The sequence below is a fragment of the Mesoplodon bidens genome (genome assembly GCF_964165515.1).
Source record: "Mesoplodon bidens genome assembly, chromosome: 14".
NCBI lineage: Eukaryota > Metazoa > Chordata > Mammalia > Artiodactyla > Ziphiidae > Mesoplodon > Mesoplodon bidens.
In genome coordinates, this window is record NC_138170.1 from 50,133,387 (window position 1) to 50,258,246 (window position 124,860).

General features: G+C 48.3%; 1 protein-coding gene and 1 long non-coding RNA gene across 5 annotated transcripts; both read left to right on the forward strand.

Annotated features, from left to right (window-relative positions):
- The first annotated feature begins 13,196 nt into the window (after nucleotides 1–13,196).
- LOC308627778 lies at nucleotides 13,197–25,355 on the forward strand. Of its 4 annotated transcripts, none has more exons than XR_014017435.1 (4): nucleotides 13,197–13,282; nucleotides 13,915–14,023; nucleotides 17,209–17,300; nucleotides 18,502–25,355. It is a non-coding gene; the product is annotated as an uncharacterized lncRNA (long non-coding RNA). The 4 variants fall into 4 exon arrangements; XR_014017436.1 differs by having other exon boundaries at nucleotides 13,918–14,023; XR_014017437.1 differs by lacking the exon at nucleotides 13,915–14,023.
- A 33,896-nt stretch (nucleotides 25,356–59,251) lies between these two features.
- On the forward strand, nucleotides 59,252–117,115 carry KCNK12 (potassium two pore domain channel subfamily K member 12). The gene is made up of 2 exons (XM_081254044.1): nucleotides 59,252–60,281; nucleotides 111,631–117,115. The coding sequence occupies exons 1-2, from the start codon at nucleotides 59,891–59,893 to the stop codon at nucleotides 112,530–112,532; spliced, it is 1,293 nt and encodes a 430-aa protein (XP_081110170.1). The 5' UTR covers nucleotides 59,252–59,890; the 3' UTR covers nucleotides 112,533–117,115.
- Nucleotides 117,116–124,860: the final 7,745 nt, after the last annotated feature.

Genomic DNA, 124,860 nt, shown 5'->3' on the forward strand with positions numbered 1-124,860 from the left:
CCTCGGGCTTTCTTTGAAGGTGGGACCTCTGAGGAAGTGATTAAGGTTAAATGAGGACAGGGACTTCCCTGGCGGTCCAGTGGTTAAGACTCTGCCCTTCCACTGCAGGGGGCGTGGGTTTGAACCCTGGTCGGGGAAGTAAGATCCTGCAAACCGAGTGCAGTGAGGCCAAAAAAAAAGGTGAAATGAGGACACAAGGGTGGGGCCTGATTCGGTAGGATTATTGTCCTGATCAGAAGGGACACCAGAGCGCTCCCTCTCTGCGCTCACAGGAAGGGGTCATGTGAGCACACCACGGCGTGATGGTGGCAGCATTCAAGCACAGAGAAGGGGCCTCAGAATGAAACTTACCTTGCTGGCACCTTGAACTTGGACTCCTCAGCCCCCAGAACAGTGAGAAATAAATTTCTGTTGTTTGAGCCGCTCAGTCTGTGGTGTTCTGTTACAGCAGCCTGAGCTAACCAGCACCTCCCAGCCCAACCCCAGGCCCACCCAGCCAGAGCCTGTATTGTAGCAGGATGCCCAGGTGATTCAAAAACACAGCCTAGAACAAGGTGTTGGTCCCCCGGGCTAGCAGTGATTTACTCCTGAGTATGAATGAGGGATCCTAGGTGGAAACTGCCGAATACCTTAGGGTGGGAAAAGAGAACACTTCAAAACTAAAAGTAGCTGCTGGCCTGTCTCAGATTTGCCCAAGGCAGTCTTATAAAACTCCATTCATGGGTGGTTTGATCTGGGGCTCTGAACTCAGCTAGCCTGGAGGTGCAATGGGGAAGTCTTTAAATAGCCTTCAGCTGATCCAGGGACACAATTTTTCCCAAAGGAGGGGTAGTGGTATTTAGAATGCATATCTTGTCTTGTTGAAGAAATGATAACAGATTTAGACTTTTTTGCCCTTTCACCTCCACATGCCCTGGGTGACTGTTGGCTGGGCAGGGATTTAATCTATGTACAGACTCTAATCAACTGTTAACAGCTGCCTGGAATGCTTTGTTGAAAAGGACTTTAAGGCCTCCTCTGGGATCCATGAAAAATAGAACCTTGATGAACTGGCAGCGTCTGCCAAGAACATGGGGTGGTATGTGTTGATTCCACTCGAATACAAACGGCCCTTACAACCAATGCATAAAATAATTAACCAAGTGATTAGATCTGGTTCTGCTTGTGCTATTATCATTTATTTGTCATATATTGTCATTTATTTGTATAAATAAGATTTCCTAACTTTACTCATAAATAAAAAATGAGAATAATTAGAAAAAAAGTTGGACAAGAAGAGGAAGTGGGGGAATTAGTCCTACTAGATAAGTACCATAATTCATTGATTCTGTTCTCTGTTTGTTGTTGTTTTTACAATTTAACATCTCTGAAATTGAGGTGTGTCATTGAGGTACAGTCAGGAGGTAACTGTCATCACCTGTCCATACACAAAAACACTGGCCAAGACTGTCAGCGACTTGGAAGAAAATCCTGGAGACAGTAGTGGGGTATTCTTTTAAGAAATGTTACATCATCAAAGTGGGACTCTTAAAGGCACAGAGGACAATATTGGTTGGAAAAACAAGGACATGGATGGTCAGAATCAAAATATGAATGTGAAGACCTTTTAGAACCACTTTAGTCAGTTTATTTCACTCATACAAATTTTCTTTCTTATATGTGTCCAAGTGTGATATGTGATAAACTTCTGTGTCCACATAAGTCTAAAAGTGCTCTTTCCATAAGCATAAATTAAAGTTTTAAGTGGTAAGAAAGCATTGTGTTATGGTTTGACAGCAGTACGTAAAATAGTGGTGGACTTTACAATCAATGGCATCTTGGATTAAATGCAAAATAGGTATTATAAAGCAACAATAAATAAAATGTGCTACTAGAGCATAACAGATTCATTCATTCATTCTTTTAGTCAACGAGTATTTATGGAGTGCTTAGAATATGCCCCTTCTAGATGCAAAAGAGTGTCAGAAAAGAAAATAATAAGTTTCTGCCCTCGTGGGGGCTTTCGTGTTGGCAAGAGTAGATAGATAATAAATGGACGCACAAACAAGTATATAATATTTCAAGGTTGGTAAGTACAGGGTAAGAGAATAGAAAGTCAGGGTACAGGGTAGGATTTCTATTTTATATAAAGATGTCAGGGAAGACCTTCCAAGAAGGTGGCATTTGAGTACAGACATGGAGGAGGTGAAGGAGAGAGCATCAGGTGTAGCTGGAGAAAGAGCACTGTAAGTAGAGGAAACAGCATGTGCTAAGGCCCTGAGGCAGGAGTCCTCTTGGTTTAGTCAAGGAACAGAAGGGGGACCAGTGTGGCTGGAGTTCAGCAAGCAGGTGGGTGCATAGAAGAGAATAAAGTTCTGAGAGGTAGCTGGGGGCCAGATTAGGTGGATCTTGGAGACTTCTGTGGGACTTTGGGAGCCACTGGAAAGTTCTGAGCAGAGGAGAACAGGATATGACTACATTTTAAAAGGATCACTCTGGCTGCTGAAGGGAGAATAGTCTTGGAGAGCAGGGTGGAATCAGGGCTGTCACAGAAAGATTGGTGAGGAAGCCATTGCCATAACTCAGGTGAGGGAAGATGGGCAGTGCTGGAGGTGATGGCAGCTGACTGGATTCTGGAGCTGACAGGTCTTGATAGAGTGGATGTAGAGAAGAGAGAAGTCAAGACTTGAAGATTTTTGACTTGAGTTATAGAAAAAAATGGAGCTGTTGTTTCTTGAGTGGGAAACGTTGTGGGAGAAGCAGGTTCTGGGAAAGATAAGGAGCTTGAATTCAGAAATGTTAAGTTTGAAATTCAGATGAAGCCTCCAAGTGGAGACTGAGAGGACAGCTGGCTACATGGGTCTGGAGTTTAGAGGAGAGATCTGGGCCAGAGAAATAACGCCATATACCATCAATGCACAGCTGATACTTAAAGCTGTGAAGCCAGATGAGATCTGTTTGGCAGAGAGAAGGGAAAATGTACTAGGATAGCACAGGATGGGTGCCATGAAACAGAGGAGGGGAGAGAAGGAAGAGCCAGAAAAGCAGGCAGAGAAGGAGGGGCCAGATACACAGGTGAGAAACAAGAGAGGGCTCTCTCCAGCTGTGTCTCCAGAGAGTGCTTGCAGCAGACCCATGGGCCAGAAGAGAAACCCCACACGTAGACACCAGTACTTGGAGAAATTCAGTGTATAGTAAAGGCAGCATTTCAAACCAGTGGGGGAAAAGGAAATGAAGTTGGGGGAAAAAATGAAGTTGGATCACGATAAGTTTCAAATGTGTCTAATATCGAAATGTACAAATAAATAAAAGTTAAAAACATACTAGAAAAAACCACAGGGAAAAGATTTTTGAATAATCCTTTGTTGGTGTAAGACAAAACAAAAAAAGCTCTAAAAAAAAGACTCGTAAAGTGTGCCTACATAATAATAAAAACTATACGAAAACCATCTTTAAAAAGTCAAGTGACAAGTTGGAAAAAATATTTACTACTCTTTTAGGGCTAATTTCCATCATTTTAGAGGCCCTAAATAAAAATTAATAACAATAACAATAATAAAAGAACAGTAATCAATAAAAACATGCGTAAAGATTGTGCACCAACCACCCAAGGAAAGGACAATACAGCTGGCTTCTGAGTCTCTCTGAAAGATGTTCAGACTCACTCACAATAAGAGAAACGCAAATTAAAATTACATAAGAGGGACTTCCCTGGTGGTGCAATGGTTAAGAATCTGCCTGCCGATGCAGGGGACACGGGTTAGAGCCCTGGTCTGGGAAGATCCCACATGCCGTGGAGCAACTAAGCCTGTGCGCCACAACTACTGAGTCTGCGCTCTAGAGCTCACGAGCCACAACTACTGAGCCCACGTGCCACAACTACTGAAGCCTGCGCGCCTAGAGCCCATGCTACGCAACAAGAGAAGCCACCCCAATGAGAAGCCCACACACCGCAATGAAGAGTAGCCCCTGTTGGCTGCAACTAGAGAAAGCCCGTTCGCAGCAATGAGGACCCAATGTAGCCAAAAATAAATAAATAAATGTATTTAAAAAATACATAAGAGAACAGTTTTCATCAAATGAATTATTAAAAAAAAACAAAGTTTGATAAAACACTGACTTAGGGACACCTTCCCTGTGGTGGGAGTGTCTATAATCGGTAAGGCCAACGTGGAGCTGGATATGGGAGATATTCATTACAATTAGGAATGCATAGGCTCTTTTTTAAAAAATATTTACTTTATTTAATTTTATTATTTATTTTCTTTCTTTCTTTCTTTCTTTTGGCTGCGTAGGGTCTTAGTTGTGGCACGTGAGATCTTCATTGCAGCATGCGGGATCTTTCACGGTGGTACTCTTCTTATGGCGTGCGGACTTCCCTCGAGTTGTGGCGCACTGGCTCTCGAGCACACGGGCTCAGTAGTTGTGGCACAGGCTTAGTTGTCCCGTGGTATGTGGGATCTTAGTTCCCCAACCAGGGATCAAACCTGCGTCCCCTGCATTGGAAGGCGGATTCTTAACCACTGGACCACCAGGGAAGTCCCTGTTCTGTTTTGTTTTGTTTTAACTTTTTTCTTTTTCTTTTCTTTTTTTTTTTTTTTTTTTTTGGCTGCACCATGCAGCATGTGGGATCATAGTTCCCTGACCAGAGATTGAACCTGCAACCCCTGCATTGGGAGCACAGAGTCTTAATAAACTGGACCGCCAAGGAAGTTCCTGGACATTGTTTTGAGAAGCAGATTATCCTACCTTGTTTGTGAGGAAAACTGAGGCTTACCAGAAACTTGACCGAGCATCATTGACCCCTCTTAGGGTCCCCAACTGCCTCCCACTGATTTCCTTTCCTGGCCATGCACCCCATTCTCAGGGGGCCCCAGCAGCCTTGTCTGTACCATGTGACTGTCCTCTGGCCCTAGCTGATTGATTGACCAGGAATGTGATACTGAAACCAAACTGGATCAAATAGAATCTTGAGAGACATGAGACTTGAAATTAAAGAATGAGAGACACAAAGATAAGGAATCACTGAGGTCGAGACAGGTTAGTAGCTACACTCTGGAGAAAGGCCACTGACTTCTACAGTTGAGTTGTGGCTGTCAGCCCTGCCATGTGATCCTTCCAACAAATTCCCCTTTTGGCTTAAGCTAGCCACAATCTGTTTCTATTGCTGCAACCAAAAGAGCCTTAATTAATAAGCAAGAATCAGAGGTGGGATTTGAATTTTAGACTCCGAAGTCCTGCTCTTTTCTACTATATGACACCGTGACTCCTGGGAACCATTTAGTCACACTAACAAATATACATATCCACCACTCTCTATTCTACAAAGGTTTTAGTGGGATCATTCCAGGCCAAAATTACTCTGGCCATTCCCCTGGAAAGACCATGTGGAGAGGGCAAACCCCTGGGATGATATAGAGAGGCCCAGCCATCCCAGTGTGCCAGCTGAGATGTTCCTGCCAAGGCGCCAGACATGTGAATGAAACCATGTTGAATGTTTCAGCCCCAGCTGCTGTGTGACCGTGGGCACTTTAAAACAAAAAAACAGTCTTTTCCCACTTAGCCTTATTCTGAATTAACATATGTGAACAACCTAGAGTGTGTCATCTGTATTTTTCTCCACTTACACGTAATCATATACAAGCATGTATAAATGCATATATATGTATATATGCATACACATTGGCATATAAATGTGTTATGACTTTACCAAAAAAAACCCCCAAAACGAGATTGCATCATGCAAAAAAAAAAAAGAGAGAGAAAGAGAGAGAGAGCCCCAAGCAAGACCAGCACAGGGATCACCCCACTAAGCCTGAGACACCTCACCACACAATGAGAAATAAGAAGATGGTTGTTTCAAGCTACTAGGTTTGAGGATGATTTGTTACGCAGCGATGGATAACTAAAATAGATGGCTTCTTTGGAAAGGTGGTGTGTAAGATGAGAACTAAAAGATTGAGGGGAGTGGAGCGGGAGACCCTGGGGGACGGCCAGCCAAAGCAGAGGGATCAGGAAAGAGCCTGGTGCATTTGAGGAGCTATAAGAGGTCAGCGTGGCTCAAGTGCCTGGTGATGGAGAGGGTAGTACCAGATGAGGTGAACGGGGAGGTGGGGCCTGATCACGCAGGGCCCTGCAGGTCTTAGAAGGAGCCTGGGCTTTATTCTAACTGCCTCGGACGCCACTGAAGTGTTTTAAGCTGGGGGACGACATGATCTGATGTGGAGTTTTCAGATGTCTCCCTGGGTGTTGTGTGGGAGGGTGAATTGATTAGAGGCAGGCGATGGGAAAGCAGGCCAGACCAGTTGGGATGCCTGTAGCAGTCCCTATGAGAGGCAGTGGAGGCCTGACTGAGGGTGGTAGAAATGAAGGTGGGAGAAGTGGAGGAGCTCAGTGCACATTTTGGAGGGAGAATAAACAGAACTCGGTGATGGATTGGATGTGGCGTATGAATGAGAAGGAAGTGCCAAAAATGACTCCCAGATCCCTGACTTGACAACTAGGCGGAGGCTGGTGCCATTTACCGAGATGCGGAAAACTGTGGGAGGACGAGATTTGGGTTAGGGGTGCCGATCAAGAGTTCGCTTTTGCACACTTTACGTTGGAAATGTCAGGGAGATATCAAGTGGAGATGTGTGTCAGCAGTTGAATATATAAGTTTACATTTTCGAAAAGTGATCTGGGCCAGGGATATACTTTTGGGAGTCATCAGCCTACAGATGACATTTAAAGCTCTAAGAAGAAGTGAGATTTCCTAGAGAGGGAGGGGGAGAGAGAGAAAAGCTCCAAGGGACAGGAAACCCCAGCAAAGAGCCTGACTGACAACTTGGGACTTCCCTTTGGAGTGCAGGAAGCAAGATCAAGATGTTTCTGCCTTGTGGCTGCTTGGATATTTGAAGACAGGGTGGTGTCCCCCGAGGACCCTCCTCTAGATGACATCCTCCAAGTTCCCTGTCTTTCCTGGGAAGGCATGCATGTAAGTCCATCACCAACTGTGCCATCCTCCTCTCAAAGTTCCTTCAACTGAGTGTAAATGTCCAGGTGAGACTGAGCAGCCCAGAGGGGAAAGAGACTAGCTGATCAATGTGAGAGACACTAAACAAAGAGCGACTAGGGGACAGCTGAGGACAGATGGGCCACTCAGGGTTGTTGCTGAGGGATTTTCCATTGATTTTCCCATCTGTGGGAAAGGGCTGGAGATTCAGAGAAAGTCCCATAAACAACGGAGTGAGCTCAGGCACTCTGTTACTGCCTGACAGCCTCAGTGGCAGAGAACTAGATTGTTTCCCTGGGCAAAAAATAAATAGTGGAAAACTTCTAACAAGACCATCAGCGGGCTGCTTGCCTGCTTGATAGCGAGACCTCAAGATGGATTGTTTGGGAAAAGCCAAAACCTATAAACACAGAGCAGAAAAGTTCTCCATCTTTTCCTCATTTACTCCACAAACTTTTTCATTGCGAGATGCCAAGGCCCAAATAAATACACAAGCAGAGCAATTGTTCCAAGCCCTGGCTGGAACAGGAGGCCTGTATTCTCCACCAATGCCGCTCAGATTCACCATGTGAGTTTTCTGCTATGGTTACGACAACTTATAGATAAGGAACAATAAACATGTGTGTGCACACGTGTGTACACACATGCACGCGTGCACGCACACACACAAACACACACCACACACCATACCACACACACCCCAGACTCCTGGATGTGGTGTTTGGAAACCTGTGCTCAGTATAACTTTGGCAAGAAAGTGTTCTTCATTCCTCACTTCCTTTCCTTTCTTCACAGCTACCCCATGCGGATGGAGTCTTTGCAGGGACAGAGACTTGGTCTAATAACACTGCAAAGATTCCCCGGGAAAGGCCATCAGCGTTATTGAGACCAGGGTTGATTTGTCTTTTAGACACTCCAATCTGAAGACGGAGGGAGACCAGAGAAAGACCAGACCATATGATGATCTTAGTGTTTTAAAGAAAGGCTTGGCCTTTCCTTGGGCTCAAGAGAGGGAGTATGAGGATAGTCTTTCTAGAGCGGCGCTTCTCATAGTGCGGTTCAACCACCCAGCAGCAGTATCACCTGGAAACTTGTTAGCAATGCAAATTATTGGGCACCACCCCAGACCTCCTGAATCAGAGCCCCTGGGGGCGGGGCCTGGCGATCGGTTTAACAAGCCCCACAGGCATTCTGGAGCATGCTCATGCTAGAGAAACTGCTCTAGCGGTGTGACTTTCTTACCAGTAATGAACTATACCTTCATGCTCTGTTAGGTGTTACGTGCATATAATTTTATGTTTGGGAAGCAAGGGGGAAACCTTATTTTTATAACACAAACTACAGGATATTTTGGAGGGACAAGAAGAGGGGACACAATGGCACATTAGAATCCCAGAGGTAGAGTTTTATGTTCACCAAAGTGGGGCAGGGCTAAGGTCATGAAACCCTGATTTAGAGAAAAGAAAGGTCTCTCCAAGGCAGGGCTATGACTGCCATATTGCATAGCGAGAATCTCCAACCAACCCTAGCGAAAATCTCAAATTATCAATTATCATCTCAAGGCTGGGATGGAGGCAGCTCACCGAGGGGCCCACCCTCAGTGAAACGGCGGCTTTTTCCTATCCCAGGGGAGATCTGGGTGTTTAGTACGCCAGAAGCTGTGGATGTGAAGCATCCTGTCTCCTTCCAGCTCTTCTCTGCTCTGAGAAGGAGGGCGGTCTCTGCTCTGATATGTCTCTGTGTTATTTCACAGTAGCCGCACCTGTTCCAGGGCTGTCAGCCTTGCCTGGTTCAGGGTCAAGGGGTCCATCTGCGGCTGGAATACCAGCTGTGCTCTGGAGCCGTGGAAGGAACGTGCAGGGGCAAACTGGGGGAAGGGATCTCGTGTCCCTTGTTTGGAGCAAGCCTCTCAATTGCCCCCTCACATGCTCTCCATTTCCCACTTAAAAGATAAAAAGGAAGACCGACATAAAATAAAATAAAACTCATCTAGATGATGACATTTTTAAAAGGCAAGTACATAGACACTGTAAACATCCAGTTGTGAAAAAAGAGATGAACTTTCAGCTCGCCTAACGAGGCCGCCCTAGTGGTCCAGCAGGATCCCTGGGAATAAAAATCCCTCACATGGGCACAATATTGGCCTTCAGCTACTTCAGATTCAGCCCTTCTCTGCCGAGGTTGCCAAAAGACTCCCAACTTCAGCTCCCACCCAGGCTGCCCCCAGCAAGGCTAAAGCCTGTGACACTGGCCCTAAGCTCCAGACCCACCTGAGGCCAGGCATAGCGCAGGGGGTAGGCACAGACCTAAGTGAGGGAGAGGGGGCTGGGCTGGGCGGGGGTGAGGTTGTGACCTAGGAGGCCGCAGAACACAGAGTGGAGATTAAAAGGGGCACTAACTCTAGTACTCAGTACCAGGAAGATGGGGGAGGGCAGGAGGAGACTCTGATTCTGGCTTCCAGCTCCTTGAAAGTGGGTCCCAGAGGGAAGTGTCTGCCCTCAGCTGGAGCGGTCCTGGCCCTTCTTGCATGACATGGTGTCTGGAAATGCCACCCAGCAACGAGTAGCTTTTCAGGTGCTACCTTTCCAGGGTGAGGGTCTGGATGTTCTTCTCAGAACATTAGAAAAGACCACCTCTCTGGCCAGAAGACCTCCTGTACAGGCTAAGGGTCACACAGGGGAAGGGAATGAGAGCAGACTGAAGCCTTGGGGAAGAGCAGGCTGCTGTGAAGACAGTAACACAAGTCATTCCTCCCTCCCATCTTCACAAACCAGCCCCCACCGTCGCAAAGAGAGAATAGTCCCAAGGGGCAGCTCCAAAGGTACGAATGCTCTGGTTATGACCAGAACAATGACTGGGTGGCTCTAGCTCTTATGGTCAGAAGTAGAGCTTCTGATGGTTTAAGGATAAAGAGCGGCAGAAGAACTGTGAACAGAGGCCAGTCAGTCACGTCGCTTTGCAAAGGTTGCTAATGAGGGATGACAAAGATCTCAAGCCCAAGGCTACGGCAAGAGGCCAAGCCTGGCATCTGGAATCACCAGCACCTGCCTCCCCCCTCCTTCTCCTAGAGAGGCCGGGTGCTGGCAGGGCAGTGTCTCAGGGTGTGACTCATGTCTCCCTGCCTGGGAAGCTGGCAGCCACCCTCAACCAACAGCCCGCCCTTGCAGGCCTGTTGGAGACAAGACTGCTCACCGCTTTTATTTATTCCCTGTTCCTCAACCACCTCTCCTTACCCCAACTCGTGACTAATGTGCTCCCACCGCCCCAGGGCATGCTGGGAGGGCATCACCACCACTGCAATTATCTGGATCATTCAATCCCAAAAAAGTCTCCCCACTCCCCAGCATCAGTTTTGTTTTGAAACTGTGATTGTTTTGAACCCCAGTGATTCAGATGAGTGGTCTACACAGTGAGAATGAATCTTCAGTCACTGGTTTCCTCTAGTTGTGAAAGTTAGCTCTGACTGGCCAGGAATTCCTGCATGTTACCCATTTCACCATGGGGAGTAACTCAGAACCCCAGAATTGGTATAACAATTATTTTCAGCTGTAGACAGTTGAGATTCAACAGATGCAGAAAGAAGCCTTCTCAGAGCTTCCCCTATCTGACTAAAAGCAGAAATTTTGAGAAATCAGGACTGCCATAAATTCCCTCTTTGGGATGGGTCTGCTTCTAAGAGAGAGACCAAGAGCAAATATACCATAATTTGCCAACCTATTAACTCTCTCTGGGGGAGTTCTGGCCCTGAAGAAGAGGTAAAGTCCGCTCGTACCTGTATAGACAAACATTGTCACAGATTCTCTTATCTCCCATTTATTCTCCTAAAAAGCCCATTTGTCTTTCCTAAAGAAACCCATTTGTTCTCCCCATAAGAGTCTTTTCTCTCCCTTCCATTCTTCTACTAAATTAGGTATATAAACCCCCAATTCTAACCACCCTTTTGAGCTACTCAGCACTGAGCACTTCCACATGTATGCATGATGCATGTAAATAAAACATTTTCCTCCTGTTAATGTCTGTTGTCATTTTAATTAACAGGCTCTGGAAACTGAACCTATAAGGGTAGAGGAAAAGTTTTCCCTTCACTACATCACCATCCTCTCCTACCTCAGAAACATGGTTATTTTACAGCTAATGGGATTTTAGAAACGAGTTCATCCAGTGATACACATAAGAAGCATCAACATCTTTTAAAACTCAGACGGGTCCAGGCCGCAGAGATATCCACCAGGAAGACTAGTACTAGATGTAAGTGCCCACTCACATGCCTCACTTCCTCTCCTGCACACGGAAGGACCTAATTCCCTGGACAGACATTCAAGGCCCTCTGAGTCTGTCCAACACCCTCCAGACCTGCCACCTATGTCCCTGAGCTCTCCTTTTAGCTTTGTGGTCAGACCATTACTCCAGCCTGACATGCCCTCACCACTCCTCATGTCTCCTCCTCTTGGAAGCATCTCCATTTCCCACCCCGGTTCCCAGCCTAGTTTACAGTGAGCCTTTCCTCCACGAAACCTTCTCTGCCTGCGCCCAGGGCCAGTAGCGCCTGCCCAGTAGCTCACACAGCACTGTGACATTGACTTCGGGATATAACAGGCTGTGGATGTGTCTATTTATTTTGGAATCTCCAGGAGGGCAGGGGCTCTTGCCCACGGAGGGTGCTGAATAAATGTGAGGCTGTGAGTTGACACTGCACCAGCTTCTCCCCGTGGACCACCCTCAGGGGAAACACACTGCACCTTCGGATGTTTGCTTTGGGAACTTTCCCACCTGAGCTCCTTTACAGATTAAACTGACATTTTCCATTTGTGTAAACATTCACAACAGGACAGAAAGGCCAGCCTGCTCTCCAAACAGACCAGAGAGGAACAGGGACTGGGTAAGTGCTGGGGGTCAGGGGAGGGGACCGTCCTGCACCCGGGATGACCAAGAGTAGGTAGGAAGCTTATAAGATGTAGTAAAAAAGGACTACTGGTGTCAGCCAACAGAACAGGAAACATCAAAGTGTGATTTAAAAAAAACTCAGGGAGCCAATTTGGGGCCCAGCTTCTTCCTTCCGCCAGTTTCATCTGCAAGGACACGGTTGGCTGGAGACAGGTAGGGTTGCCAAGTGTGGACACCGGGAGAGCGGACATTGGCCTGCCGGCCCCTGCCATCTCCTGCACACTAGAAACGGCACTGCCAGCCCAGTGAGGCTGCCCAGCTGGGAGGGCAGTCCTCGCCACCTGCCCACTCCCTAGGGGCACACGTACCTCCTTGCTGGTGGAGGGTTCAGCCCAGAGACCAGTCCTGCCGAGGTCTCTCTCACCAGGAGAGTAGGTGAGGAGGTGGCCGGGACCTGTAGCAGCTGCTGGCAACTCAGGGGTATGGGACAGGCAGCTCCCTGTAGGGACCTAGAATCCAAAGTAAAGCAGCCATGACCAGGAGTTCAGGGCAGCCCCAGGTGAACGATGGGGAGCAGCTGCGTGTTCACAACTACCTGTCTCCACTCTCCTCACTGCTACAGTCAGCACAACTTACCTCTCTTTAAGACCCTGCCCTCTGCCTCAGTGCAGGCCCCTTTCCTTCTCCTCTGCCCCATCTCCCTGCGTCCCCTGACATGCTTGTTTCCCCCTCACCCCTTGCACTGAATTTCTTTCAGTCCCCTATACAATCATTTCTGGGGCTCAATGACTTTGCCCTTATTATTCCCTCTATCAGCAGTACCCTTTCCCTGATGTCTGGCAAACTCCTATGCATGCCTCAAGACCCAGCTTAAATGTTCCTTCTTTGGTGAAGCACTTCCCGACTCCACTATGCACTGTCTTGTCACTATTATGGTACTTATTGCATTGTTTGGTAACTGTTTACATCTGTCTTGTTCCCTCTCACATCTAAATAATGAGGTCCTTGACGCTAGGGGTTATTTCTTTAAATCCACTATGTACCACAGTGTCTAGTACATAGAGGTTGTCAAGAAATACTTGTTGAATGAGTGAATACATGTAAATTCTGCTTTCATCCTTCTATTCCCTGCTTCATGAACTTCAACGGTGCCCTCTTATCTGGAGACTAAATTCCTAGTGATTGAACTCACACACTTTCCACACACATCATGAAGTAATTACTCCCATGTTTGGCATTGTAGAGAAATACAAAAATGCAAAAGTGTCTCCACCCTGACTTCCAAGGAGTAAGACAAAAGCCCAGACGAAACAATGAGGAAGGCAGTGGATGTCACTGGGACATTCCAGATGAAGTGAGCATTGCATCCAGCAGGGATGGATCCAAGACGGTCTCCTGGGGCATCAGGAGAGTCAGCCCCAAAGGGTAGGTAGATTTGATTTTATTTTTAAAATATTTATTTATTTTTGTCACACCGGATCTTAGTTGTGGCATGCAGACTCTTAGTTGCGGCATGCATGCAGGATCTAGTTCCCTGACCAGGGATCAAACCCGGGCCCCCTGCATTGGGAGCACCGAGTCTTACCCACTGGACAACCAGGGAAGTCCCGGGTAGATACAGTTTAACAGTTAGACATGGACTGTGGGGCATGAGGGCCTGGGAAAAGGGCATTTCTGGTCCCACAGGCAAAAGTATTCAGGATACATTTGGGGGCTGTCTGGCTGAAGCAAAGGCCACATGGAGGGAACAGGGCTTGTCCAGGGTATGGCTCTCATCAGCCCATCACCTGGGCTCCAGAAGGACTCATTCAGGGCTGGCTGCCCTCGGGGGTTCTGAGGAGGCACTCTGGGGGACAGGTATTATCAGCACTCCAGCTGTTGCAGCCCAAGCAGGGGGTGAGGGAAAGGAGCAAGGTGGGAATGTTTTAGAGTTTCCTCACCTCTCCAGTGTTTCCTAAATTCCATACCTAGTAGGAGCTTGGACCAAAGGGGCATCTCAATCCACCAGCCTCCAGCAAGGTAACCCACAGAACCTCTCCCACCCTCTCTCTCCTCAGTAGATGGGGACCTGTGGATCTCTCAACCACAAGACACAGCTGGTAGCAGAGGAGAACCAGAGGCAGAATGGCCCCCCAGGCAGAGAACAGCATGAACAAAGCCTTGGAGGTGGGCAGCATGGAGCCAAGACGTTTCTTAGGCACCGTCTACTCGAAATGTAGCACGTGAAACACGGTGGGAAATAACCAAGGATAGAGGACACAGACCTCTAGTAATTAATCACATACAGGAGAAGGCACCCACAGAGCCAGGCCAAGCCAGGGAGTGGTGAGTATCAGGTGAAGACAGGAAGCAACCAGTCTCAGCTTTTCAGGGAGACCATATAAATTACTGTCCAGACCAGGCAAGTAAAAGGGGGAGCTATTAATAAATATGCTACAACATAGACATGAGCAGGGACCATCCCAGGCCAACCATGATTGTGGTCATCCTACCCATTTGATTCTTAGGATTCCAAAATTTCCATCTCCAGACCTGTCCTTGGTCCTGAGCTCAAGACCTATAGTCAGTTGCCTGCTGGGCAATTCCATCTGGATAACCCACAGGCTACTCAACCACAATGTACCCAAACTGAAGTCAGCAGTTCCCCTCCTCCCCTACCCCTTACCACTGGCTTTTCCCCCTTCTGCGCTCCCCACCTAGAGAAACAGCACTGGTCTCTACTCACATGTTCCAAACCAGACCCTGGAGTTGTCCTGGATTGCTCCCTGCCTCACCAAACCCAGGCAGTCACCTCAAGAGCTGTTGGTTCTCCCTCTGCCTGTACCTCTCAAGTCCATGTTCATCATGGCAGCAGAGAGATCTTTTCTTTCTTTTTTTTGGCCACACTGCGCAGCATGCAGGATCTTAATTTCCTGACCAGGGATCGAACCCTTGCACCTGCACTGGAAGCACAGAGTCTTAACCACTGGACCACCAGAGAAGTTCCCAGAGAGATCTTTAAAATACACAAAACCTCAGTGGCTCCCCTTACACTTTGATACTTTTGGGTGGTAGCTGAGACCTTTTGGGTCCTCCCCGGCCAGTGCTCATGTGTTCAGCTTCACCTCCACTTGCCATCCCACTCCCTGTCGGTCAGCTCTGTAGAAGCTCCATGCTGCCGCCCTCCAAGACTTTGTTCATGCTGCTCTCTGCCTGGGGGGCCATTCTGCCTCTGGTTCTCCTCTGCCACCAGCTGGACTTCAGGTAGCACCTGCTGCACAAGCCACCTTGCTCACTAAGGACTGACCTTCCTGCTACTGCAGCCATTCATTCATTCACAGAAAACAGTGTCAGATATTGGGGCGTTAGAAATGCATATAACAACATACAGAGATAAAGCAAATGTGGCGAAAATGCAATCAATCAATCCATCTAGGTGAAGGACCTGAGGTGCTGATTGTACCATTCTTGCAACTTTTCTGTGGGCTTTAAGTTTTCAAAATAGAAAACTAGGTAAAAAAATGAATAGAATATGGGCCTGGATAGAAATTCATTCAAACCTAAGTTTACTGTGACCTGATTTGAGAGGGACCGGTATCCACTGAAATTCAGGCACAAGGTTTGCTGTTAAAGTTCCACATATATCAGTAAATTTGTTGTGTTTACATTTAAACATATACATGTTTAACTGGGGTGGGGGGAGATTAGAAGAAAAAACAGATAAGTGGACAAAAGAAAATTATCCATAATCTCAGCACCCAGGAATAACAATTATAACTGTGTCAGAATATGCCTTCCTGGTAATTTTTGGGTGTAGATATATTTTTAGATACAAAATGGGTTAGGCTACACACAGTTTTGTAACTTCTTTTTCTAACTCTGCAATATATTACAAATGACTTTTCCTATTGATAAATACATTGGCATTTTAATAGCTGCACTGCTTTCCATGGAATAGGTGCCATATAATTTATGTAACCCCATGATCTTTCCCCTACACACATGAGCACGAGCCCCAGCTTCCTGATTCTGACACCTCCCATGACTCTAACCCAAAGAGGGGGTCAAAGTCAATGCTGGCCCTTTGTTTAGGGAGGTGATACGTTGCTATTTGGGCTTCAAAGGAAAAAGTGAATACTGACAGATTAGAATTAACTGGGAAAAGCTCCTCGTCTCAAATGCCACGAACATTTTAATAAGCAGAGTTCAATCTTCCTGGCAGCTCTGCTCGGGGCGGCCAATAGAACTTCAGGCCATGCCTGGCAAGGGTGAAAGGAGCTAAAAATAGACCCAGAACTAAGCGTCGAGACTTTTCTGAATTCATAGGCATAAAGGCTGCCCCAGAAGGACTTGCTGCACCAACATTTTCCAACTGCTGCGTGTCATGGTGCCTGAAATTCCTAAGGGTTATGGTTTTCTAAAAGGCTCCTGTTGGAAAGTAGGCAGCTGTTCTGTGAGGAGAGTGGAGTGAGTCCCCATCAGGACCCAGTGGAGAAAGTCAGGGCTTTGGAGTCAAACAGAGTGGGGCTCAAGTTCCAGTTTTGCCCATCACCAGCTGTGTGACCTTGGGTCAAGTCCTCAACCTCTCTGAGTCTCTGTGTCCTCATCCACAACAAGGGGATAAAAGGCCACATCTGCCTGTTGTGAAGGTAGAATGGGATGGTACCTGGAACAGAGTTTAGGAGGCAAACAAATGCAGCTTATTGTTATTACTGAAGACTTGAATTTTTTCTCAGATTGGCCAGGTGCCATTTTAGGAAAGCTGAGTTTTCTCAGAGTTGGTGGTGAGCGTGAGAGAAGCACAGCAGAATCCCCACACATGATATACGGCCCAGGAGACAGGGCTGCACACCCAGGGCCACTGGGCACCCTTCAAGCAGGCTGGACGCATGCTGGAATGGCACGGGGACCCCTCACTCTTTGCCACACCTACAGCACTCACAAATTTAACATTCAGGACATCAAGTATTCTCCAGTTGATTCTGAAGATTCGTGACCTGTGATCATTTCTGTTTGGCTGAGGCATTCATTTGGACCACGTGGACTCAGGGAGCAAATGTGTCTTGTAGATTTCCCAGGAGTGGCCCCTAATGAGGCTTTGCAGCAGACATGACCCCAGCCCCTGACCCCAGGCCTGACCTCTGCCCGAGATCCCAGTGGGGCTTGTCACGCAGGACCCACTCACCCTGATTGTGATCGCACCACATCTAGGGCCTCTGGGAGCGGAGCAATGAGTGGGACAGACTTGGGGAGGATGACTGATGGAGGGGTCATACTGGCACGACTGACTGGCAGGGCACAGACAACGTCACTGCTCTTTAAATGGGTGCTCTGGACTGAGGTGGCTTTCACCTCTGTCTTTTGTTTCCTAGGGCTGCTGTAACAAAGCACCACAAACTGGGTGGCAGAAAACAACCAAGATGCACTGTCTCACAGCTGTGGAGGCCAGAAGTCTGAAACCAAGGTATTGACCGGGTCCTGCTCTCTTGGAAACCTGTCGGGGAGAATCCTTCCGTCCTCTTCTAGTTCCTGGGGTTTGCGGGCAGCCCTCGGCATTCCTTGGCTTGCAGATACATCACTCCAGTCTCTGTCTCCACTGTCACGTGAGGGTCTTCTGCCCGAGTGGCTCTGTCCTCTTCTTATAAGGACATGGGTCATATTGGATCAGGGGTCCACCCTACTCCAGTCTGAGCTCATCTGAACTCATCACATCAGCAACAACCCTGTTTCCAAATAAGGTCATGTGTTGAGGTACTGGGAGTTAGGCCTTCAACATAACATTTTGGGGGGACACAAGTGAACCCATCATAACCTGTAAACCCATCTTGAGATGAGCGTCTCTCTTCAGTGCCTGAGCCCTGCTCAGAGCAACGTCAAACATCCTGTCCACAGCCAGGAGAAGAGTGCTCAGGACAGGCCCTAGTGAACTCTGGCCCGTGCCCTGCACCTGTGTCAGAGGCACATCGGAGGCGGGGGGTGGAAAACAGACCCACTGAGAGGGTGTAGATGGACGCGTCGCCTTCCCTTCTCAGTGATCTATGACTCAAGTCCTCCTTGTGTCCTGTAGTGCACCCAGGGTGCCAGGGGGCCCTAAAGTCCCAGGCTCCGCCTTCTGGACACTTAACAGCCCCTGTAAAACAGGGAGTGAAGAAACAGAACAGAGAGAAGTGTCCCCCCGTCCCCTCCTGCTGGCTCAGCTTATTACAGCCCAGGCAGGATATGTGGCCAGAGGAATGGCTTGAAGGGGTCTAAGACCCCACTTCCTGCCCCTGGGACACCCAGCTACCCCTGGGGGCCTGCCAGGGCAAGAGACAGGCAGGGACTTCCTGATCCGGTCGCTCAGATAAATTTGAAAGAGAAAAGTGATGACAAAGCTCTTTGCACATTTCTTAATACATTTTAAAATCCTTAACAAAACAAACCTCAGGGCCTGAATAAATTGGCTCCCAGATGCTGGCCAAGGAACAGGCTGCTTGGAAAGAGTGGGGAGTTGGAGAGGGGATGGGTCAGTGAACAGGGTGAACAAACAGCCTGTCCCCACACCCAGCGCCAGGCAGCTTCCTAATGAGGTGCGTCTGTGGACAGTCTGGGAACCCAGAGCTCCCAGATCCCCCAGGCAGGCAGCGGGGGACCTCCCTCGTCACTGCTCTGGTCCCCTTCTCCAGAAGCAGCACCGGGACAAAGGCTGTCGGCAAATCCCCCCCGACACCCCCTGAGACGGAGCAGGACAAAGACTCAAGCCTGGCCTCCCACCTCACCTGCCCAGGAAGAGGCCGGCCTTGAAGTCCCCCCAGCGAGGTGGCTCATCTCAGAGGCCACAGGGCAGCTGCTGGCACAGCTTGTTGGGAGCAGGGCTGGAGGAGGCCCTTGCCAAACCTCTCCAGGCTTTAGCCTACCCTGCGGCGACTGACACCAGACGGGTCAGGTCGGAATCTCCCTCCTGGTGGCAATGACCTCTCAAGGCTTCTTCCTCTCACTGATCTTCCCAACTCAGCAATGTCTTCTCTAACAGGCTTGGGGTGAGGGTGAGTCTTCTTTCTCTGAGGGCACCGTCCTCTGTGACTGACCCCAGCAGCAGTCAGACTGGTCTGGCTTTGTGTCTCCCGCTTCAGACCCTGGTCTGCCCATTGGATACCAAGTGGAGACGCTTGATATGGACCCTGCAGCTCGGGGAGAAGGCAGGGCTGAAGATAGAAACGCCAGAGTTTGGGGGGTAGGATTTACAGACCAAGAAGTTCCTATCTAAGGTTTGGCCTCAGATAGGAACAGAGACGGGTCTTCCGTTGTGACAGGAGGGAGGGGCAGGTGGGCAAGGGGGGGACTGGGGAGAGGTCAGTGAAGGAGTTTGCGCCTAATGGTTTGTTTTCTCCATGAAGGAGAGGGAACATGGGTGTGAGGGCAGGCAGGACAGGGCTCCCCTAGGAAGCCGTGTGACGATGGCCTGCTGGTGTCCAGTGCACACGTGAGGTTTGGGGTCATAAAGAGAAAGAGGCCACGCAGCCCAGATACAAGCTCTTCTACAGCAGCTCTCAGCTTCTCCAGCACAGCGGGGAGGAGCTGGGGTTTAACAGAGGGGGAGGGAGGCAAGGAAGTTAACGGTAATTGCAACAAAGGCTTAATAAGATGGACCAGGGACTCTAAGCTGGGTAAGGGAGAGTGGGGGGAATGGCAGGGTCAGCATGATGCCACCCTGGGCTCCAGGTCTATTGACAAGACTTCTTGGGACCACTGAGGACAGCGTGCCCCATCCAGGTGCAATAAACCAGTTCCTCATTGGAGCACAGTCAAGCCCGTCCTCCGTGTCCCCCACCCTGGGATGAGGAGGGGACAGGTGAAAGCAGGCAATCACATGTGTCATGATCAAAAGGAAGGTGTTTTACAAGTTATCTGTGGCTAATGATGACAAAGTGAAGCGTGGGAATGATTTTCTTTTTATTGAGTCTACTGAAGGTTATCTCTATCAGGTCACTTTATCTCACTTACACCGGCTAAACTTTTTCAGAGAAATGTCTAGAGTTACACCTGCACTGTAGATAGTGGGCAAAATCAACAGTGTAGCTTTTTATGCTGACCCGTGGTGAGCAGCCTCTCAAGTAGCCACTGGGGCTTTCCTCCTTGTGAATGGCAATGCTTTACAGATCTCTGTGCCCAGTGAATGGCTCACATTTGCTATTCCAGCTGCAGACCTTTGTGGCACATGGAGTTGGGGCCACACAAATTCATATTCAGAGGTTGCCATGGAGACCCCTGGACGTCCACCATCATCTCTTTTCCTCTTCTTCCAGAGTAGGAGCTATATCCTGGAGTGGTTGGCCAGCTCACACTGCTTGCCAGCCTCCCTGCGGGAGTGCACAGCCATGTGACTGAGTTTGAGAAACTTGTGTGCATGATGTGTGCCACATCCATGCCAGTGTCATTGGCAAACTGGGCCTCCTCTACATTCTCTTTCCAGTTTCCACAAACTGGAGCACAGAGGAACCTGCAGTCTGGCTTCAGCTAAGGGCAAAGCCAAAGGGATGGCAAAGAAATGAGATGAAGAGAACCTGGGCCTCTGAGCACGGCCAAGCTACCCACCAACCAGGAAAGCTCTCTTTAGACTGTGGCTTAGGTCAGCTCACTTAGAACAGACGGTCCCGGAGGTGTACTAGGCTACACCACTCAGGAACGGCACCAGCCAGGTACAAGAGCAGAAGGTGAATTGCAGTGAAGTCGGACGAGGGTCCTCAGCTGATCCAGCGGGGAGCTCTGGATCTAGGATGGCCCTTCAGAGTTGTCCCAGATGGAGACAAAGGGGTGGGACCTTCGTTCTCCATATCTACCAGTCTTTTGGGGATGCAGGCTGCCTGTGCAAAGGCCGTAACTTGGGTGAGGCAGCTCCTTTCGCCAAGGGCGATTCTCAGAGATGGACTCAGCTATGAGCCCTCAACAACTCCCCACCCCAGCCCCCAAGCACTGGGGAAGTGGTACCTCAGCCTTGAAGGCAGGATCTGGGTGCTGCCCTACAATATCCACTGCAGATTGTCACTAAGGGAGAAACTTCTATGTTCTTTAAGCCATAACTTTATTGTTGGGTCTCTACTACAGCAGTCTCTCCTCACCCCCATCTAATAAAGCTCTCTGCTTGTTTACAAGTGCACATCCTGCCCTCAGCCAGAGAGGAACTCCCTGAGACACACACTAGGTCAGTGGTTTGCAAAGTGTGGTTCCCAGACCAGCATCATCAGCATCACCCAGAAATTGTTTTAGCTGCAGATCTCATGTTTCACTCCAGACCTACTGAGTCAGGAACTCTGGGGATGGGGCCCAGCCATCTGTGTTTCAACAAGCTCTCTAAGGCACAGTGCAGATTTGAGAACGACTGCTCTAGGATTTCTTCCTTTAGACTCAGAGCACTAACCGCCATGTAGAGCACACGGTGGCCTGGAATAGGACTTCAATTACTTGAAGTCCTGGGGTTGTGCATTAAGGTGTCTGGGTCCCCACCCTTCACCTCTGAGCTGGGGAAGGAGTGGGGGGTAGAGAGATCCTCACAGCTTTGGGGCCAGACTGATCTGGTTTCCAGTCCCAGCTGTGTCGGCTACTGGCTGACTGACCTTAGACAAATGGCTTGCTGGGCCTCAATTTCCTCGTCTATACAAAGGGGATAAGACCCATCCTGCCTAATTATTGTGAGACCAACAAGAGAGAACAACCTTAGTGTCTAACAGTGCCTGGCTTCTGGCACTCACTCCATAACTGTTAGCTCCGGGCCTTCAGTATCCTCCAGGGCCCACCTGCTTTTTCCAATAAAGATTTCCAAGAGTAGGTCTAGAGCTCATTCACAGGGGAAGATAAATTACCAGTAACTAAAGTACTGTGACCCTCCCAGGGGAATTTGCATTTTAGCTGCAGTCCAAGGATCAAATTACAACTTTTTTTTTTTTTTTTTTAATAATGGGTGGTGAGGAGGCGAGGCTTCCTTCCCAGCTCCTGAAATCACGCTCCCACTCCCTCGGGGCTCTCCTGGTATCCCTGGACTCATCCCTGGTATGTCTGGACTCCTGGTATCCCTCCCCCAAAGGCCTTTGACCTTGAGGAGGCTCCATTCTAATAAAAGTGCCTGTTTTTACAGACAGCTGAGCAAACCAGCTGGGCTTCAAGTGGTGATGCTTGGACTTGTCAAAGGAGCCCCAAGCGTCCCATTTGGATCAGAGTGCAGATCCTCTCCAGACCTGCTTCTTTCATTTGAAAGTTGAAAATCATCCCCAAGATATCTTGTGGCCCAGATCTCAGGGTTCTCCAAGGTTAGCCTGACCCCAAGATGGAGAAAGTAAGGAATTTCAGGGACACCAGGGAGATCTCCTGCCCCTAAAAACCCTCTCCAACCTGCTAGTCAGGAGCTGATAGCCCTTAACCTGGGGCCAAAACCGCCCACTCTGCAGTAGGACAGCAGACACCTGAAGAAGGGCCAAGCAGCTGCCATTTGCATCAAAGATGAAGTGACTGAGAGCAAGCCTCTCCTGAGAGCTCGTCATGGTAGGTGGAAGCTCTGGGCAGCTGAAGAGGGAGTGTGGTCAGTTCAAAGCAGCCACAGATTCCAGTTCACTGATCACACTCAACTTAGCATGAAGCTGGCATTTCATCCCAACTCTTGCTTTTCCCTGAGGTCTTCATTAATTCTGCAAGCTAACTTGTTGTGTTCTGTGTCAGTGGCCAGTTACAGGAGGAATCCATTCCTGTCACTGTATCCACCATCCGTCCCCTTCCACAGCCCTGCTCTGAGAGGCTGCATGTTTGAGAGGTTCAAAGGATGCATCGGGGGAGTCAGGCCTTGCAATGTCTGTCTCCAGGGCAACCCAGTGGTCAGGAGGGATCACTCAACTCTGTTGTGTCTTCCAGGTCCTGCAGAGATCTTGGGCCACGTCCCGAAACAGGGAACCTTGTGCTGAGTCAGTACCAGTTATGACCATTGGTATTAGGACAGAGAGTTCTGGAACTCCCCAAGCTCTTTCCCACACATCTCACCTGTCCTCCACCTCACCCCTGTGAGGAAGGGAAGGCAGGCTTAGGCAGGAAGCAGGCTCAGAGAGGCTAAGGGATTTGCCCCAGGTACACAGCTAGTGAAGGGTGAGTTGGGGCTAGTTTCCAAGTCTCCCATCTCCAAATCTGGGGCATTTCCCATTGCTGAAGGAAAAGTCCCAGCAGCAAAGCCTAGAGCAGGTCTGCTCATTCCCATGCCATCCACCAAAGAGGAAGAGGAAGGAGGGAGGTCTGGGCAGAACACCACCCTGGAATCCATGGGAAGAGCCTGCTGTATTTATTTCCCCAGAGCTGATAATTATCCTTCTCCTTCAGTGCTGCCCAGACATGTGTTTTGAGACCTTACAATGGCTTTCTCTTGTGGTTGGGGGATAGCACCTTACTTTTCCAAGGAGACAGAGGCCTGGGATAAGATGAGTGAAGACACTTTGTGTATTAAAACTTTTCTCCATTAAAGACTCCAAGATGGATCAGAATGAGAGAGTCTTGATTTAGAAGAGCAAAGTAGATGGAATCTAGCCTCGGAGGTCACAGCCACAGGCCTGGGGCCTTAGACAGCTGGGAACTCATGGTCTCTAGAGATACGACTGAATGTTTACATGAGGTCATGTGAGTGCCACTGTCCTGCTACAGTCCTTCTGGAAGGGAGTGAGGGCATGGCTTGCCTGGTGGACTGCCCAGTGTAAGTGGTGCAGCTGATCCCTAAATGTTCCTGCCAAAACTGGTGTCTCTTCAGACCAGTCTAGTCAGTTGCCTAGAGGACTGAGGTAGCTTGGCAGGCTCTTCTCCCCGCAATGTCAGAACTGGAGCCAGGCTGACTCCTTCAGAGACTGCTTTACAGAGCAAAGGATGTCTGCTCTGTCTGGAAATGGCATCTCACATGCCCCATGCTTCCCTGGGACCCCTGGGACACTCAGTGAACCTTCCTCTTTTACTCTGAGCGTTCTCAGAGCTACACTGTGGTGGTGAGAGGGGTCTAAGTGCCTGTGATGTTTTGACGGTAAGAGAAAAACTTCTAGGTTTGATGTAACACACAAAAAAACCCTCCTTATCTTAGAGAGGAAAAGGCTACTCCATGACACTGTCCTAACAAATACATTAAACCGTCTTCCTGGCATTAGCAGATGACAAGTATGTTCTGTAGCTATTTCATGCCCACTTTCCATGAACATGTTTGCTCATCCTTAGAGCAAAGTCTTTCTTGTTGTTTTCTCAGAGAAGCTACATCACCATACCCAAAACACTACAGTCTCAGCGGCCCGATAAAGATCTTTAAATATATTTTGGTAATGAAAAGATGCTCAACATCGCTAACCATTAGAGAAATGCAAATCAAAACTACAGTGAGGTACCACCTCACTCTGGTCAGAATGGCCATCACCAAAAAGTCCACAAATAACAAACGCTAGAGAGGGTGTGGAGAAAAGGGAGCCCTTGTACACTGTTGGTGGGAATGTAAATTGGTGCAGTCACTATGGAGAACAGTATGGAGGTTCCCTAAAAAACTAAAAATAGAGTTACCATATGATCCAGCAATCCCACTCCTGGGCATATATCCGGACAAAACTATAATTTGAAAAGACGCATGCACCCCTATGTTCACAGCAGCACTATTCACAATAGCCAAGACATGGAGACAACCTAAACGTCCATTCACAGATGAATGGATAAAGAAGACGTGGTATACATACACAATGGAATATTACTCAGCCATAAAAAAGATTCAAATAATGCCATTTGCAGCAACATGGATGGACCTAGGGATTATCATACCAAGTGAAGTAAATCAGAAAGAGAAAGACAAATACCATATGATATCACTTGTATGTGGAATCTAAAATATGACACAAATGAACTTATTTATGAAAAGAAACAGACAGACATAGAAAACAAACTTATGGTTAGCAAATGGAAAAGGGGGTGGGGCCGGGATAAATTAGGAGATTGAGATTAGCAAATACAAATTACTATGTATAAAATAGATAAAACAAGGTCCTGTTGTATAGCATAGGGAACTATATTCAATATCCTGTAATAAACCATAATGGAAAAAATATGAAAAAGAATATGTACTGAATCACTTTGCTGTACACTGAATCACTTTGCTGTACACCAGACACTAACTGAATCACTTTGCTGTACACTGAATCACTTTGCTGTACACCAGACACTAACCCAACATTGTAAAACAACTATACTTCAATAAAATTAAAAAAAACAAACAAACATAAATATATTTTGGTAGCTATTATCAAAACCTTATTTAAAAAAAAAAAAGTTGTCGACTTCCGGGTAAGATGGCGGAAGAGTAAGACGCGGAGATCACCTTCCTCCCCACGGATACACCAGAAATAACAGCTACACGTGGAACAACTCCTACAGAACACCTACTGAACGCTGGCAGAAGACCCCAGACCTCCCAAAAGGCAAGAAACTCCCCACATACCTGGGTAGGACAAAGCGGAGAGATCCCCACACAGAGGATCGGTGCCGAGCGGCACTCACCAGCCCGAGAGGCTTGTCTGCTCGCCCGCCGGGGCGCGCAGCGCTGGAAGCTGAGGCTCGGGCTTCGGTCAGAGCGCAGAGAGAGGACTGAGGCTGGCGGCGAGAACTCAGCGTGAAGGAGGCTAATGTGCCACAGCTAGCCAGCAGGGAGTCCGGGAAAACTCTGGAGCTGCCGAAGAGGCAAGAGACTTTTTCTTCCCTCTTGGTTTCCTGGTGCGCGAGGAGAGGGGATTAAGAGCGCTGCTTAAAGGGGCTCCACAGACGGGCGCGAGTCGCGACTGAAAGCGCGGAGCCCAGTGACGGGCGTGGGACGCTGGGGCTACTGCTGCCGCCAAGAAGCCTGTGTGTGAGCGCAGGTCACTGCCCACACTGCCCTTCCGGGAGCCTGTGCAGCCCGCCACTGCCGGGGTCCCGGGATCCAGGGGCGGCTTCCCTGGGAGAACGCACGGCGCGCCTCGGGCTGGTGCAACGTCACGCCGACCTCTGCCGCTGCAGGCTCGCCTCGCACTCCGTGCCCCTCCCTCCCGCCCGGCCTGAGTGAGCCAGAGTCCCCGAAGCGGCTGCTCCTTTAACCCTGTCCTGTCTGAGCGAAGAACAGACGCCCTCCGGCGACCTACACGCAGAGGCGGGGCCATATCCAAAGCTGAGACCCAGGAGCTGTGAGAACAAAGAAGAGAAAGGGAAACCTCTCCCAGCAGCCTCAGAAGCAGCGGATTAAAGCTCCACAATCAACTTGATGTACCCTGCATCTGTGGAATACATGAATAGACAACAAGTCATCCCAAATTGAGGAGCCTGGAGTCAGTGCTGTGCCTCTGAGGTGGGAGAGCCAACTTCAGGACACTGGTCCACAAGAGACCTCCCAGCTCCACATAATATCAAACGGCAAAAATCTTCCAGAGATCTCCATCTCAACACCAGCACCCAGCTTCACTCAACGACCAGCAAGCTACAGTGCTGGACACCCTATGCCAAACAACTAGCAAGACAGGAACACAACGCCACCCATTAGCAGAGAGGTGGCCTAAAATCATAAAAAGTCCGCAGACACCCCAAAACACACCACCAGACGTGGACCTGCCCACCAGAAAGACAAGATCCAGCCTCATCCACCAGAACACAGGCACTAGTCCCCTCCACCAGGAAGCCTACACAACCCACTGAACCAACCTTAGCCACTGGGGACAGACACCAAAAACAACGGGAACTACGAACCTGCAGCCTGCAAAAAGGAGACCCCAAACACAGTAAGATAAGCAAAATGAGAAGACAGAAAAACACACAGCAGGAGAAGGAGCAAGATAAAAACCCACCAGATCTAACAAATGAAGAGGTAATAGGCAGTCTACCTGAAAAAGAATTCAGAATAATGATGGTAAAGATGATCCAAGATTCTATTTCCCAGGTCCAAAATCTTGGAAATAGAATAGACAAAATGCAAGAAACAGTTAACAAGGACCTAGAAGAACTAAAGATGAATCAAGCATCGATTAAAAACACAATACATGAAATAAAAAATACTCTAGATGGGATCAATAGCAGAATAACTGAGGCAGAAGAACGGATAAGTGAGGTGGAAGATAAAATAGTGGAAATAACTTCTGCAGAGCAAAATAAAGAAAAAAGAATGAAAAGAACAGAGGACAGTCTCAGAGACCTCTGGGACAACATTAAACGCACCAACATTCGAATTATAGGGGTTCCAGAAGAAGAAGAGAAAAAGAAAGGGACTGAGAAAATATTTGAAGAGATTATAGTTGAAAACTTCCCTGATATGGGAAAGGAAATAGTTAATCAAGTCCAGGAGGCACAGAGAGTCCCATACAGAATAAATCCAAGGAGAAATACGCCAAGACACATATTAATCAAACTGTCAAAAATTAAACACAAAGAAATCATATTAAAAGCAGCAAGGCAAAAACAACAAATAACACACAAGGGAATCCCCATCAGGATAACAGCTGATCTCTCAGCAGAAACTCTACAAGCCAGAAGGGAGTGGCAGGACATAATTAAAGTGATGAAGGAGAAAAACCTGCAACCAAGATTACTCTACCCAGCAAGGATCTCATTCAGATTTGATGGAGAAATTAAAACGTTTACAGACAAGCAAAAGCTGAGAGAGTTCAGCACCACCAAACCAGCTTTACAACAAATGCTAAAGGAACTTCTCTAGGCAAGAAACACAACAGAAGTAAAAGACGTACAATAACGAACCCAAAACAATTAAGAAAATGGGAATAGGAACATACATATCAATAATTACCTTAAATGTAAATGGACTAAATGCTCCCACCAAAAGATACAGATTGGCTGAATGGATACAAAAACAAGACCCATATATATGCTGTCTACAAGAGACCCACTTCAGACCTAGAGACACATACAGATTGAAAGTAAGGGGATGGAAAAAGATATTCCATGCAAATGGAAATCAAAAGAAAGCTGGAGTAGCAATTCTCATATCAGACAAAATAAACTTTAAAATAAAGACTACTAGAAGAGACAAACAAGGACACTACCTAATGATCAAGGGATCGATCCAAGAAGAAGATATAACAATTGTAAATATTTATGCACCCAACATAGGAGCACCTCAATACATAAGGCAAATACTAACAGCCATAAAAGGAGAAATCGACAGTAACACAATCATAGTAGGGGACTTTAACACCCCACTTTCACCAATGGACAGATCATCCAAAATGAAAATAAATAAGGAAACACAAGCTTTAAATGATACATTAAACAAGATGGACTTAATTGATATATATAGGACATTCCATCCAAAAACAACAGAATACACATTTTTCTCAAGTGCTCATGGAACATTCTCCAGGATAGATCATATCTTGGGTCACAAATCAAGCCTTGGTAAATTTAAGAAAATTGAAATTGTATCAAGTATCTTTTCCGACCACAATGCTATGAGACTAGATATCAATTACAGGAAAAGATCTGTAAAAAATACAAACACATGGAGGCTAAACAATACACTACTTAATAATGAAGTGATCACTGAAGAAATCAAAGAGGAAATTAAAAAATACCTAGAAACAAATGACAATGGAGACACGACGACCCAAAACCTATGGGATGCAGCAAAAGCAGTTCTAAGAGGGAAGTTTATAGCAATACAATCCCACCTTAAGAAACAGGAAACATCTCGAATAAACAACCTAACCTTGCACCTAAAGCAATTAGAGAAAGAAGAACAAAAACATCCCAAAGTTAGCAGAAGGAAAGAAATCATAAAAATCAGATCAGAAATAAATGAAAAAGAAATGAAGGAAACGATAGCAAAGATCAATAAAACTAAAAGCTGGTTCTTTGAGAAGATAAACAAAATTGATAAACCATTAGCCAGACTCATCAAGAAAAAAAGGGAGAAGACTCAAATCAATAGAATTAGAAATGAAAAAGGAGAAGTAACAACTGACACTGCAGAAATACAAAAGATCATGAGAGACTACTATAAGCAACTCTATGCCAATAAAATGGACAACCTGGAAGAAATGGACAAATTCTTAGAAATGCACAACCTGCCGAGACTGAACCAGGAAGAAATAGAAAATATGAACAGACCAATCACAAGCACTGAAATTGAAACTGTGATTAAAAATCTTCCAACAAACAAAAGCCCAGGACCAGATGGCTTCACAGGTGAATTCTATCAAGCATTTAGAGAAGAGCTAACACCTATCCTTCTCAAACTCTTCCAAAATATAGCAGAGGGAGGAACACTCCCAAACTCATTCTACGAGGCCACCATCACCTTGATACCAAAACCAGACAAGGATGTCACAAAGAAAGAAAACTACAGGCCAATATCACTGATGAACATAGATGCAAAAATCCTCAACAAAATACTAGCAAACAGAAGCCACCAGCACATTAAAAGGATCATACACCATGATCAAGTTGGGTTTATTCCAGGAATGCAAGGATTCTTCAATATACGCAAATCAATCAACGTGATACACCATATTAACAAATTGAAGGAGAAAAACCATATGATCATCTCAATAGATGCAGAGAAAGCTTTCGACAAAATTCAACACCCATTTATGATAAAAACCCTGCAGAAAGTAGGCATAGAGGGAACTTTCCTCAACATAATAAAGGCCATATATGACAAACCCACAGCCAGCATCGTCCTCAATGGTGAAAAACTGAAACCATTTCCACTAAGATCAGGAACAAGACAAGGTTGCCCACTCTCACCACTCTTATTCAACATAGTTTTGGAAGTTTTAGCCACAGCAATCAGAGAAGAAAATGAAATAAAAGGAATCCAAATTGGAAAAGAAGAAGTAAAGCTGTCACTGTTTGCAGATGACATGATACTATACATAGAGAATCCTAAAGATGCTACCAGAAAACTACTAGAGCTAATCAATGAATTTGGTAAAGTAGCAGGATACAAAATTAATGCACAGAAATCTCTGGCATTCCTATATACTAATGATGAAAAATCTGAAAGTGAAATCAAGGAAACACTCCCATTTACCATTGCAACAAAAAGAATAAAATATCTAGGAATAAACCTACCTAAGGAGACAAAAGACCTGTATGCAGAAAATTATAAGACACTGATGAAAGAAATTAAAGATGATACAAATAGATGGAGAGATATACCATGTTCTTGGATTGGAAGAATCAACATTGTGAAAATGACTCTACTACCCAAAGCAATCTACAGATTCAATGCAATCCCTATCAAACTACCACTGGCATTTTTCACAGAACTAGAACAAAAAATTTCACAATTTGTATGGAAACACAAAAGACCCCGAATAGCCAAAGCAATCTTGAGAACGAAAAATGGAGCTGGAGGAATCAGGCTCCCTGACTTCAGACTATACTACAAAGCTACAGTAATCAAGACAGTATGGTACTGGCACAAAAACAGAAAGATAGATCAATGGAACAGGATAGAAAGCCCAGAGATAAACACACGGACATATGGTCACCTTATCTTTGATAAAGGAGGCAGGAATGTACAGTGGAGAAAGGACAGTCTCTTCAATAAGTGGTGCTGGGAAAACTGGATAGGGACATGTAAAAGTATGAGATTAGATCACTCCCTAACACCATACACAAAAATAAGCTCAAAATGGATTAAAGACCTAAATGTAAGGCCAGACACTATCAAACTCTTAGAGGAAAACATAGGCAGAACACTCTATGACATAAATCACAGCAAGATCCTTTTTGACCCACCTCCTAGAGAAATGGAAATAAAGACAAAAATAAACACATGGGACCTAATGAAACTTAAAAGCTTTTGCACAGCAAAGGAAACCATAAACAAGACCAAAAGACAACCCTCAGAATGGGAGAAAATATTTGCAAATGAAGCAACTGACAAAGGATTAATCTCCAAAATTTATAAGCAGCTCATGCAGCTCAATTACAAAAAAACAAACAATCCAATCCAAAAATGGGCAGAAGACCTAAATAGACATTTCTCCACAGAAGATATACAGACTGCCAACAAACACATGAAAGGATGCTCCACATCTTTACTCATTAGAGAAATGCAAATCAAAACTACAATGAGATATCATCTCACACCAGTCAGAATGGCCATCATCAAAAAATCTAGAAACAATAAATGCTGGAGAGGGTGTGGAAAAAAGGGAACACTCTTGCACTGCTGGTGGGAATGTGAATTGGTACAGCCGCTATGGAGAACGGTATGGAGGTTCCTTAAAAAACTACAAATAGAACTACCATATGACCCAGCAATCCCACTACTAGGCATATACCCTGAGAAAACCATAATTCAAAAAGAGACATGTACCAAAATGTTCATAGCAGCCCTATTTACAATAGCCCGGAGATGGAAACAACCTAAGTGTCCATCATCGGATGAATGGATAAAGAAGGTGTGGCACATATATACAATGGAATATTACACAGCCATAAAAAGAAACGAAACTGAGCTATTTGTAATGAGGTGGATAGACCTAGAGTCTGTCATACAGAGTGAAGTAAGTCAGAAAGAGAAAGACAAATACCGTATGCTAACACATATATATGGAATTTAAGAAAAAAAAATGGCATGAAGAACCTAGGGGTAAAACAGGAATAAAGACACAGACCTACTGAGAATGGACTTGAGGATATGGGGACGGGGAAGGGTAAGCTGTGACAAAGCGAAAGAGAGGCATGGACATATATACACTACCAAACGTAAGGTAGATAGCTAGTGGGAAGCAGCCGCATAGCACAGGGAGATCAGCTCGGTGCTTTGTGACCGCCTGGAGGGGTGGGATAGGGAGGGTGGGAGGGAGACGCAAAAGGGAGGGGATATGGAAACATATGTATATGTATAACTGATTAAATTTGTTATAAAGCAAAAAAAAAAAAAAACCTTATTTAAGAACATGTTCAGTGGATAAGGGCTTCTTCATTTTGCACACATACAGGACCATGTGTAAAAGCAAAATGGTTAATTTCCAGTCTCCGTTGGATCGAAACAAGCCATGGATGAATAACAGTGTGATTTAAGGAAGGGCCACTGGTCCACCCCTTGAGTGGTCAGAGACCAAAAGAATTTGAGACATGGACATGCCAGGTCAGGCCAACTCTTGGCTGTAAATGAGCCTCTAGCTGATCTTGGCTTCACATATTTTTTTTGTCACTTAATGTTTCCTGAAAAACTGAGATGCCTGTGACCGCATGAGACAAGGAATAGGAATATAATTCACCTTGACTTCTGAGTTATCAGTATTTTATTTTCCTGGAACAGACGCTGTTGATATGCTTCTCCGAGCTCCTAGACCTCCCCGTGATTGTTTCTGTGCACCTCCTCCCCAACTTCCATGGGCCTACACCAGTGGCTACCTTAGAAGACAGCCCTTTGGTCACTACTATTCCCAGCTGAAAGCACCTGGGAGCTTGTATGCCCTGGGATAGCCCGTAGCCAAGGACAGACTCCTGCAGACATAGGGCGGATTGTAGTTTCCCAAAGCGGCCACAGCAACATCTCCGGTCCTACATGTGCTTCCAGAACCTTCCTGCTGCCCCACCAAGAGCAGGGGTCTACTCCCCCTCCCTTTGAAATCGGGTGGGCCTCTGTGACTACCTCAACACAGAATGTGGTGAACGTGACGCTGTATGATTCATGAGGCTAGGCTATGAAAGGCAATATTGCTTCCATCTGCCTCTCCCTCTCTAGACACGTGGCCTTGGAACTCAGCCACCATGTTGTGAGGAGCCCAGGCCACGTGGGGAAGGTATGGATGGATTTGTTGGTCTCAGCCTAACTGCAGCTGGGAATGAATCGCCAGACATTTGGGTGAGTAAGCCTCCAGAAGATGCCAGGCCCCAGCCTTCCAGCTGCTTCAGCTGAACGGAATGAAAAAGAGATGAGCTATTCCCACCAAGTCCTGCCCCAAATTGAAGATTCATGAGAAAAATGAGTGTTGTCGTTATTTTAAGGCACCACATTTGGGGATGGTTTCCTGTGCAGCAATAGATACCTGATACAGATTGAGGGACCTGGAAGCAGGATGCTACCATAATAAAGCCCCCAAATGAGCCATTGGGACTGGGTGCCAGGTGGAGGCTAAAGGGACCTTGAGGAAACGACCACTGAAAACCTAAAAGGCTTCAAAGGGACTGTCCGGACAAGCTGGGGAGCTGGGGAGCTGTGGAGGTCCACAGCAATATTTCCGGTCCCACAGGCCCTTCCAGAATCATGCCACTCCCCACGAAAAAGTGGCGCTTTATCTCTCTTCCCTTTGAAATTGGGCAGTCCCCAATTTTGCCTGAGTGAAGAGAGCAAAATTATGACTGTCATTGTTTTAATCCACTGTGTGGGAGGGGCAGGGAAAGATGGACTCAAGGGGCTAATCTATCAGTTACTCTAGACAAACACTTTAAAAACCAAATATACATAGATTATTCCTAAATTTAATAATAAAAAAATTAGCAATACCCGGATTTTTATTTACTTTTTCATGTTCATACTTAATTCTAAGCCTTCTCTGGGTGAAAAACTCTAACGTACTAAGGGAACAATAATTTTATCATTTCAAGGGAATCAGGGTTACCATTCTAAGCAAATTGGGGTGACTTTCTTGCTAGGCCAGAGTTACCCATACACCACATCTTTGGTTGGGGCATGAGATCTGGGGCAATAGACACATAAGGACATTTTTCTCATGACAACAGGGATAATTTGAGCCCAATTATGTTGTAGCTCTGCTTAAACTTTGCGATTCCCAGTCCACTCCCTCCAAATGGGCTGGTCTCACAGCCTGCGCCCTGGATGACACCTTCCCTAATTATCAAGGTTGGTCTGAGTATGCAAACCTCACCTCGCCTCCCTCCCACCCCCATTCCTTCTGCACTCCATTGCAACTTGTCTCGTGACTGCTTAATGCTATTCTGAATTCTTTTCATGCTCTTCCAGTCTGGCAGGGCCACGCCTCTTGAATGTATTTAAGCCCAGTTGGATTCTGAGAATCCCTCCTGTCTTTGTCGGGCTCCCTTTGAGGCCATTTCAACGACAGACACAAAGATGATCCTTGGAGCATCATGTATAACAGCCTAACGATTGGAAACAAACGCAATGCCCAGTAAAGAAACTGTTGAATCTCAGTTAGGTCACACTCGGGGTAAGACAGCAAGAGGGGAGATACACTAGCAGCCCATCCAGGCCTAGGAAAACCTTTAGAACAGACTGGGGCATGGGAGACCTCAGCCACATACAGCTCGTGGAATCCATAACCCACACACCACTTAAACAAAAACCAGTGCTGACTGCATGAAGCAAGCCTTACAGCTCCCCAAGAGAGGGGAAAAGCAGTGTGTCTCTTCACTGCATACCTGCTTCCAGGTACACAGAGGCACGTGGGACATAGGCGAAGAACTTACCTCATACCCACACCCAGAGCCTGAGATGCAGAAACCCAGCAACTAGAACAGGCCTGCAATCTCTGTCTCCCTCCCAGGGAAAGGCCGAATAAACTCACTCATACCGAGGGTTGGAGGTGGCTCTGGAATGTCTATGAAGGAAGGGTTTAGGGAGGGCAATCTAGTTGAAGAGGAAGCTGGCAGACTTGGGTGGAAGCTGTGTCAGCCTATCAAGTACGATGTTTTTATTTGTAAATGGAGATTACATCTCACCACTCTCGCAGCCAGCCCTTGGCAGGCACCGCCTCTATCAGAGACCAGGAGCAGTAAAAAGAGTCTCTGTTAGAGACTTTACTCGGTCCCAAAGACCCTCTACTGTGGGATTCAGGCGCCAGAGGTAGGGACAGGAAATTGGACTTGATGAGGGAGGTCCCTTGAGAGCAGAAAATCCCTTGTAACAAAATGTCATCTGGCTTAGTGAGCAGATAGATTGGTAAGAGTGGCTGGGAGTTGCTTTCCAGGTAGGAAAGCTGAAAGAGACGATCACGCCTGGGCAGGCAGAGCTCTCCAGAAGGCCCCAGGGTTTATCACCTGCTCCTCCAAGGGCTGAGTCAGCAGAAGACCTCGGCGGTCGTTCACTTGTGTATCTAGCCATGTCTGTACCAGTGCCAGCCCCAGACTTGGAATTAATCAGTCTTTGCCTCTGTCGCTGGTGCTTGTCGTGTGCATGTTGAGGAGTCACAGGCGAGGAGGAGGAAACTCCAAGCTGCTGGCGAGAGCTGCTTTCAGCTGCACATACAGGGCAGGGCAGACACCCCAGTCCAGGGCTGACAACCTCAGGTTGGGTACAAGGACAGGGCATGGGGGAAGGTACTCATGCTCAACGCTGATGGCTTGACCTCAGGAGACTGAGCAGAGACCACGACTGGGCTCGTGGAGGCAGTCCCTGGCCGCACCTGCGGGGCCCTTTGTGCCAGAGGAGGTCAGACGCTCTGCGCTCAGCTAGCACTGCGTGTGCTCGTGCAGCCCAGTTCTGTGGCAGGTGCTGTGTGTTTGGGGTGGGAGTGGGGTCTGGGAGAAAAGCAGGAAGGCAGGGCTTCCTGAATTAGAGGAAGTGAAAGGCTGTGGGCCAGACTCAAAGCACCAGGGTAGGCAGGGGTACGCATCTTCCTGGCCACTCGGGATCAGAAAACCTGGGCTCCAGGCTGTGTACCACCAGTCAGGGCTCATACCATTTTGATACAACCATTCGACACATGATTTTAAACTACAACACAGATCATATGTCTCAAATGGCAGCATTTAAAGGACAGGGCCCAGCAACAGGAAGCTAGATGGGAAAGGCTGCAAATCATATGATTCCACTTTTATATAATGTTCAGAATAGGCAAATAGGCAGAAAGCAGATTAGCAGTTACGAGGGGCTGAGTGCAGGAGGTAAGAGAGAGTGACTGCTCAACAGGTACGGGATTTCCTTCGGGGTGATGAAATGTGTTGGAACTAAAGGGTGATGTGGGCTGCACAGCTTTGGAAGTGTACTCAATGCCACTGAATTGCCCACTGTCAAATGGTTAAAATAGTAAATTTTATGTTATGTGTACTTTATCATAATGTTTTAAAATATGGAAGGCCCCACTGATTTCCTGCATGGCTTGAAGGGAAAAAACTCTTGGCCTTCAATCCCCTTCCTCTGTAACATGAGGCTCTCAGGCCTGCCTGTCCTCCAGGGCTATAGGAGTCTATGCGCAAGAGTGGAAAGGACACAGGCCAGGGCTCTAATCTCACCCACAACCCTCACTTGCTGTGGAACTTGGGCAAGTTACTTAGGCTCTCTCAATCTCCGTGTCGCCATCTGTAACTAGGGTTGTTGGGAGTCCAGACTTCTGATGTGTGAGTTTGAAAAAAAAAATTTTTTTTAATCAATTTATTTATTTTTGGTTGCATTGGGTCTTCGCTGCTACGCTCGGGCTTTCTCTAGCTGCGGCGAGCGGGGGCTACTCTTCGTTGCGGTGCGCAGGCTTCTCAATGCGGTGGCTTCTCTTGTTGCGGGGCATGGGCTCTAGGCGCGGGGGCTTCAGTAGTTGTGGCACACGGGCTCTAGAGCACAGGCTCAGTAGTTGTGGCACACGAGCTTAGTTGCTCCGCGGCATGTGGGATCTTGCCAGACCAGGGCTTGTGGTCCCCTGCATTAGCAGGCAGATTCTTAACCACTGCGCCACCAGGGAAGCCAGAAAAAATTTTTATAAGAAAACAAACATTGGGCTTCCTTGGTGGCGCAGTGGTTGAGAGTCCGCCTGCCGAAGCAGGGGTCATGGGTTCGTGCCCCGGTCCAGGAAGATCCCACATGCTGCGGAGCGGCTAGGTCTGTGAACCATGGCCGCTGAGCCTGCATGTCCAGGGCCTGTGCTCCACAACTGGAGAGGCCACAACAGTGAGAGGCCCGCGTACCGCCAAAAAAAAAATAAAATAAAATAAAAGAAAACAAACATTTATAAACCAAGCAAAAAATGTAAAAAAGTGTGTGTGACGTGTGTGTGGTGTCTGGCATAGATACCAGGGCTCTCATTAAATGGAAGCTCTTATTAATTACTATTAGTTAATAATTAAGTATTTTAAATAAAACTACTCAAAGTGAAAGCAAGTTGTAAAATAAAACCCCTAATTAAACCTGGAATTGTTAGTAGCATTTCATAGAAAAATGGGATTTGAATCAATCCACTTGAGATTTGAGAGGTGAGATTTGGACGGGTAAGTGGGGAGGGGAAGGACAGGGCATAAATAAGCAAAGGCTCATAGATGGGAGCATCTGAGGCCAGTGAGAAGACTAGTGTGACTGGAACAGAGTATTTGGGGCATGTGGAGAAAGACCAGATGTTGGGCTTCCTTGAATACTAGGCCAGGAAGTTTGGACCTTATTCTGAAGGCACTGAGGAGTCATGGATAGTTCTTGAACATCTGAGCAGTATGATGCTCAAGCAGTATGATGACTACAGTGACATAAGAGGATATATCTATCCCACCCCATGCAGAAATAATTTGGAGATGAGCAAGGAGACCTTAAAGCAAGGCCTGGCTTTAACTCAGTACGAGCTTAAATGGATGGGGCATGAGTGAGGGAACTGACCAATCTTAGAAACGCCCAGTGGAAGAATCCACAGAAGTTCTTCTGGGCTCCAGACTCACCTGACACCACTACTTCTTGGCTTCTGGCATCAATAGCACCAATCTACCTATTTCTCATCTGTGGGTGTTTTCCTTGAAAAACTTATCGAGAGTAGTAGTGTCCAAGAAGATGATTCAAGGGACATATGCAGATCTGAGATGATGAGCCCAGGTCAGGAAGGATACGCACAAAGCTGAGGGTGAGGAAGGAGCTGGCTTTCTTCAAGAGAGGCTCAATCCTGCTTCTGTGGGTTTGGGTGTCAGGCTTGGGTTGGGCATGAAGCTCCAAGGCACTTGGGTTGGTCTTGCAGGTCTGCAGGATGGTAGCCAGAAAGGCTTGTCAATACCCAAGTAGCAGCCATATGGCACTCTCTGGCAGGGAAAGTGGGCAGTTGCCGATACCATATGTTCATAACCACCTCCATATTCCCAGCAAGTGACCCCAGGTCTATTGCTACAGACCTGGAGCTCACCTAGTAGGTGACCAATCCATGTTAAGATATGTGGGAACACAGTTAAACAGTTACCCTGCAGAAACCTGGACACTGAATACTACAAAACATTGTTGAGAGCAATCAAAGATATGAACAAATGTGGTCACAGCTCATAAGACTTAGTATTGTTAAGATGTCAATTCTCCCCAAATTGTTCCCTAAAGTCAATGAAATCCCAATCAAAATCCTAAAAGGCTCTTTTGTAGAATCAACAACCTGATTCTAAAATTTACATGGAATAACCAAAACCACTTTGAAAAAGAAGAATAAAGCTGGAGGAACATAAAGATAGACAAATAGATCCATGGCACAGAATAGAAAGTCCAGAAATAGACCCAGGTATAAAGGACAAGTGTTTTTTCAGCAAAGGTGCAAAGGTAATACAGAGGAGAAAGAAAAGTCTTTTCAACAAATGGTGTTGGAACATCTGGAGAGCCAAATGCAAAGGAATGAACTTCATACCTCTCACCATATACAAAAACTAATTCAAAGTGAATCATAGACTTAAAGGTAAAGCCTCCAATTATAAAACTTGTAAAAGAAAACAGGAGAAAATCTTTGTGGCCTTGGGTTAGGCAAAGTTTTCTTGATGTAACACTAAAAGTATGAACCAAAAAAGAAAGAAACTGATGCATTGGACTTCATCAAAATTAAGAATTTCTGGGCTTCCCTGGTGGCGCAGTGGTTAAAAATCTGCCTGCTAATGCAGGGGACACGGGTTCGAGCCCTGGTCCGGGAAGATCCCACGTGCCGCGGAGCAACTAAGCCCATGTGCCACAACACTGAGCCTGTGCTCTAGAGCCCGTGAGCCACAACTACTGAGCCCACGTGCCCCAACTACTGAAGCCCATGGGCCTAGAGCCCGTGCTCAGCAACAAGAGAAGCTACCATAATGAGAAGCCCACACACCACAACAAAGAGTAGCCCCCGCTCGCCACAACTAGAGAAAGCCTACACGCAGCAATGAAGACCCAAAGCAGCCAAAAATAAATAAATTAATAAATTTATTTAAAAAAATAAATTAAGAATTTCTGCTATTTGAAAGATACTGTTAAGAGAATGAAAAGATAAGCTACAGGTTGGGAGAAAATATTTGCAAATTGTATATCTGGTAAAGGACTTGTATCCAGTATATATAATGAACTCTCAAAATTCAATAATAAGAGTATAAGCAACCCATTTTTTAAAATTTGGCAAAAAATTTGAACAGACACTTCTCCAAAGAGGATACAGATGGCAAATACATGAAAAGATGCCCAACGACACTAGTCATTTTGAAATGCAAGTCAAAATCACAATGAGATACCAATACACACCTATTGGAATGGCTAAAATTAAAAAGACTGACCCTACCAAATGTCTGAAAAGATGTGGAGCAACTGGAACTCTCATACACTGCTGGTGGGAATGTAAAATACTATAATCAACTTAGAAAATGGTTTGTTAGTTTCTTATAAGGTAAATATTCCACTCGTAGATATTTACTCTGGAGAAACCAAAGCATATGCCCATTCAAAGATTTGTACACAAATGTTCATAGCAGCTTACTTGTGATAGCTCCAAACTGGAAACACCCCAAATGTCCATTAACTGGGGAATGGAGAAACAAATTGTTTTGTATTCATATAATGGACTACTATTCAGCAATAAAAAGGAATGAACTACTAATACAAGCAACAATATAGATAAACCTCAAAATAATTATGCCAAGTGAAAGAAGCCACACTAAAAAAGCACAAGCTGTTTCATTCTAGAAAATGCAGCTAATTTGTAGTTTGATCAGTGGTAGCCTGGGAGTAGGTGGGGAGAGAGGGGCAGGAGGGAGAAATTATAAAGGGGCACAAGGAAACTTTGGGGGATAATGTTCCATCTTGTGTTGATAGTTTCATGGACATATACACATGTAAGAAATGAAATTGTACAATTCATATGTGTGCAGTTTAGTGTTTGTAAATTATACTTCAATAAACCTTTTGGGGGAAAAAACAAACCTTTAAGTTCTTTGCATTCTATTTAAAACAAAAGCCAAAGTCCTTACAGCAGTAAAGGTACATAGCTGGCTGACCTCTATTCATACTGCTGTTTCCCCAACTTTCAGAAGAGTGCTTGGAATACGGAAAGAGCTAAATAAGTATTTGTTGAATGATTGCCTAGGGCCCCAACTAATCAATTAATTGCTTTACAATTGTTAAGAACAAGGTGGGTTTCCTCAAACGAATAAACACAGAGGTACCACATGATCTAACAATTCCACTTCTAGGTATATTCTCAAGATAAATGAAAACATATGTCCACACACAAAAAATGTACTTAGTAACCAAAAGGTAGAAACAACCCAAATGTCCAACTGATGAATTAATAAACAAAAGATAATATATCCATACAATGAAATATTATTTGGCCATATAAAGGAACCACATACCACAACATGGATGAACCTTGAAAACATTATGCTAGGTAAAAGAAGCCAGTCACAAAAGACCACATATTATATGACTCCATTTATATGAAATGTCCAGATTAGGCAAATCAATAGCAATAGGAAGGAGAGTTGCTGCTTGGGGTGTTGACAGGGTGATGGGGGGGTGATAGTTAAGGGGTACAGAGTTTCTTTTTGGGGTGATGAAAATGTTCTAAAATTGCGGTGATGGCTGTATATATCTGTGAATAAACTAAGATCACTGAATTATACACTTAAATGGGTGAGTTGTATGGTGTGTAGATTATATCTCAATAAAACTGCTTAAAAATAAAGAGCAGGGAGTCTTCTGTGGTGGAGCAGTGGTTAAGAATCCGCCTGCCAATGCAGGGGACATGGGTTCGAGCCTTGGCCCAGGAACACCCCACATGCCTCGGAGCAACTAAGCCCATGCGCCACAACTACTGAGCCTGTGCTCTAGAACCCGCAAGCCACAACTACTGAAGCCTGTGCACCTAGAACCTGTGCTCCGCAACGAAGAGTAGCCCCCGCTCGCCGCAGCTAGAGAAAGCCCACACGCAGCAATGAAGACCCAATGCAGCCAAAAATAAAATTAATTTTTAAAAAAAGAAAAAAAAAGAGCATGGGAATTCCCTGGCTGTCCAGTGGTTAGGACTCTGCACTTCCGCTGCAGTGGGCGCTGGTTGGATCCCGGCTTGGGGAAATAAGATCCCACGTGCCGTGCGATGCGGCCAAAAATATAAAAATTTAAAAATTAAATAAAATAAAGAGAATCCTGAGGATTAAAAAAAATAAGAAAAATAAAGAGCACGGTGGTGTGTGGGGAAAGGCACGATGCTTGCTCAGAGTTTTAGTGGAGAGTGGTAATCCCTTGTTATAGTCTGTTCATGGGCATGGTTAGGACCCCATCATATGCCCCCTGAGAATGGAGGTGGCTCAATGTGCCCAGCAGAGAAGGGGAAAAGGGCTCAGAGAGGGCTCTAGATTTGCTGAGGTCACCCTGAGGGTGAGCTCCGAATGGAGGAAGGGCCCTTTCTCTATGGACAAGCAAATGAGAGCAGATGGCTGGCAGCCCTGCAGCCCACAGCTGGGGTTCTCACAGCTGCCTTGAGCTGCACTGAGCGACATGACATCCCCCAGTTGCCTCACAATGATAATACCTTCTATTTATACCAAACACCTCTCCTCCCAGGAGAGTGCTGTGTTTTCCCAACATTGATTCAGTAAGCCAGCCAGACTGAGTTGAACTGAAATTCACAGCAGCCACTCACATCAAGCCTCCCCCTTGCCCCTGCCTGTCCGCTCCTTCGGACACTGCTGTGACACTCGCAGTAAAATAGGGAAGTTAAGACCATTGGTCTTCTACACACCCACCCGACTTGAGGATCCTCCACCCCCAGCCTCCACCCCCAGACCTGGTGGGGGAGTGGGATTTGTGTCACCCCAGGGCTCTTCTCTCACAGGAGAAATACAATGCAGAAGAGAAGGGTCTTCAAGTGTAACATTCTCCCCTTTCCATAAATAGTTAAACCATTAAAACTCAAAGGTGAGAACTGCTAATGATAGGAGATCAGGCACAAAAAAGAAATGTATTTCAGGTGGCACTGGAGGCTTTTCCATGTCTTAATTCATACCACATAGGAAGCTGTCTATTTCACCCAGGCAAAATGGCGACACAGACTCCTGGCTGGCATGATCGGAGGGCTCTCCACTGGGCAGAGACCCCTGCTCGCTGGAGAAATGAGAAGAAAGGGGCTGATGGGCTCTGCCAGCCCTTTCCCCTTAGTACAGATCCAACTGGCCCTGCCAGTCCGTATTATCCATGGCCTGAGGGACAGAGAGCAGGGAGGGGCCCAGGGAGGAGCCTGCACTGATTTGATTGGATTGATGGATGGACGGATGTCCCCAAACATCCCCCCACCATCACCACACACACACAGCCTCACCCTCTCTGTGCCTCTATCCTGCTCTGATGTGTGGCAGAGGGCCATGGACCAGAGGGATAAGGATAAAGGGTCTCCAGCTCACATGTCCACTCCTGGCACTGCTACCCACAATCAATGAATCAATCAAGAGCGAGTCCATTTTTAAACAGTGTGTGCCTGTCCTGGGCTGCCTGCTGTGGGGAACAGTACATCGCCTGCCCTGCCTGGGGAGATGCAGATGGCTTGAGAGACAGGAGCCTGAGAGCACCTCCCAGAGCAGGAGGAAGCCACATGGCACAAAATCCTCAAGGGCTGCAGTTCTAGAGAGCTTTTCTCACATAGCCTGGGATCTCAGGGTGGGGAACAGCCTAAGGGTCACTTAGTCACCCCGCCACCCCCCGGACAACCCCAGCCCTCACCCATCACCTGCATCCCATTGCCAACATCAGCAGTACTGAGCAGAAGCCCCAGTGCTGGCCATCTCTACGAAGGCCTTGCCCACCTTCCCCCTCCCTTCATTACCAAGGCCCCTTGCTGCTGACCCTGATAAGAGTCAAGGACCCTTATCCCATCTACAGCCTCTGTAACCTCTACTCTTTGAGAGGACATCAAGGGATGGGGCAATGAAGCCTCGGGAATCACACGAAACCCACCCTTCAAGAAAACAACTTGGGCCTCCCTGGTGGCGCAGTGGTTGAGAGTCCGCCTGCCGATGCAGGGGATACGGGTTCGTGCCCCGGTCTGGGAGGATCCCATATGCCGCGGAGCGGCTGGGCCCGTGAGCCATGGCCGCTGGGCCTGCGCATCCGGAGCCTGTGCTCCGCAACGGGAGAGGCCACAACAGTGAGAGGCCCGCATACCGCAAAAAAAAGAAAAAAAAAAAAAAAAAAAAAAAAAAAGAAAACAACTTATTGGCTCTTGAAAAATCAGGGGTTCATGATATGAACAGAACATTCCTCAGACCACACTCTGGCCCCCCTCCCATAGAGACAGAGGGTGCCCAAGCATTGGCCTCTATCGTGTCGTATTTAAAAGACCAGTTTAAGAGCATTAGATTCTCTATACGGAAACTCAAAAATATTTAGGCGTTGAAAATAGTCTTGCAACTACAATTAGGAAGCTGTCATTCGTATCTATTGGATTTATAAGATTTAGGCAATAATAATAATATTACTATTATGATAGCAATAGAAACAAACAGTTAAGTCTATTATAGCTTTTGTGTTTTGTTTTTTTTTTGGTGTGCCAAGTACACTTATCCATGTTGTAAAACAGAGTGAACATTCAACTAGAATAATATTAGAGAGAGGCATTCTCAAGTGGAGACTTGGTATGTGCAGGGCAGGGTCGGTGACAGCTGTTTGTCTGTGTGTGAAAGAGAAACAGACAAACAGAGAGACACCCTAGACACTGCTCAGAGAATGGGAAGGGGCACTTAAGAAGCCACTGTTGATGAGGTTGGACTTGGTTACTCTGGGCTCAGCATTTAAGAAGGGAGCTGCCTTCTCACGCAGCCCCAGGGAGTTCTGACCTCACTAGGGGCTAGTTATGGGAAGCACAGCTCACCAACCCTCTGCAGGGGGACTGCTGCTTGCAGAGTAACAGTCGCAGGAAAACATCAGCGCTAAGAACAAATGTCCTCCAGGAAACCAATACGCACACATGGAGGGCAGGGACAAGGCACCAGAACAGGAGGTCTGGATTATTGCTGTGACTTCGGCCAGCTGCCTAGCAATAATCCTAGACTTTTATGAAGATTCAGAGAGAAAGAGAAAACTTGGGAGCAAGGTGGGGTGGGAGTCACCCAGACCCAAGACAGTCAGTGTGATCATTTAATTGACCCAGCTCATTTGACACTTGAGAGGCTGAGACCCAGAGAGAGAAAAGGACTTGCTTAAGGTCACATAGTGGGCGGGTGGCAGATAAAGCTCAGTGTCCAGGCTCTGTGTTGGTTCACGTACTTGGGAGCTTCCTGGGTGAAATCGAAACTGGGGGCAAGGAGAAACCAAAGAAAAAGGCAGACCACTCCAGATTGGTGGGTGGCAGGTTTAATAAGCAAGGGAACTTACACACGAGGCTTGTCTTACAATAGACACAAGATGAGTAGATCTCTGCACTTGCCCACCAAAATCTTGAAAGTTTATATAGAGGCTTTAACTGGGTTCAGTTAGTCTCAATAGCACATTGTTCTCTCAAGGCTGCATTCTTGGAAAAGTTCCCACTGTGGGAATGGTGGGCAGAATGTACATTCCAAGGACAGAGGAGGGAGTGAGGAGACTCTGACTGCCCGGGTCCAGCTAGCAGTCATGTCCTCTCAATGACCTCCTCTGACACCCTGGGTTCAGCTCTCTCCACAGTCACCCAGGCCAGCATTCCCACCATGATGCTGGGTGGGCAGCTGTTACCTCGCCCAACTCAGCCCCAAAGGTCTGGGTCTGTGAAGAGACAGACCATCCTATAGCCTTGACCCAACCTGAAATTCAGCCCAAACCAGCTTGCCACCTCTCAGCACTGCTCTGGGGGAGGCTGCCCAGGCAGAAAGCATGGACAGATGGACTGAGGGACATTGCCCAGATGTGCTTCTCCCAGCAGCGGAAGAGGAAGGCTGCTCTGAGACACGGCTCCTTAGGGGCCTTAGGGGCAATGGGATGGAGTTCCTTAGCTGTGATCATTCCTGGGTGTTGAATTGCACCATTGCAGTCACCAGTCCAGGAACAATTCCAAACCAGTGAGGACCATCCTGCTGGAGGCCCTGGGGACAGTGACGGCACAGCCTTGGCATCCAGCTGGTCTCTTGGAGTCATGAAAAGGAATTTGTGTTCAGCCGCTGTGGAGACAGAGTCTGGCCATTCCTCAAAAAGTTAGACATAGAAGACCATATGACCCAGCAATTCCACTCCTAGGCATATACCCAAAAGAATTAAAAACAGGTGTTCAAACAAATACTTGTACCTGAATGTTTGTAGTGGAGCTACTCATAGCAGCCAAAAGGTGGAAACAACCCAACTGTCCCTCAACAGGTGAATGGATAAACAAAATGTGGTCCATCCAAACAACAGAACACTATTCAGCCTTACAAAGGAATGAAGTATTGAATCAAGCTATAATGTGGATGAACCTCAAACACACTATTCCAAATGAAAGAAGCCAGTCACAGAAGGCCACACATAGTGTGAGTCCTTTTTTTTTTTTTTTTTTTTTGCCATGCTGCACAGATTGCGGCTTGTGGGATCTTAGTTCCCTGACCAGGGACTGAACTTGGGGCCATGGCAGTGAAAGCACAGTGTCCTAACCACTGGACTGCCAGGGAACTCCCAGTATGATTCCATTTAGATGAGTAGGTAAATCCACAGAAACAGAAAGTAGATTGGTGTTTGCTAGGGTTGAGGGGAGGAGGAATGAGGCGTAACTGCTTAATGAGTATGGTTTTGTTTTGTTTTTGTTTTTTTTGCGGTATGCAGGCCTCTCACTGTCGTGGCCTCTCCCGTTGCGGAGCACAGGCTCCGGACGCACAGGCTCAGCGGCCATGGCTCACGGGCCCGGCCGCTCCGCGGCATGTGGGATCTTCCCGGACCGGGGCACGAACCCGTGTCCCCTGCATTGGCAGGCGGACTCTCAACCACTGCGCCGCCAGGGAAGCCCGAGTATGGGGTTTTATTTTGGGGTGTTGGAAGTGAAACTACACAGAGGTGGTGGTCGCACAACATCGTGAGCATCCTCAACACCACCGATTTCTTCATTTTAAAGTGGTTACATAAAAAAGTTTAAAAAAGCAATTTGTGGGCTTGAGTAATCAGATAATCCAGGCAGGCACTCATAGAACCTCATCAGGACTTAGTCTCTCTTTCTCTCCATCTCTCAGTCTGCTTCCTCCTTGGGAGGCTTGGCCACGTGTTGGCTTCTGGACCCTCCACTCAGACGTGATCCATAGAGCTAAGGTTCCCCACTGAATGAGAGCTTTGCTTTCCCCAAAGGGTCCACCAAAAGTCCCAGGTCTAAGTCTCATCTGCCTGCTCATTTGTTGTAGCAGGTGGATGGAGTGTGCTGCTTGGCCAGGCTGGGTCTCAGCCTGTCCCTGTGGCAGGGGTGGGGGTGAGCCTCACAGGACCTGCCTACGCACCCCCACCCCCAGACCAGAGAACTGTGAAGGGGGAGGAGGTGTTCTCCAAAGGCAGTCTGGGTGGAGTCTGGGTGGGCAGAAACCACCGATGTCTACTCTAGGACCACAGAGAGCCTGGCTTCTCCTGTCTCTCTCATTCCTGATCCCTCTCTCCTCTTGCTGAGACATTTTTGGAGGACACGGCACAAGAGGAATAATTCCTGTGTAAGTGGACCTGACTACGGGCCTCAGGTCCCCTGGCACAGCCCTGATTTTCAGTCATGTGTCCCAATGCCACATTTGGAGCAGACCATGTGTCCTGATTCCAGATTAGAAAACATGGCCGGTATCTCTCACAGCCACACTGACCCTGTGGACCTTTCCAGAATCATCTCTTCAACCACCTAACAATCTTAGCTACACCAGAGCAAGCTAATAGGAGTTCTCTATCTTCTTCCTGCCCCTTCCCTCCCTGGGGGCTGTCGTTTGACTCACACAGGATCCAAGTCCTCCTTTCACGGACCTCCTTCTGCAACCACTGTGGCCCGTGCCAGGATCTTCCTTTCCAGAACTCGTTTAGCACATACTGTTAGAACCTCCCACTGTAGACTTGGTGATGATTGACCAAGGAATATACTCAGCTGCAGGCATTCACTCCAGAAAGCTTCCATCCTCTGGAGCAGGGAATAACCCACCTCAGGGACCCCACTTCCCATCCGCCCTCAGATCCTGTGCTTGGATGAAGGAACGCTGTAGTTGCTGAGCTTCCCAGGAAGTAAGGAGGGGGCAAGGAGAAGGTGGGTACCAGGCCCTTTGTCTGGGCCCAAGTCAGGCAAGCATCCAACTTATATTCAGAATTTGCTGAGTTTCTACAGTGTTCTTTTTAAAGAATTAGTGCTGACCCCACGTCAGGGAACTAAGGAAGCCACTGTCTACTTACTTGAAAATTTAATTAACCATCTCTGCCTAAGAAACAGGGCACTTCTCTCTAGAGGACAAGGGAGGTGATTTTCAGTCTTTCTGAAATGGGAGGGAATCCAGTGTCCTGGAGGCAAGGACAGGAGGCACATGAAGAATATAGTCAGGAGAGTGCCCAGTAGGATGGAGGGGCTGGGAGCTGGATAAGGAGGCTGACCTCACCTCGTTCACTGCCCAGCCCACTTAGCTTCGCTCTGTTCCCCATCAGCTCCTAAGCCCTTAACCTGGCCCACCTGCCAGTTCATAGACATGAAAATAGTCTAGGCAGATTGTTCCCTCACTGTGGAAAAAAGCAAACTGCACAACAGAAAGCATTTACGATCACAAATTAATCTCCAGTGAGATCCTATTAAATGTAGATTTACTCCTGTGTGTTGTGTCCTCCACTGAGAATGTTTCAGCCAAAATGTTTTTTTATTGCCTGTCCCACTAACCACACAGCCCTGTGGACTCCACTTGTTGGATAGACTTTGGAGCCAGGCTGCCTGGGTTCAAACTCCAGCTCTGCCATCTGCTAGTTGTGTAACCATGGGCAAATTACCTGACTTCTCTGTGCCTCAATTTCCCCATCTATAAAACAGGGACAACAGGAACACCTATCTTACAGGGTCGTTGTGAGGACTAAATGCATTAATACATCTAAAGCATTTAGAATAGTGCTTGGCATATAGTATGTGCCAAGAAAATGTTAGCTTGTAACAAATTAGTCACATATTTTGTCTGCAATATGGTTGAAATTCTCTTTTGTAATATAAGTGAGGATTTCCTTATTAATCCACAGGAAAATATTTACAAAGGTTTTCATAGATTAACTTGGTCCCCAATCCATTTTTGTAAAGCAGGTCTTAAGTTTCTCAGCTGAGAATTCTGTAATCACAAGAGTGTTTGGGACATCTTGGGGTGAAGGAGGTTTGCTGTAATTTCCACTTAATGGTGTGTCTCAGGTCTCTTGGGGCTGGAGACGGGAATTTGAGTCAATTGTTTGCAGTGGAGTCAACATAAGCAACTTCATTAATTGGGGTTTGCTGCTGTCTTTCTCTGCTGGAGTGACTGCAGTGATATCTTCTATCTTATACCTTCTAGTGTTTTCTGATGTTCCCAAGGAGGCTGCTATTACTCAACAGTAACAAGTACAATTTAAATAACAAGTACGAGAGTAACAAGTACAACCCACACATAGAAAAATGTTCAGCACATTCTCGCTCTCTCAGCAGCAGAAATGACCAACAGGTCAGAAGAGCTCAGCTCAGCAACTCTGGCCACTCCCGAGCTAGGAAGGACACATGATTTCTCTCTCCATCAAAAGGACACTCCTCCCCAGAAGATTTTCATGATGAACCAATGAGCTCATGTGCATGAAGGGCTTTGAAAAGTTATTTTGGTTACAGTCTAACTACAAACAGTCCTAATGATAACTTGTTTCACTGATACCAGTCCAAGTTTGGTCTTTAGCAAAGTGGGCAATGGATGTATTGAAGATGACACAGACCAGGTAGCTTCTCTCCCTTCAAAGTTTCTACACGAGCAAGAAAAAGACACATCGCAAGAGTCAAACCCCATTGATCCAACACTGCCAATTGGTATTTTATTATAATTCAGATATGATTGGTGATTGGATAAATTCTTCATTTCAATTAAAATATTGGCCATTAGGGAAGTGAATAGGGAATAGGGAAAGGATACGAGACAAAAGGAAATTAGAAAATAAGAAAAAGTGTTTCGTTACTCATTTATCATTTCTTTTCCAAACTTTTTTGTTGAGAGAAAATTCAGAGACCATAAAATTCACCATTTAAACCACTTTAAAGTGCATAATTCAGTGTTGTTTTTAGTATATTCACAATATTGTGCAACCATCACCATTATCTAATTCCAGAACATTTCCATTACCCCAAAAAGAAACCTCATATCTCCCAATTCCCTCCTCCCCCCATCCCCTGGCAATCAGTAATCTATTCTCTATCTCCTATGGTTTGTCTGTTCTGGACATTTCATGTAAATGGAATCATATAATATATGGTCTTTCCTTTCATCATTTCCTGAGCATCCATTGTGGGCCAGTACTGTATGAGTGTTTGCCCTCAAGAGAGGTTTGCCCTCCCTAGCCAGGGAGGAAGACCTGTAGCGGTCGAATTTTCCTGCTAGGGTTGGGGGTGGTGGTTGATGGTGTCCTGGCAGAGGAGGTGACATGTCTACTGCTGTGCTGACAAAGGAAATGGAGTTTCCAGTAAAGAAAAAGGAAGGGCATTCCAGGAAGAGGCAATAGTGTAGAGATGGTACGTGTGTGCTTGAGGAAGGCTGAGAAGTTCCTTGAACTGCAGCTCTAGCATCAGGGGTACAGGGAGGGGAGGGGGACACCGGAGAGTAAGGAGACAAGGTAGCAGGTCGGTAAGGTCAGAAAGAGCAGAGATTTGAGGGCTGCTCTGAAGAGACTGGGATTGCTCCTCTAGTCTCTGGGAAGCACCAGAGGTGCACAAGCCAGGGAGAGGCCGAGTGTGTGTTTTAGGAAGGAAGCCGCTGGGGAGGGTGGATTGCAGAGGGACGACTCTCAAGTGGAGGACTTGGGAGGACGGCAACAGTTCATGCAAAGGAACGCTAGAACTCCCACCACAGCAGTGGCAGTGGACTCAGGAAGGATGGTCCACTTGGGAGCAATTTCTAAGGTGGAATGGACAGGAGTTGGGTGTCTGCCTAGATGTGGCAGGTGAGAGGGAGAAAGTCAGGGCTTCAGACCAGGCTCCCCTGACCCACAATGAGACCCTGGGAGAATCAGAGGCCACCTGAGAATCCAGCACCCTCTGCTTAGAGCGTGACATCGGCTTCCCCTTCCTCTGAGGCACTCTCCTAGGGCTTCCAGAGCCCTGCAGGGGCGGGGACCCTGCTGGCCGCCGCCCCCCCACCCGCAGTGCCCTTCCTCAGTTCCTCCCAGCTGCCCAGAGGCCTCTGCACATGTTGTTCCCTCTGTGTGGCTGCTCCCTGGCACTCGCACGTCCTCCTCTTGGTCAAGGCCTGCACATCTCTGTCCTGTTTGGTCAAATCTCCCTCTTCGCATTTTCCCAGAACCATGCAGCTTTCACTCACAGTATTGTTACGTTGTTAATTTCTCACTTACTTCTGTGATTTGTGATTCCCCAGTGGCCTGAAGCTGTGTGAAGGCCAGAACATCAGTTTGGGCTCTTGTAGCTGGCACTTAGCAGCACACCTGACATGTAGTTGATGCCCCATAATACTTATTGGAAAATGGAAAAGAAATCAGCAAATGAGCCTGGGATCTTTCCCATGAACCTGAGGCCCTTTGAGATGTAGTTTGCTTTGGGGAAGTGGGAAGAGAGGAGAGAGTCACTGGAATCCCAGCATTTTCACGTAGGCCTTCCCATACCCTGACCTGGGCTTTTCTCCTCATAAAATCTGCTATGAGGAATGCTGAGGGCAGCCGTAGCTCCCAGAGTGAATCCAGCCAGTGCTTCGCTGGCTTTTTACCCCAGGTTACAGTATATTATGCTTTTTACACATCACATAATGAGGGCTCATATACAGAGAAAGCACCTCCCAGATTGTAATCCATCTACAACAGTGCTTTTACTCAGGGCTCTCATCTCGGCTCAGCAAACTGGGGAGACTGGAACTTTTCTGGCAAACTTTTCCAGGCTGGTCCCTTTTGTCTCCCTTTTCATTCTCCCTCATCTCTCTTCCTGACAATTCTCAACTGTTCTACTACAAGGGCATGAGCTGCTGAATAGGCTGAACAGAAGGGCCTGCAAACCTGGGGCTTCAGGCCGACATCCTCGGGGGCCCTGGAGATGATACAGACACATTTTCATGACTGCTCCTGGGAAAGACTGACTCTGGGTCCCTAGGCTTCCAGGAACCTCCCTGACAACAAGGCAGGAGAGTGTGGGTTAGAAATGGAATGTCTTCCAACTCTGAAGAGGTATCTCTTAAGAATTACTCATAAGAAAGGTTTTTAATGACATCACCTCTTTGTGCCTGAGCTGAGTATCCAGGATACCTGGACACAGTCATGATTCTGCATCAAGGAATGGGATGTTTGTTGCTGGGTCTGGCTCAAATAATTACCCGTAGGCTGAGGGCAACTAGCCAAGGTCACCTAGCCAGTGAGTGGCAAAGCTGGCCCTAGAGCAGGCTTTGCATTTCTTTTACCTTTCCTCATGACACAGGAATTATGGTCAAGTATATTTCCAGACTCTGACCCTGTAAGGCCCATTTCAATTGATCCAATGGCCCAAGCCCAACTTCCACAAACTCGAGGGTCTAGTAGGCTCACCTGGGAAGTCTGTGGCCTACACAAGTTCCCAGGCCCAATCCCTAGATATTGGGATTCTGCAGGTCTGGGTTGGACCCTGGGCACTGCATATGTGGTAAGAGCTCCAGGGAACTTGGATGCTGGAGGCTCCAGGACCACACAGAGATAGAATACACTCCATTTCACACCCAGCCAGTCCAGTGGGCTTTTGGGTGGACAGAGATTGCAAATGCACTGTGGGATGTGAGTACCTCTGACTGTCCCTCTGGGCCTTAGCTTTCTTATCTATGATTCCAACTACCCCAGTGGCACTCCACCCTCCTTCCTACTCCATCCTAAAATAATCTGTAATGAGTCAGAATCCTTAGTAGCACAGTGCCTGGCACAGAGTAGAGGTTCGGAAATATTTGTTGTCTAGGTGGAAGGAAGGAAGGAAAGAAGGGAGGGAAAGAGGGGGTAGGGAGGGATGAAGACAGGCTGATCACATTCACATGTTTATCTGTAGAGAAGATCTTCTATCCACAAGGAGCACTGCTGCCCCTAGAAGCCCTATTGACTTATGTAATACTGGAAAGGGGTCCCCAAGATTCTTCTTCCCACCCCATCCCCACAGCTACCTCCATCAATCCTCCAGACATCACCCCCACTCCCACGCCATCCTCCAATATCTCTACCCACCAAGGCTCATTACTGGGCTATTAGCAAGGGAAAGAGCATATTTCCCTCGCAATTGTTTAAGGTGAGCATGATGCTCTGTGCCTTGATCCATCTTCAGCACAAGAGTTTTAACTGATGTCTAATGAACAAATCTCGTCTTTGCACATGTTTCACTACCACAGCCCAGTTAACAATCTGAACAATGGTTTCGTTATAAGAACAACTGCTTCCAAAAACTGCTTGCGTCCAATGCTGCCTTCCATTCCTCTCTCTTCTTGGGCTCAACGCTCTTTTTTAAGAGCTGCCCAGCTAAAACAAATGCTTGAATCTCTAAAGATCAGTTCAATATTCTTAGACCTATGACTCATTCAAACAGTGAGATATTAGCTACGGTAACTCCAAAGCATCTTTCTCCTTGTGCCCTCTTCCTCTGCCCTGTCTTTGCTTTTGGGTCTGGTAACCTAGTGTTTTTGAATTAGAAAAGTTGCTGATATTTCAGCTCCCCCAATTGCAAGAATATGTAGGAATAAAGTGGAAACACACACACACACACACACACACATAGAGGTAAGTCAACCATCGTGAGACCATAAGGTATAAGATACCCGAGAGAGGGGAAATTGGGGGATGAGAGCGAAAATGTGAAGCAGGAGTCAGGCCTGTTGATTGTCTCACAGTATTTGAAGGTCTAAAGTCTCATCTCAGACTGATTTCAGTCAGGAACTTTTGAATATTCAGGATATTTGATTACTGAAGTGGGTTAAATACATAAAGGCTAATTCTCTCCCATGTAAGACTAGAGGTAGGCATTTCTCTGTTATGCAAGCTCATTTCATCATCTTGCTCTACAACAATGTGGCTTCCTTCCTCAAGGTCACCTCAGGATACAAGATGGCAGCTGGAGTCCCAGCTATCACATCCACATTGCAGGATGCATGACTGAGGAAGGAGAAATAGTGGGAGGATAAAAGGGCACCCTTTCCTATGGAATTATCTTCATTTACTCAGCCTTCCTGAAAGTCCCATATAATATTTTGCTAGAACTAGAATATTTGCTAGAATATTTTGCTAGAAACACAGTCTCCCCTAACTACAGAGGAGGCTTGAAAATATAGTCTTTTAAGTGGGCACATTGACACCACAAATAAAATGGGTGTTCTGTTGCAGAAAAAGAGGTGGAGAATGGATTTGAGTGGGAACTAGCAGTCTCACTGACAAGCCAAACCCAAACATCTATTGATATTTTAATAGGAAACTAAAGAATGATGCAAAAAGATAGGAGAAAGGGATGAGGGGTGAACCTTAAAAATCCAGGAATACCTGCCAATGTGAAATTTAGCTACATCTTCATTTGGAAGGGCACTATGCCAACAAATGACTCTCTCTCTCTCTCTCTCCCCCCCCATATATATATATATATATATATATATATATATATATATATATACACATTTTCAAAAAACATGAAAGTAATGTAAGCTCCATGATCATTAATCAATCCAGGTACCTATAATAGTAGGCGCTCCACAGATATGTTTGAATTGAAATATTTGAAATATTTTTTGAGTGACCTATAATGTTAAAGAGTAAGTTTAAAGTGGTATGTAACATATCCCATAATTTTAATAAAATTAAATATGTATGTGTAGATAGATAGATAGAGCCAGCCAAGCAGGCAGGAGAGTCATTAAAATGACTGATAATAGTAATTCTCTCTGGATAATGGAATGGAATTTGGAGTAATTTTTGTTTTTTCCTTTTTTGTTTTTTGAATCTTCCAAATATTCTAAATTATTGATACATTACTTACATAGTCTTTAAAAAGCTATATCAAAATCTATTTGGGACAAAATCAGTACATGTATGGCCTTACCTACAGAACAAAAAATCAGATTTTAAAATAAGAAAGAATTGAAATAGACATTTAAAAATCACTTCTTAATAAAAAGTGATTTGGCATTGTGAGAGAGGACTCATGGAGACATTTAGACAAGAAACCCACAGCTTTCTGGACAAGAAAATTAGGAGGCAAGGAGTGGTCTCCAGTGGCCTCATAACAACTCCTCACCCTAGGATTCTGGGCTTCATTTCCAAGCTCCTTATAAACAGACAGGTGTCAGTGACTTCATTAATCCTTAAGAATCATGTTGATATAAAGATGACACAGTGCATTCTTTGCAGAGACAGTTGTGGAAACTGGAGCCCAGGGAGGTTTTAACACTAGAGCCCTTGACTGTTTACCCAATAGGTTCCACATCTGTCCCTCTTTTCCTCTGCAACCACAGCTAACCCCATGTGGTGGTATATGTGGGGAAACTAAAAGTTTGCCATAAAATTGTCTTCATTAAGCCCAAGTCCATTTATATTAGATACCTGATTCTCACTCTGGAAGGAAAGCATTCATCTTTGAGTTTCACAGCGTCAGTTATTACATGCATTAACGTCATATTGAGAGGCTGAGAGGTCAGAGAATGAGGTCATGGAATATAAAAGACAGAGACTCTTCCCTTTCTTCTCACCCACATCTACTCTCTGCTTGCCACAGTTCCTTGAACAAAATATGCTCTTTCCTGCTTCACTTTCTTGCACCCAGCTCAGTTCTCCTGGCTGGAATGTTCCCTTTCTTCCAGTACATGTGAACCTTACCCATCCTCAGAACCAGCCCACATACTGCCTGCTACCCAAAACTTTGGACTCTTGCAGCCCTCATCACAGACCCCTTTCTCTGACCTCCCATGATCAGTACCACACAGTCAGCTCCTAACTCTATCTGCTGTAGTATAGTCCTTACTGCTTCCCATATGCATATCTTGTCTCCCCAGCCAGGCTTTAAGCTCTTGCAGGAACAGCAGAGCTCATCACACACACACACACACACACACACACACACACAGTTCATAGCACACTGTTTTGTAGCTGGTAGGTCCTCAATAAATATATCTATTCATTGATTATTTGGAAATATATCAGGAGGCAGATGTACAATCATAGGCATTCTTAACAAATTCAGTTGCAAGACAGAGTCTCATGATCCAACTATGTTTTTTCTACCAAAGACTCACTTAACATCCAAAGACACAAATACATTGAAAGTGAAGGGATGGGAAAAGATATTCCATGCAAACAGTAACCAAACGAAAGATGGAGTGGCTATTCTAATATCAGACAAAATAGACTTTAAATAAAAAGTTGGTACAAGAGACAAAAAAAAAAGACATTATATATTGCTAAACTGTTTCCCATTTTTCCTTTTTATTTTAAAGAAATTATTTTTCTTGGGATAAGTTCTGTTTCCATTTTTTTCAATAAAGATTTGCTTGATTAGTTGCATTTGTATTTTTTTTTACAATTCACACATTTAAAATGTACAATTTGAAGCTTTTTACTATATTCACAGAGCTGTGCAATCATCACAATCAATTTTAGAATATTTTTTATGACTCTCAAAAGAAATCTCATACTCATTAGCAGTCACTCCCATTCCTCTTTAATCCCCCAGCCCTAAGCAACCCCTAAGTTACTATGTCTTTATGGATTTTCCTATGCTGGACATTTCATACAAATGAAGTCATACACTATGTCCTCTTTTGTGACTGGCCTCTTTCACTTCGGATAATGCTTTCAAGATTCATTCATGTTGTAGCATGAATCAGTACTTCATTCCTTTTTATTGCTGAAAATTTCATTGTATGGTTATACCACATTGTACTGAACTGTTCATCAGTTGGTGGACATACGGGTTGTTTCCACTTTTTGGCTTTTATGATTAATGCTGCTATGAACGTACACACACAAGCTTTTGCATGAATGTATGTTTTCTTTTATCTTGGACATATACCTAGGAGTGGAATCATCAATTGATTGCACTTGACCTTACCTAATTTTCCTGATTAACACTCCTGCCATTGTGTTTTCTTTTTACAAAATACAGAAAGACAGAGAGAGAGACAGAGACAGGCAGAGACACAGAGAGGCTGTACCTGCTCTGGTGTCTTGTCTGAAGTTCTTGAGGACATTCAGAATCAAATGATCTACAGCTGAAATGATGGCAGTCAAAGTGATTGGGTCAAAATATCCTACAAAGAAAAAGTTTTCTGGAAGAAAAAAGTTCTAACCTGAGTTGAGCTGCATGTATGAAGAGCTGGAGAAGAAGAGAAGGAAGAAGACACTCCAGCAGGGCCATAGCATAAGCAAAGTGCTGGTGAGTAGGCCGAGTACGGAGTACTTAGGGGATAAGTAGCAAGTAGTAGAAGGTGAGGTTAGAATGATTTATTGGGAATCACATCATCAAGGACTTTGAATAGCAGCCACAAGTGTTTGAGACTAAATTTTTATAGGTTTGAAGGAACCATTGGAGACTGTCGTCTAGGGACATCAGTCACAGGATCAGATCAAATGGACATGATCAGGGCAATGATGGGCAGGTGCAGGCAGGATAGACCAAAGCACGGACACATCTGTGATAGCAAGCCCCCATTCTTTGGAGGCTGTTGCAGCAATTCAGGGCTGAGGTAAAAGCTTTGAGGGTAGCCAGCTGGAAGCCAGTGACTTATATGGATTCAGTGGGCAAAAAAACAGCATTCATCATGGCACTGGTTCCCCAAAGGACCCGAGCCTATGTTCAGGGAACTCATCATTTCCCTATTATATAAATTGATTAGGTCATTCACAGTTGAGATTGATGCCAGGGGTTTGCCACTAATCAAGCTAGAATAACAAGCTGGAGGACAAGGCAGGTCCTTTGCCAGCTGGGCAAGGAGCAGGTCCAGAGGCACAGAACACTGCAGCAAAGCACTCTGTCCCTGACCTGGGAGTCTGGGCAAAGAAAACCACTGAGAGATCTGGCAATGCCCTTCAGCTGCATCTGGAGACTCCAGGGCCAACTCCTGGAATGACACTCTAGGACTTCTGTCAGAGCTGACCAGTCAAGTGGAATCCAGCCCTGGAGGCCCACGGCTAGACTGTCCTCCCTGCCTGCACAAGCTTGTACAGATGGGGGTATGGTAGGGGCTTGTAGAGATGGGGGTATGGTAGGGATGGGGGAACAGGCTGGGGTGACACCAGTGGTGAGCCCAGGGGAGGCAAAGGCTTGAAGAGAGTAGTTGAAGTGCATTTTGCCAATAGTAACAATAGTCTGTAATGGCAAAAATTTGTGTTTACATAAGGCTCCCACTGTGCTCCAGAAAAAGGAGGCGAGGGCTCTATATTCTCAGTGGATGAAATGTTCTCCCCCTCACACAAAGCTTCCCCCTGCCCCTTTCTCAGAAGACCACTGCGAAGTTAACCACATGCCATCCAGTACCAGTAAGGCTGGTTCTGACTATGCTAGTGGTGGATCCTCTCCCATTGGCCACCCCCCCTAACACAAAGGGGAGTATAGTTGGCTCCGTCCATAAACTGGAGGAGAACGTCTAGGAAGATCCAAGCCTCCGATGTGCCCTGGTTTGGGTAAAGCAACATCTGAAGTCAGATGCCTTTCAGCTTCTGGACAGCTCTCTTGCCCAAACCCCACCCCTACCCCCTGCCCTCCAGTCTCCAGGTCGGGGCATGCGGTCAGAAGGACCTGGTTTCCAGGCTTTCAAATGCTCAGTGAACGGTGGAGGCTTGCTCAGGAACGACTTGGAGTCCCCTGACGCTTAGGGGACTGACAATGCCACTACTTTGGGTCGGCCTTAGCTTGAGTGTTTTCTGCTGTGGAGACCAGACCGCCCGAGACTTGGGGTGGGGGGCTAGTTCTGTATTTAGTCACGGTTCACCCACCTAGCGTAGCTAAACACAGCCTCCATAATTATCTTCATTTTCTGTTATCTGTATCGTCTCATCATCATCAGGGTCCCCCTCTCCTGTGGAAGCGGGACGGACGGAGAAGGGGCTGGCTGCCAGAAGAGGACGGTTTTCTGTCTGTACCAAGGACGTTCCTCGACACAGAACTTAGAGATCCCGGCGAAGGCGGCCCGCGGAAGGCGGAGAAGCTCCCGCGCTGGGGCCGAGCCCCCCACCGTGTTTCCCTGTGGCCACGCGGCGGAGGGGGCGACGATGTACACCCCCACACACACCCTCCTCAGCGCTCAAGAACCCAGCCTTCCCGCCGCCGGCCTCGGGGGAGCCAGCTAGTGGGCTCTCCCTGCACCTCCTCTACCCACCCTGCCGCAGCCAGGTTCTTATCCAGCGTCCCCCGCCCTGGACCGGAGGGTCAGAGGGTTGGGGTGACGAAGGGAGATCCAGCAGCCGGTGGGCCCGAACGCTTCCTCCTCCGGTGGCACCTTGGTCCTCTACTCGCTCTTGACTCCTCCCCCGTCTCTATTCCGCAGCGTCCCCTCCCTGTCAGCACTCCGCTTCCGCGACCGCACCTGCCTTAGGGGTTGAGGGGACACAAGGGAGGTAGAAAGGGAAACCGGGGGTTTGGGGGAGCACAGCGCAGCAGGGTGACCGGCTCGTCCCGCGCCGCGGGTCCCCGCAGCCCCAGCGCCGCCCGCCCGGCGGCTGCGGCATCGATGCGCTGTCCGCGGTGCTGACGCCGGCCGCCCGCTCGGTCGGGAGGGGGAGGAGACGCCCTCATTCTCCGGTCGCCCCGAGTCGACTGGCCCTTTCCCCTCTCCTAAGCGGGATCTTTTCCCCAAAGGAACCCTCCGAGACCTGGCGCTGTGGATGGATGCAGGAAGAAGACGCGAGCGACAGGGAACTTAAACTTCGGACTGGAGCTGGAGAGCCCGGTGTCAGGGCATTAGCGTCTTTCGGCCTCCAGCACCTGAGACCGCAGGACAACATCAAGTTGAGCAAAGTTTGGCGGCAGCTTGGACAGAAGGGAGGGATTCCGGAGCCGAAGCGCAGGGAGGGACTGGACGGTGTTCCCTGGCGGCGTGGTAGCCAGCACCGCAGTCCGGACACCTGCTTCGGTGCCCCGCATTAGTGCAGCCAGAACGACAGGGAGGCGTCGCAGCAGCCCAGCTCCCCACCCCTTCTCTCCCTTCCTTACTCCCCACCCCCCAACACCCCGCCCCGGGCGCCGGTGGCTCCGCCTCTCCGTGCCGGGCGGCTCTCCGGCTGGAGCTGGAAAGGGAGCGCTTCCCCGGACTCAGCTCGGTTCCGAGGCTCCGAAGCCGACGCCGCCAGCTCAAGCCCGGGGGCGGGAGCTGGACTGCCCACGGAGCCTGCGCCGGGGAGCCGCTGAGCCGGGAACGTCTCATGGGACGCGTCCGGGGTCTCTCTTCGTGCCCTGCTCTTCTGTCCCTGTCCTAGGCGCCCGGGCTCTACAGCCCGCCCCGCCCGCAGCCCGCGGCCTGTCTGGAGAGGAGTATGAGGCCCGGGGCCCCGTGGACGCCGGCCACAAGGCGGCAGGGGCCTACCTTGAGACCCCCGCGCCCGAGGGCGGCGGGTGAGGAGCCGCGGCAGCCGGCCAGGCGTCGGGGCGCAGAGAGGAGCGCCCCAGCTCCGGCGCCCGAAGGGCCGCGGGACCCGTGTGCGGCCTGAGCGCCGAGGAGGAGGCGGAGGCGCCCCGCCGTCCGGGCCCTGGAGGAGGCGGCGAGGGGCTCCGCGGCGGCCCCCGACCCCTGGTCACCATCCTCACGTTTCTGCTCCCGCGGGGGGGATGTCGCGGCCCGGGCCCCGAGCGCCGCCCCGGCCCCGGGGCTGAGCTCCGGACCATGTCCTCCCGCAGCCCCCGGCCCCCGCCCCGCCGCTGCCGCCGCCGCCTGCCGCGCCCCTCCTGCTGCTGCTGCTGCTGCCGCCGCTCACACCTCAACGAGGACACGGGCCGCTTCGTGCTGCTGGCGGCGCTCATCGGCCTCTACCTGGTGGCGGGCGCCACAGTCTTCTCGGCGCTCGAGAGCCCGGGCGAGGCGGAGGCGCGGGCGCGCTGGGGCGCCACGCTGCGCAACTTCAGCGCGGCGCACGGAGTGGCCGAGCCGGAGCTGCGCGCCTTCCTCCGGCACTACGAGGCCGCGCTGGCAGCCGGCGTCCGAGCCGACGCGCTGCGCCCGCGCTGGGACTTCCCCGGCGCCTTCTACTTCGTGGGCACCGTGGTGTCGACCATAGGTGAGCGGCGCGCCCAGCGGGCGACTTTCCTCTCCGCGTCTTTCACCTGCCGCCCTTCCCACTGCTCGGGGCTCGAGCCGCGTCCCTCGGCTCCCTCTTCCCTTCTGAGGCCCCGTTGCCTACTCTCATTTCGCCCTCTCCTCCCCACCCGTCCCCCTCCTCCTGCTCGGTCTCCCTCTTTACTGGCTTTCGGCGCGGGAGGTGGCCTGAGAGGCCCATCTCTGGCGCGCACCCAGCGGTGAATGCCTGGCAAAGAGGCCAAACGGGGAGAACCCTTACCCGGGCTCTGGGCAGACCGGGGGCCGCCCGCGCTCCAGCACTTGCCAACTGCGTGACCTAACAGCTTGTGCCTCAGTTTTGGCTTCTAAAAAAGGACTTGGGAGAACATGTATCAGGGGCCTGCTGCTTCCTTCTTATTTCTCACGCCCCTTAGTCCTCGGTTTCCTCATCCAGGTGATTTGGAAAGCCCTTCCTCTTTCCACTCACAGCGTTGTTATCTCCCTTCTCTTCTCCTTTCTTCTTTTACACGCGTTTTCCCTCAGAGTCCTCCAGCCCTTTTACCCTGGGGAAGGCGACCATTTCCCCAGACGAATCCCTAGATCTCCTTAGCATCTTTTTTTTTTTTTTTTTTTTTTTTTTTTACAGTCTACACCACCTCATTAGACTTGGAGAATAGGACTTCAGCCGCTCTGGTTCTGGTTTTCTCCTCTTACTTCCCCCCTCCCCACTTCCAACTTCCCCTCCAATTTCTTGACCTCTCTTCTTTGTTACTTTGCTATCTTTTCCAACCAATAGTGGCACCAAGGGGGTAGCTTGGGTGCAGGGGGTAGTTTCTCTATACTTTCCATCATCCCTTCCTCTTATTTTTTGGTAAAATAGTTCATGATTTGCAACTGTGCAAAAAATGCTGTGTAACTATTCCTCGAAGCCCCCCTATTTCTTTCGCCCCTCCTCTGAGCCTCTCTTGTAGAGACTGTGGAGCCATCACTGCTCCCCACTCCACCCTGTCCCTCTCTTTATTCTCCTCTCACCCACTTTCCCCATCCCCCCCTTTCCCTGGGCCCTGGGTGTCACGTGAAACAGACCTCTTCCCGTTACTGTATAGAGTGCAGAATAAATACAAGATTTTCACTTTGGCAAGACTTTGTGTCTCATCTCCTGCTTCCAGTCCCAGGGTGGAAGAAGGCACTTGGCTGGTCATGCCTCTAGTCACCCCAAAGCACTATCCCCCGGTGGTAGTTTTGGAGGAGGGGACTGGATTCACTGGGCTGAGAGGTGAGGGATTGCACCGCACGCCTTCTGTGGGTGGGTTCTGGGCTGGATTGGTATGCCAGCTTAGAGACGGGGGAATGGACTAACTGACCAGTGTAAGCCATTGTAGGTGGCTGCTGGGAGGCAGAGAGAAAGACTGCATCCATGTGCAGAATATGAGCAGCTAGAGATGGCTCTCTGAGTGTATATGTATAGTCTACGAAAGGGCTTCCTTTCAATGAATTTTCATGTGTCATGTTTGATCTGATGACTTTAAATAGAAAAGGCAAATGTGGCCCAAGTCCAAAGTACACACAAATTGGATAAAAATACCATTTAAAAGCTATATCATGTTGTTATGGTGATTGAAGATATAAAATGACCCCCTTAAAAAAAATCCCCTTTTAAGAGCTGCATCAAGTTGCTATAGCAACTAGAGGGTTTTTTTTTCTTTTTTTTTAAGTGCTTTAAAAGTACTAAAGATGCTTAGTCCTGGGAGATGACATCATGTGTTCATAGCTCATTATTGATTTATGCTCTTCCTCTTGTAAACACACCCTTTTGCTTTCACCTAGAGGCAACCTGTGCACATGCTGGGCAGCCATAGCCTTTCGTTCCCAGCTGTGTGCTCTGACCTTGGCTTCCTAATGGAACCCACAGATTAAGGGAAAGGTGGTAGCAGTGTCCCCTTCCCCTACAGGCCATGAGTCTCTCCAAATGGGGCCTCATTCCAGTGACCTGTGGTCTCTGTGCCTTTCTGATGATCTCCCATCAATGCCTTCATTCACTGCCCAGCCATGGCTTCTACAGCTTCTGTCAGTTCTTGGCACAAAATCAAGTCAGGGTGTTGGTAAATTGTCCCAAGCCCGAGCCCTTAATCTACGAGCAGGATTGGCTGTTCTTTAGTCAAGCAGAAAGAAACTATGTTCTCTTTCTTGATTTGTGTTTGGCTGGCTGTTCTTTAGTCAAGCAGAAAGAAACTATGTTCTCTTTCTTGATTTGTGTGTTGGGATGTAGGCAAGCATTGTAGGAGGCTATGCTGAAGCTGGTGGCTGTGTTACAAGTGACCCAGCACATTGTTTCCAAAATCTGCTGCAGGGAGATATTTATCTCTGAGAAGAGCTGCACTCAGGACCAGAACCAGCCAGTGGACAGCTCAGCATTGAACTAGCCCCTTTGCAGAGGTGCCAAGAGAGCCACACAAGTAGCAGGGTCTCTGTCAGTTATCCACCTGCTGATGTGGTCTGGGGCAGTGGTTCAAAATGGTCACTTCTGTCAGATAAGTTCTGCTGAATCCTGAAGTAGCATGATTTTTATTTCAGGCTCCTCTTGCAAAATGTACTTGGATGAGATTTAAGTAAAGACCTACATACGTCAGTTTCACTTCTGTTTATGTAGTTCCTTTCCCTTAAATGCCCTGAGTCTTCAGAGAAAATTATTATTACTGGTGCTTTTATGGATTCTGCAGCTCAGGGAGCCAAAGCTGAATCCAAAATGGGCAGTCAGTATTCTCTATCTGCCACCTCATCCAGCGAAGAGGAAAATTAGCATGCACTCAGTTTTATTTGCATATCACAGTGTGTATGGTCCATGCAGCAGTGTGGACATTTTCTTGTATTGTACAGACCCAACTAAATGATTCAACTAGACTTCAGTGTAGAAAACCCTTTCTTCATTCATCCCATAAATATGATATATTGTGTATATCAGGCCCCAAGTGCTAATATGTTGACAGGTTAAAGCTTATTCTACAAGAAAAAGGTTGAAGCATATTCCAACATGGGCAGTTGGATTGCAGTGTTCGTGAGCGCCACATCTTGGCTAGCCTCACTAACGATGACTGGAACGGGGGGTGGGTCCTTGGGTCCAATCCCATGGGGCTCAGAGTGTTAAGGGACGTGTCTCAGGTCACAGTTCATTATGTATTCAGCTGGGTCCAGAATCCAAGTGATGCAGTGTTTATTCTACCAGTTTCATTGATATAATTCGTGGGCACATTCCTGTTTGAGGCTGAAGTATTTAATAACGGGTGTGTGTGTGTGTATCTGTGTATGTGTCTGACGGACACTGCAGCAGGGCTGAGCAAAAGGACTGGTCTGTTGGTCAGGCCAACAGTTGATTAAGTCCAGAGAAAACTTGAAAGATCAGACACATCTTAGAGGTCAGACAGACTAGAAGCATCTGGTAAGTCTTAGACAGCTGGGAAGGCAAGAGCCCGTACCAAGAAGGTTAGTAACAGAAATGCTAGCAAGTAGGAGACATTCGGGTAAATTCTGGTCCAAGGACAGCAGCCACTTTCTCTCTGCCTTTTTTTGCACGTGTGTGTGTGTGTGTGTGTGTGTGTGTGTGTGTGTGTGTGTAGGGAAGGGGAAGAAGGGGCAGGAATGGGCCTTCAGCTAGAGGGAGACACAGAAGAAAAATTCAGGTGTGGTTGTGTGTACTCATGTTAGATGAAACACCATGATGAGGTAGAATATTTGTCCCGACATTTGGCTTGAACAAGGCCCATATCCGGAGCTAGGTAATTTGCAACTGTCCACACGACATAGACCCAGTGGGAAGATTTGCCAGTGGTTGTTCAGTGGTAGTTGAGGCTGAATAGAAAGTCAGTCTGAATAGCTTAAGCAAAATGAAAATCCACTTTGTGGTCTAAATTATTCATATTGATTGCTTACACTGAACTGAAATCCTGGGCAATTATTATTTCTGCCATTTATGCTATATGACATATACCCAGGGGGTTGAAATCAAGTTTGTTTTAATGTAAATACATCCATTTATTCATCCCTCCATTTAACAAAATCCAAGACAAGCAGAACTCATAACCATGCATGTGTCGCCTCTGGCATGTTGTTATCTGCATCTCCCATGATTACATGAACTCCTAAAGAGAAAGACACTGGCTGGTGTTCTTTTAGTACTAAGTAGTATTCTTGGAGTCAGGCCCTAGCTCAAAGATATTCAAACAATCCAAAGAGTATTAATCCATCATTTCACATCCTAAAGGATGTTTTATTGGTTTACTTTGAAAAGATTAAAAGGAAACTCTCCACTGGGGTTTTAATTATACAACTGCTGTCAGATTTACACATAGGGAAGAACATATTTAAAAGTCTCTCTCAAATGGCAGCTTGATATAAACAGAAATATTTTTGCTTCATTTTATTAGGTTTTCTGGCAGCATATTTTAGCTATAAAGCTAAAACCATGCCGCTGTAGCCGGGATGGTGTAGGTATAAGAGATGTCACTTTTGGCACTGCATAATTTAGCTTGCTACTTTCAGAATTAGGCATACTTAATTATTCAGCTGCAAGATTAGTAACAAGTCCTAACTTTTTACTTCTTTTTTAACATGGAGTTTTAAAAATGTTTTTGCTTCAAAGGAAACTTAGACATTATGAGTCCGAAATGTCACTCCCACATTTACATTCGGTTTTCTTCTGACATGTATGTAATCCAGCTGGAGGCGGCTCTGATGCCGGGAATGAAATACATTACCCAGAAGGAGAGGAGTACCTTTCCTCACTTATTTCTCTCATCAGCTATTTTTTATTGGAAGATGATGCTATGACAACTTTGAAGGACATTTAGGGGAAAAAATCCATCATTAGATTTGAAGCTGTAGACGGAGAGCAAGGAAATGCATTCTAATTCACTGCTCCATCCTCAGCACCCAGCGCTGAACCCAGCACATTGTAAATAGTCAATAATTATAATAACTCATAATACTCTGCCCTAACATAACTGTTTTCATTTTTGCAAGTTCCCCTGCAGTTCTTTGTCACCTTTTGTAGGAAAAAGAAAGGGAACTACTTGACAAGCGCTGAGCTGCTTTTGGTAACATTTTTTTATCAGTGTTGTTTCCATGTTTCTACATACTAATTTTAATGGGTGCATAATATTCTATCTAACTGATGTTCTGTAATTTACTACCCCTATTTCTGTGTAGCTGGGTGTGGTTCCCAATTTGGGGGCTGTTGTGAGTAATGCCACAGTGATCATCTTTATGAAGATGGCCTTTTCTTTATGCAATATCTCCTTCAGTTGCGTTCCCAGCAGTGAAATGGATAGTCAGGGTACACTACCATCTTCAAGGCTCTTGGGGCCAGTCCCTTTGGAGTGAAGGACTGTCTCATCTCTCCTGAGCTGAGCCTACAACCTCTACAAAGCCTAGAAGAGACTGGACAGTTACCCAGCAATTGCCCCCATGGAAACAGGCCACAGATTCACTTGGTTTTCTCCAGGATTGCACTCACTCCCAGGAGCTGAGCTGACCCCTGAACAAGTCAGTGACTAAAGCACCTTCAGCCTCCCTTGCTTTAATGAGAGCCACTTCCTCTGGGAAATTTTGGATGGGTGGAGAAGGGCAGGAAGGAAAACGGGAGCAGCTGCCCGGCCGTCAAAGACAGAGACGGGGTACCTGGACCTTCTTCCTTCCTGTCCCCTGCATTCCCAGGGATGTCTGCCACCACTCCTGGGCCAAGCCAGTTGAGGGAGAGGGTTCTTCCCTTTGGTCCTGACTGTGCCCAAGGACCCCAGCCCGGACTGGCCCAGAATTGTGCCACATGGAGCAGACATCTACCTCTAGAGTATTCCAGCTGGAAAGCACCACAAAAATCCTCCAGAACTTTCCCCAGGCATTTATACCATTTTGTCAACAAAAGCCAACAAGCAGCCTATTACAGAAAACGGGGGAGCTGGAGCCCCACCCATCAGACCTCCCCTTAGATGCCATGTACTCCCTGAAAGCTTCTCTGAGGAGCCCTAGTGCTCCTCCAAGACCAACCTGAAGAGGGTTAAGTTAGCCTTGTTCCTCATTTTACATAGGTTCAGAGAAGGAGAGAGGTTGTTCAAGGTTGCACAGCAAGTCAGAGGGGCATTTGCTGAGAGCTGGTGCTGACCCAGGACCTGCCTGTGGACTCTGAGGTCCTTGAGCTCTCATGCCGCCTTGGAAAAGTTTCCTGAATACTGCTGAAGATCTGTCTGTGTCACACACACACACACACACACACACACTCACTCTCTCTCTCTCTCTCTCTCTCACACACACACACACACACACACACACACACACACACCTGCAAATGATGGGACAAGTACAGAACCAGATCCTGCCATGGCTCTTTTGAGCAGATACCAGTCTTCCCGGAAGGGGTGAAAGTTAAACAGTACATCAAAGACAAAGGGGAAGAGCTTGGAGGGAGGGGGGTAGGGCATCTGAGGAGCAGCAAAGTAAGTCGAGTGCCTTGGAGGGTCCTCCAGGCAGAAGCTCCTGCTGCATCTGAAGGCCGTGGGGGAGCCTCAGGTCTGCGTTCGAAGGTGGAGCTCAGGGCTCCCACCCCCGTCAGCTACAGTGGGACTCTCCGTGCCCTTGCGTGGTGACCTCAGATTCAGAGGAGGTGAGATGGAGCAAAAAGCCACTGTGTTCCTGTGCACAGCTCCAGCCCAGGGTCTTCCCTAGTCTCCTAGCCCTCCCCTTGCTCCTGCCCAGCTCCACTGACCTTCCCAGGATCCAGGGCTTGGCCAGGGGCTGCCAGCCAGCCAACCAGAATGTGGGGCTGAGGTGGGCGCGCTGGGCAGTCTCAGGCTGTGATCTCACCTGGGGTCAGTGGCAGGGTTTCTACGAGGTGAAGTTTGGGGAGGCATAGGGTCTTGAGGCTCTGAGGACAAAGGACTTTCCATGGGACTGAGACAATACAGGAGAGGTGCTGGTAGAGAGTGAGAGAGAACCGAAGCCCCTTGGCTCACCCCAAGCCAGCCCTTGGCAGCTGCCACCACGGCTGTCAGGCTCTGGCCCCAGGAAGTCCTGTCCTAAACCAGGCCATTCCCTAGCCAACCGCCAGCTCTAATTCTTGGGGGACCGTAGCAGCCAGTGGCTCTGGTGAGGATGTTCTGGACCATCTGTGAGTGTCACCTCTTCCCTGGGCTTGGGCAAGCCCAGCTCAGGACTAAGCTCCCAAGCTCACTAGCAGGATGGGTGTGCAGGGCCCTGTGAAGGACTAAGCTCTGGGGGACCCACTGTCACTTCCCCCAGATCCCAAGTGACTCCAGGATGGAGCTTCCAGTAACTTGTAATTTGAAGTTTTACAGTGTCTGGATACAACGTCATTATTCTCACAGTAACAGATATTGCCAACCAGGAAGGCAGGGTAGCACAGAGCAGTGCTTCTCAGTCAGTAAAGTGCATGCAAGTCACCAGGCTCTTGTCAAAGTGCAAGAGGACTTTCTGTTCAGTAGGTCTGGGTGGGACCTGAGACTGCATTCCTCATTAGCTCCCAGTGACGCCCATATTCTTGGTTCCCAGACCGCACTGGGCATAGCACGGGAAGAGAGACGCAGCAGTGAGTCAGGAACTGGCAGCCTGGACCCGCTCTGCCCCTCACTGACTGCATGGCTGTGGGCAGGACACGTCACCACGCAGGGCCTCAGTGTCTTCATTCCTAAAAGCAGGGAGTGCCAGGGTCACTTGGGTCCCTTCCAGCTCTGATGTTCTCATATCTGGGAAGGCTATTCGCTCACATCCTTTGATGCAGTTTCGTGCAGGCTAAATGCACCAACTCTGCAGACTGGGTCCCAGTCCCAATTCCGCCACTGACAAGCCATGTGCTCCCAGTGAGAGGATGTGCCTCTTACCTCAGTTCCCTCCTCTGTAAAGTGAGGATAGCAATGCTTCCTACCCCACGGGCGCCTACAAGGGTTGAATGAGCTAATCCACGTGTGCAGTGCCTGGCAAACCCTTGGAAAGCATCAGCTCCTCAGAACTGGGCAAGCCTCCTGGGTGAGCCCTGGGCTGCCACCCTGCACGGGGGGAAACCGAGGCCCAGTTCATCGCCGACCCACCACTCTGCGTACAGCCCTCTGGGTCTCAGCTGCCCCTGCACTGTGGCATCTGCCACCCTCTCATCGGCCGCTGTCTCTGGGGCATGTTGCTGTCCTACGCTGTTACGTAACTGGCCCGGGAGGGTGCTTTTTAAAATGCACTTTCTTTGGTTCCTCAACTAGAAGGTCTTAATAATTCCTCATGTGTGTGCTCTTTGATCTTTTTAAAGAAGCTGTTTGGTGAATAACTGAACAAGTGACTGAGCGGTGGTTTAGACCACTGTCCCCCGGTACGTCCCTGCTTCTCACCCCCAGAGGAGGGCCCTGGGGAGCCACACCCCTGCCCACCATCCTGGTTTAGTGGGCTGAGGCCTCTTGGCAGTGCTTGGGCTTAGGGGGAGGTCGTGGAGCTGAGACCAGCAGAGAGGCCAGATGGGGCTGAGGCCAGGCCTCACTACGCTTCTCTGAGGCGACTCTGGTGTTGGGACTGCGGGTGGAGGGGGCTGCTGGATGGCACTGAGGTGAACAGCCCCATTTTGGGTGGGAGCCAAGGTGCTGCTCCAGGTCCCCAGGCCCAAACCTTACTCTGTACCCTTCACCCTGGGGCTATTCAGCTCCCCTGCTGGGTAGAAAAGCATTCCCTGTCCTAGGGCAGGACAGGGGAAGCTGCAGGGCCTGCCAGCATGTTCCCCCTCCAGACTCCACCAGGCCGGCAGCCAGGGCCTTTGTTCCAGGGAGCAAGAGGGTGACCAAAACATCGCTGGTCTCACTAATTGTCACCCCCCCCCACACACACACGTCGTGCTTGCCCGTTTACTGTGTTTTTACCCATGTTTACTCAGGAACCTCCCCCAAACCCTGGGACAGCGAAGAGGATGCTATTATCCCATTTCACAGATGAAGAAACAGGCTCAGAGAGGTTAAGCGATTTGCCTGGGTTCACACAGCAGGGAGTCAATGGCAGGATAGAGGATTCAGGGCTCCTGACTGTATAGCATCCTTTCTGTTGCCCCTGAGCCATGCACGACCACAGAGGGAGAAGAGTCACAGCCCAGTCTGGGGTCTGCTGGGGGGTGGGGGGCAGAAGAGGTGAATATGAGGTGGTGTCAGCAAGGGCTCAAGCACAGTTTAGGGATTTGGATTTGGCTGTGCTGTGCTCCTTGTAGCCCCAATGGCTACACTGAGCTTTCCATCCTACACAACCCTGCACCCTTTCTGAGGGAGGCTGCGGGCAGGCAAAGCATGGTGCTTCACACAGAGCTCACTACAACTCTGGGAGCCGTTGATGGGAACTTTGGGGGCCAATTGCACCAAGCTCTTGCCCAGAGAAAGGACCTCATGAGCTGAGGGCCCTCAGCCTTGCACTCGGGATAGCAGCAGTGGCCACGGAGCGGCGGGACCAGAAAAGCAAATAACCAGAATGTCTGCACTTGAGCACATCAGCCAGGAAAGTCTGGGCACACGGCCAGCTCAGGACTGTCCAAGGTCATGTCCTGGAGGCAAACCCACCCAGACATTGAGGGAAGGCATGAAACCAAGCACCTGCTGGTGCACCCCCAGCTCTAGCCACTGTTAACTTCTGGCCATCCCTCCTGCACCCCACCCCTGAACCCCAGGCACATTCAGCCTCCAGGCCATTGCTCAGGCTGTTTTCTCCACCTGGAACGTTCTTCCCTTTCTCTCCATTTTCCACCACGTGAACTTGGACTTCAAGGCGCAGCTCAAACGAGGCCACTAGAGCGAGACCTTCTTGGAGCCCCTCTTACTGCCCCCCAGGCACGTGCTCATTACCTGTTTCTATGCCAGTTTCCCTGGCAATAAAACCAGCCTCTGTTCAGTGGGGTAAGGTATGGTAAAGGCTGGCACCGGACCCAGAACATCATAGGTATCCTTTCTCCTTCCTCCAGGTCAGGAGCTCTGTCTTAGTAGTGCTTGTCACTGCTGCAGTTAATGACAATAATAGCCATATGGCAGCAGCCAGGCATTGAATGACTGCTGTAAAGTGGGCACCGTGTATGGAGATGGGGATAATTGAAAAGCAAAGAGGTAGTTTCTGCAAATCATGGAGCAGAATGCTTGGCACAAAGTAGGCGATTAATCAATGTTGAATGGATGGAATGAATAAATGAGTGTGAGTAACTGAAAACCTTGGACTGCTGGAAATAATAAAAAGAGAGTGGAAAAACCTGGGCCCAGGCTGGGCTCCAGGAGCCTCCCAGCACCCCCGTCTCCCTCCCCGCCTGGCAGGTGTGCAGGAGACAGCTAGCTCATTCTGGCTGGGGCTCCCCTGGCGGACAGTGCTGTCTCCGTGGCTCTCTGAGTCAGCTGGGTCCTTGTCCTACCCTGCCTGGGGCCCGGCAGAATCACTGGATTGAAACCAAACCAGACAATTCTGAGCCTCAGCCCCCAGAGCCCCAGGAGTGGTGGGAAAAGTTCAGTTCTGAACAATGAGGCCAGGCTTCTGGCCCCAGCTCTCCCACCGACCCAGATGCCCCCATCTGGCCCTGGCCTTGGCCGCAGCTTCCAGCCACAAGGAAGCCCTGCTGAATTCTGCCTCTCGGCTCAATAGTTCTACCTTTTCCATCACCAGCCCATGGCACACCCCTTAGAAACCAGATGTTGGCTCACAAATTGGACAGAAGTTTTATCAGTAACTAAATGCAATTCCACAAATCCAGAAAACCACCCCTATCCACACAGCCCAGCACCATCACAATGCCTCTAAAAATACTTGGGGAAGCTTTTATTGGAATGGGGTGTCCCAGCTTTCTGGAAAGTTACAATTGAGATAAACACAAGCCCCAAATCGCACTCCGCGTGACTTTTCCCTAATCCTTTCCAAATGGCCACAACCTCATTCCCTTGCTGCCAAGCGTTCTGAATTCTGAGCACCTCGTGGTGAGCTGCTCACACCATGACCTGCCAGAAAAGCTTCAGGGACAGCCCAGGCCGGAGAGGGAAAGGAAAACACAAAACTCTGCCCACGTTGAGTGAACTGCGGGGCCTGATCCTCCCAGCACCCAGGAACCTGTCTCTCCTGTTCTCTGCTCCATCACCCAGTGCCTGGCATCAGGCTTGGCACATGGGAGGGGCTCCACGAATATTTGTGGAAAGAACATAAATTTGAATAATTGGCCGTTTCCAAGATTTTCATCTCTACCTAGGCACCAGTTTAAGAAAAAGTAAAATACGAAAATCTCCACTTACAAATCAGATAATGATTCACTTTGTAAAAGAAAGCTTCAATGTGCAAAGGTATTCACTCCGGGGCTTCTGTATGTAGCCAGGCACACCAGTGCATTTACAGTGAGATGCAACGTGCAGCCAGTATGTCAGGAACCCAGCAGCCACATCAAGTCCCCTTTACTGCCATTGCCACCTTCACACAAACCCCAAATCCCTGAGGCAGCCCAGTGCCTAAAGTCAAGGGCTTCTGGTCGAATTAGTGAGCAATACACATGACCCAGTGGGCAATTCAGAAGTGGGTGTTTCAAGAGCTAATGTGGGTAGTGTGTCTTGTCCTGACGAGCTGCCCAGGTTCACTGGAGCCATCCAGCCGACGGAGCATATGCCCAATGTACGGAAAGTGCCTTATAAAGCTCCTCGATGGGCTTCCCTGGTGGCGCAGTGGTTGAGAGTCCGCCTGCCGATGCAGGGGACGTGGGTTCGTGCCCCGGTCCGGGAAGACCCCACATGCCGCAGAGCGGCTAGGCCCGTGAGCCATGGCCGCTGAGCCTGCGCATCTGGAGCCTGTGCTCCGCAACGGGAGAGGCCACAACAGTGAGAGGCCCGCGTATCGCAAAGGAAAAAAAAAAAAGCTCCTCGATGTGCATTGTTCAGCCAGGCGGGTGGGTATTGTATGTGTCTCCATTTTAAGAATGAAGAAATCTGCAACACCAAGAGACAGCTTGCAGTGCAGTGTAGTGGTTAGGCACAGGTGCTGAGGGCCCCGGCCTGGGTTAGCATTTCAGCTCTGTCATTCACTGGTGGGGTTGCCAGGGAACATCTCCTGTTCATTCACTGAAGAAGTCTGGCTCACTGCCTTCCTCTTCACCCCTCTCCAGTCTCCCAGGCGTGATCCATCCAAGACCCAGGCCTCACATTCGTTGACCGTCTCACCTGCAGCAATGTTTTTGTCTGTCCCACTCTGGCAGGTACTGTGTTCTACCCATGTCCTTGCTATGACCAGTGAACTGCACTGCCTTCAAAGCTCACCTTCTGATCACCACCTCCCATCCTTCCAGCTGTCATCCTCTGTTGCCCCAATATAGTATTCCTTGGACCCCAAATGGGCAGTCCCCTACTATGTTCCCATCATCTTTTCTGGGCCCTCATTTCTTTTCTAATCCAGCTTAGATTCACTCCCTCTGCAAGCATCCTTAACTTCCTTGCCTCTCTCTCTCTCCCTGCATTGTGTCCCTGTCCGCAACTTGGTACCATCAAAATGCCAGCTTTCCACCTATTCCTTACCTGTACCCAAGCCGCTACACCTGGTTGAAGAAAACCATGCAAACATGCTGACTGCTCCAACTTTAGTGACCCTGGGGACCAGCCGGACACTCCATGCTGGCAGACCCTCCTACTACCTGCCTATTGTGTCAGTTCACCACTTATCCCTCTTCTTCCCACCTCCAGCCTCCCATAGCCCTCACTCTCTGCTCACATTTCACTGAGAAAATAAAAGTCATCAGACAGGGACTCTCATCTTTACAACCGCAAATCCATTCATCATGTGGAGCTGCTTCTTCCTTATGATAGCAGACAGATTGTCCACTTTCAAATGCCTGCTTCACTGGGTCTCATCCCCTCCAACTTTCTCAAAGACTTGTTTCTGCCATGACCCTCCCCATACATTGTCAGTCTGTCCTCCACTGGCATGCAAAAATGCTGTCTTTTCTTTGTTCTTAATAGACCCCTCCCTTGACCCCTGCATCACCTTCCAGCTACCTCCCCATTTCTCTGCTTCTCTTTACGGGAAAACTTCTCCAAAGGGTAGTCAACATCTCCCTTCCTCCCCTGGATCCACATCAATCCAGAATCTACCCCATATTTCCACTGAGTCTGCTCTTACAAGATCCCCCATGGCCTCCTTTCTGCTAATCCAGTGATGACTTCCCTGTCTTCATCTTACTTAGCAACTCAGCAATACTTGATACCACTGGCCATTCCTCCTTGAAATCCTCTTTTCTCTTGGTTTCTGAGACATCATGCTCTCCTTGACCCTCACTGGCTGCTATCCTGTCTCCTTCACTGATCCCCTCCTTTGTGTGATCTCTCATTGTTAGAGGACCCCACATTCAGTCCTTAGACCTTTCTCCCTGGATTCTCTCTCCAGACAATGTCACTTAACCTGTAGGGGAAGAAAACTTTTTTCCTCTATGCCCTTAGGTTTTATACCTGGAGTACTGCAAATTAAACTGACAAAAAACAGATTAACATGAGAAAAGTCTTATTATGTATGCATATGGCGGGCTTCATAGAAAAGAACTGACAATCCAAAGAAGCAGTTAAGCCTGAGGCTTATATACCATTTTAACAAAAAGCAGTAAATTGTGGAGAAGTGATAAGGCAAAGGCAAAAGGGTTTGGGCTTCTAGGAGTGGTATATTGTGAGAAGGTAAATATATGGGGGAAAGGAAGGTAAGGGTTATTTTAGTAAGGTTTGTTGTGCAGACTCCAATTTGTGCAGTCGTGGAGTGAGAAGTGTCTCTGGTTATTAAGAGTTGTTCTTTCCTGGTATAGTTGAGGCGGGGGGACACCTTCACAAAGGAAAATTTATACCCTACCTTTGGGCAGATAGGGGAAGGGTAGAGAGCTTTTCCTGAGTCTGCTGTTTCTCTATTGCCTCCAGCTCAAAATAATCCTTATGCCAAAGTTGCATATTTTGGGGTCACATCCTCTGATCCCCTTCACACCCCATGGCTTTAAAGCCCACCTATCTGCTGATGACTTCCAGAAGAATAACCCCAATCTTCCACACTATGCTTCAAGACCATAGGTCCACGGGCCAACTTGACATTTCCACGTGGATTTCTAATATGTATTAAAACTTAAAAAGACCAAAATAGAACTGTTGGTTTCTGCTTTGTTCCAGTCTTCCTCATCTCAATAAATGGCACCATCGTGAAGAGCTGTCCTGATTCCTCTCTCTCTCTAATTTTCCATATTCATCATCAAATCCTGTCAGCTCAATCTGTAAAATACATTCCAATTTCATCCCCTGTCTCTGTGCCCATCACTACTGGTCTACTCTGATCAAAACCACTGTATGTTGCTGGGGCAACTAAATCAGTCTCCTAACCAATCCTCCAGCTTCCTTTCTGCCTCTTGACAACCTCTTCTCCACACAGCAGCCAAAGAGGTCTTTAAAAGTATACATCAGTCAAGCTCTTCCCTTATTTGAAACCCGCCAGTGATTCCCCATTGCAGGAAATCTGACTCCTCACCATGACATGCAAGGCCCTGTGTGACCTGGCCCTGCCTCCTCTCAGCCTCACTGGTACTGCTCTCCCCTTTGCTCAACTCATTATGGTGTCCAGACTGGACTTATTAGACCTCAGGGCATTTGCCTTTGCTGTTCCTGCTCCTGGGAGTTCAGCTCCCTGGGTCTTGGCATGGCTGACTTCTCAACCACATTCAAGCCTCAATATCTAAAACTGAAATGTCACCCCTTGAGGAGCCTTCTTTAACTACCTGATAATAATAGTATCCCCCACTCACCCCCAGCCGCTGTCCATCACACTACAGTCTTATTAGAGCGTGTACCACTTTCCTAAACATCCAGTTCCTGTATTTACTTGTTTGTTGCCTGACCTCTAGCCACTCCCTGCTCCATGAGAACAGGGGTCTCGTCTCCTCACCCACTGTTATATTCCCAGCGCACAGCACAGCACTTGGTGTTTGTTGAACAAATGAACAAACTTCCAAAGCTTCTGTTTTAACATCTATAAAATGGGAATAAAACAGTGCCTATCTCACACAGTTGTTAGGAGAATTGTATGAGACCATGAATGTAGGTGCTTCATCTGGCCACGGCATTTAATAAGCACTCTAATATGAGCTAGTGTTTTTATTAATAATTTGGCTGAGATCACACAGTGGGTGGTAAAGCTGGACCCCAAATCCTTTGCTCATTCCAGCGTGTCTGATGCCACCTCTCAGGTTGCAGGGTAGGCCTGGGGGAGCAGTGTGAGTGAGGTCAGGACCAGCCTGCCTTAGGCATGTTGAGGACCAGCAACAGGTAAAACTGCTTTAATAGGTTTAGGTCATATCAGAGGGTCTTGAAAGCTGGGCAGAAACGTCTTAGACTTGGCATGGGGAGCAATAAGGAGCCATTACATGTTCTTGAGCAAGAGTGTAAAGTGATGATAAGTGTTTGAGAAGAGGATTCTGGCTGATTAGTCACTATATAGTTATGCCATTAAATCAGGCAATCTAGTTAGTGTAAATTGCCGGTCTCTAGACTGCCTGGAAAGAACCAGATAATTTGAAGTCCCTTGTTTTGGCTGTTCACTTCGAACATTTAAATCAGCCCACTACGAGCTGTCCCCTTCATTTTATGGGGAGCTTACATATCTCTATAGGTGGCAAATCCTTAAGTTTGTAATATCATCTCTGAACTGCTGTGTGATTCCAAACTCATTCAAAAGATTGCCAATGTGTATTGTTTCTTCATGAGCTCTAAGTGGCTCATGATATTTGAAAGTTCTAATTTTATAGCCAGCGGTGTACACACTTTGAGCAAAGAGCAGAATTTGGCACATTTGACTTAGCAGCTGTGTACAAATCTTTCTCACCATGATGTCTGCCTCATGGGGTTGTGGGGAGGACCCCACATAATAGGCCAAGGGTCAGTAAATGTTTGTTGTTTTGTTTATGTGTGTTTATGCTGAATATTTGTGTGCAGAGTGATTTGGGTGGAGAGGGCTAGGGATAGGGGCCGGGCATCCTGTGGCCTTTGGAAAGGAGAAGAGAAGGTGCGAGAGATGTTCTCAGGAGCCAAAGGGCAGGATCTAGTGACCAGCCCTCACCAGGACTCAATGTGACCCCCACTAATCTTGGCTCTCACTCTCTGTTCCTCCCCCATTTCTTGACATCAAGATCACACATGAAGATCCAGGGAAAGGGGCTGACCGTGGGCCTGGGGATCTCTGTGATGCATCCAGAGATTTGTGTGCACGTCTAATAATGGGAGGAAGGGGGATGAGGATACTGCAGGTGCACAGGAGGTGGGAAGTGAAGTCAGGCTGAGGCTGGGGGAGAAAGCCCCTCCTCCAAAGCTGGGTTCAGCAGGGCAGCCCTCCCCTCCCTGCTCAGAGGTTGCTGAGGGCAGCCTCCTGTGCCCTGCAGGTGAGAAAGACACTGGGAGAGGATGGCCTGAATGCAATGGAGGTTGGGGTGTAGCAATGACCTTAATTCATGTCGTCTTTGTCCCTAGAAATCACCTTCACCTTCTTCTAAATCCCTGGTTTACATATTTTTTAATGTTTTTCCATAAAAGTTTTTCTTCTTTTATAGCTGTTTATGGCTGAAGGGCACTCTAGCTTCAACTTGGTGCTGAGTACTCTGATTAATTCTATCCCAGCTCCTGACCCTCCCTTCTCCCCAGGGCTGAGCAGAGAGGAAAGAGCTGATGCAGACCCAGCAGAGAGAGGCCCACTTCTCCGTGTGAATGAATGAGCCAGCATCTGCAAGGCACTGGCTGTTCTCCCTTGTAATTTTTCCAGGGTTTCCAGCCACAGAGTGGTGCTACTGAAGTGACACACATGTCATTTAGAGCTCCTCCCAGGCCCTTTGAGCTATGTGCAGGGCAGCCTGTGGTTAGAGTTGAACTTTAAACCAATGGCTTGCCTTCCCCTGAACTGGCACCAAAATGTTTTTATGTATCAAGGAGTCTAGAACAAACTTGAGGTATGGATGCAGTGCGTGTGTGTACATGTGTGTGTCACTGATTTCACATTTTGTGTACAAAAGTGAATAAGCAAAGTCCCTGCTATATGGAGCTAACATTCTAGTTGGGGAAGGCAGTCAGTCAACAAATAAGTAAGTGTCAGACAGTGATAAATGCTACTGAAAAAAAAAAGGTAGGGCTTCCCTGGTGGCGCAGTGGTTGAGTCCGCCTGCCGATGCAGGGGACACGGGTTCGTGCCCCGGTCTGGGAAGATCCCACATGCCGCAGAGCGGCTAGGCCCGTGAGACATGGCTGCTGAGCCTGCGCGTCCGGAGCCTGTGCTCTGCAAGGGGAGAGGCCACAACAGTGAGAGGCCCGCCTACCGCAAAAAAAAAAAAAAAGGTAACAGAATGAAGAGTGATGGAAGAGGGGTGCTTTTTCTGATAGGGTAATCTAAAAGGGTCTCTGATGACATGACTCTTGAGCAAAGACATGGAGTGAAGCAAGGGAGCAAACCATGTGGCTACTTGGAGGAAGAGTATTCCAGCAAGTGCAAGGTCCTTAAGTAGGAGCTTGCATGGTTTACTGGAGGAGCAGCAAGGAGGCCAGTGTGGCTGGAGTAGTGTTTGAAGGAAGGTCAAGTGGGAGAGTGTTAGGATGTGAAGTCAGAACAATAGCCAAGGACTACATCATGTAGGGTCTGTGGCCCATGGCCAGGCCTTCAGATTTTACTCTGAGTAAAATGGGAGCCATTAGAAGGTTGTGAGAAGAGGAGTGAGATAACCTTATATGTGTAGGGGAGCAAGTATAGAAGCATGCAAACAAGTTAGGAGGCTTTTGAAATATTTTAGGTGAGATATCATGGTGACTTGGACAAGAGTGTGATGAGCAGTGTCAGAGAAAAGTGATTAGATCTTTCAGAATATCTTTCAGAAAACATATATTCACTGGGTGTAGAAATCTAGGTTGAATGGCTGTTTTTTTGTTTTGTTTTGGGGTTTTTTTGGCTGCATGGCATGCGGGATCTTAGTTCCCCGACCAGGGATCAAACCATGCCCCCTGCAGTGAAAGTGCGGAGTCTTAACCACTGGACTGCCAGGGATGTCCCTTGTTTTTTTGTTTTAATTTCAGCATTTAGAAGGTTGTTTCCTGGCTTGCACGTTTCTGACAAGAAGTCTGTGATTTTTATCTTTGTTTACATGTAAGTAACATGCCTTTTTTCCTCTGGCTGCTTTTCAGATTTTCTCTTCATTCCCTGATTTTCAGCAATTTGGTTGGGTTTTTTTGTTTGTTTGTTTTTTGCTTTTTAAAAAAAATATTTATTTATTTAGCCATGCAGCATGGCTTGTGGGATCTTAGTTCCCCAACCAGGGATCAAACCTGCACCCCCTTGCAGTGGAAGAGTGGAGTCCTAACCACTGGACCTCCAGGTAGTTCCGTCAGCAATTTTGATGTGCCTCAGTACAGTTTTCGTGCGTGTGTTTATCCTACTTGGGGCTTATTGAATTTCTTGGAGCTGTGTGTTTATAAATTTTATTAACTTTGAAAAAATTTTGACCATTATTTCTTCAAATAGTCTTTTTTTTTTACCCCTCACCATCTCTTGTTCGGACTCCAGTTACACATATGTTAGACCACCGATATTGTTTCACAGGTAACTGAGGCTCTTTATCTTTGATTTCTTTTTTGTTTTTCAGTCTTTTTTCCCCCTCACTGTACTTCATTTTGAATAGTTTTTATTGCTAGGTCTTCAAGTTCAATCTTTTTTTTCTGCAGTGTCTAATCTACTGTAAATCCTATCCAGTGAAATTTTTATTTCACATATTATATTCTTTATCTCTAGAAGTTCCACTTAGTTCTTTTAAACTTTTTTTCCATTTCTCTCCTCATTACGTTCATCTTTTTCTTCAAATCCTTGAGCATAGTTAATATATTTATAACAGCTGTTTAAATGTCTTTGCTCATTCCCTAATCTCTGCCATTCCTGGTTCTGTTTCTGTTGACAGATTTTTCTCTTGTTTGTGGATTACATGTTCCTTCTTCTTTGCATGTCTGATACATTTTTATTAGAGACCAGAACATTGTGAGTTTTACATTTTTGATGCTTGATTATGTTGTCTTCCTTTAAACAGGGCCGGACTCTGTTATGGCAGACAGTTAAGCTTCTCAGAGATAAGTGTGATCTTTTCCAGACTTGTTTTTAAGCTTTTTAAAGTCAGGTCTCAAAGAGCCTTTTCTCTGGGACTAATTTAGCCACAGTATCAGGCATAACCTTTCTGGGGCTCTCTGGAATGCTTTGTGTATTCACTGAAACCTCTCCACCCTGGCTGATGGGAACTCAGGTGATTCCTGGCTCTATGAGAATTCTGGGAATTATTTGGCTTACAGCTCTTTGGCAATTGTTCTTTCCTGGAAGTTGTTTTTTTTTTCTCCCTTGGTTTCACCCTATACGTGCACAGACTGTTATTCAGCCAAATACTCAGGGGAGCCCCTGCACAGATTTCTGGAGCTCTTTCTCTTGGTAGTGCCTTCCGCTCCCGTTTGCTACCCTGCAAGTCTGCCTTTTTTTTGAAGCTGCCTTGTCCTCCTTGAACTCAAATCTCTGTTTCTCAATTGCATGAGACTGCTGGGTTCTGGATCTCCCCTCCCTCTACTGTTGCCTGAAAATTGCCTCCAGGCAGAAAACCAGGGCAATCAAAGGTCTCACCTTGTTTGTTTCCCTCTCTCTCAGGAACCATAACCTTGTACTACCTCTTTTCCAGTGTCTGAAAATAATTATGTCATAAATTTTGTTCAGTTTCCTAGTTGTTTATGTTGGGAAAGAAATCTGGATCCAGTTATTCCCTCATGGCCTGAAGCAAAAACCAGTGGTTAGATTCTGGTTATATTTTGAAGGTAGAGCAGCAGGATTTGCTAATAGATCAGATGTAGAGTATGAGATAAAGAATCAAAAAGGACTCTAAGATTTTTGACCTTAACAACTGGAAGGATGGACTTGTCATTTACTGAGATAAGGGAAGCTTTAATAGAACTAAGGAGGGGGTGGTTGAGAGGGAGATGAGAAGAGCTCAGTTAAAATTTTTTTTTTTTTTTTTTTTTTTTTTTTGCGGTACGCGGGCCTCTCACTGTTGTGGCCTCTCCCGTTGCGGAGCACAGGCTCCGGACGTGCAGGCTCAGTGGCCATGGCTCACGGGCCCAGCCGCTCCACGGTGTGTGGGATCTTCCTGGACCGGGGCACGAACCCGTGTCCCCTGCATCGGCAGGTGGACTCTCAACCACTGCGCCACCAGGGAAGTCCTAAAAATATTTATTTTGAGATGTCTCTCAGACTTCAAATTGGATTTCATTTAGGCAGTTGGGACTGAGATGCAGATTTAGGATTTGTGAGTCTATGGACCACTGGTTCTTAACGCTGGCTGCAGCAATATTAAAGTCACTTAAGAAACTTAAAAAAAAAAAAAATCAATGTTCAGACCTGACCTTAGGCCAATTCAATCAGAATCTCTGGGGTCAGTCCTGGGAATTGATAGTTTTTAAAGTTCTTCAGGTGATTCTAATGTACAGGCAGGGATGAGAACCACTCTTCTAAGTGTTTTAAAGCCCTACCAAATATCAGCTAGGACAGTGGTTCTCAACCCTGGCTGCAGATTAAAATTACCTGGGGAGCTTTTAAAAGGCTTGATCACCCCCCACACACACCCTGCCAATTCAGCTGCATCATACTCTCCAGGGGTGGGGCTTAGGAATTCATATTTTGTTAAACTCCTCAGGTAACTCCAATATACAGCCAGGGTTGGAACCACGGAGTCCTAGGGCATGCTCATGGGACCCAGAAGAGAAGATGGAGGCTTACTGGTCTTGAAGATGAAGGAAGGACTGAGCTAGAGGGAGAGGTCCCAGGCTTTCCTCAGATGTCGGAACTGTGGCTGTCCACCCACATTTAAGAATTAGAATCGAAACCCTGACTGGAAACTCAGTGTGCACAGGTGGGGCTTGTGGACTCCAGCCTCTCTATAGGTCAGTGGGTGAGCAGCCAGCCATTATCTGTGTGGTGTTGCCCAGACCCAAGTCTCCCCAGGGCTCTTTGGGACAGTTCATCTCCCTCCCCTCCTTGGCTATCGTCCTCTCTGAGCTGCAGTCACCTTCACCAGTCACCACTCTCACCTGCCGTGCACCTTCCCGAACAAAGTCTGTTTAAATTCCTCATCCACTGGGAATCTCCCTCCCCCTTCTCAGTGTCTGAGCCTTTACATCCCTTTACCATCATTTTCATAGATTCTTGGGAGGGAGAGTAGATACATTCAGGTGATGAGATGATCATTTTAAATCAGAAGTCTCCCAGCCATTTTAGGTGTGAGGATCACTTTAAAAGCTAGAGATATTTTTACAGAACCTGTCTGACAGGAGTCACATATACTTCCAGTATCCATTCATTAATAGGGGAAATATATATTGACACACAAATTCCTCTGAACTAATTCAATACCACTTTTAAATGCATCTTTTCGTCATCGTAAAACCATTTACATACGTTTGGACACCAATAGCACAAGGATGTAGGAGAAAGTTACAACAGCTGAGAACAAGACTCACTTGAACAAATCAATCCAGACGCCTTTGCCATAATTGCAGAGTCATAGGCATCCAAGTCAGATGGCTGGGACCCATGGCTCTAGGCCCTGGGAAGCCACTGGTAGTTTTTGAATGGGGGAGGGGCTGTTCCGGGGGCCCTTAAGTGCTACTTCCTTTACAGCTTTTCCCCATCTGGTCTGGTCTGTAGTTGTCTCTTTCTCTGGGAGATTAACGTGGGGGTGGATTCTTCCCCCAAAGAGCACATAGGTAATGCCAGCTGGCCTCCTGAACAAATTAATTCCCCAAAGAGAACAAAAGGAGCTTAGTGAAATTCAGTCTGGGGTTGTACTCATATCCCCACCTTCCTCTTCTCTATTCTTCCTTACACCCTATCTTTAGAAACTCTGTTCCTTGTTCTCTAACAGCACAAATGCTCAACAATTCTAAGGCCCATGCTAAGTGCTTTTCACACTTTATCTCCTGCAATCCTCATCACCTCCTGTGGAAGTAGGTACCATTCATACCCACACTTTACAGATGAAGAAACCGAGGCAAAGAGAAGTCAAATGGCTTTCTCAGATCAAAGAGCTAGCAAGTGACCAAACTGAGATCCTAACCCAGGTGGCCCTACCGTCTCTGCCATCCCACCCTGCCCTGCGCGGCAAAGTTGGTGCTGCTTGAATGATGAGGAATTAAGAGACATGAAAGGTACTTAATAAATGACTGAGGGACTTCCCTGATGGTCCAGTGGTTAGGACTTGGCACTTTCACTACCGGAACCCGGGTTCAATCCCTGGTGGGGGAACTAAGATCCTGCAAGCTGTGCGGCGTGGCAAAAAAAAAAAAAAAAAAAGGACTGAATTGGGGAAAGACATTGGCCTGTATCCAGACCTCCCAAAGGGTCCATCCTCTGGCAGCAGCCTCCCTGGTTTCCTCCAGGGAAACCTCCTTTACAGTTCAGGGTTCTACAAACTGGCCCAACCCCTCCAAGCCCAAGGGGGTTAATGTTCCCCTTGCTGCACTAGCTGTAGCCAAGCTAGACCAGGTACCGCATACCTCCGGGTCCTCCTTACAACGTTACCTCTGCCCAGAATACCCTCTCCCATCCATCCCCCTGCACTTCCCCCAAGTCCACGCACTATCCGAGGGCCACTTCCTCTGCAGAGCCCACCCTGATAATGCAGGCTTCACCAACCCTCTTTATTCACTTCACTTCTGCTATGATCATCTGACCACCCACCCGACCCCTCACTGCCTTATCTTCTCACAGGTGTGTGACTTCCCGCCCCACCACGCTGTCACACCCTGACTTTAAAAAATAATGACAAAATGAGCTGTCTGTAATTCATTAAGATAATACATGCTCATTAGAATTCTGGAAAAAGAAGTGAAAGGGGAAAAAAAATCCCCACGTTTTCACCACTAAAATAGAATCACTACAAGCCTTTTTCTAGACAAAAATTTGGGGTCCTGCTTTTTATATAGTGATATATGATGTAGAAATAAACTTTTCAAGCATCCCTGTTGTTGGATACGTAGTGTTTCTTGGAGAGGATGTGCTGTAGTTTGTCAGAAGCATGACTGCATCCACCCACCCCCGCCCAGGACCTAGCCAGGGACCCCCAGGAGGGCCCTGCTGAAGACTCTGTGAGTGAGTAATTGGGTCGTCTGGGGCGGGGTGGAAAGCCGGTGAGTTATGTTCGGTGCGTGGTACATGTTAGCTACAGGGGGGCCATTTAGGAGGCTGGAAAATTACAGAGAACTCCTGCTGAGCCCACATCTGCCAGCAAAGGGCATTTAAAACAGATCCCAGGAAATTACAGTTTTTGCAACCTATGAGTTACTCAGACAGGAAAGAACACAGGGGTGATGTATTTTAGTAAGAACATGGAGAACAACGGTGCTAGCCATCCTGAAGGCCTGGGAAGGTAGGGTTTGAAAGAGAGAGGCTTTCCTAGGTGCTGCTGTCAGTAAGCAAGCCCTGTCCTTTGGAGCTGACGTGGCGAGCGCTCCACACTGAGAGACGCGGGGCTCCCCTGAGCTATGAGGCCTTGAGAGACAGGTTGAGACTGCGCTAAGAACTGACACGATGAGAACTCCTTTGGTCTGTTTTATCCCTGAGACACCAAGTGTACGTCAAGGGGGAGGTAGGGGATGGGGCAGCAAAGGGGGGGTTCGGGCATGTCTGTGCCTCCAGCGTCAGGGTCAAGGTCGGTTTCCTCTGAGACAGTGGAGTCAGTTTGAAAACAAGAGGTGAAATTGGGGGTTTCAAGAATGTTACTTGGCCTTTTGCTGCCACCAAGAGCCGAGGGAGGGCAGGCCCTGGGGACTCAGCACCACATCTGGGGCTCCCAGGAGCAGTGATGGGGCATCCTCCTGGCTCCTTGGTAGAAAGAATCTCTGCCCTCCTCCCATCAGTGGCAGAATAGCTAGGAGAACTGAAGTCGGTGTACCATGCCTCACTCCTTGGCGGAGGGATGGGAAATAGAGACTTTAAAAATGTGGAACATCCTTCTCCAGATCAACAGAATCACAGCGGCAGGGGGAGAGGAGGGACGAGCCATTCCCCACCCTGGCTTGCTGGCGGAGCTCCCAGAAGACCAGGCCGGGAGCAGCGTCCAGGGCCTCCTGACCATCCTTTCTGCCAAAGAGCCATCAGGGCACATGCCTGGGGGAATGCACCCTATTGCCTTCTGGGGTATCTGTCCAGCCAGGGGGCAGGAGTACCCAGCGGAACAGCTGAGCTTCCCACGGGTTTCTGCTCTGAAAGCCCCAGACAGTGTTGTCAGAGACCCGCAAGGGGAGGGCCAGCCACCGTGGGGTCACTGACCTGATTTCTGACACCACCTCCACCACTTACTTGCCTTAGACCATGCCTTTCTGAGCCTCAGATTGTGCATCTGAAAACAGAAGAGTGTTACAGATGCTTGTATATGCCATGTATAGATGATGTATATGCCACAACATAGATGCTTGAGGGAAAGGTGGGAAAATGACCTCTAAAACCATAAGCCCCGCAGAAGCCTCGTAAGGAAAGTGATGCAGTGCAGTGATCAGAGCTAAAAAAAAAAAGCAGTTGTCATGCATGCTGTTGTAGCGGAGTTGTAGCTATTTGTGGTGGTGACGGGGTCTGCGGATCTTTCTTTCATAGTTCCACGGACACCCCTGCTCAAGTAAATTAAAGTTCCCACCTCAAATGATTCCTTTAAAGAGCACGCATTCACATGTCGGCGCATAGACTGACCCATGTATTTATCCACCAGGAGTAGAAAGTGTTTCCATAGCCAGCACTAAAAACCCATAAGCTTCTCCCTGCCTTTTCTTGCCTGTCCCTGCGGTGTCCTGGCTTCCTGAAGGCTCGGGCTCTCCGCAGCAGCAGCAGCCTGGGCGCCTCCCCCTGGCTTTGGTACCCTCACCTCACGCTATCCCTGAGGACCTCAAGGGTCCCAGTGCAGCAGAGAGATTTCTCTGATAAAACAAGAACCTATGCAATGTGGCCAGGGTCCAGCTGAAACCTCCCATAGGCTCCTGGCTGGCCGCAGGAGCCCAGAACAGCCCAGGGTTGCTGGGACCCACTCCCAGGAGACCATGCCCTCAGAGCTCCCAGGAGGACAGGTGGCAGAAGCGCTTTACAGTTTATGAAGGTATGAATCTAGACTAAACTTTTTAAACAAAACAAAACCCCACTTTTTATTCTGGTTTTTGAGCACCTACTAAGTACCTGGTACTGTGCTGAATCTAAGTGAGATTAGCATCTTCGGAGGGGCCAATGGTGCAGTGGATAGAACCTTCTGATCTGTAGTCAGATGGGTTAAGTGAGATGAACATCAGGACTTGTTTGCAAAAGCGCCAGTCCTTGGTCTGGGCACGTTCTGGAGAGGCTGTGAGAGAAGTCATCCTCCTCACAATCCATGTGTGCCAGGTAGACTGGACTCTGGCCTGGGAGCCCGAGCCCCATGTAGGGGTTAGGAGAGCCAGGCATCAAAGAGAGCTTGAAGGGAGGAGGAAGCTGGGAAGCGTGGGGCCTGAGAGTGTGGGCCCTGCCAGAGGAACCCAGCCTGCCGACAGAGGCAGCTGTTTCCTTGGATGCCCCCATCTCCCCCGGGGAGGTTATTGCTCTGGGTAGAAACAGTCCCCTGCAGTTAGCAGGATAAATATAAACACAGCCTCCTTCCTGATCTGGGCGTAGAAACTGAGCTTTGCATCTGAGCTCCCTGCAGCCTCGGCTGCTGCAGAAACAGAATGAGCAAGGGTGCAGCAATGCAGGGCTTCTGCAGCCCAGCAAACAGGGGCTTGGGGTGCGGAAACAAAGTATCACAGGCTGGGTGTCTTAACCAGCAGAAATTACTTTTCTCACAATTCTGGAGGCCAGAGGTCCAAGATCAGGGTCATCAGAAGGGTTGGTTTCTTTTGAGACCTCTCTCCTTGGCATGTAGATGGCTGCCTTTTCACTGTGCCCCAACATGGTCTTCCCTTTTTGTGTGTCTGGGTCCTAATCTCTTCTAAGGACGTCAGTCATATTGGATTAGGGCCTAAATATATGACCTCATTTTACCTTAATTACCTCTCTAAAGACCCCATCTACAAATACAGTCACATCCCGAGATACTAGAGGCTTCAATATATGAATTTTGGGGAGACAAGAGGTCATTGAGGCCAGTCCCCTGCCTTTAAACTGAAACATGTCAGGACGCCCCTGGGTGACAGAGAGTCAGTCTGCATTTTAAAGACGACCTTAGAGAAAGAGGGTCCATGTATTTGGTGGGACTGCTATGACTTGGAGATGTCTGGAAATTGCTGTTGCTTATTATACATGACTAAAAGCCAGCTTACTTCCACAAAGGATTTGAACAAATTTAGGTGATAAAACTAAAATAAGTTGAACTGTACATTCTAAGAGGGCAGGACTGTATCCTAGCACAGTGCTTGCCCCTAGCAGGCGCTCAAAAGATCTTGTGGACAGGAGGAGGAGGACGAGGGAGGGAGGAAGGGAGCTGAAAATAATTAAGAATTGATGAGAGATGTGCCACGTGCTAGACACCATCCTACAGCAACTGCTCACTGCACTGGCTCTGAGCTTCTACTGAGCCGGCAGGTGGGCGCTCAGCGTTCGCTAAAAGGGAGCTAGTGAACGAGTGCCCCTAGGAAACCAGCACTTTGGATCCTGAATTCAAGGAGAAACAAATCTCCCAAGTCTTAAATAAGGGGCATGGGCAATGATATTTTTTCTTTGGTTTTACAAAAGATACAGACATGGCCTTCAGATGGATGTTTCTACCACCCCTTCCTAAAGGCATGAGGCAAAACATTAAATCACAGTGAAGGCATTTCTGTGGGGAGCAGGTAATATGGTCCATGGTTGCTATTTTCTGATGACCTGACCTAACGCAGAGATGGCATTTGGAGTTCCCACAAGAGGGGACTTACTGCTTAGGGTCTCTGGGCTCGTTCAAGCCCCTAACGGGGTGAGCCTGTGCCCTCCCACTTCCCAGGTCAGACACTAAGCCCCTTGGTACAGCAGACACACCTCATGGCTGGCATACGGTAGGCACTTCAGGATGTTACAAAAGTGAGTGAACAGGTGAGTGCACATGTGAGGGAATGCTATGGTCTAAATATTTGTGACCCCCAAAATTCATATGTTGAAACCTAACCCCCACGGTGTTGTTATTAGGAGGTGGGGACTTTGGTAAGTGAGTAGGTCATGAGGGCAGGGCCCTTATGACTCGGATTAGTGCCTTTATAAAAGAAACCCAAGTTGGTACATATATACAATGGAATATTACTCAGCCATAAAAAGGAACGAAATTGGGTCATTTTTAGAGATGTGGATGGACCTAGAGACTGTCATACAGAGTGAAGTAAGTCAGAAAGAGAAAAACAAATATTGTATATTAACGCATATATATGGAACCTAGAAAAATGGTACAGATGAACCGGTTTGCAGGGCAGAAATAGAGACACAGATGTAGAAAACAAACGTATGGACACCAAGGGGGAAAGTGGCGGGGGGTGGAGGTGGTGGTGGGATGAATTGGGAGATTGGGATTGACATATATACACCAATATGTATAAAATAGATAATAAGAGCCTGTTGTATAAAAAATAAATAAAATACAATTCAAAAATTCAAATAAAAAATATTAAAAAAAAGAGAAACCTGAGAGAGCTCCCTTGCCCCTTCCTCCAGGACTCAGTGAGGACTCAGTGGAAATGTGCTGTCAGTGAACAAGGAAGAGGGCTCTCACAGACGCTGAATCTGCTGGTGATTGGATCTTGGACTTCCAGCCTCCAGAACTGTCAGATATAAATTTCTGTGTTTATAAGCTATCTAGTCTGTGGAATTGTGTTATAGCAGCCCAAATGGACTAAGACAGGAAGTGAATGCCTTCAAAGCAAGATCTGACACTTGACATGCAGTTATGAAACGTTAGGTATTTTCTCCAAAACAGAGGTCTGCCCAGCTAGGCATTCTCCCTTCTCTGACCTCTGCAAGGTGTGTAACCTGAGCGAGGAGCATGTTTACTGAGTGTCCACTCTGTGCTGAGCACAGGAGCCGCCCCATGTAACCCTTGCAGCCATCCTGGGAGGTAATACTGTCTCCATTTGATAGATGAGGACATGAAGGCTTGGCCAGTAGCTCTGAGTGAGTGCTGGGGGCTGAATGCAACCCAAATCTCTGACTCCAGGGCCAGGGATTTTAACCACTGTACTCTGATACTCCAGCAATTGACTCAACCTTCCTGTGTTAGTCTGTTCAGGCTGCTATGACAAATATGCCACAGACTAAGTGGTTTAAACATTATTTCTTTCTCACAGTTCTGGAAGCTGGAAAGTCCAAGATCAAGGCGCTAGCAGATTTGGTGTCTGGTGAGGGCCCGCTTCCTTGTTTCCAGATGGCCGCCTTCTCGCTGTGTCCTCACATAGTGGAAGGAGAGAAAGGGAGCTCTCTGGGCCCCTTTTACGAGGGCACTAATCCCATGCATGAGGGCTCCACCCTCATCTAATCACCTCTCACTAGTACCTCCTAGTTCCATCATATTGGAGGTTAGAATTTTGACCTCTGAATTTTGGGGGGACACATTCAGTCCATTATACTCCCTGAGGTAAAGTAAGTGAAGTGCCTGTCTTGGCTCTGGCCTTCCCAGGTGGGGGTGTCCCAGCTTTCCCCATAAGCTGCTTCAAAGGCAGTCCCCCACACCCATTCATTTCTTCCCCTTTCAGCACCTCTGCAGCCCCCTGCAGTCTGGCATCCGCAAGGCTGTGCTCCCTCCCCTTACGTCTACAGCCAGCTTCCTCCCCAAATCCCAGGGGAACAGTTAGGGTCCCATCTTACTAGACCCTTCTAGAAGTTTCTGATCCCCCCCCACACCTCGTTCCTGCTTCCTCCTCTAGCGTCAGTGACTTCATTCTCTCCTGTGTCTGTGCCCTCCCTTTGGTGTCCCTTCCTTAGTCCCCTTCCAGCTAACACCCTGCTCTGGGCAACCCCACCTCTTTGATGCCGCAGCCTCTGAATTGGACTCCCTGACCCACCCCTTCAGGTGTCCTCAGCACAGCGACCAGAGAGACTGGCCTTTTTTTTTTTATTACTGTCATGTAAAATTTTTAGTAGATACACATTGATTGAGTGCATATTAACACTGTATACAAAATACAAACTGATATGCCCTCAAATATTTCCCTTGTTATCACTGAAAGATTATAGGCTTGAGAGATGAGGTTGAGAGAGAGGAGAGGGGCTCAGACTCGAGGAAGTCAGATGCCACTTACGTCACATTATCTCCCATGGATTCAATATTTTCATCTATAAAATGGGACAATGATGACATTCTTTTTCCTGGGTTATGGTGATGATCAAATGAGATAAGATGTAAAAGTTTGCTCTATTCATTGTCCAGAGATATTAAAAACTGTTGATGGTTATTCTTATCATCTTAATACCTTCTAAACTGGCAGGAGATTCTGCTCATAGAGGGAAAAAACAGTTATATTCAGCATCTCAGCTGTCCTTTGAAATCTACTTGAATATTTATTATATTTCTTCCTCTTTTTTTTTTTTTTTGTGGTATGTAGGCCTCTCACTATTGTGGCCTCTCCCGTTGCGGAGCACAGGCTCCGGACGCGCAGGCTCAGTGGCCATGGCTCACGGGCCCAGCCGCTCCGCAGCATGTGGGATCTTCCCAGACCGGGGCACGAACCCGTGTCCCCTGCATCGACAGGCAGACTCTCAACCACTGTGCCACCAGGGAAGCCCTTCTTCCTCTTTTTATAAAACCACTTGTTTATCTGTTTGTGTCTTATGTTAAAATCAAACGAGAGTATTAGGTTTTCTTCTTTTCTTTTAATTAAAAAATTTTTTTTCTTATTAGTCATCCACTTTATACACATCAGTGTATACATATCAATCCCAATCTCCCAATTCATCCCACCACAACACCCCCCCCCGCCACTTTCCCCACTTGGTGTCCATACATTTTTTTTCTCTACTTCTGTGTCTCAATTTCTGCCCTGCAAACCGGCTCATAGGTACCATTTTCTAGGTTCCACATATATGCGTTGATATACAATATTTTTCTCTTTCTGACTTACTTCACTCTGTATGACAGTCTCTAGATGCATCCACGTCTCTACAAATGACCCAATTTCGTTCCTCTTTATGGCTGAGTAATATTCCATTGTATATATGTACGACATCTTCTTTACCCATTCGTCTGTCGATGGGCATTTAGGTTGTGTCCATGACCTGGCTATTGTAAACAGTGCTGCAGTGAACACTGGAGTGCATGTGTCTTTTTGAATTACGGTTTTCTCTGGGTATATGCCCAGTAGTGGGATTGCTGGGACATATGGTAATTGTACTTTTAGTTCTTTAAGGAACCTCCATACTGTTCTCCATAGTGGCTGTAGCAATTTACATTCCCGCCAACAGTACAAGAGGGTTCCCTTTTCTCCACACCCTCTCCAGCATTTGTTGTTTGTAGATTTTCTGATGATGCTGATTCTAACTGGTGTGAGGTGATACCTCATTGTAGTTTTGATTTGCATTTCTCTAATAATTAGTGATGTTGAGCAGCATTTCATGTGCTTCGTGGTCATCTGTATGACTTCTGTGAAGAAATGTCTATTTAGGTCTTCTGCCCATTTTTGGATTGGGTTGTTTGTTTTTTTAATATTGAGCAGCATGAGCTGTTTATATATTTTGGAGATTAATCCTTTGTCCAATGATTCATTTGCAAATGTTTTCTCCCATTCTGAGGGTTGTCTTTTCATCTTGTTTATGGTTTCCTTTGCTGTGCAAAAGCTTTTAAGTTTCATTAGGTCCCATTTGTTTATTTTCGCTTTTATTTCCATTACTCTAGGAGGTGGATCAAAAAAGATCTTACTGTGATTTATGTCAAAGAGTGTTCTTCCTATGTTTTCCTCTAAGAGTTTTATAGCGCCTGGTCTTACATTTAGGTCTCTAATCCATTTTGAGTTTATTTTTGTGTATGCTGTTAGGGAGTGTTCTAATTTCATTCTTTTACATGTACAGTTTTCCCAGCACCACTTATTGAAGAGACTGTCTTTTCTCCATTGTATATCCTTGCCTCCTTTGTCATAGATTAGTTGACCATAGGTGTGTGGGTTTATCTCTGGGCTTTCTATCCTGTTCCATTGATCTATATTTCTGTTTTTGTGCCAGTACCATATTGTCTTGATTACTGTACCTTTGTAGTATGGTCTGAAGTCAGGGAGCCTGATTCCTCCAGCTCCATTTTTCTTTCTCAAGATTGCTTTGGCTATTCGGGGTCTTTGGTGTTTCCATACAAATTGTGAAGTTTTTTGTTCTACTTCTATGAAAAATGCCATTGGTAGTTCGATAGGGATTGCACTGAATCTGCAGATTGCTTTGGGTAGTATAGTCATTTTCACAATATTGATTCTTCCAATCCAAGAACATGGTGTATCTCCCCATCTGTTTGTATCATCTTTAATTTCTTTCATCAGTGTCTTATAGTTTTCTGCATACAGGTCTTTTGTCTCCCTAGGTAGGTTTATTCCTAGGTATTTTATTCTTTTTGTTGCAGTGGTAAATGGAGTGTTTCCTTAATTTCTCTTTCAGATTTTTCATCACTAGTGTTAGGAATGCAAGAAATTTCTGTGCATTAATTTTGTATCCTGCAACTTTACCAAATTCATTGATTAGGTCTAGTAGTTTTCTGGTGGCATCTTTAGGATTCTCTATGTATAGTATCATGTCATCTGCAAACAGTGACAGCTCTACCTCTTCTTTTCCAATTTGGATTACTTTCCTTTCCTTTTCTTCTCTGATTGCTGTGGCTAAAACTTCCAAAACTGTGTTGAATAATAGTGGCGAGAGTGGACACCCTTGTCTTGTTCCTTATCTTAGAGGAAATGCTTTCAGTTTTTCACCATTGAGAATGATGTTTGCTGTGGGTTTGTCATATATGCCTTTTATTATATTGAAGTAGGTTCCCTCTATGCCCACCTTCTGGAGAGTGTTTATCATAAATGGGTGTTGAATTTTGTCAAAAGCTTTTTCTGCATCTATTGAGATGATCATATGGTTTTTATTCTTCCATTTGTTAATATGGTGTATCACATTGATTGATTTGTGTATACTGAAGAATCCTTGCATCTGGGATAAATCCCACTTGATCATGGGGTATGATCCTTTTAATGTGTTGTTGGATTCTGTTTGCTAGTATTTTGTTGAGGATTTTTGCATCTGTGTTCATCAGTGATATTGGTCTGTAATTTTCTTTTTTTGTAGTTTCTTTGTCTGGTTTTGGTATCAGGGTGATGGTGGCCTCATAGAATGAGTTTGGGAGTGTTCCTTCCTCTGCAATTTTTTGAAAGAGTTTGAGAAGGATGGGTGTTAGCTCTTCTCTAAATGTTTGATAGAATTCACCTGTGAAGCCATCTGGTCCTGGACTTTTGTTTGTTGGAGATTTTTAATCACAGTTTCAAATTCATTACTTGTGATTGATCAGTTCATACTTTCTATTTCTTCCTGCTTCAGTCTTGGGAGTTCATACCTTTATAAGAATTTGTCCATTTCTTCCAGGTTGTCCATTTTATTGGCATAGAGTTGCTTGTCATAGTCTTTTAGGATGCTTTGTATTTCTGTGGTGTCTGCTGTAACTTCTCCTTTTTCATTTCTAATTTTATTGATTTGAGTCCTCTCCCTCTTTTTCTTGTTGAGTCTGGCTAATGGTTTATCAATTTTATTTATCTTCTCAAAGAACCAGCTTTTAGTTCTATTGATCTTTGCTATTGTTTTCTGTGTTTGTAGTTCATTTATTTCTGCTCTGATCTTCATGATTTCTTTCCTTCTGCTAATTTTGGGTTTTGTTTGTTCTTCTTTCTCTAGTTCCTTTAGATATAACGTTAGATTGTTTATTTGAGATTTTTCTTGTTTCTTGAGGTAGGCTTGTATGGCTCTAAACTTCCCTCTGCGATCTGCTTTTGCTGCATCCCATGGGCTTTGGATCGTCATGTTTTCATTGTCATTTGTCTCTAGGTATTTTTGATTTCCTCTTTGATTTCTTCAGTGATGTCTTGGTTATTTAGTAATGTATGTGTTTGTGCTTTTTAAGTTTTTTTCCCTGTAATTGATTTCTAATCTCATAGCATTGTGGTCAGAAAAGATGCTTGATATGATTTCAAATTTCTTAAATTTACTGAGGCTTGACTGTGAGCCAAGATGTGATCTATCCTGGAGAATGTCCCATGTGCACTTGAGAAGAAACTGTAATCTGCTGTTTTTGGATGGAATGTCCTACAAATGTCAATTAAATCTATCTGGTCTATTGTGTCATTTAAAGCTTGTGTGTCCTTATTAATTTTCTGTATGGATGATCTGTCCATTGGTGTAAGTGAGGTGTTAAAGGCCCCCACTATTATTGTGTTACTGTCGATTTCCTCTTTTATAGCTGTTAGCAGTTGCCTTATGTATTGAGGTGGTCCTATGTTGGGTGCATATATATTTATAATTGTTATATCTTCTTCTTGGATTGATCCCTTGATCATTATGTAGTGTCCTTCCTTGTCTCTTGTAACATTCTTTATTTTAAAGTCTATTTTATCTGATATGAGAATTGCTACTCCAGCTTTCTTTTGATTTCCATTTGCATGGAATATTTTTTTCCAACCCCTCACTTTCAGTCTGTATGTGTCCCTAGGTCTGAAGTCTCTTGTAGACAGCATATATATGGGTCTTGTTTTTGTATCCATTCAGCAAGCCTGTGTCTTTTGGTTGGGGCATTTAATCCATTCACGTTTAAGATACTTATCAATATGTATGTTCCTATTACCATTTTCTTAATTGTTAAGGGTTTGTTTCTGTAGGTCCTTTTCTTCTCTTGTGTTTCCCACTTAGAGAAGTTCCTTTAGCATTTGTTGTAGAGCTGGTTTGGTGGTGCTGAATTCTCTTAGCTTTTGTTTGTCTGTAAAGCTTTTGATTTCTCCATCGAATCTGAATGAGATTCTTGCCAGGTAGAGTAATCTTGGTTGTAGCTTCTTCCCTTTCATCACTTTAAGTATATCATGCCACTCCCTTCTGGCTTGTAGAGTTTCTGCTGAGAAATCAGCTGTTAACCTTATCTGAGTTCCCTTGTATGTTATTTGTCGTTTTTCTTGCTACTTTCAATAATTTTTTTGTCTTTAATTTTTGCCAACTTGATTACTATGTGTCTTGGCGTGTTTCTCCTTGGGTTTATCCTGTATGGGACTCTCTGTGCTTCCTGGACTTGGGTAGCTATTTCCTTTCCCACGTTAGGGAAGTTTTTGACTATAATCTCTTCAAATATTTTCTCGGGTCCTTTCTCTGTCTCTTCTCCTTCTGAGACCCTTATAATGCGAATGTTGCTGCATTTAATGTTGTCCCAGAGGTCTCTTAGGCTGTCTTCATTTCTTTTCATTCTTTTTTCTTTATTCTGTTCCACAGCAGTGAATTCCACCAGTCTGCCTTCCAGGTCACTTATCCATTCTTCTGCCTCAGTTATTCTGCTATTGATTCCTTCTAGTGTATTTGTCATTTCAGTTATTGTATTGTTCATCTGTTTTTTTATTCTTTAATTCTTCTAGATCTTTGTTAAACATTTCTTGCATCTTCTTGATCTTTGCCTCCATTCTTTTTCCAAGGTCCTGGATCATCTTCACTATCATTATTCTGAATTCTTTTTCTGGAAAATTGCCTATCTCCATTTCATTTAGTTGTCTTTCTGGGATTTTACCTTGTTCCTTCATCGGGTACATAGCCCTCTGCCTTTTCATCTTGTCTATCTTTCTGTGAATGTGGTTTTTGTTCTACAGGCTGCAGGCCTGTAGTTCTTCTTGCTTCTGCTGTCTGCCCTCTCGTGATGAGGCTATCTAAGAGGCTCCTGGTAGTTTCCTTGGTTTTTTTCATATTCTGGGGCATTTGTGTAACTTAAACTTTGCCCTGAGAGTGTCCATAAGAGATCTGCTGACCAACTCTTTGTCCAGTGTTTCCTTTATTTTTCCCTCTTCTCTTCTACCCCACCTCCATCTCCCTGCCTCAGGGCCTTTGCTCTGGCTGTTGATTGGCCTGGAACACCCTTCCCCTAGATATCACCTCCTTCCAGTCCTTCATCAGATGTTACTTCCTCAACGAGGCCTGCCCTGACCCACACACTTACTACTGCAACCTGCCCCCTCCCTTCCCCAGGCTCTCCCCACCCCCTCAGCCAACTCTTTTTACTTCTCCTTCTTCTTTTAAAATTTTTTATTTATTTATTTTTTTTTTTTGACTGCACTGGGTCTTTGTTGCTGTGCGTGGGCTTTCTCTAGTTGCGGCGAGCAGGGGCTACTCTTCATTGCTGTGCACGGGCTTCTCGTTGCAGTGGCTTCTCTTGTTGCAGAGCATGGGCTCTAGGCACCTGCGATTTAGAAGTTGTGGCTCACGGGCTCAGTAGTTGTGGCTCGTGGGCTCTAGAGTGCAAGCTCAGTAGTTGTAGCACAAGGGCTTAGCTGCTCCACGGCATGTGGGATCTTCCTGGACCAGGGCTCAAACCTGTGTCCCTGCATTGGCAGGCGGATTCTTAACCACTGCGCCACAGGGAAGCCTCCTCCTCCTCCCCCTCCCCCCTTCCTCTTCCTTCTCCTTCTTCCTCTTCCTCCTCTTCCTCTTCTTGTTCTCCTTCTCCTTCCTCTTCCTCTCCTTCTTCCCCTTCTTTTCCTTCTTCTTCTTCCATAACACTTGCCACTTTCCAATATGCCATGTAGTTTACTTGCACATTATGTTTGTAGTTTATTGTCCATCTCCCATGCTGAAATGTAAGCCTCGAGAGAGAACTTTGTCTTGATCACTCATGACTCCCAAGGGCCTGGTAGGTAGTGGGCCCTCAGTAACTATTTATTGAGGGAATGAAAGCCTCCTTCACAGGCTCCTCTTCTGCTCTTTAAATGCTGGGATTCCCGAGGGGCCCCCATTCTCATACTGTACATGCTTCCTGGAATGTCTTATCCACATGACCCTTGAACCCAAGTTCCAGCCCAGACCTCCAAGACTCTCTCCCACTGCCTCCACCTGCTTGGGTAAGGCATCTTTACTATTCAGCCAGCAGCACCTCCTCTAGGAAGCCCACCCAGACCTCTTCTCTTGTTTCCTGGCATTCCATGATGTCTCCCATATATAGAGCCACATAAACTGGAAGACTTGGAAGGAATTTCTTTAAAAAGAAATAGTGAATAGCATCTTATGGAACGCTAAGTACAGAACTGTCTTGAGAAAGACAAAAGCAACCTCTGAGAGCGAGGAGCTGGCCCAGCACTCACAGCTAGGCAACAGGGAGTGTGGGGGTGGGGTTCTGACCTTGAACATAAGCAATTTCCCAGGACATCTACATCACATGAGGCCACCTTGGGACCAGGGTGGAGTGAGAGTAAAAACCAGACCACTCACCGGTAATCATGTCTGAACAGAGACCAAATAAGAAAATCATCCAAACCACAAAAATGACCAAACACCCCCATCTGGTTAACATGAGCAACTGCTGCTTCTTTACCAATCCCAGCTTTGGCCTTGCCCCATCATTCCCCCTTCTAGGTAAGAATTATTAAAATACCCAATTGTAGAATTACCCCTGCTCCCTGCTTTGGTAGCATCCAATCCAGAGCAAAGCCCTGCTTTCTTGAGCCCTCCCCCACGTCACCTAACTCAAGCCCAAATCCTGAATGAGTCCTTTCTGATACCTGCTGATGGCGATGCCCCCCATGGTGGACAGTCTCCCTTGTTAAAGTGAGTCTGTAGACTCAATTTTGTTCAACTGCAGGTGTGTACCTGGTGGCCTTTGGCAGCAGGGTATGGACAATATTGTACATCTGAGTATTCCCCCCCTCTCCCACGCCTGGCACACAGCAGGTCTCAAAAACATGTTAGTAAATTAACTAAAACTAAGACGGAAACCACATTTCTGGTACGGAACCTGCTGGTGGTCACTAGACAAACCGCTGGTTCTGCCAGGAAGTTAGTAGCTGTTCCTTGAACTCCTGCATTATAAAGTGTGAGAGGAAACGTAAGACACGGGTCATGTCCTCATTGGCAAGGGCACACAGAAACACACAAGGTTAAATAATCCTGTGGGACCACAGTCAGTAGTACGGGGGCCATTGTGAGCAGCACATAATCAAACGCCTGATGAACTCTAAGTGCTGTCAGGTGACAATGCAATCCAGGTAGGTGAACAGAAAAGGAAAGAAGTTGTCGCAGACTTTGAGAGATGGGGAACGGTGGGTGCAAAGGCACGGAGGAGGGAATATTCATGGTATGCTTGCTGGACACTAGGTTCTTTCAGGCTGGGATTCTGCCCATTCTGCTCGCCTCATATCCCCACAGGGCCTGACACAGAGCAGGCTTTCAGTAACTACCTGGCGGGTGAATCTGTGTGTGTATGGATCAGTGAGGGGACTCGTGGCCCTGAAGAAGAAGGTTCTCTGAGGAGATGATGCTAGAAAAGTTGGGGCCTTGAATCCCAGTCTAAGAAATTCTGGATCTTCCTGTCACTTGGGAGCTCATTGTGGAGTGAGCAGGAGAGAGATCTGGGCAGAGCCATGCTTCAATGCAGTCGATCTGGGACAATGTGCAGAATGGACCAGAAGGAGAAAGAATGTTTTCAGAAAACCAGGAATCTGGGTCCCAAGTCATCAGGGCCTCTGTGCAAATGGGGGGAGGGGATTAAAGGCAAGGTCATCACCATGAGATGGAAGGAATGTGGGATTTGGAGTCGGCAGACCTGAGTTAGAATTGCTGGGACCTTGGACAAGGTCCTTAACACCTCTGAGCCCTAGCCTCCATCTCCTGTTGCTTGGGATCTGGTACGGACTCATGCCATAGGCCCAGGGCAGGTATTTTGGCCACAGCAAGTCCTCCTGCATGGTACAGTTGTTTGCATGTTTCAAAACAAAATCACAGGGTCTTCCCTGGTGGTGCAGTGGTTGAGAATCCACCTGCCAATGCAGGGGACACGGCTTCAAGCCCCGGTCTGGGAAGATCCCACATGCCACGGAGCAACTAAGCCCGTGCGCCACAACTACCGAGCCTGTGTGCCACAACTACTGAAGCCCCCACGCCTATAGCCTGTGCTCCGCAACAAGAAGCCACTGCAATGAGAAGCCTGCGCGCCGCAAAAAAGCGTAGCCCCCACTCGCCACAACTAGAGAAAGCCCGCGCGCAGCAACGAAGACCCAACGCCGCCATAAAATAATTAATTAATTAATTTTAAAAAACAACAAAAACCACAAAATCACAGCCACGATCTCTGAATCAAAGGCTGAGTCAGGCCTTAAGACATGGAAAGGAAAGAGCCGGGAATGTGGGGCTTGGGACCTGAATGCTGGTGATGTTCTCTCACTGGTCATTTTACTTCTCTGAGCCTCGGTTTCCATTCCTCAGTAGTGACCAGAAGCCACACACTGCCGCAGCCTCCGGGAACAGCTCTGGGGATCCCTCTGTGAACGCACCAGCAGAGTGCGGCGCACAGCCTAAGGCTGTAGCCGTCCAGCCCCTCCGTCCCTCCCTCCCTGTAAGCCAATGACCAACCTCCCTTCCCCGCAGTGGGGCTGGGAGCAGACCGTGCGGTAGGAACAGACACCGCCCCCTTTGCAGAAGGAGGCGCCCTCAGCCCTTAGCCTCAGTCCAGGGGCACAAGTCTAAGCCGTCCTGACCCAGCCAGGCCCTAACGGAGCCCTTCGTGCTGGCTTACCAGCCTCTCGGGCTAGGGGCCACGTCAGCAGGCCATGCCCAGGGTTCCCCGGGACCCTCCACAGCACTCCCCTGGCTGCAGCTTAAAGTGCAGTTTGTTTTCATCGTGCCTTCTTGGCTTGCTTGCTCCTCTGGAGCAGCCAGCCAGACCGCCTCTGTGAGAAGAGGTATGGCGAGGCGGCCGAGCACCAAGGCCAAGTCAGTGGGATGGACTTGGAGCCCTGAGGAGCGGCCCAGAGGCACAAGCCTCTAGGGCACTGGCCCCTTTCTTCGCGTCTCCCCCCAGCCTGGGCGCAAAGGCCCTCTTTCAAATGTGGTTCACAGCTGCGTGGGCAGCGATGAGCCCGTGCTTCGCCAGGTGGATAAAAACTGAATTAACTGAGAGTAATTGAAACTGTGTACGTGAGAGCAGGGGCCTTTGCTTGACAGGAACCACGGCAGATTCCCTTTTAAAAATCTGCTCCTCCCTGATCTAGGATTTGAGATGAAATGTGATTCAGTTGACATCATATTGACACTTCCGGGTTGATGGACCTGCTTTCTCCCCACAGCAGGTGTGTCTGCCCTTCTGAGAGGTGGCCTGTGCCTCACCACAGCCCTGTGTGTGGGGGGAACCCTAAGGTGGAGGGAGCAAGGCCAGGGCTGGGTGGGCTTCAGGGCTTTCCTCATCTCACTGCCCCGGTGCGGGCTCTTGATGGCCAGACTTTTTTTGTTGTTGTTGTTGTTGTTGCGGTACGCGGGCCTCTCACCGTTGTGGCCTCTCCCGTTGCGGAGCACAGGCTCCGGACGCGCAGGCTCAGCGGCCATGGCTCACGGGCCCAGCCGCTCCGCGGCATGTGGGATCTTCCTGGACCGGGGCATGAACCCGTGTCCCCTGCATCGGCAGGCGGACTCTCAACCACTGCGCCACCAGGGAAGCCCCGATGGCCAGACTTTTGTCCCATCAGGGACCATCCCTGCCGCCCCTGGCCTTGGAGCCAGTCTTCTCCCCAGATTCTGGGCTGAGGCTAAGGCTCTCCTCCTTTCGTGGCGTGCAGTAGGGCCGTGAGCTCATCCCTGGAAAGGATTAGTCATCAGAGAGACAGGGACAGACCTGGGTGGCAGGACGGAGGACGGGCTCTATGTAAATGAGTCATCTTCCCTCCAGCTCCCAGGGCCCGAGCTTGACAGCCGCTCCAGCTCGGGCCCCGGGAGAGATTGGTAAGCGGGAGCTTCCTGGAGGCAGGAGTAGTTAACTGGCTTTTAGCAACTCATTTTGCTGAATGATTTCTGGTGAGGAGAGAAAACCTTAATCCCACAGATGAAGCGCGCAGGTGGGGCAGGTTCAATGAGCCCCACTGGCGAGGAAAACAGCGCCGAGGTTCGAAGCGGATTCTTGGGCTCACTTGCCCATCACTCCTAAATTACCGAAACTTTCCTAATGTTAAAAATCCCCGACCTGCAGCCCGCGGGGTTCAGTCTTCTTTTCCTAGCCCCTCTGCCCTCTCAGCCATCCCCACACACCCTCTGCTCTTAGCAAACAAAGATCATCCCAAAGGCCCCCAGAGAACAAGCAAAACTGAACAGGAGAATGGAAGGGTCCGCTCTCTCCACGTGACTTGTGTTTTTCTGTGTTGCCTCTTTGTCCTGAGTCAGGGAGCATCCAGCACGAGCCCAGGCCCGCGCCCGCCCTCAGGGAGCTGCCCATCTCGGTTACAATTTAGACAAACCCTCCAGCGGCAGCAAACGTCGCAGCCCACAGTCTCAGCTTTCCCACCACAGGCCCACTCTCCGGCGTCCCCCTCCCCCATTGCCACCCTTGATTTCAGGATTGGAAAAGGTGGTGCCTCCCCACCCCCCAACTCGGCGCAGGGACCAGAGCCTAAAGCCATCCCAGAGGGGACGCTGCCACTCACCGGGGACTGCCGAGGACACAGAGGCCCGGTGAAACGCAGGGACAGCAAGTTAGCGGTAGAGTCGTCTTAGGTGTGTGTACGGGGGTGGGGCTTGTCCTTTCCGCCGAAACTCCTAGTCCGTGGTTGGCCCGTTCCTTGCTCCACCTTGGGCTCTTCAGCTGCACTGTGAGGGCTGGGGCCTCGCCCGGGCGTTTCCCAGCTACGCTTGCTGCTTCTTGAACGCACCAGGGAGCCACCTCCTCATTTACTCCTCACAGCAACCTTACGAAGTAGGCGGTCATCAGGCCACTTTTAGGGGGAGAAATAACGTGTCCCCATTGGCCCATCAGCAAGTGGAGGCGCCAGAGCCTGACGCCACAGCCTCTGCTCTCAACTCTCCAAGAAAGCTGATGCTGGCCCTTCCCAAGCCTGCAGGAATGGAGACTCCCTGAGTTTATCTTCTGCAGCTTGATGTTTCCAGGGTTTGTAAGTCTCTACAAGGCCAGACATGTTGCTGGATGCCAGGCCCAGATGATGGAGAAGCTTCTTGCGGTGTCAGGTGACACCCTCACAGCCACAGTGCTCCTGCAAGTTCAGCCTGAGTACAACGTGGATAGGAGGGTCTCCCAGCCTTGTCCTTCTCCTTCTGCTACAGTTTCATCCAAGAGTTACTAAACGTTGTCTGTGGGCTAGACGCCAAGCTGCACGTGGGAACCAGCCAGGCTGAACCCAGCCCCTTACCCTGGCCCTGTGCATAGCGCTCTCCCAGCAGGGCACACCTTTCTCAAGCCCAGGCCTCTACTTCCTCCCTCTCGAAATCCCATCCACCCTACAAGACTGAACACAGATACCTCTTCCTCCGTAAGACTCTCCCAGTCACTGCACCAGGAGAACATCAGCCCTGCTTCTGACCTAAGCTGGTCTGGGGACTAATTTAAATTTCCCAGGCGATTCCATTATGGAGCCAGAGTTAAGAACTGCTGCTCCAACCAAAAGCAACCTATGACTCTTTCTTCCGAACTCTTGTGCATTTAACTTTCTCCCTTATCACATCACAAGCTCCCTCCTCTAGTTTCACACCTGGGCTCTGCCACTTGCTTGCTCTGTGATCTGGGCAAGTTATTTAACCTAAGTGTCTTTATTAAGTGTTACTCAGTTTACTAATCTCACAAATGGGAATGATAATAGTTCCCATGGTAGTTCATCAAATCTAAGACACCATCAATTATAAATATACCAATAACGTGTACCATTAAGAATTTAGAATGCTGCCAAATAAACTATGTCAAGTCATTGATCGTAAGATGCATCCTGATTTCAGGGCTGTTAAAATTTGAGCAAAGGGCTTCCCTGGTGGCTCAGTGGTTGAGAGTCCACCTGCTGTTGCAGGGGACACAGGTTCGTGCCCTGGTCCGGGAAGATCCCACATGCCGCAGAGCGGCTGGGCCCGTGAGCCATGGCCGCTGAGCCTGCGCGTCCGGAGCCTGTGCTCCACAACGGGAGAGGCCACAACGGTGAGAGGCCCATGTACCGCAAAAAAAAAAAAAAAAAATTGAGGAAAAAGGCTGTGACTTAGAATGAATGCTACCCAGTGCCTCACAGAGCTGTGACGACGGAATATGCATTGATACACATGAAGTTTTGGCACAGTGCCCGGAAATAGTGAGGACTCAACACGTTTCAGCTATTATTATCCCCTCCGCGTTTCCATTTGTCACTAAAGTTCTTCTAGTCTTCCTTTCATTCCCAGCCCTCCCAAAAGGTTTGGCCAGGCTGGTCAGTTGTCCTCCTCAGGGGAGGGACTTGGAAAAGGATGACATGGGCAGCCCTGAGGTTCCAGGCCTGGGGCTCCAGTCCCAGGGAAGTGTCTCCTCTCAAGCGTCCAGCCCTCCTCCACGGAATGTGGCCAGGAGCTTCCCTCCTTCTCCCCAAGAGTCCCTGTCTCAGCTCCAACCACAGAGCAGCCCGATGGCAGCCCCACCCTCTGACCACAGCCCACTCCACATCTCCCACTGTTCCCTGTTTGGAGAGAGAGAGGCGCTGGAAGACTAGGCTGCTGGCCTGGCCTTGGGTGGGCAAGGCCCAGTTCTGTGTGACCTTTAGGCTCCTTGATTGTTAAAGTGAGCCTGTTATCCCTCCAGCCAGTCAGGAAGGATCCCGGGAGAGCGGGATGTTAGGAGACGCTCTCCAAAGTAGTGTGCCCAGCAGACAAGTAGGGCCATGGGTAGGGCTGCCAGATTTAGCAGATAAAAATACAGGACTCCCAGTCAAATATGAATTTCAGAAAAAACAATGAAGCATTTTTTAGTGTAACTATGGCCTGTGCAATGTTTGGGATGTACTTACGTTAAAAAGTGATTTGTTTATCTGAAATTCATATTTATTTGGGAGTCCTGTATTTTATCTGATGAGTCCTAATGGGTCCTTTCCCTTCCTCTGCCCACCAACCCCACACCTCAGCTTTCCCACTCTCCCTGATATTTAACTCTCACCCTTGAGATGTTCTTGAAACTTTTATTTTCAGTCAACAAATAACTATCAGTGCCTAATTTATACATGATTCCCTTGCTCACTGTGGAGAACAGAAAGAAGAAGAAGACTTTATTAAGGGCTTATTAATGTGCTAGGCACTATTCTAAGTGTTTTGCACATATTGACTCAGTTGAGTACAAAAATACAAATATTATCATCTCCACTTTGCAGATAAGAACAATGAGGCACAGAAAGGTCAATTAATTTGCTCAAAGACACACAGCTAGGGAGTAGTGGAGCTAGGATTCAAACCTGAGCAGCCCATATAACCGATAGTTCCAAACAGCCAATATAATTTGGTCCCTACTCCCAAGGGGTACCCAATCTCATTGTGGAGACAGGACCCTGAAGGTAATTAATACTATAAGTCATCTGTGCTTGGTACTCAAAATAAGGTTCACTGACCAGCTGCAGTGGCCTCACCTGGGACCAGGTTAGAAATTTTGAATTGTAAGCCCCACCCCAGAAGCTAACAAGATCCCCAGCTGGGTCCTAGATAATCGAGTTTGAGAATCACTGCTCCAAACAAGCAGAGTGACAGTCTGTTCATTCACCCAGCAGACGTGGCCCAACACCTTCTACACGCCAGGCACTGAAAAGGCACTGCAGTGTCGCAGTGACTTTTTAAAACGTGGGAAATCCTCGAGAATGTTTTTAAATGCCTCATCCTTAATTCGTCACGAGGATAGAGTATGGCATTTCCCAAATATTACTCTTTGAAATACTCGAGTCACCTGAGGTGACTAAATACATTCGATGGTCAAGTTAGTTTGGGGAACACTGGATAGTGTTAGCATAGCCCTGGTGGTTTCATAAATCACATTAACACGGTGAGTGCTCCAAAAAGTCCCGCAGTGAATAAACGTGTTTCACTTTACTTAAAATTTCTTTTTCTTAATCATGGGCATTCTCTCCACCTCGCATTAAGTCCACTGTCTCATCTTGAGGAACACCCATTGGCAGGTTGTATTACAGTTCACAGAGAGGGCTCGCATCAGGGGGTCGACGTTCTACAGATGAAGAAATAGAGGCTCAGAGGAGTTAGAGTGACTTGCTTCGATCACTTGGCTGATACGAGGCTACAACAGCAGTCAAAGCTTTGAGTTCAAGTCTGATACCATTTCCTTGACCCTGGGATGTTTAACCAGGCCCTTAACCATCGGCACCAGCTAGAGTGTGTTTGGTTGCCTGTCACAGAAGGCTTAGGCAGGAAAAGAGATTTATGGGCTCATGTAACTGGAAGTCCAAGGGTAGGTCAGGCAGCCTGCAGTTTGACTGGACAGCTCATTAGGGTTTTCAGGATACTCGGACAGACCTCTGCAGTGTCAGCTTCATCTAAGGCTGGCTCCTCATGGCCACAGGTGGCCGCCAACCACTCCTGGGGCCACCTCCTGCTCCCTCCACACCCAGGGCAGCTCTTAAAAGTGATAAGCATTTAGGGACTTCCCTGGTGGTCCAGTGGTAAAGAATCTGCCTTCCAAGGCAGGGGACATGGGTTCGATCCCTGGTCGGGGAACTAAGATCCCACACACCACAGGGCAACTAAGCCCGCGGGCCTCAACTAGAGAGAGAGAAAAAAAAACCCTGCATGCCACAACTAGAGAGGGAGAAGCCCGCGCGCCGCAACGAAAGATCCCTCGTGCCTCAACGAACATCCCACGTGCCGCAACTAAGACCCAATGCAGCCAAAAATAAATAAAATAAAATGAATAAGATAAATAAGTATTTTTTTAAAAGTGAGATGCATTTTACCCAGAAACTATCAGAGAAACTCTCATCTGATTGGCCTGAATGGGGTCACATGCCCATTCCTGAACAAGTCTCTGCAGCCGTGAAAATGGCCTGCACTGATTGGCTTAGGCCTATCCATCCTTGAGCCAGTCGTGATAAGGGACTGGATTTTCCTGATTGGCCTAGACTAATAGAGCCCACCCCTGGCAGTTGGGTCAGTGCTCCAAGGGGCCTGGCTGCTACACTTTAGGTTGTGGGGTGGGGTGATGGTTGTTAAGGAGACAGCTGCAATGTCCACAACAAGGGTTTTAGGTCACTTGAAATTTAAACCAACAAATCATCATGATGTATATTTTAAATATCTTACAGTTTTATATGTCAACTGTAACTCAATAAAGCTGGAAATTTTTTTTACAAAAGAAATTTAAATCAAAGTATTTGAAATTGGGCAAATTCCAACCAGCAGGGTCATCAGGGATACAGCATAATATTGTTTCTTAAAGGAAGGGGTTTAGCCCATTCACATTAGAATCATCAGGAGACATTTGTTAAAATGTAGATTCCTGGGTCCCTCTAAATAAGCCTCTGGAGTGGGACCTGCCTTGGAATCTGCATTTTAATCATGCATCCCAGTTGCTTGATCAGCTCTGGTTTACACCTGCTATCCTGGGGTAATTATTTGCTCTCAAAAGTATCCCAGATTGGATTATAAATTATATTTCCCCTCCACCAAGTTGATACTGCAGAGCCAGTGGGAAAAAGTCCCCAAGGTGATGAGCTCAGGCTTCCCATCTGACGCAGTGGAAAGGGCTTCAGGGTCAGCTCAGCCACTTACAAACGGTAACTCGGCCGAGTACCTTCAGTTCCCTTGGCCCATGTCCTTGCCTGCATTGTTGGGGTTGATGATGCGTACCTCTCAGGGTGGTTGGAGGGACTGGATGAGGGGACATGCGTCCAGTGTCCAGCACAGAGGCTGCCACCCAGGGCCCGATTCAGACCAGTGCTGGTCTCTCCATCTCAATTCCAGGCTCTCGGAGCTGAACTCCGGAGGCCCTGTCACCAGGGCCCCATTTGCGAAGGCGGCACCAGACAGGCTGTGGGAATGAGCTTCACAGCTTTTGTCAAAGTGGCATAATAAAGCCCCCAAGTGTCTGCTCTTTGCAAACTGGGATGGCAGATCAATTGTGGCATAAACAAAATAGAGGCTTGGTGCGAACCCGGGGACAGATTACGCCTGCCTCCGCAGGGTGTGAGTGGGGGAAATGGGGATTTTCAGGGTGGCTGGGTTTGCCTTTTCTCTGGCTGAAGCTTCAAGGCCCCTCTCCAGAGCCGGCCTGGCTCCCCAGAGCTTGGGGGACTGTTCTTCCACCCTGGGAAGCATCTGGCTAGGTAGCAGCACTGGGCACGGACCCTACTGCCCTCAGCAAGAGGCCCGCCCAGGGGTCTCAGCAGCCCAGAGCTCTGAGCCTCTTGGCGTTGATGGGGCCGGAGGGTAGACTGTGCCCCCTCCGCCCTGCCTCTGGAGCTGAGCCGACGTGGGTCTGTAGGAAAGCAAAGGGAGGTGAAGTGGGCACAGAGAACCTCCTGACCTGCCTGTCCCCTTCATTCTGGGCAGAGAGTGCCACAGCCAGTCAAGCACTTGGCATCATTTTGGGCCTGGAGTCAGCCATGAGGACACCTCAGGACAGGTCTGGCCCAGCCGCTGCACGGGAGCAGCAGGGTAAAGCTGTGCCCTGGCCCAGGGCTGAGCCACAGGCAGCAGAGGGGTGGGGAGCTGTGCAAAACCTCTAAGAAGGCAGCCCGGATCCTCTGTGCGGGTGTCTGTCTGGTTTTCCACCACAGCCCTGAGCGCAGCCCGAGGCCTGCCAAACCAGGTCTTCAGTAAGTGTTTGCTGAAGAAAGGAATGAGCAGGTGGATGACGGTGCTCCAGGTGCATATCTGGTGGTGCGTTGTGTAGAGGCCCTGGCAAAGGCCACGGCCGTGTGGGGAAGAAGAAGCGTGGGTGGAAAAATAAGTCTCATTCTGGGTTCTGTCACCCAGGGAAGAGGCAGATCCTCAGCAAGAAACGTGGACTCTAAAGGGGCTGCTGGGGGCAGAAGCCAGGATCCACTCATGGAGGAGTTTGGAGGAACCTGAAGATGCTCCCCGAGGGTGGAGATGGCTTTTTTTTTTTTTTTTTGCGGTACGCGGGCCTCTCACTGTTGTGGTCTCTCCCGTTGCGGAGCACAGGCTCTGGACGCACAGGCTCAGCGGCCATGGCTCACGGGCCCAGCCACTCCGTGGCACGTGGGATCTTCCCGGACCGGGGCACGAACCCGTGTCCCCTGCATCGGCAGGCGGACCCTCAACCACTGCGCCACCAGGGAAGCCCTGGAGATGGCTTTTTGACTCGGGGGTAGGTCAGGCAGGGGCAGTCCTGTCAGGAGCCCAGCAGGCAGATGAATGCCCTGCCTGGGGGCAACCGGCTGGACAGTGGGCCAGAAGCAGTGGTCCCTTCTGTGCCTCCGTCCTCCTGCTGTCCCCAAGCCCTGGGTTGAGTCTGGTTTGAATTTTCCTGCTGTCTTAGCTGCGCCACGGGAAGGGGGATGAGTCCACCTTGGTGAAGACATTAAGGGAGGAGCAGTGGCCCCTCTCCCCAGCAACAGTCAGTGGAGAGAGAGCCACAAGAGGAGAGTGGACTCTTGGGGACAGGAGTTGTGACTGAGGGTCAGCCACCCTGCCCACATGAAAGTGCTCCCCCAGCTGCCAGCCCTCTTGGTTTTCTAAGAGGCATGGAGGCCCTGCGGTGCCCTCGGAAGACAGTCTAGGGTGGCAGAGAGAAGGTGGATGTTAGACACCAGCCAACCTGGTTTTCAGGCTCAGCCCCACCATTTCTGGGCTGTGCAGCCATGGCAACTACTTAGCCCCTTTACCCGAGGTCACCTCATCTGTTAAACAGGGGTGTGCCTCCCTCAAAGGTTGTAGAGATGGAGCGAAACGAGACCTGCGGGGCTGGCACTGTGAGTGGTGGGCCTTTGGAACCAGTTTATTAAATGGGCTGGCACGGGAAATGGCTTTGTCTTCATCTATGGTTTTGAAGAATTCTCTTTTGGATTTCTTAACAACATCTTGGATAGATGCTAGAGTTTTCCAAATAAATATTTTTTTAAGTACCACCAGTTTTAAAATTGAGACCCATTCTCAGATGTCCAACCCAATCTAAATCCCATCTTCAAATTCACTTCTAATCAAAGCTCAGCCTCTCCCTCCAGCTCTGGCCCAGCCCCGGGCTCAGGGACCTGCAGTATGGGAGGAGTCATCTGTTTGTTTCCTCTTGGTCTTACATCACTGGTGCCACTATCATCCTTTCTTAGCTTTTGCTGGTGGCATCACAATACCCACGGCTAGGACAGACATACCCTTCCATGGAGCCCACACGGGTCTTTGGAGATTCCCCCCCAATACAGGGACCACTGCCCTGCACCTTTCCCTGAGCGGGTGGTGCTTCCTGTGACTACATCGCATACTGTCCCCTACCCTCTGCCCCTCAGGCACCCTTGATCCAGCAGGCAGCCCTCCCGGACACAGTCTCTTCAGATGTGGCTGCTGTCTGCAGAGTCTGCTTGACCCATGTCACTCTCCCCCATCCTTGGTGCAAGGTGCCCTGGGAGTACAGACTGCTCCCACTGATGCCCTCTTCCTGTCCCTGCCTGTGTGGGCTGCTCCGGTCAGCCTCTGACCCACAGAACTATCCAGCACAGCGTCAGACTCCAGGAGACACCTCTGGCTCTCCCGAAAACCTCACCATGCTCCACTCCAGTGCTCCTGGGTAAGCTTTCAAGTGTCTTCAGCTCAGCCAGCATCCACTGGGAAATGAGCTGCCAGGCTGCCCTTGCTGCAGCCTGACGTTCTCTTCACCATCACCACCACCACCATCTCTAGACCTGCGGGTGCCACAGCACCCCTCCTACTTCAGGACCGTCTCCCATTATCCCTGGATAATTTCTAACCTTTCTGTACAGCCTGGAAGTGGGTAGTAGGGGTTACTAGTCACCAGACCCATTTTGCCATTTTAATCAATATGACATAGATGTATCTAAAACTTCTCTTTAGAATGAGGGCTAACATATTACATGTCACTCTTAGCTTTAAGACTTTAGCTGAAAATTCTCAAAATAGGAAAATCCCATTCAGTATCCTCTTAGGCATAGTATTAATATTCCAGGCTCAGGATTTTTCATTTCTCTAGGAATTTAGCCAAGTGATCCCCCTACGAGAGGTGTTTTCCCTTCATGAGTAGCAGCAGTGCTGTGTATGACGGTCTAAGCACCAAGCTAGAAGCCAGGACACATGAATGGCATCTGTCCCCCACAAGCTGTAGGCCATGTCCCCTCTGCCCCTTCTCCCTCACCTATACAGTGAGGGGCAGACCAGGATTAAGGTCCCTCACAGTCCTAATAGTCTAGGCATTCTGAAGTTTTTATCATGACACTACAAAAAAATCATAAAACACACAATTTGAAAGTTACTACACAACAAACACCCATGTAACCACCACCCAGATCAGCAGAAGATTTCCAGCACCCCAGAGTCCCCCGGGTCCCCTTCCAGTCACCACACCCTGCCATCCCCAGAGGAAACCCCAATTCTGGCTTTTATCAAAATTACTTCCTCGATTTCCCTTATAATTTTGCCAGCCAAGTATGCATCCCTAAAAAGATACTGTAGCTTGGTTTTGCCTGGTTTTGAATTTTATACAAGTGGAATACTTATTTTGTGTCCAGTTTCTTTTGTTTAACGTTCTTTTTGTGAGATTCATTCATGTTGTTACAAGTAGCAGTGGTTTGTGCTTTTTCCTTGCTGTATAGTATTTCCTTGTATGAACAGAGCATGAATTAGGCTGTTGGACACTTGGGTCATCAACCTAGGACTTTGTATAAATACACACACACACAAATACAAACACTCCCACTCCACATATAGTCATATCGATTCAGAGCTGATTCATGAATTCAAGAACCTGAGTTTGGCTTTAAAGTGCAGCAAAATCCCTCTATTGAGTTCCTGGTTACACTGCTAGTTTGGCTTTTTTCACACTCTTACGTCCAAATTCTGAATCTAGGGACATAATCCATCTTCCTCAACAGAGGTATCATGATAAGATTTTCTCCTAACTTGAGTCATTAAGCATAAGATGAAGACAATGTCAGGCAATTGGGCATTTCCTCCAAGGAATCTAGAAAATGATTAGCATACAAGTTTAAGGGAACATTCTGAAAAAAAACTTTCTCTGGCCTTTTTAGGGAAATGGTAAGCCACCCCTTTCCCAGAGCTGGCGCCACCCCACTTAACAGTGCACAGGTAGACCTCCTGACGTCGGGCATGCATTAAACAGGGATGCCCCTGAACTTCTGCTACAGAGAGATGTTGACAGGTGCTACTGTGCCACTCAGACAGATGATGCATTTTCTGCTCAGGCTCCAGGCAGCAGTGGATCTTCATGCTAAGGGATTACATCCCCTCCCATAACCAGAGGCGGGCAGCATGGGTCCCACAAGGACACCACAACAGGCTGAGAGCTCAGGCTGGAGAAGCAGAGCTGCCACTCTGCACTGCCCTGGATGACAGGGGCCAAAGCATCCTGGTGGGAAGCCAAGCCTTCTGCAGAAATCAGTTGATAAAGAAGCTCCCTTAAAGACTGTGCTTTGAACGAATGGGTAAATTAAGACTTAATTACAAGAGTCAAAGCACTGAGCAGCTGCCCTGGCACAGAGCAGACCTCTCAGGATAAAAGCCACTCCAGACACACGGCAGCACAGGACCCAGCGGGGCCAAAACCTTTCCCTGGGCTACACGTGTGAGCAAGGGTGATGGCTGTCCTTGGGTGAGAAGGAGCTGATGTCCAATGGCAGAGCCACGCTTACTCTCTGAAGGTTGTGGACTCATTCTCAAACAATCCATTTGTCAGTTTCATAAACCCCTTTTCAGAGACCATCAAATATAGCTACCTGGACTGAACACACCCTACCTGGTCCCCAGCAATCCCATAAAATGAAGCCTTTATGGAAGTCTGTCCTAACAAGGCCCAGGTGTGCCACTGGTACATTAAAAAAACAATTTGAGGGATAGGAGACCAGGTGACACTTGTTCGGTTTGTGGGCATCACAGTAGTTTGCATCTGTGCAGTGGTTTCTGTTTTGTGTGTCCTGATGGGTCCCTCCTAGTGACCATCTTGCCTCACCCATATTGATTTATAGATTCCCCCCCAGACGAGGGGCCATGTCTCCTCCATCAGTTTAGAGGTTGCCCAGATTAGGAACCATATCTAGTGCCACCAAAGAGAAATGTCTAAATACCACTTGAGCGATGCCACTCAGCATAGGAGCCATGTCAGCACCTGCAGATGCCTGCCCCGTGCAGGGTGGGGACCACCTGCTCAGCCAGGACCTCGCTGACCCCTGCTCTGGTCTCCACAGGTTTCGGCATGACCACCCCCGCAACGGTGGGCGGGAAGGCCTTCCTCATCGCCTACGGGCTGTTCGGCTGTGCCGGCACCATCCTGTTCTTCAACCTCTTCCTGGAGCGCATCATCTCGCTGCTGGCCTTCATCATGCGCGCCTGCCGGGAGCGCCAGCTGCGCCGCAGCGGCCTGCTACCCGCCACCTTCCGCCGCGGCTCAGCGCTCTCGGAAGCCGACTGCCTGGCTGGCTGGAAGCCCTCGGTGTACCACGTGCTGCTGATCCTGGGTCTGTTCGCCGTGCTGCTGGCTTGCTGCGCCTCGGCCATGTACACCAGCGTGGAGGGCTGGGACTACGTGGACTCGCTCTACTTCTGCTTCGTCACCTTCAGCACCATCGGCTTCGGGGACCTGGTGAGCAGCCAGCACGCCGCCTACCGGAACCAGGGGCTCTACCGCCTGGGCAACTTCCTCTTCATCCTGCTCGGCGTGTGCTGCATCTACTCGCTCTTCAACGTCATCTCCATCCTCATCAAGCAGGTGCTCAACTGGATGCTGCGCAAGCTGAGCTGCCGCTGCTGCGCGCGCTGCTGCCCAGCGCCCGGCGCGCCCCTGGCCCGGCGCAACGCCATCACCCCGGGCTCCCGGCTGCGCCGCCGCCTGGCCGCGCTCGGCGCCGACCCCGCGGCCCGCGACAGCGACGCCGAGGGCCGCCGCCTGTCGGGCGAGCTCATCTCCATGCGCGACCTCACGGCCTCCAACAAGGTGTCGCTGGCGCTGCTGCAGAAGCAGCTGTCCGAGACGGCCAACGGCTACCCGCGCAGCGTGTGCGTCAACACGCGCCAGAACGGCTTCTCGGGCGGCGTGGGCGCGCTGGGCATCATGAACAACCGCCTGGCCGAGACCAGCGCCTCCAGGTAGACGCGTGCCTCGCCGCGCCACGGACCCTCACCAGGCTGGGGTGCAGCCGGGCGGCGTTTGCTTTCCTTCTCTCAGACGCTGGCGCTTTCTTAACCTTTATCCAATAAAATGAAACCAAAAAAAAAATTTTTTTTAAAGAAATACTATTTGGCCAGGCCCGATGTTATCAAGGGCAGGTTTTGGGGGAGCCTGTTTTCCTTATGGGCTCCCTCTTGGAGAACTGTGGTCCCCAGCAGATTCTCCTCCGGGGAGAGAAAAAGTGGCACCCCAGACCCTCGCCCGGTGCACACAGCAGTGAGAAGAGTGCCACCCCTGGGTTTTGCAGACTGGCACTAAACCCCGTCTCGATGCACGTAAGCAGCTGGCAACCCCAAAGCATATGGTGCAACTTTCATGGCTCTGAATTACCTCCGCAGCATTTAGAATCCTGGCCCAGCCCAGCAGCTTCCTTCTGGTCGTCAGAAGTGATACAGTCACAGTTATGACAGGTGGGGATGGGGAGAGCCATATGTTGCCTCCTGATGTATATATATAGTACAGCCGCTACACACAGAGAATGGCGTAGTATTATGCAATGCGATGGAACATAGCACCAACTTGCGGACTCTGGCATTTCCCAGAGATTTGGGAATTGCAGTGGTAAGGGGCTTAGCAGGCCTTTCTCAGCCTGGAGTTAGTCCACTTAGCACAGCGCACAGGGCAACTCCTTCTAAAGAGGGAAAGCCTGGAGTGGCCTGCAGGGCCGGGAGCACTCAGGCTGCAGGAGCCCAGCTCCACTTCAGCTGGCTGATCTCTGAGGCTCAGGGCACATCTCTGAATCCCCTCAACAATGCTCCTTCCTTTCACCAGCATCATCCACGGGAATGCTTTTCATTATTAACCAGGATTGTCTGAGTCTTCTGAGACAAGATTTTTCTTTGTTGGTGTGGATTTTTTCTTATCTTTTTTTCCCTTTTAGAGAGCCCGAGGGTGCAGAACGCAGTACCCCCTCCAGCTGCCCCTCCTCTGCATCAGGGCTCTGCCAGCTACACTGGTGGGCACCAGGGCCTGCAGCACCAGGAACCAAAGCAGTCATCCTGCAAGTGTCAGAGAATTTGACTCCAGAGCCCATGATGTGTTTGGGACACATCCCATTCTACACCCTGTTTGGCCCCCACTAATATTCAAGGAAATGTGTTTTTTCTACACACAGAGTCTGTATTGGAGGTGGAGGAAGGCAGGAGGGAGAGAGCTGGTGGATGGAAGCAATTTTAGGATTAAAGTTTTGCTCTGGATGATCCTCAAGGTGAAGGACAGTTTTTCCCGGACTCACCCTCTACCTCATAGGAGGTCACTGACCTGGAGGAAGGCCAGATACCCAGCCTTCATTGAAGAGATGGGGGTCTTGGACTGTAAAGGAACAATACTCTTTTGGCCCATTTTTTCTCATCCAAAAAGATGACGATCCCAAGGATAAATACCAGAGTCTAGTCAGACACAGTGTGACCCACCAGTATATATATACAGCTTCTGACAGGAAGTCTTAGGAAAGCACCAGGACTCCTCACACCATCTGCCTGAGAGGCATCAAAAGCTGTACAATCTCCCTCCCTGGCAGTGAAGGAAGCATATGTGCCTAGAAAACACACACACACACACACACACACACACACACACACACACACACACACACACACACACACACACACACACACACACACACACACACACACACACACACACACACACACACACACACACACACACACACACACACACACACACACACACACACACACACACACACACACACACGCGAGTCATACTTGAATGTCAGCCTCCCCTTGCCCCTTCCAGTTCATGGCAGGAAGGAAGAAACAAGTTAAGATCTGAGTAACTCTCCAGCTACTTTGGGTAATTTCTTTTTTGGGGGGTGAGGGATAATTTCTAATTTGGATTGGTTTTTAAACACAGACTGTAAGCTGGGGGTGAAGCCAGTGAGGAGGAGCTGGCCAGAAGTCAGTGTTGCCAGTTCCTGAAGGGTAGGCTTCCAGAGAGCCACGCTTCCAGGATGCACTGTGATGTCAGCCCCAGGCCAGCTCCATGAGCCTCCCCAACACTGCCACCCTTCCCCCATCTGAGCAATGGCTGCGGTCACACTGTGCTCAGAGAGGCATGCATTGTTTAGGGCAGAGTCCTCTAACGGGACCTAGAAATAAAGTTTCAGGTTTATCCCTTTAAAAGAAGGAAAGATTAAAAGGCATCCAGTTAGAGGTGTCACCTAGGCAACAGGAAATAATTTGGGGATCTGAGCTATCCAGAGGGGACATCCCCATTGACAGAGACATCTAGATCATGAGGACTTAATAGCAGGCAAAATAGCAGCCAACTCAGAGAAAGTGAGCCCCAGGAAGAGAACAGGAGGCTTAAGACACAGTCATCACGGCTCCTTGAGCTAGACAGGCCAAAAAGGCATCCGGGCAATCTGCTGACCAGCACGCAGGACGGCAAAGAATCCCATCCCCACAGGCGGGAACAGGACCTGCCTCCGGAGAAGGACAGCTCATAACCTTCTTTGGCAGTCTTCTCTGTCACCTCTGCTTCCTAAAGTCTATTATGAGTTGCTCATGCTGCAGCCTTAGCTGTTTTCACTTCTTTTCCTATGCTTTGGCTTTGGAAGGAGGCAATTGCAGGCAGCTTGGGCACGCTGCTGAAGGAATCGAAAGCATGGTTCAAGGGAGCTGGGAAAGGGACCCTTCCTGCTCAGCAACCTCCCAGAGAAACACCAGTCCTCTAGTGTACAATGGTAGCTCAGGACTCAGTGGTATGCACATGTTTTTGTCCATGTTCCCCTGGTTCCCCCCTACCACCGCCCTTTTCAATCATCATTGTCCTTTACCTCAGGCCAAAGGGCTCAGTCCCCCAGATGCCAGGGGCTGCTGGGAAAAGCCGGGCTCTCAAGGTCAGGGGGTTTGTTGGAGCCTAGACCCGTGCCTAAAGGGCTTGTTTGACATCCTGCTTGAGGGCGAGCATAGAGAACCAGACCTGCTTGACAAGCTGGGATGGGGTCCTCCCATCGTTTCAGGATTATAGACATTGATAGGGACCCCTTTCTTTAGTGTAGATTCTTCTGAACCTCAGGCTAAGAAAGAGCTCCTTCCTCTTAGATGCTGTGGCCTCTCCCACCAGGCGGGTCTCCAGTCTGACCCACAGCTGGTAGCTCACTGTAATCACAACGTCCCCAGGCTCCACGAGTTGCTTCCTAACCTGAGGCCCACACTCACCCCTCTTGTGCTGGGGCTCTGGGGCTCCCGTAAAGGCAGCCCATCAGCATGGGCTCTTGTCACTCGGCTGTGGCCACACAGAGGCCAGGATCTTAGACTGCAGCCGGGCCTTCTCAGAGCTGAGCAGGCAGGGAAGGAGCTGCCCTTGGTGCCCTTGCTCTCTAAGAAGGCCAGGTGGCCAGGGCCCTGTGTCCTCTGACTGAAGCCAGCACCTCCGGGCCTGGCGAAGGAGTCGGAAGGCTCAGGCAGCCTCAGGCCTTCAGCTTGTGGAAAATGCCACGAAGTCCTGGGCTTTGCCAGGAGTGTCACACATCACAGCATCATGCACACGTGTGTACACACACAACACACACACACACGTCAGCCTTATAAAGAGCTACTAGCCCCTTTCCCCACGGAAAAAAAAAATCCTGGTCTGGGCCACTTTAAGGAGAAGGATTTTGCATTTTTAACTCCCTGGAGATCTGCAGGGGCCTGGAAAATTCCTCCCTGTCTTGGGGGAGTTTCATGGACACTTTGCACGTATCTGTGTTTTACACAGACGCCAGCGGCCAAACCCAAGCCAAACCCTGGAAAACAGCTGCTGAATGTACACAGGCTCCTCCGCCTCTCAGACAGGCCTCCTAGCAGATCCCTCTTCCTGCGCCCTGGGTGAGGGGCGCCCGAGCCCTCCTGGCCACGGCAGCCCACAGAGGCGGAGACCACAGGAGCCATGGGCCAGGCGGCTCCACCTTACTGTAACTTTTTACATTCTTCACAAACAAAAAGCACAATTCCACACGCACACTGTCTGGAAAGCACATTCAGACAGACTGCTTGAGGCACTTCTGAGTCCAGAAGAGGCACTGGCTGGGGCCCGTTTTTTTGCTGGAACAGTTGTTATAAAATGTGCTGGTTGGTGCCACCAAAGGCTCCACTCTGGGGCAGGGGAGGGCTGCTGACACCACTCCTGAACCCCAGGACGGGCTCACTGGCATGGACTCAGGGCCCGGACTCTCGTCCCTGGAGCAGCTCTGACACCTGCAGGTACCGAACCCAGCCAGTCTCATCACTGAAGCGGTGAGGTTTCTGCACCGACCTGGCCCAAGACCCCCTTCCCCTTTCTGTCAGCTTCCCCCCACCTCCTCCCTAGGGAAGCTTTCCCCCTTGCTTTATAAATCATTTTCTATGCTACCCATTCTCTCAGGAGGGGGTTAGAGCATGCGGGGCAAGCCTGCAGGGTTTCTTAGACAATACATTTATTTTTCCGAGCAACACTCCAAGAGAGGGCTTGAGGGGTGTTTATTAAATTAACGATGAATAAAATGCAGCCTGCCACCCCTTTGAGCTGTTTGCTTTTCGTCTGTCAAAGCCGTCTGCCTCCCCATCTCCCTAATCACACCTCCTCTGGGCGGGCCCCAAGAGATGTCAGCTCCGAGGATGAGGATCGGGCCAGGGTGGCAGCGTCCCAGGGGAGTTACTTTACAAAACAACAGTGAAATCCATCTGAGCTAAGGGCACCAATGGACCTTGCAGGCAGCCTGGCCAGACTGGGCCAAGGCAGATTCTGATGGCCAGGGCTGGAAAGAAGGTAGGGGCATGAGGAACCCAGCACTGGGGGAAATGACCCCAACTGTGGCCATGGTTTCCAAGCCTGGCTGTGAACTAGATTCTATGAAAGGAGCTTTGAAAGATATTGATGCCCTGGCCCCGCTCCCACTCCCCGATTCTGATTTCAATTTCAATGAGGGGAGCAGGCAGGCAATGGAATTTTTTGGCAGCTGCCCAGGTGATTCTAAAGGGCAACCAGGGGGACTTCCCTGGCGGTCCCGTGGTTAAGACTCTACATTTCCACTGCAGGGGACATGGGTTTGATCCCTGGTCGGGGAACTAAGATCCCGCATGCCTCGCGGCGCAGCCAAAAAAATAATAATAAATAAATTAATTAAAGGGCAACCAGGTTCTGAAACGTACACTCTAAACACTGAGCACTCACACTGTGGTGTGGAAAGGGCACGTATTCAGAAGCTAGGAGGTCTGGATTCTAGCTCCGCATCTGGCAGTCAGTTTCATCAGATCCTCAGTTTCCCCATCTCTAAAATGGGAGAATGATCTCATTCCCCCCCCTGCACGCCCCCCCGCACCTCACCATCACCTCGCAGGAGGCTGGGAACTCCAAAAAGTGTAAATGCTCCACAAATACAGTATCACTGTTATAGAGGCATTTCATGATAAGAGACCAGGTAGCCCCTATTGCTTCTGCAGGGGGTCCTTTCTGTGGTGCCAGCTGGGGGAGAAGGCTGCAGCTAGATGATCGCTTCTGCCCACGATGCCTTTGCAACCCTCTCCTTTTTGGCACCTCTTTAATCACCATCGCCAAACTCCACTGAGACTTCCTCTCTCCTCCACAGCCCCCTCCCCAGGTCATCTTTTTCCTTCAGTTTGCCCTAGAGATGAGAAGTAATTGACAGGTCACTCAAGTGCAGGCCCTGCCTGCCTCAACCTGCAAAATCACTCTCTGGCTCCCCCCAGCCCCAGAGATTTCATACAGCTGCAGTGATACACAGTGTACTATTTTCCATTCTGGTTTTTTGGTTTGGTTTTGTTTCAGTGCTGGTCAAAGCTATCAAATTGATTTCCTGATCTGCCTAGGAATTATACCCAGCAGTTTGAAAAACTCTAGCCTGTGGTGTTTCTGGAAAGAGGCCTTTCTCTTACCCTGCTTCCAGCTGAGACCCACAAGCCAGCTGTGGCAGTGGACAGGCCTGGGCTCTGCTCACCCACCAGTCTTCCTCTCTCTTTGGGTCTCGTGCCCCAGCTGTGTAATCAATTCAGGTGGGTGTTTTAGCTGCATGAAGTGGTCCTTACCGTCCTTTCAAGCTCTAAGGCCTATGATTCCTATGACATTTTAGACCCCCAGCCAGCCAGCCTGGATGGATTGCCAACCCTCTCCCTTTTATGGTCAGTTGGTCAGTTACCTTTCTGTTTTCCTGATAAGAAAAAAAAAAAAAACTTACATTTACTTGGACAAGAGATTTGCATATTTTTTCTCACTTAATCTCCTACCAACCTTGGGAATTTGGTACTTTCCCTTCATTTTGTCCTGGGTCAGAGGGGATAAGTAATTTGTTTAGTTTGGGGCCAGGACCCCCCTGCCATGTTAGGGGCTGGAGAGACAAAGTGAGAAAGACAGTACAGCCCTTACTCCAGGCTTGTGGGAAGCTGACAGCGGACAGGGCCCCGCAGTTCTGCAGGATGAGTGCTCCATGTCCACAGGCAATTTGGGCTGCCAGGGGCACCCACAGAGAGGCAGCCAGCCTGCCAGGCAGTCAGGGGAGGCTCTCAGCGGCAGGCTGTCCAAGCTGAGCCCGAGAGGGGCCACGGTGAGCCAGCTGCAGCGGGGCACAGGTGTCCCAGGCAGAAGGGGTCCTATGTGAGAAGACAGAGAGGGGAATTGTGTGCAGTCCTGTGGGCCTGGAGCCTGCACAGTGCTTTCTTGACTGGAAAAAGTAGAGTCCCGGCAAAGAAAACTACTTTTAAGGCCCCTTCCTACTCCATTCTGAGGGAAATGTTCACAGAAGGGATGCTGGTGGAATCGCTAAAGAAAGGTTTAACCATAAGGCAACGAACGCCAGGTGATGAGAGCTCACTTCTGCCTCTCTGGCTTCTGCCTATCTGGCCAATTGTGAGCAGATCTCCTCCCCTCCCTAGGGTTCCTTTTCCATGTCAGCAAAATGAGGGGCTGGCCTCTCAGCTCTGTAACTCTGAGGTTTGGGAGGAGAAATGTGAGAGTACCACAGGGATTCTCATCAAGAACCACCGTTAGCTAACCTCAGCCATATGCCCAACCCAGCTTCAACAATTTGTCCCTGTTCTTCTTTGCCCATGGACTGGGCTGAGCAGGACCAGCCATCTGGATGCAGGAGGGAAGGAACTGTGCCCCCTGAGGACTGGCCAGCTTCCTGCTGAAAGCTGCGGCTCCAGCACACCCACAACCTTGTAAGAACCTCCGCCAGCGCCGGGTCCTGGTTTTCATTTGTACCATTCTCTACAGCTGTGCTGTCCGATGCATTAGCTACCAGCCATGCACAGTTCTTTAATTTTAAATGAATTTAAATTAAATGGAATTAAAAATTCAGCTCTGCAGCTGCATTAACCACACTTCAAGTGCTCAGGAGCCACATGTGGCTAACGGCTACCATATTGGCCAGCACAGACGCAGAATATTTCTTTCACCGCAGTGAGGTCTGTGCTGCAGTGCTGCTCTAGAGGAGCTCTGCAGTCAGAAAGCTTGAACCCCATGGGGGCTCTGTAGCCGGGTCTGGCGGAAGTTGAAGTGGAAGCTCTTCCCCAACCACCAGGCCCCACTGTGGTCTCCTCCACCCCCAAGTGGCCTCTTCTCCGTTGTCCCTATGGAAAGCCCTCCTGCTGCTGTACACCATGGGGCGCCCACCCCTCCCCCACCCCTTGGTTACCCCTTGAGGCCTCCTTTAGGACTTTATACCACTGTGGGTGACATCCACATTGGTAAAATGGGAGCCTCTCCCACCACAGCCCCCATAGATGTTGGGGCTATGGGTAGATTTCTTCAGGATGCATGTCCTCACACATGAGAGCCCTTGGTCCAAATACATATGTGTATGCACGGGCACACAAACATTTCTATCAAAGGCCTAGTTCCAGGAATTGCTGCAAGTAAGACATGAAGCAAAACTTCATAGAGCTGTTCCCTTTGATCTGAACATTCATTGAGGAATGTTCTGGCAGAGAGGGAACAAAAAAGGAGCATTTGCTTGATTCCTCAGATGGAGGAAAATGAGGCCCAGCAAGGAGAAGGTCACACAGCAATTCACTAGCCAATCTCCAGCAGAAGCCAGATGGCCTTCCTGCTTGGCCCACAGCTCTGTCCAGCCCATCTGCCTGGTCTTGTGTTCATTCATTCAACAAACACATATGAGCACCTATTGCGTGTATGCTTTGTGCTGAGCCCTATAGCAGTTATAGTCAATAAGACATGAATCCCGCCCACTGTGGTCGAGGAGCTATGACACGGTGGTGGGTGACCACAGAAGGAGGTACAGCCAGGGCCTGGGGATGAGCCCCATGCCCAGCACTGGGTGGCTCTGTACTTCACCCCAGCTCTAGTCCTGTGGCTCCCCATTCCTCACCTACTTTCCACCTGGCAAAGAATAAGATACATTCTTCATTTATCAAAATTTCAGCAGCCAGTTAGCACCAGGGTTTAGAGACCTCTTCTACCCACACCCCATCCTTTTCGCTCCTCCACCTAAAATTGCTCCAGATCAAGTTCTTAAAGACCCTCTCACACCCAGGTCGCAGTACTGCTGAGTTGCACTCAGTAGGCACAAACCATGATTGTGGGGCATGTTCGTAGTTGCAATCATAGCTGTCTGCAGGTGAGACTTTAGGTGTGCTTGAGAAGGCCTGTCAAGGTAGATCCTAGAGCCTTTGTCTCTGTCTGCCCAGGATGCTCTTCTGTTTCCTTCTTATGGGAACAGTATCCCTGTCGCTCTATCCTTTGCGAAAAACTCCAGCCCATCTCCCTGTGGTCTAGCGGGCCTGTGGATCACAGGGTGCCTCCTGTGTTAGTTACCAATGCATTCAGCTGCAATTAACAGACAGCCCAACAGAGAGTAGATTAAAGAAGCAGAAACAGGGCTTTTGTGTGTGTGGCTGTGTTGGGTCTTCATTGCCGCGCGCGGGCTTTCTCTAGTTGCGGCGAGCGGGGGCTACTCTTTGTTGCGGTGCGTGGGCTTCTCATTGCAGTGGCTTCTCTTCTTGCAGAGCACGGGCTCTAGGCACATGGGCTGCAGTAGTTGTGGCACGAGGGCTCTAGAGCTCAGGCTCAGTAGTTGTGGCGCACGGGCTTAGTTGCTCCACGGCATGTGGGATCTTCCCGGACCAGGGCTCGAACCCGTGTCCCTGCATTGGCAGGCGGATTCTTAACCACTGTGCCACCAGGGAAGCCCAACAGGGGTTTATTTGATGACGATAACCAGAAGTCTGGAGGCAGGTGGTGTGGGGTGGTGCGTGTCTCGGTGATGCCCGCCGTACAGCTAGCTCCTCCTCTCTTCTGCCCTGGGGTCCTTAGCATGCTGGCTTTGGTCCTCATGCTTGTGACTTCAGTAGCTACACCTCCAAGTCTCACATCCATGTTACCAGCAGCAAGAAGTAGGAAGGGAGAATTCCCAGTGAGCCTTTTCCCAGGCTTCCGTAGGGACTTTCTGCTGGCATCTTATTAATCAGAAGAATGTCCCATGGTCACCACTACCTACAGGGGAGGCCAGGAGATGGTGCATTTTGCTTTCAATCCTCTATACAGGAGGACAGCAAGGGCAAGGGGACTGGGATGGTGTGCAGTAAGACCACCTACGGTCCCTGCCACCCTCCCCTCTAAGCTGGATCAATCATGGTCCCACATCCTTAAAGACACAATCATTGGTCAAAGGAAGGGCACATGCCCCGGCCAGGCAAGCAGCTCCCTGGCCTTACAAGGACTGGAGGTGATAGAGTGGCCCTTTCTTCTCCTGGAATACGAGTTAGGCCTAGTACACCAGTCAGGGTAAAGTTAATACAACAGAATTCAGTTCAGCTGGTTTAAGCAGAAAAAAATTTATTGTAGGTGATAAACACTGACCTGGCCATTCAGCCCACTGACACTGACAACCTGACAGAGTTACATACTACGACTCAGGCATGTCACAGGGCACTGATGCCACAGTCCCCGGGCAGGGTCTTATGTGCTTAGGAGAGACATCTGGACACCATAATCCTGAGACAGGCACTACTCGTACACAACAGGCCACCACCATTCCCCAAATGCTTACACAGCCAACAAATCCAGCCAATATCACTCAGAGATTTTGCTTTCCTACTATGGGACAGAGAGGGAATTTGCAGCCTTTTTTTTTAAACTGAGGTATAATTGACATATAACATTATATTAATTTCAGGTGTATAACATAATAATTTGATATTTGTATACAGTGCAAAATGATCACCACGATAATTCTCATTACCAGCTGTCAGCATACAAAGTTACAAGATTTTTTTTCTTGTGATGAGAACTTTTAAGATCTACTCTCTTAGCAACTTTCCGCTATGAAATATAGTATTATTAACTGTAGTCACCATGCTGTGCATTACAGCAGTCTTCTGGTTTTAAAAGACCTACACCAATTCTCCTCCTCAAGAACCTCATCCAGGGAATTCCCTGGTGGTCCAGTGGTTAAGACTCGGTGCTTTCACTGCTGTAGGCCCAGGTTCGATCCCTGGTTGGGGAACTAAGATCCCACAAACCGCAAGGCGCAGCCAGGGGGAGGAAAGAAAAAGATCCTCATCGAAATGGCCTTAATGGCCTTCCTAGACCCTGTCCTGGATCAGATTTCCTGCTTGGCAGAAAACTTTTTCACTCAGCACTCTACTTTTGGTCTCTGATGGGATTCATTTTTTAATTTAACCTGGGCTGTTAAATGGCCCATCACTGGGAAAGCTGAAAAGACTCTAGGTTGGGCTCTCAGGACCAACTCTCAGGAGAGACACACCCACAGGTTGGTGCTATCTCCACCCTGGTGTAGGGTCTGCCTACAGGAGGAGAGGGAAGCCACCATGCAGAGGAAGCAGAGGAAGCAGAGGAAGCAGAGGCTGGCCTAGCCGCCTGCCTGAGCCCAGCTGTGCTCCCTGAGGCCTAGTGCCTGCAGTTCTTCCTTCAAATCTGGGAGCCTCCTCAGCCTTTCTTTACCAGTGAAAACCTGTAACTTCCCCCTTTGCCTGTGGGCTGAGTTAGGTTACCCTGCAACCAAAAAAATTTGGGCTAACACTGTCTCTTTACCCCAAATTAACTCCTTCCCTGTGTTCTGAGGGCTGAAATGTCTTTTACAGCAATAGCCACTTTCATAGGAAAGTTCAGTCTTGGAATGCAGACTCGCTCTGGGAGAGTGAGCACAATAACATTTCACACTAAAGTGTAAATGACTGACAATGGAGCCTCTCCTGAGACCAGGTTCTGATGAAGCAGAGGGAGGGAAAAGCCCTGGCTCCTGGCATATGGAGATGGGAGCTCTACTGATCCGACAAAGGCCACAGAAAAGGCCATTTGAGGGCATCATGGATCAATCTTGCTGACTCAGGCTTCATAGAACTGAAACTGAATAGAAGCCCTAACACTCCTTCCCTTAAAAAACAAATTTCCAGGGGGCTTCCCTGGTGGCGCAGTGGTTGAGAGCCCACCTGCCGATGCAGGGGACACGGGTTCATGCCCCGGTCTGGGAAGATCCCACATGCCGTGGAGCGGCTGGGCCCGTGAGCCATGGCCGCTGAGCCTGTGCGTCTGGAGCCTGTGCTCCGCAACGGGAGAGGCCACAACAGTGAGAGGCCCGTGTACAGCAAAAAAAAAAAAAAACAAAACTAATTTCCAGCCATCCCATTACATTTCTAACAAATGCTCAGTCTCCTGTGTTGACTTAATGTTTATGTGACAGCGTCTCTGCCAGCCCAGCTTCTAATTCTATTAACCAAACACCCCAACATTCGCAGGAATCTCTCAATCTGTCTCTCTCTTCCATGTTCCAACTTCCCCAGATTCTCTTCTGAGCACCCAGAGCTTGGGGCAAGAGGGCAGCAGGAGGGAGATTCCTCCTGGCTAGAAAGCCAGGAGCATCTGTGTTCCAGAAACTTGGAAGGTCTGCCCCTCCCCAGCCCTCCAATTCTCACCCCACTCTCCCTAACAAGGAATTTTCTTTTTCATTGGTTAAAAATCAAAATAATAGAAAGGGGAAAAATTATTACTATTGCAATTTTATTCATCCTAAACAAGTTAATGAAAATGATGCAAAATGCTGAAGGCAGAGTCAAGCTTTCTGGCCTGGAGATGTCTTAGGGTGCAGCCTTCTCCTGGATGTTACAGTCCCCCTCAACCCCTTTTCCTGAAGGCAGCAAGACACCCTCCCTCCTCCCACAGCCTCACGCAGTGAGTGCCCCATCCTATCTGCACCGTGACTGTGGGGACCGCATGTGGACTCCAGGCTGGTTTCACACCTGCTGCTCCATCATTGATACAATGGAGG

What these genes read in the sequence shown, in the direction of transcription:
- KCNK12 (XM_081254044.1), top strand. Translation starts at nt 59,891, where the DNA reads ATGTCCTCCCGCAGCCCCCGGCCCCCGCCCCGCCGCTGCCGCCGCCGC. An exon ending in CACCGTGGTGTCGACCATAG is followed by an intron (nt 60,282 to 111,630) that starts GTGAGCGGCGCG and finishes TGGTCTCCACAG; the next exon opens with GTTTCGGCATGACCACCCCC.